General features: G+C 40.6%; 2 protein-coding genes across 4 annotated transcripts in view; one reads left to right on the top strand and one right to left on the bottom strand.

The window, feature by feature from the left end:
- The window catches only part of prrc1 (proline rich coiled-coil 1), a 37647-nt gene extending 34394 nt beyond the window's left edge, over positions 1-3253 (top strand). The window contains exon 9 of the mRNA XM_023338294.1: positions 1223-3253. Within this exon, the coding sequence (XP_023194062.1) occupies positions 1223-1432 (210 nt within the window). The 3' untranslated portion in view covers positions 1433-3253. The remainder of the gene's footprint in view (positions 1-1222) is intronic.
- Positions 3254-30672: 27419 nt separating this feature from the next.
- Positions 30673-131237, bottom strand: LOC102227988 (multiple epidermal growth factor-like domains protein 10). Of its 3 annotated transcripts, XM_023338409.1 has the most exons (17): positions 131096-131237; positions 111937-112072; positions 111334-111435; positions 110989-111089; positions 109693-109785; positions 70410-70656; positions 56113-56322; positions 50729-50903; positions 48209-48329; positions 44148-44291; positions 43821-43874; positions 42674-42901; positions 42094-42209; positions 41905-42007; positions 33335-33379; positions 33029-33238; positions 30673-31311 (listed from the first exon to the last, which is right to left on the bottom strand). In XM_023338409.1, exons 2-17 carry the CDS (start codon positions 112056-112058, stop codon positions 31145-31147), a joined length of 2238 nt encoding a protein of 745 aa, XP_023194177.1. In that variant the 5' UTR covers positions 112059-112072; positions 131096-131237; the 3' UTR covers positions 30673-31144. The 3 variants fall into 3 exon arrangements, with proteins under 3 accessions (XP_023194177.1, XP_023194179.1, XP_023194180.1); XM_023338411.1 differs by lacking the exon at positions 43821-43874; XM_023338412.1 differs by lacking the exon at positions 56113-56322.
- Between the last annotated feature and the right edge of the window lie 12942 nt (positions 131238-144179).

The raw sequence follows: 144179 nt of genomic DNA, 5'->3' as shown, positions 1-144179 counted from the left end.
ATGACAGAGGTCAAACGTTCTCTATAAATCTTTACAAGGTTGGCACACACTGTTACTGGTATTTTAGCCCTTTATGCAAATCTCCTCTATTACAATGATGTTTTAGCCCTACCTTGAAATGCTTCTTACAAAGCCACGCCTTCATTGACCTGGCGGTATGCTTGGGATCTTTTTCATGCTGAAAGACCTGGTCACGTTTCACCTTCAAGTGCATTGAAGATGTGCTTGAAGATCTTCAATGCTGATGGAAGGAATGAAGATCTTCCTTCCATCGGCTGATGGAAGGAAGTTTTCACTCAAAATCTCACGATACATGGCCCCATTCATTCTTTCATATACATGGATCAGTCGTCCTGGTCCCTTTGCAGATAAACTGGCCCAAACCATGATGTTTTCACCCTCATGTTTCACAGTAGGTGCTTTGGATGCAACTCGGCATTCATTCTCCTTCAGACATGACGAGTTGTGTTTGTACCAAACAGTTCTCCTTTGGTTTCATCAGACCATATGACATTCTCCCAATACTCTGTTGGAACACCAAAATGCTCTATACTGACTTAAGCAGGGGAACATGTCTGGCACTGCAGGATCTAAGTCCCTGACGGTGTAGTGTGTACAGTAGCCTTTTATAATTCACTGCCTAGTGAATTACCTTCTGCAGGTCATTCACTAGGTCCCCCCATGTGGTTTTGGGATTTTTGCTCATCGTTCTTATGATCTTATGAGCACCATAAGATCAGGTGCTCTTGTGTGGAGCACCTGATCAAGGGAAATTATCAGTGATCTTGTATGTCTTCCTTTTTCTAATTGTTGTTCCCACAGTTAATTTCTTCACACCAAGCTACTTCACACAATCTACAATTTTATAGATTCTGTCTTCCCAGCTTGGTGCAGGTCTACAATTTTGTTTCTAGTGTGATTGCACAGGTCTTCACTATAGTGGAGTTTGGAGTATGACTGAGGTTGTGGACAGGTGTCTTTTATACTGATAAGTTCAAACAGGTCTCATTAATACAGGTAATGAGTGGAGGATGGAGGAGCCTCTTAAAGGGAAGTTACAGGTCTGAGAGAGTCAGAGATCTTGCTTGTTTGTTATTGACCATAATGGACTGACCAAATCTTTGTCTGAGGCTAAAATATGATGTTTGTTTGAATGTAAACTTCTAAAGTACTTAACGGAAAGTCACTTACATGGATCTCATTGGTTTGTGATCCTCTACAGGCTCATTCCCTTACACCGCCTGACTACAGCCTGCGTTGGTCCGGCCTGGTCGTTACAGTGGGAGAGATCTTGGAGCGCAGTCTGCCGAACATCAGCAGAACAGATTGGCACAAGTCTGTAACAGGATTAAGCCAACATCATATAATCCAATGTGCAGCCAAAGTTCTTGCTGGACTTTACAAACAGCAGCTGCTTCCCTGGACTGAGTGAGGCTGACTGGTAACAGATTCCATAGGGACACAGAAGCGGCCATGAAAGCTACTTTTGGATTAGATGTATCCATTTGTGCCCACTGAGTTTTCTAAGTGTGTTTTTAAATGCCTGCAAGATTTCAACAAAGTCTTGTTTTTCTGTATTGTGTTATGAAAAGGTTCCCACTATATTCTGACAGTGTATTAATTTCTTTACTCATTAATGCATGTCATTGGCCGACTTTCCTGTGGTAGCACAGAAAGTATTGCAGAGTGCAATGCTGGGTCTGTCTTGTATTTTCAAGGCATAGCCCCTTACAAAACGATAATTTTCAAATGTAAATACAAAGCTGAATTTCTCCTACAGTGGTTTTCATAAAGTTGTTGAATGGAAAATAAATCTGCTTTTTTTTCTGCAGGCTGCAGGATTTCTTTTTTTGTTTTTCTGCAATGTAGGTTTAACAGATGCACAGTCTGATCAAATTATTCTCCATGCATTGCAACATTGAAATGTTGCAATGCTGTGATGTGATAAATGATGTGGTAAATGTATGAGCACAAAAATACATGCAGAAGTTAAAATTGGAAAGTTGATTCTGAGGCTACCATGGTTCTTAAGTGTAGTATAAGGCCAGGAATTATCTACTCTGTTCAACTTTGATGCAACAATATTTTTTTTTTTGTCATCGTGCAAAGTCCAGGCTGATGAAACTTACCAAGGCCCTACCCAAGTCACATGATAGGCCATTCAAAATTCTTGGTGCCAAAGACATCACTTGCATTCCTTAATTTTTTATTTTATCTCTTTCCAGCAGAATGTTTATTTAAAAAGATAAACCCAAAGCCTTACAACTGTTTTTAAATCCTTCTTTATCTTAATGTGCAGATTTGAACTGTTGTTGAAAACGAAGTATATTTTAAAAATTTGACTCATGTATGCATTGTATGCTAATGTAAAACGCTAATGTACATTAGCATTTTCCTCTCCAGCATTAAAAATTAATGGTTGAGGATTGTGTACAAATAATTGACCATTAGGACAAGGTTTGTTGTTTTGTTTGTTTCTTTAGAAGACCCTAATACTTCATTTGCTCATTTTGGCTACGTTCACACTGCAGCCTGAAGTGACCCAAATCCATTTTTTTGTGAAATCAGATTTGTTATCTTAGAAATAGAAATTATTGTGACAATAACAGTTAACATGTAGATACTTGGGTGTGGTACTAACAGTTACTTAAAGAGTTGCTTTCGAATTTTCCCTCTGCCAACACCTTCGGGGGAATTGATCAGAATCAGAGGGGAAGAACACAGAAAGACCAAATAATAGAGTAGAAAGCAAGATGAGAGGAAGATCTGGCAGCAACATTTTTGCAAGACAAGAATACGGAAATGGAAGAAATAAGCCTTCCTTGTCTCAGCTTTTTTTTCTTTATAACACTTTTTGTTATAAGGGATTTTTATTATTGTGGGTCTGAATGTTTCTCTGTTTTATTGGCACAATAAGAACAACTATATGTGGGGGGATTTCCTCAATGTGTCTGTCCAGGATATATGTAGATTAAATGTACTTGTTTGCTAACGGTTTAAGCAAAACATTAGTGATGTGTCGGCTTCAGCTACTAGAGTTGGTCTTGTGCAAAATTCTGTTCTGTGAAAATCCGGCCCCCCGTGTCGGGAGCGCGAACTGCAGCCAGAGAGGCGGATCCGTTCATTTTCACGGCGCTTCTGATCAATTTCTCGGTAAAACAACTCATATAATCATGTCAAGGTTGTAACACTCAGATTAATCGGCAGCTGCTGCTTAAAAAAGAAACAATAACAAAATTGTAAAATAAATAAATACTGTTTTGTGTTGTTTTTTTAATGGCCAAGATAATCGCTCTTTCTCTTATTTCTATCACTTAAGCCTGACAAGAAAAAGTCAGTCACCAGTTTTCAGACATATTGTGTGTATTTATATTTTTTCATTGCTAATATGAAAAAATATAGCAGGGCACAAAGATTAGACTTCCTGAAAAGATGAGAGTGTAGGTTTTCTGGAAAATCCCGTTCTAATGTTAAGTATATGACAGATTACTGGATAAAAGAAATTAATAGTTGCTAATTTTTGGTGCTTCAAACGTACTATTGTACATGACAATCATTGAGAATTTGGAAACATTTGCTCTTTATTTGCCAAAGTTAAGGTTAGGAGGGGGGGATACTTCAGCTCCCTGAAATAATCTGTTCCCACTACATTTCATAGGAACAAATTAATTTAACTGTGCTTATTCCTCTCATCAACAATAAATCCTGAGGGTTTAGGATTTATCCATCCATCCAACCATATGGAGTAAATGCTTACTCCATCCATCAATTTTCTTCCGCTTTATCTGCTGTCGGGTCGCAGTGGTAGCAACTTAAGAAGGGAGGCCCAGACTTCCCTCTCCCCAGTCACTTGTATTTCAGCTGCCTGAAATAATCTGTTCCCCCTCCATTTCATAGGAACATACTAATTTACCAGCAAGTCTTTAACTGTGCTTATTCATCTCTTCAACAACAAATACTGTAAGTTTGAAAACATTTGCTCATTATTTGCCAAAGTTATGAGGGGGGAACCATATATTTTAGCTGCTTGAAATAATCCGTTCCCCCTCTATAACATGGGAACAAATTAACCTACCAGGACATCCTTGGCTGTGCTTATTCCTCTTGTAATCAACAACAAATCATGTGACTTTGGTAACATTTGCTTCTTTTTTGCCAAAGTTATAAAAGCCAAATAACATATTTTAGCTATTTTTCCTGGTGAAAAATAAACTGGGTGAGTTAAATTTTAGTATACTTAATCATACTTTAAGTCAGACTAATCATGAGGACACTTCAGATTCACTCAGGATTAGTTAACTTAAAGTGTGCTATTTTGGAACAACTAATTTTGTGCTTAGTGTATTTTAACAGTATGTAAATTGTACTAAAGCAAAGTTTTAAGTGTACTTTCATTTTTAAGTTATTTTTATAACTTAAAAATAAGTTATAAAAATAATTTATAACAAATTATAAATTAAATTAATTTTAATTTAAAGTAAAATTTGGAGAAATTTATAACTTAAGTTATAAATTGCTCCAATTTATAACTTATAAAAGTTAGAAATTTTATCATAACGTATAATCCGAGTTATAACTTGGAATTTATAATTACAAGTTATAAGTTGCTCCAATTTATAACATAAATTGGAACAATTTAGGATATACTTTAAGCATATTTCTTTTACCAGATTAGTGTATTTTGAGGGTACTAATTTTGTGATTGAATTACATTTAAAATATATTTAGAATGTATTAAGATATTGGCATTACATATTTTATACATTAGTGTGATCACAGTATGCTCCAATTAAACGTTTGGTTTATTATAATTTCTAATGAAGTACACTCCTTAGTTACTTAATGTCTTTTATTATTCTGCTTTGCCACTTTGTAAATTGCATGCTTCATACACACTACAGCACTGCAAACACATCAGGCTACCAGAAAACAGAACACAGACAACATGCTCATAAAAATTAGCACAATAAAAACAGGTACACTTAGAGGACATTTGAAAAATATTTCAACAAGGACAGAGTATTGTTTTAATACAATGTCACAGTATTCCAGAATTACTCCAGGTAAACTGACATTTCTCCTTCTTAAGAACAGTGAGGATCAGTAACAGAACATTCCCATTCACTGCACCACTGCACTTTACAGAAACCTACAAACAAGAATAATAGAGCAATTAAACAAAGAAAGCACTTGTATTTTAAAGAGTATAGAAAAATAATAAAGAAAAAAATTTGACTTACAATTTTAAGACTTGTGGACTCACTATGTATGTGACATCATCAGAACTGATAATGATTGGGACCGGATGCCTGGGGTGAAAAAACTTTTCTGGGTGAATTCTTACCTGTTTATGTTAGATAAAATAATAATAATAAAATCAGTTGATGTTGGCATTAGCTATGAAGCTGTTTTAAGTGTGGACATAAGGGAGAGACAAACTACCTTAAAAGCTGATCAATATATTCAAAGTTTACAGACAACATGGATCAGCATGTCCATGATCTGAACATGCTGATCCTTGCAGAGTGGTGAGGGAGGCTGGTGGTGCCCATCTCTAGCAGTCAACAAATGAGAGGGGGGGCTCTCCCTGGACAGGTCACCAGTCCATCACAGGGCCCTGCAAGTTACCAATGAATAAAATGTATGAAAGAGAAATACAAGGGGAATAAATTCTGTCCAATTATCTTCAAATCAAATAATGTTTAGTGTAATAACTTAGGGTTGGAAACACATCAGTTTTTGCTGTTGTTAAAAATTTAGCCAGCTGCTCAGTGTAAACGAAAAAAAAGGAAAAAGAAGACTTACACCATGAAGACGATGTGGCGCTTCATCCTCAGAACTGGTTGGTGATCTGGTGGAGCAAGAGCCTCTTCTGAGGCAGGAAAGTCTTTAGGTTTTCTAATACCTGATCCCTGGCTTCCTCTTTCATCTTCATTTGCTTAGACTGCAAAAATATGTTGAAAATAAAAGCAATGATGAACGAGTTATAACAACAGCCTCAATATCAAAGTCTCTTTGGCATGCTGAGCTTAATTAAAACCAGGTTAAGTTTATGAAGAAAACTATATTAAGTCGCAACAAACAGAGCCTCCATGAAGCTATAACATGAAGCTGAATGGTTATAACAATAATTGTAAAAATCACAATAAAACTGATAAAATAACTATTTTTGAAAGCAGCTTGTTTATATGTGTTTATTTGTAATTAAATGAAGATAATTTGAAGCAACCTTACCACCAGCTAGCAACACATTAGCAGCCTTCGTTCCTTCGGGCTCCTTTCGTGACCCACATTTGATTTCCATCCAGTTCTTGTGAGAAGGACCTCGCTGCAGCAAACAGAAATTGGCGGGAGACCCCGCTTATTTGGTAATGGGACCATTGCACTCCGGAAGTGAAGGGGGCGCTATTTCCTATATAGGTCTTGTAAATGCGACCTCCAGTTTTTCTTTTCTTTTGAAATCTGATATATTTTCACCTTTAGGAAGGATTTTCACTCTCAGCATGTACTTGAACTTCTCTGTTTATTTACTTCAGTGCAGCTCACAGTTTTTAACAAATTCGGTAGCTTTCTGTGTAATTCTAAATCTGCTTCTTAGTCGCATCTTTTCGGGCCTGCTACTGCCTCTAGTGGCGTGGGAATGGTAACACAACTAATCTAATTACGTTACTAAATCACACAACGTCTTTATTACTTACTATTAATTTAGGCATTTCTGGCACCTTAAAAGATAAATTATCTTATAAAACACCATATTTTTCATTTCCTTAAGGATGTAGAGCTAATTACATGATATTTAAACAATTTAAACATTATAATTTAATAATATCTATATATCTCTAATTATAGGAGGAACAAAAGAAATAAAGAGACATGAAAAAACAACATGATCAACTATAATAAAAATACCATTTGCAGTGTATACATAAGAAATTTAATTGAGCAAAACTTAATAACAAACAAATTAATTAGGTACAGAAGAATAACAACTCAGGTTGTTACAACCAGGGCTGTTAAACAGATACAAGCAAAAATTCACATTTTTGTTTTTATGGTGCCATGTATATTATTCTGAGAGATTTTTTGTTAGTAGAGTCTTATAGATAGAAAAAATAAGATGGAACTATTAGATGGAACTACATGCAATTTTTTCTTCGACTCTAAAACTATAAATCATATTCATAGAATCACATTATCGACAATTTGTGAATAGAGCAAAACATTTAACAAACTATAGATAAATGTTATCATTTAGTTTGGTTAAGAATAATTATTGCACTGTCAATAAATGACTTCTAATTGAACCTCAGAGTTGCCACAGTAACGCCTTCATGAGCTCAAACTGACAAAAAAAACGAAGATGGATGCTCTCTGCTAAAATATTTCTTGCTGTCTTTCATGTTCTTTCAGGAAACAGTTGAGACAGAGTTGTTTTTGGTTTCATCACTATTTACCTGCTGTTATTACCCGCCATTGAAAGAATTCTTAAAATATTGTCTGTTAGTCTGCAGCTCATGTGACCAAACCAGCTGAGGAGATGAAAAGTTAAAACTTGAGTTAAAATGTTGTTTTAACTTGAGTTGAGTTAAAATTCAAGTTAGAACATTAAATTTTAACATTTCAACTCAACAACCTCTACCTAACTAGAGGTTGTACACAACCTCAAGTTGGGTAACCCCAAGATCACTGGGTCTTCTTAAAAGATAGAGTCTCTGAGAACAGTTCTTAAAGATATACAATAAAAATACAATATAGCTAATATAAACATAAGTCACCAGATTAAGGATGAATTCAACTGTTCAGATGCATTCTCCCAAAACCTTAAACAAAATACAGAACATTGCATCTGTGGAACATAGGCCATGTTAACATAATAATTATGTAAATATACATTGTTATACGTTTTCTGTTTTTTTTTTACTAATTGTGGTTTGTGGGTTAGAGTACAAAGATTCATTAATTTTGGTTAAAAATAATATAAAGTATGTCATTCATCAGCAGTCACTGTTTAGAAACTATTTCATTAATTCGCCAGTAGGGGTCAGTATTACTCCACCAATGACAAAGATATTGAGGGAGAAGCGGAATTTTCAGAGAAATAACTTGCATCAGATAGACAAATCACTGTCAGTAACAACAAACTGACAAAAATATGATGAATAACTACACCAGTATTTCGCCAGTAGGGGGTCAGTATTACTCCACCAAATACTGTTAGGTCTAAATTACCTAAACACAGACACAAAGAAGAGACAAGAGTCACAACTTGGTTTTACCTGCAGGGAGAGCACAGTTGAAACCCAGTTACAGATTTCTGCCTATACTCTGAAGTTTCAACTGAGTCTTACCCTGTTTTTATTAGAATTAGGAACTCCCTAGTTACATGACAGCGTGCAGCCCTGAAGGGAGGTGGAACAGAAAACAGCTGCACACTCATATGAACACAACTAATTTAAACAAGCTTCAAAAGCATATTTCATAAGATAAGACTATAGATTTGCAGTTCCCCTGGGCAATTGGTGCCGGAATGTCTCGTTCATGGTATCCTCCTTTTTCACTCCTCAGCAGGCCGCTTCCAGAGTTTCTGCAAACACTTCAAAACACTCAAAACATATCATTAAAATGTAAATGCAAAGGTAAATAAAATGGATGATAATATAAAATTAAGGTAAAGCAAATAAATGATAACAAAATATAAAATACTTCCAACAAAGACAAAGAGATAGACAGAAAAATTGAGTTCTCAGAGAAATAACTTGCATCAGACAGGGAACTTATCATATCAAATTGACAAAAACATGATGAATAACTACACCAGTATTTCGCCAGTGACACTTAATCCTAAGTGTCACTCCACCAATGACAAAGAGATTGATGGAGAAATGCATACAGTTGTCTCTAAATCATACATGCATCATCGGATTTCCACGTAACATTTTATGATTGACTCTTGTGAACCTCTAAGGAGCCCAATAGCATTGAATTGTAATTTCACTCCAATGCGCCACCTAGGTTAATCCCTCAGCTATATCTCCTCGCTACATTGGCCGATCTCCACCAGATTTTTTGTGCGTCGTCAGGGAGCAATGCTGGAACCCCCGTGGTGGCCAATAGACCGCAGCCCGACCCCACTTGCGGCTTTAATTAGGCCCGAGCAGCAAAGCGCTGCAAAGGCCTATTGTATCTGTTTCTTCTTATTCTTATTTTTCTGCCACCCCAAAGAGGCGCCTTTTTGGAGGCTTTATCATATTAAAAAACTCACCAAACTTGGCGGATGCATACAGCGAGTTTCAAATGTACTTATTTTAAGGTCGTCGCAAAAAAAATGGCTCAACGGCGCCACCTAGCAATTTTCAAAAGACCCTTTGCTTACTTCATCGTAGAGACCTGAAATTCGGTACAGTTGTAGAGCTCACCAAGACGCTCAGAATTCACAATTAATGTCATAGTGCAAGTATCACAGGAAGTCGGTCATTTTGGATTGAAGGTCTGATTTTGACCCCATTTTGGCCGTTTACAGCAGGGGTGGGCACTCCTGGTCCTCGAGGGCCGGTGTCCTGCAACTTTTAGATGCATCTCTACTTCAACACACCTGAGTCAAATAATGAGGTCGTTAACAGGACTCTGGAGAACTTGACTGCACTTAGGAGGAGATTCAGCTGTTGGATTCAGGTGTGTTGGACCAGGGAGACATCTAAGAGTTGCAGGACACCGGCCCTCGAGGACCAGGAGTGCCCACCCCTGGTTTACAGCCTTCGTATTTGATCAAACTCCTCCTAGGGATTTCGATTATCGGCTTCAAACTTGGTCAGTCTGATCATAAGGCATGGCCAATTAAAAGTTATCAAAACGGTGAGTTTTTGAGCATGTTGAAGGGCAGTTACCAGGGGTCAAAGTTCAGCTACTCGCCCTGAAACAAGAAACTGTTATATTTCCTATACAAAAACACGTAGAGGGACCAAACTTTCAGTGATTGATCGTCATCGGGTGTCCTAAAATACCCTGTGGTGAAAAAATTCCATCACTTAGGCCACGCCCCCTGAGAGCAGGAAGTGTCATGTTTTACTGTGAACGGTCGATAGCTTCTGCAGTGGCGAGCAGGCTGCGGCTCTGGAAACTGTGCGAGAGCTTCTGCGGTGGCTGGAACCCCCGCGGTGGCCAATAGGCCGGAGCGGCGCTTGGCTGTGAGGGCCGCACGAGGCTGCCCGCAACTTAAATTTTTTTTAAATTATCTTTGAAATTTTAACAAAAATAGTAAAAGATTACTAAGGCACCTAAAAAGCATACTTTATTAGCCTAAAGTATAGACTATTTCATCAGGTCTCTAACAAAGTGTTCCCTTTTCTTATCTTAAGTTTTAAGGCTTGTCCAAGTCGTTTGAGCTTCTGGGTAGAAGCTGAGGTTGAGACCAAAGATGGAGACCAGCAGTCAGAGAGTGAGGAAATGGAAGTAGGAGCTTCAGCAGCAGCTGGAGACACTGAGCATGAGACCAGAGAGCCAACTCTGCATGATATTGCTGGAATTCTTCAGGCGTTCATGGGACAACGGGAAGTTAGGGAGAAAATGCAAAGAGAGGTTTCCGCACAACAAGAACAGCGCTTCAAGTGTTTGCAACACCAGTTTAGGCTTTTGCAGATGGAAATGCATGCCAGGACAACCTTGACCCCTGAGCCCACATCAACTGATCCACAGCCTGTTGAAACTCAAACTGATGTTCAGATTCAAGCAACATCTCAACCTGAGAATTCAGATTCAGCTTCCAGCTCAATAGATTAGTCTGTGTGTAGTGGTTATAAAACTATTTTAGACAACCAAAAGGGAAAACAAGATCTAGTGATCTGCGATCGATTATTTTGGTCTTTCAAGTTCAGTGCTACAGACAGATACAGTAAAGGGTAGCCTAAGTTTAATAAAGTTTAAAAACAATGTATTTTTCATTAATGTTACTTTTCCGGCTATGCTTGTTTATAATTCTTGAAAAGTTCAGTGCTACAGACAGATACAGTAAAGGGTAGCCTAAGTTTAATGAAGTTTAAAAACAATGTATTTTTCGTTAATGTTACTTTTCCGGCTATGCTTGTTTATAATTCTTGAAAAGTTCAACCTTTCAGATTTTAAGTTATGAGAGTTTAATCATTCGAGTTTCGATTGGTTTTGTCTGATCGGATGTAGGGGAACGCGACGCTTCTGCTCCTCCATTAGACGTGGAGACGTGTCCGTGTTTTTATTATTCCCTTACAGGTAGAGTTCGTACTACCTATTACAAGCCTTACAAGTTATTGATTATGCTTATTTAATGAACAGGGAGCGTTGTGGTGACTGTGATAACTAGTCTAAGAGCTTTAGCTCACCTTAGCTTCCTGGTTAGCTGCGTCCTGTGTGGTAAGTTTGTTTTACTGTGTTGGCATAACCAGAATGGGTGTAATGTTTACTCAATATGTGACAGTGTAATGTCTGAAACTGTTTTGAAATATTACCATTACAGTCCTCTCCACCTTACCGTGGTGGAGGGGTTTTCGTGCCCCAATGATCCTAGGAGCTATGCTGTCTGGGGCTTCATGCCCCTGGTAGGGTCACCCAAGGCAGACAGGTCCTAGGTGAGGGACCAGACAAAGCGCAGCCCGAAGACCCCAATGACGGATAAAAACATTGGACTTGGCGTTCCCTCGCCCGGACGCGGGTCACCGGGGCCCCACTCTGGAGCCAGGCCTGGAGGGGGGGCACGATGGCGAGCGTCTGGGGCACGATGGCGAGCGTCTGGTGGCCGGGCTTTAACCCATGGAGCCCGGCCGGGCTCAGCCCGAAGAGGAAACATGGGTCCCCCCTCCCATGGGCCCACCACCTGTGAGAGGGGCCAAAGGGGTCGGGTGCAGTGTGGGATGGGTGGCGGCAGAGGGAGGGGACCCTGGCGATCCGATTCTCGGTTGCAGAAGCTGGCTCTTGGGACGTGGAATGTCACCTCTCTGGTGGGGAAGGAGCCGGAGCTAGTGTGTGAGGTCGAGAGGTTCCGGCTAGAAATAGTCGGTCTCACCTCGACGCACGGCTCTGGTTCTGGAACCAGCCTCCTTGAGAGGGGCTGGACATACTTCTACTCTGGAGTTGCCCAAGGTGAGAGGCGTCGGGCAGGAGTGGGCATACTTGTTGCTCCCCATCTCGGCGCCTGAACGTTGGGGTTTACTCTGGTGAACGAGAGGGTAGCCTCCCTCCGCCTACGGGGGACGGGTCCTGACTGTAGTTTGTGCTTATGGGCTGAACGACAGTTCAGATTACCCACCCTTCTTGGAGTCCTTAGAGGGGGTACTGGAGAGTGCTCCTCCTGGGGACTCCCTTGTTCAACTGGGGGACTTCAACGCTCACGTGGGCAATGACAGTGAGACCTGGAGGGGCGTGGTTGGGAGGAACGGCCCCCCCGATCTGAACTCGAATGGTGTTCTGTTGTTGGACTTCTGTGCTTGTCATGGATTATCCATATCGAACACCATGTTCAGGCATAAGGGTGTTCATATGTGCACTTGGCACCAGGACACCCTAGGCCGCAGTTCGATGATCGACTTTGTTGTCGTTTCATCGGATCTGCAGCCATATGTCTTGGACACTCGGGTGAAGAGAGGTGCGGAGCTGTCCACTGACCACTACCTGGTGGTGAGTTGGCTCTGGTGGTGGTGGAGGAAGCCGGTCAGACCTGGCAGGCCCAAACGTGTGGTGAGGGTCTGCTGGGAACGTCTGGCGGAATCCCCTGTGAGACGGAGCTTTAACTCCCATCTCCGGCAAAACTTCGAACACATCCCGGGGGAGGTGGGGAACATGGAGTCTGAGTGGACTGTGTTCCGTGCCTCCATTGTCGAGGCGGCCGGTCGGAGCTGTGGCCGCAAGGTTGTCGGTGCCTGTCGCGGCGGCAACCCTCGTACCTGTTGGTGGACACCTTCGGTGAGGGATGCCGTCAGGCTGAAGAAAGAGTCCCACCAGGCCTTTTTGGCCTGTGGGACTCCGGAAGCAGCTGATGGGTACTGGCAGGTGAAGCGGCATGCGGCTCGGGTGGTTGCTGAGGCAAAAACTCGGGCGTTGGAGGAGTTTGGAGAGGCCATGTAGAAAGACTTCCTTACGGCTTCGAAGCGATTCTGGTCCACCATCCGGCATCTCAGGGGGGGGAACCAGTACGGCACAAACACTGTTTATAGTGGGGATGTTGTGCTGCTGACCTCTACTCGGGACGTTGTGGGCCGGTGGGCAGAATACTTCGAAGACCTCCTCAATCCCACCAACATGCCTTCTATTGAAGAAGCTGAGCCTGGGGACTCTGGGTTGGGCTCTCCAATCTCTGGGGACGAGGTCGCCGAGGTGGTTGAGAAGCTCCTCGGTGGCAAGGATCCGGGGGTGGATGAGATCCGCCCGGAGTTCCTTAAGGCTCTGGATGTTGTAGGGTTGTGTTGGCTGACGCGACTCTGCAATATCGCATTGACATCGGGGGCAGTTCCCCTGGACTGGCAGACCGGGGTGGTGGTCCCCCTGTTCAAAAAGGGGGACCGGAGGGTGTGCTCCAATTATAGAGGGGTCACACTCTTAAGCCTCCCTGGCAAGGTCTATTCAGGGGTCCTGGAGAGGAGGGTCCGTCGGATAGTCCAGGAAGAGCAGTGTGGTTTTCGTCCTGGTCGTGGAACACTGGACCAGCTCTACACCCTCGGCAGGGTCCTGGAGGGTGCATGGGAGTTCGCCCAACCAGTCTACATGTGTTTTGTGGACTTGGAGAAGGCGTTCGACCATGTCCCTCGGGGAGCCCTGTGGGGGGTTCTCCGGGAGTATGGGGTACCAGGCCCTTTGATACGGGCTGTCAGACTATGACCGGTGTCAGAGTCTGGTCCGCATTGCCGGCAGTAAGTCGGGCTCGTTTCCGGTGAGAGTTGGACTCCGCCAGGGCTGCCCTTTGTCACCGATTCTGTTCATTACTTTCATGGACAGAATTTCTAGACGCAGCCAAGGTGTTGAGGGGATCCGATTTGGTAGCCTTACGATCTCGTCTCTGCTTTTTGCAGACGATGTGGTCCTACTGGCCTCATCAGGTCATGATCTGCAGCTCTCGCTGGAGCGGTTCGCAGCCGAGTGTGAAGCGGCCGGGATGGGGATCAGTGCCTCCAAATCCGAGGCCATGGTCTTGAGCCGGAAAAAGGTAGAGTGCCTTCTCCGGGTCAAGGGGGGTGTCCTGCCCCAGGTGGAGGAGTTCAAGTATCTCGGGATCTTGTTCACGAATGAGGGAAGAAGGGAGCGGGAGATCGACAGGCGGATTGGCGCAGTGTCTGCTGTCAAGCGGGCGCTGTACCAGTCAGTCGTGGTGAAGAGAGAGCTGAGCCAAAAAGCGAAGCTCTCGATTTATTGGTCGATCTACGTTCCACCCTCATGGTCATGAGCTTTGGGTCATGACCGAAAGAACGAGATCGCGGATACAAGCGGCCGAAATGGGTTTTCTCCGTAGGGTGGCTGGGCTCTCCCTTAGAGATAGGGTGAGAAGCTCAGTCATCCGGGAGGGACTCAGAGTAGAGCCGCTGCTCCTTCACATCGAGAGGAGCCAGTTGAGGTGGCTCGGGCATCTGGCCAGGATGCCTCCTGGACGCCTCCCTGGTGAGGTGTTCCGGGCACGTCCCACCGGGAGGAGGCCCCGGGGAAGACCCAGGACACGCTGGAGGGACTATGTCTCTCGGCTGGCCTGTGAACGCCTCGGGATTCCCCCGGAAGAGCTAGAAGAAGTGGCTGGGGAGAGGGAAGTCTGGGCCTCCCTTCTACCCCCGCAACCCGACCTCGGATAAGCGGAAGAAGATGAATGGATGGATGGACAACACTGGAGACGAAAGCAGTGACATCGTGTCCGTGTTTTCATTATTCCCCTACAGAGTCCTTACTCATAAGAGGCGTAACATGTGCACATTTGTCATCCTAAATTGGAAAATTGAACTGTTGAAGATTATATTGAACACTTTCTGAGTACTTTTGAGAGAATTGCAGCTGCTTATTGTTGGCCAAAGTCAGACTGGAATTTTCATCTTATTCCTCTTCTGACTGGTAAGGCTCGCAGTGCCTATGTTAACATGGATGCGGATGATTCCCTAGAATATGAAAAGGTAAAAGCTGCCATCTTACAAAATATGATATAAATCCAGAAACTTACTGACAAAAATTTCACTGCCTTGATAGTCTTGATGAGAGTCCAAAGGAATTGTATTCAAGACTCAAAGAACTTTATGAGAAGTGGATTCAGCCTAAAGATAAAACTGTGAAACAAGTTGACGAACTGATTACTCTGGAACAATTTTTGAGAATGTTGTGTCCTGAGCTTCAGGTCTGGATAAAGGAGCACAATCCAAAGTCTGCTGCAGAAACTGCTACTTTGGCATCCGCCAGTGTAGCAGTGTTTGTAGCTGCCAGAAGTAGGAGTCAGCCATGGAGCAACAGTGCATGGAGAGCTGCCAAAGACTCTCGTCGGTTACAATCCTCAAAGCCTCATCAAAAGTTAGCAACGGGTGTGGATAAGTCTTTTTTAAGAGAAAATCAGCCTTTCAAGACAAGGAAAAGGACCACTAAGTGTGTTACCTCTGTGGACAAGAAGGTCACACCAAGCCCATGTGCCCCAAGAATCAAAGTAAGCTAACTCAAATGTGTTTTGTGCCTAATCAGAATATGGATATTAAACCTGAAATAAAGCAGTCAAATAAAATCATTCTAGTGAAGATTGCTGGACATGAAATGAATGCTTTAATAGATACTGGCAGCACACAGACTCTAGTGCACAAGAACCATGTCCCAACTACAGTAATTGTATATGCCCTTTTGAAACAATATTGGTTTGCTGTGTACATGGTGATAAGAAAAGATACCCCACTACTGATATGTTTGTTGAGGTGCAGGGGGCTCCCAATCTGTTGAAGGTTGGGGTGACTGATAACCTACCCTATCCTGTAGTTCTTGGGGAGGATCTGCCTGTCATTTATGATTTATTGAGGGATATGCAGAGCTGTAATGTGGCTGTAACCAGGTCCCAAGCTAAAAATCAAGATGAACATTTTGCAACACTCGGTGCTTTACCTTTTTTTCAAGGCTGAGTTGCAGACAGAACCTGGGAAATCTCGGAAGCCACGCAGTCAAAGAAGGCGTGAGAAAATTCAACATGCTCTGACTGAGACTTCAATTGAAGTGGCTCCAAATATGCCACTGGGTTTTTCAATACCCACAAACATCAGACAAAGGCAGCAGAATGATCCAACTTTGTCTGCCCTGCTCTGTAGGGTCTGACACAAATAAAGAGCAGTACATATTGCAAGATGGCATTTTATACCATCAACATTTAAGCAGTTAGTTAAAGAAGGCTCATGAGACAGTGCTGACTTTAGGACACTCTATTCCCTGGGCTGGCCATCTTGGGAAGTATAAGACCACTGCTCGCATTAAGCGGTACTTTTTCAGGCCTGGGCCATCAGATGTTGCTCTATTTTGCAGAAGCTGCCCTGAGTGTCAGAAAACCTCAATTAGAGTCCCTACCAAAGCACCACTTCAACCCTTCCCCACCCCCATCATTGGTACACCTTTTCTATGTCTTGGGATGGACATAGTTGGCCCTGTGGAAAAAAGTAAATCTAGAAATTGCTTTATGCTAGTCATTAAAGACTATGCGACCAGATATCCTGAAGTTTTTCCATTAAAGACTGTTGAAGCAAAACATGTGGCTTCCTCACTGATTCAACCTTTCTCAAGGGTTTGATTTCCACAGGAGATTTTAACTGATCAAGGCATTAAATTCACACTGTTGAAACAGGTCTGTAGGCTGTTGGGCATCAGGAGCATGAGGACAACACCATACCACACACAGACGGATGGCCTAACAAAGCGTTTTAACCAAACCCTCAAACAAATGCTTCGTAAGTTTGTTCATGATACAGGCTCTGATTGGGATCAGTCGTTGCCATACTTCCTTTTTGCTTACAGGGAGGTTCCTCAGGCTTCCACAGGTTGCTCCCCATTTGAGCTCCTTTATAGCCATGATGTGAGGGGCCCTCTGACCCTGCTGAGAGATGCATGGGAGGGAGATCATAGTAAAGAGGATCCTGTTAACATTATTTCGTTTGTCCTCCATATGAGGGATAAATTGCAGCAGATGAGTGAGTTGGCAGCTGCTCAGTGACACCAAAAGGTTTGGTTTGATAAAAAAGCTCGCCACATAAGTTCTGTTCCTGGTCAGAAGGTTTTGGTTATGTTGCCAACTTCTGACAGCAAGTTGCAAGTGGTAGGGACCCTTTGAAGTACTGAGGAAAACTGGACCTACTACATACCAAGTCTCCAAACCAGGTTTTCAGCGAGGGAGTCGAGTGCTCCATGTTAATCTTCTCAAGGAGTGGATTGCATGGAAGAAGAATTAAACAGAGGTGTTGCTTATTCAGAGTGGATGAGGAGAAAGAAGTTAATGACTATTTGCCTTCAGTAACATCCTCTGTGCTGGACCTAAGCCATCTCACCAGTGAGCAACAGTCTCAGGTAACACCTCCTATTACTAATGACATATTTCAAGAGTGCCCAGGTCGCACCACTTTTACATTGTAACAGCAGCCAAATGAAGTTCTTTTTCCACTTTGTCCTTTTGCTCCCTGATGCGGTTATCCACTTGCTGCTGTGCATGTCTGGCATAACGTCAGATATCTTCTAAACGAGGTTGCTCAGCCCAACCCACATAGCTCTGTTTCAGTTCCTTTGAGATGTCTGGAAACAATCCTTATGGCGTCACAGGTAATACTTTCCCAAGGGCCAGGTGGAGCTTGATTGTTGAAGGTGTCTGGCCTGGCATGGCCTCCGTATGTTGTAACGGTGTCCATAAGGCGATGAATGAAGTCATCAGTTGTCTCATCCGGTCGTTGTTTGCATGTATAGATGGAGGTCATGTTTATTCGGACAGGAAATGTAGTCTTTATAGCATCCACAAGTCCAGTGAGCATTGTTTTATAATTGTCATTGTCTGTGTCATCCCAGTCAATGTTCTTTAATCGGTCCTCAGGTTTTGGCAAAGAGGAGTGAATTTTTGCTAAATCAGTGGGTTTAAATTTTCTAGCCAGAAGTCTCCGCAGTTCTGCTCCCGTAGGCTGAAATTCACGGCAGAATTCACCGAACTGATCAGCAAACACAGTTCCAGAATGAAGGGGATCAGTTAGATTTTTTCCAGCGTCCTCAATGTCCTGGGTAGTCCAAGATCGGAAGACAAGATCTGGTCCATCGGCTCCCATGGTTAAATGCACCCATGGTTGAAGTTATCTTCAACCATGGGTGCATTTAACTCAGGATCCATACTTAGCTTCGAAGATTGTCCTTTGTTCTTGTCTCTGAATCTGAGATTACGTCGGGTAGGTAGGAGATCATCCTCTCTTTTATCCACGTCTTTTGTTGAAAACTTGTATTGGACGTGCCATTTCTTCATCCTCTTCATCACTGAACAGTTCTTCATCCTTAGGCACAAGAATGTCTGTCTCCTCCGTACAAGGAGCAGCTGCCGCTGCAGCCGCTGTTGTTGTTGATATAGGCCGTGCTGAAGGTTGAGGGACCCCAGCAGTTGGTGCAGGTACCGTTTGTCGTGGTCGTGGAACCGGGTAGGCGTCGAGGTCCGGATTCAACACAGAGAGAGCACTCAAGTCCGGGTACAGATGTGTGGGAAGAGAAGAAGAAGATTGTAAGGTGGGGGTTTAACTCCCTTTGTTTTAGAAGCAGTCACAGAAGCAGAAACATTTTCAGATTTAATCATAGAAATAGAAGCTGTAGGAGCTATTTCTCCATTATTTTCAGTTAAAGTTTAGAATGTAGATTATTTAATTTATTTTTTTGTTTTGTAGTTGATTTATAATTAGAATGTTTATTTTGTTGTTTCTAAATAAGTTTTTGGTTAGTAATTCACTTAATTAGTTAATTGATTTCAGTGTGGGAAGTGGGTGTGTTTCACAGTATAAATACGTAGAGTTTAGATGAGTCTTGAGGCATATGGGTGGTCTTATGGTTTTTTACCTGTCTGTCATCAGTCAGTTAGTCAGTTTTATCAGTGAGAACAGGTGCAGGAGTTAGGGTAGGTTTATCCGAAGCCTGTAACTTGTTTTTAGCCAAAAAACTGAATAAAAGTAAACAAAGAGCTGCATTTTGACTGTTTTGACCTTTTGTTGGACTGCGTAAACCAGAACCCATAATGCACAGTATTGACTGTTTGAGTTTATTTCATTTTGCTTTGATCACCTTTGAGATTTGAATTTTTTCGATTTTGGAATTAAGTTTTTGGGACAAATAGTCAATACAGAAGCATTGTCATGTCGCCCCGCTATTTTCCCAGAATCATCCTCGCATCCAGCCATTTGTTTAGCATTTTTCCTCCTTTCCCTACAGTCTTGTTCTTTCATCCAGCATTCCAAACTCTCTTTATGTTTTTCAAGATCAACAAGACTCCTAGTCTCTATCTGTTTTTTGTCTCTTAAAGTACGTTCTCTATTTCTCTTTGTACTTTTCTCAAAACAGAGAGTTTCAATAAACCACCCGCAGGGAAAACACCACCCTTTATCCATTCATGCACTCCATACACACTTTTTTCTCCATATTTTGTTATCATATAGTCAAACAATTCACCCTGAGGAGGAGATTGCGTTCTGGAACCACGTAGACCCATTCTTCTTGAATTGGGTGGGATATCCTCTTTAGACTGCAAACGTCTTCGCAGAATCCAACAAATCAGCTTTGTGGTCACTCTGCCTCTTACTCCTTTAAGAGGGGCCTTTATTTCCGATAAAGGTCTTTAGGATTCTCTAAAGGTTTAGTTCCCCTAATTTAGAAAACCAAAACTTAAAAAAATACCTGCCTTATTCACTGATAAGGTCTTTCACTAGAACCCTCAGCCTAGAAACCTGGTGGTTCCCTTTTTTCTTCCGTTTGAGACTGAAACTCAAACAATTCCGGAGGGACTCTCTCCCATCCGTTGTTTTCTCTTTTTTTTATTTTTTTATTTTCCCCGTGGGACTTTAACCCAACGTTTCCTGTTAACACCGTCAATCTCTATTCCCCAGGGTGAAAGGTTTATCGGATTCTTAACTATTTTAGATTTAATTATTTAGAATTTGCAAAATTAAATTTATTAGCCTGATAGTCCCACCTGATAACAGTGGTTTTGAGTTCGTTGATCCCAGCGCTGGAGCCGTGGAGCCGACCAACAGCCCTCCTCTCTTAAATTGAGCTCTGAGGCTGGAGTTTAGTCCAGGTCGGCGCCTTAACGCTGTTTGTTGACGTCCTCGGATGTCCAGTCGAGGGATCCGGGTCACGGCACCAAACTGTCGTGGAAAAAACTATTTCCAAGCACTGTTCAGGTAAAATCACTCAATCAGGTGAATTGTGCACAACTCAGAGAGCACACAGGACAATCAATAATGAAGCAAGTCTGAAACGGAAAGCTCTGCTAGGCAGAGACAACACATGAGTTTTGTACAAAGGGATAAGGGATCCAAAGCATGGGAATCAGACTGGTTCCCATGCAGCTGGGGAAAAACAACATCCAACCTTGTGCATGTAAGCCAAACAGCTTTAATTTGGTGGGAATATACAGACCTTAGAATAAACATATAGCAATATAACTAGCAGGTGTAATTTTTCCACATCACAAACACTCGTGCAGTTTTCCCACTTAAGTCCTCCTTGTTCAAGATATTCTGATGTGACCCAAAAAATTTCTTCTCCTGTTGTCCTTTCTGGCAATGCCTTGCAAAATAGGAAGTTTTCTCTGATTGCATCTCCATCCACAAAACGCACATTCGCCAAGAGTTGAGCATGTCCTTTAATATCAGTACACTCGTCAAGTTGCAACGCAAATTTCTCACTGATACGGATCTTTTCTAAAACCACACTTTCGATGTCTGCAGACATGTCATCAATACGTCTGGAAATTGTTATCTGAGAGAGGGACTTTTGCTATTTCTTTAACCGCTTCATCTCATTTACAATGGCTTTGCATGCGGGTAATATTAATGTCTCTGTGGGACCTTTTTGATTTAGCTACAAGTTCATCTACGTGGTAGCTAGCTTTAAGGGCTCTCTCATTTACCTTTGTGGTTTTTCTCATAAAAGTTGCCTGTTTCTCCATGTGTTTACGCAGGAGAACAAAATAGTCTGCTTTCTTGTTTTGAAGCAAAGGGTGTTTTGTTTGGCGATGGCGTTTAAGCTTGCTTGGTACCATAGAACTGTTGGATAGCTTTTCACCGCAACGGATTCGGTGTCGTTGCATTGCCGGTAAAAGTAAATCCAAATGAAATGTAACTCTCACTGTACTGTCTCAAGCTCACGGTACTTGCATTCTGTTGATATCCACTAGGGCCTTCATCTGGGTCCGAATTTTGTCCAGGGACCAGATCGGAGTTAGCATTTTTTCTTTTCAAAAACTTTTCCATCACTGTCATCACAGTCTTGCTAGATACAGTGCTCTCACCGCTACCTGTCACATTCACGCATCACTAATTCTCTTGTTTTAACGTACAATGCTATGTACCTACTGCCATCTAAGCAAATTAAGGAAGTAAGGAAATTACATGATTATGCCGCTAGTCACTACTACAGCACAGACACTAGAAGATAGCATATTATTTGCAGATAATTAATTTGTTTTCAAAAAATCTTTTTAGACCAATTAGGTGAAATTTCCACGGCACACCTGACGATCACTCACGGCACACTAGTGTGGTTGAAAAACACTGGTCTAATCAGCCAGTTTATAAACCCCTGTGTGTCATTTCTTTGGGAGGTCAGTTATATTTGTTTGTGCAACCAGTTTGTTTACATTTTTGCCTGATTTCAGTTTTGTTTCTTTGATCTCTTTTATGAGCTCAGTTTATCTTTTGTCATTTATAATCTTTGGGATACATGTTTTTAAAAACAACCTATTCTTTTTCTTCTTTTGCTCTTTTCATTGGTTGGATATTTTGTTTGTTTCCTTTTAATACACGTGAAGCACTTTTAATTACCTTGTTGCTGAAAATGTGCTATGCAAAAAAAAATTACCCTACCTTAACTTACCTTTTATGTGTCAGGGAGGTAAATAGCTAGATCATGTATTCACTCTCTTTCAAGAAAAGTAAAGGAAGGAACAAGAGCTATAAAAAGGAAGCTGAGTCGGGGGTTTTTCAGGAATGGTGGTGAAATCCGCAGCTATTCACTTTTCATTTTCACTTCAAGATAGTAATTACAGTACTGTGGTTCACATATTGTATAAATAATCATGGTGGACTGGCATGGGCAAACATACCAAGGTTATGTTTTGGTCCCACTCTAGCCCTGCCTCCAACCTTCAATGATCCACCAAAATCACTCAACAAATTTGCTTGAGTAACAAGTGCTTTAAAAATTCCATTTCACAAATCAAGCCTCAATATTTGGAAGCCTTAACGAGGCCCATTAAAAACTCAAAACTCCAGCAGAATTTATTTATTTAACCTAAATCAAACTACTTAATGCACACAATATTTTGTATGTAAATTGTTGTAAAAGTCAACCATAATACTAGAAAGAATTTGGCTGAATACTTCAAAAGATTGATCTTGTAATGTGTTTTCATGTACTTCAGTCTGACCCAAATGTCAGACTGAAGTACATGAACCATTGGCCCACCTCAGATGTGCTCTTCTGTGCTCTACAGTTGTCATACCTTGTTTATATTATACGTTTATATATATATATATATATATATATATATATATATATATATATATATATATATATATATATATATACTATATGTTTGTTTATATTATATCTTATTGCAGCCCAAGGTGTTTTTTGTTAGGTTCTGTTTTGTTTTGTTTTTTTTTGTGGGTTTTCCGGATCGGGTCCACCAGATGGTGCCACAAGGCTGCTGACTGGAAGAAGCACGCCCATGGTTACGCACCAGTATTCAATCATCTCATCAACACCTGGCGCTTAAAGGAAGCGAACTGCCAGCACTTCAGCGCCTGAGTGTTTGCCTTCTATGGTACTCCGAGCCCCCAGAGATAGCCCTCTGTGATTCTTTGTTCCTCGAGAAAATTGTTTGGAATAAGCCTTCGTTGTCCTCCTTCTGCAGGTGTTCCATCCTGTGAAGCAGTGGATTCCCCTCAAGCAGATCTAGTCCTCGCTGTTGGATTCTGTTCCCCTCGTGATGCCGTGGAACATACCCACTGGTTGCCCGAGTTCTATCTCCACATCTCCCTCGATCTTCATCATTCCCCACCATCCGGCTGGCAGTCGGTCCTTCCACACCAGTTCCTTCGCTACACCTGTACTTACCTGTCCGCCCTCCGCCACAGTCGATGTACCTCCATCGGATCCTGCTCAGTTGAGACCCTCCATCTGGAACCCAGACCTCCCGCTAGAGAACCTGGACCCTCGAACCTGGAATCAACCCCCCCCTCCCCCCCACACACACCAAGATCATCTCACCACAAGTAAGATCAGTCCAATTGTCTCAGAGCTCCCGTTTACCATTACCCTGAACTCACCAAGTCTAAACTATTCTGTAGGGAGCCAACGACTTCGTGAGCCCTCCCCTGGAGCCACCCCCCATCCCCATTTATATTTCAATAAACCACCTTTTACTGATACCTGTTCTCCTGTTGTGTTCTGCATGTGGGCAAGAAAAACTGAACCCATCATGACATTTTTGTCAAATTTGCAGGATTCACTTGGATTCAGACGAGATTATATTGCATCTATCATTGAATTCCTCCAACCCATAAAATCCAAATGTACTTGCTGTTATTTATTGATAATAGCAAATAAACATCAATAATGCCTTGTCACTGTAGCATTTTTTGGTATGCAGATTAAACATCTAAATAATAGCTTTCATGCAAAAGATACAAAAAAACAGAAGTCTCTTGAAAACAAAATTCAGAAAAATAACATCCACCTTAGAAAAGCTTTAAAAGGTAACAGGTGAAGATTGGACATATGAAGACTAATAGTATTTCAGCAATGCAATTTATTTTAATCATTACCATTGAAGTTTGAACTATTTGCAACTTATCAAAATTAAAACAATCCACGATTACGAGGTACCAAACTGGCTTTGTTGTTAAAATTACTCTTGTAACTGTGGTTTTCTAAAAATACTCAGTTCAATTTATTTCACTTTATTTATTCACAACCAATGTTATCTCATGTTTACTGTTAAACTAAGCACACACTTCAGCACACAGATATTGCTAGTGGTCTTATGAAATATATCCTCCTGGTCCTGGATCAATTTTTTAAAGTGAAAAAATGTTATCAGTAATGATAATGAATGATACATTTATTACTGACAACTCATTCAGTAATGAATTATGATTCATTACTGATTGACAATGTCAGAAAAGCACCCTCTATCTCCTGAACTTTGCTCAGGATGTTTTATGACTGGTTGCCAGGGCCATCCTGTATGCTGTGGTGTGCTGGGGCAGCAGGCTGAAGGTGGAGAACACCAACAGACTGAAGAAACTGATCCGGACGGCCAGTAACATCGTTGGAGTGGAGCTGGACTCTGACAGTGATGTCAGAAATGAAGCCTAGGCGCAAATTCAAACTGGAAGACTCTTTAGCCCCACCTGCATCATCCAATCGGCGCGTCCCGCTCATCGCCGCCGACCTATCAACGCTGGACTAAGCCACGTCACGTCCAATCACCGACCAAGGCCCAGTTGATAAGGACCTCCATCCATGGCATCTTCCGCTTTCCAGCTGCGCTCAACCCTCCTCCACCCCTTCTCCACCTCCACTCTTCAGGCTCGCATCCTTCACCGACCTCCACCACCAGTGTCAGGTCCCGGGGGATGACATTCCTAACCTTCATCGGGAATGCTCATCCGAGCTTATTGCAATTCACAGCTCAATGTCCTCAGCCGGGGCCCGAGCACCAAAGAACTTTAAATTCATGCATGTCAATAAACCTTTTTAATCGCTGTTTTTTTCCGTCCGAGTCTCTCCAGATTGAAAGAAGGTGTGATGGAGACCAGGGTTCCATCCCTAATAAATGATTATTGATATTGAATAATTAATGTTGAATTTATTTACAGAACAAATTATTTTTGTTTCAGTACTTTATTTCAGTTACATTGTGACATTTAATTAAACATTCTTTCAGGCAGAGGGACTGGCCATCATTCCTGTACTGGAAGAGTGTGGGGGAAATGTCAGTTTGTTTCTGATTTAGATTGGTTTAATTTGAGTTTGCTAATTGGTTTGAGTACCGGTACTTACCTTTCTGGGTGTGTCTCCTCAACAGGCTGGAGCAACAAAATGAGACAAGCGCTCCAGGTGCTGTTAAAAAGCTCCTGGACTATATTACTTTCAGTTAGGAGGGGTAATGCTCTTAGGAGTTAAATAAGTTAAATTTATTCTTTGATTGATCTTAGTTCTAATGATTTGCATGCATGTAAATATGTGTTGGTACCATTTATTGTTTTGGTGTTAGGTTTGTGTAAGTAGTGTTTGTTTCTTCTTCTTTTTTGATCACCCCTTTATTTGGTATAAGTGGTGAACTTGCCTCAGGTATAAATGCCAGCTTCTCGCTCTCACTGTGAAAATGGGTGTCGGTGTAACTGTGATCTGCAGCTCCAAAAAGATCTACCTCAACTGCATTTTGTTGCCTTGCCTCCTTCCTGAATGCAGAGCCTCAGTCGGTCAAAGTGACAAAAGAATCATCCTGTCCAAGATGCAGGCCATCTTGGACAACAAATCTCATCCATTCCATGACCTGTTGGCTGGATACAGGAGCACCTTCAGCCAGAGACTTATTTTGCCAAAGTGCACCACAGAGTGGCACAGAAAGTCATTTCTGCCTGTTGCCATCAGACTTTACAATGCCCAAGTCTGTGCTAATTGATTGAAAAATTTTCTGAGCTCATTTATAGGTTATTTATTGATTAATATATTGCATGTGATTGCTTGTTATTTATTTATTTACTCTATTTAGTCATTATTTATGTATTTATAAACTTTGTATTTATTATCTAAGATGGAGTAGCTTTTAACAAATAAGCAATTTCCCCTTGGCGATCAATAAAGTATATTCTATTCTATGTTTAAAACAGTCCTTAATGTGACTTTTAACATTTTTGAAAGCACGTCCAACTGTTTAATGTATTTCTGTCACATTAAACAGTTGCTTAATTCCTACACCTGGTTGTGTAGGCAGGTGTGTGTAGTCGATACAGAATTGCCTTTTTGTGACAAATATTAAAATATTTGACAAGCACATATTATCTGAATAATATCATTATTGATGTGACCCTGTGTAAATAATCTGTCATTGCTCCACCTCATGGTGGTCACATCATTACAGAATAGCAAACTGACTTACCTCAAATGGGGTGGTCTGAAACGTACAGAACCGATAGGACCAGCTGAGTTGCTGTGCATGAGTTTGTAACTCTGTACCCCAGGATATGACAGTACAAGAGATAGGGAACACGAAACTGGTGGAGGATGTGTAATATTTATAAAACAAGGAATACAGTACAGATTTTTAGGAAAAGGAACAACACTAGAATGGTTATCTGTGGAAATTTGGATTAATAAAGAAAGTAATAAAATCTAAATTTTTTATAATCCGTGTAAAAATCTGTAATAGATGAAATGGAGGAAATGTTTAAAAATATAGGAAGAAAGCAAATTTGTTGTGGAGATTAATGCTTTTAGTACTTTGTGGGGTAGAAGGAATGATGCCAATGGAGATGTGGTGGAAGAAATAATGGATAGAAAACAATTGGTTTGCCTTAATAATGGAGAAGGGATGAGGATTAATATTAGAAATGGATATGAATCAGCGTTAGATTTCATTTTAGTTTCAGAGAATTTTGCCGGGATTAGTAATTGGAAAATATTAAGAGAATCAACTATAAGAAGTGATCATTATCCTATACTTATTGAAATTGGTTTAGAAATGGGAAGAATTGATAATGAAAGTATAGAAAGATGGATATTTGGAAATGTTGATTGGGAAAAATATTAAATAATAAGTGAAGAAATGCAAAAGGTTAATATAGAGTTGGATGTTGATAAGGTAAATATTTCTATATGTGAAGCCATTTTAGGTGCTGCATGTGAAACAATCCAAAGGAAAAGAGGAAAATATAAGAAGAAAATAGTACCCTGGTGGACAAAGGAATGTGATGTTGCAATTACCGGTAAATCTCGAAATAAAGCTTTTAGATTGTTAAAGAGAAATCAGAATTTTCAGAATTTTATTGAATATAAAAGGTTACAAGCTCTTGTTAAAAGAACTGTAAAAAATGCAAAAAAAGTTTATTGGGGAAACTTTTGTAATTCAGTAGGCAGGGAAACAAAAATTTAAAAAGTTTGGGGAATGATAAAGCGAATGAATGGAATTAGAAGTGAATATGGATATCCAGTACTGAAAGATGGAAATGTTATTGCTGTGACTGAGGAGGAGAAGTCAAACATGTTGGTTAAAAAATTTGCTAAAGTTCATAGTTGAAATAATTTAAGTTCAGAAGAAAAACAGAGAAGAGTTTGTACAATTAATGAAAATGTTAATTTATATATATATATATATATATATATATATATATAATGACTTATTAAATGGTCCTTTTTCTTTATTTGAATTAAATAATGTTTAAGGAAATTTAAAAATTAATCTCCAGGAAAAGATAATATTACTTATATTATGGTTAATAAGTTTGGTAATTCATCTAAAAAGGTTTTAATGGAATTTTATAATAAGATATGGGAAGTGGGTTTTTTACCTATGGCATAGAAAGAAGCAATCATAGTTCCGATCCTAAAGCCAGGTAAAGACCACTCTTTAAAATATTGGAATTGGTGGGGGTTAAAGGCCTATCACTTGCTGGATTCAAATCCAGCAAGTGATAGGCCTTTAACTTCAAAATAATGGAGAGAATGATAAATGAAAGATTGAGCTACTTTGTTGAGAAGAGGGAATATTTATCAAAGTTTCAAAGTCAATTTAGAAAAGGTAGAAGCACTATAGGATAGTTTCTATGTTTAGAACATGAAATCAGAAAAGGAGAGTGTGGTGGCTGTTTTCTTTGATATAGAGAAAGCTAGCTAATTGAAAAAAATGGGAATTAGTGGATCAATGTTTTATTGGATAAAATATTTTTTACAAGATAGATCAATACAAGTAAGAATAGGACAACAATTGTCAGAATTTTTTTTGTTGAAAATGGTACAACTCAGGGAAGTATAGTGAGTCCATTGTTTTTTTCTATTATGATTAATGATATGTTTGACTAGTTGGAGAGTGGAATGGGGTTTTCTTTATTTGCTGATGGTGGAGCAATCTGGAAGAGGGGTAAAAAATGTAATTTCATTGTTAAAAAGAAACAAGTAGCAATTAATAATATAGAAGACTGGTCTTTAAATGGGGATTTACAATTTCTATAGACAAAACAAAGACTTTATTTTTTATGAGGAAGAAAGTATCTAAAATTTTAAAACTGTAAATATACAATCATGAGTTAGAAAAGGTAAATCAATTTAAGTTTTTGGGTTTATGGCTGGATGAAAAACTTACTTGGAAAATTCATATTCAAAAAGTAGTGGAGTAAGAGTTTTAAATGTATTGAAGTGTTTTGTGGGGAGTGAGTGGGGTGCTGACAGAAAAGCACTGAAAGCAATATATACTGGTTTAATAAGGTCTGTTTTTGATTATGGCAGTATAGCTTTTGGATCAGCATCAGCAACACTACTAAAAAAATTAGATAATATTCAGTATCAAGCCTACTATGGCTATATCCAAGTTTATACAGATCCTTCAAAAAACTCAAATAGCAATAATGGGGTGTCATTCATTGATCCACAATTCAGTATTAAAAAATGTAAAAGAATTACTGATGGAGTATCAGTTTACACAGGAGAGATGATGGGACTCATTTTGGCTTTACGATGTTTTGAGGAAGTTCGTCCACTGAGAAGTAAAATGTGTTCTGATTCAAGTTCATCATTATATTCATTAAAAAAATATTCATTCTATTAGTAGACCAGACCTTTCATTAGAGATTCAGTTGTCAATTTATAGAATTCAGGCAATGGGTTTATTAGTTATTTTACATGGATACCATCACATGTAGGAATAAAAGGAAATGAGTTGGCAGATAAATATGCAAAACAAGCTACAAAAAATAGTTATATTTTTATATTGGTACCATTCAGTAAAGAAGAAATCAAATCTATTATTAAACAAAAGGTTAAGGAAAGATGGCAGAAGCAGTGGGAAGAAGATAGAACTGGTAGGTGGCTTTACAGTATTTAAAGAAAAGTTGTTGTATTGAGGAGAACAAGACAAAATAGAAAAGAGGAAACCATAATATCCAGATTACGTTTTGGTCATACAGGGTAGTACATTAATTGAAATGAGAAAACATCCAACAGGAAATTGTGATTTTTGTCTTCAAGAAGAGATAGTAAAACATGTTTTGTTGTTCTGTTCTAAATATTCTGTTGAGAGAAGGGAATTAATATGTCAATTACAAGAAAATAAATTGCAGTTAAATATACAGGATATTTTGGAAAAAAATTCTACTTTTGCATATTTTTGTTATTTAGTAAATTACCTTAAGTGGGCGAGATTGATAGAAAGGATATAAGTTTTATTTATTTATTTTATTATTCTTATATTAAATTTTTTTGAGGGAGAATATATATGTTGCATCCTGATCAACATTCCATTCCAGTAGATGGCGGTAATGCACATCAGTAAGTTGCTTGCAAACCGCCATAAAAAAAGAGGAAGAAGAATACTGCCGCTGTAAGTCCCGCCCTTCCTCCCTGTGTCTGCAGTAGTGATGGGATTTTCGGCTCCTTTTCGAGATGCGGCTCTAATGGCTCTTCTTACTGTGGAGAGCCGGCTCTTTCGGCTCCCAAACGGCTCCCCATATATATTTTTGACATTATTAATTAATAGCTTAAACCTAATTTTATAATATTTTGTTTCATTATTGACATTGTTAAGCACTTATGATGAGTAAAAATGCCGCATAACAATGCTATAGCAATACCGATGCGTGTGATGTCCGCTTGTGCCTGTGCAGGTTGTTTGTCGAGCCTGCACGATAGGAAATGCTGACTTTGCACAGTCTGCACTCTGCCCTGGAGCTTGATGTAGCATTAAAATGAGTCCAAATCTTGCTCCGTTTTCTGTCACTCATTTATTTTCACCTATTCAGTTCTCACACTGACTCCCCTTCTTTCTGTGCTTCTTGACCGCTGAGTGAGTGTCTGTACATAAACACCTGCCGACGAACGCTATACAGCTTGGCCAATTGCCTGCCGTTTCCACAAAAAAAGTGGAGATAAACTTTTTTTTTCAGTGTTTTCCCGCCACATTATTAATTGAAACTATGTGTGATTGGTCAGATGTGTGGAGCACATGCTTGACATGAGGGCAGTGGACCAACCGAGGGAAAAAAACTCTTCGCACTAGCACTGACAGAAGAGCAAAACGCGCAAGGAGAGGGAGAAGGGGGGGAGAGACAGCGAGGCACCACAGGACAAAAAAAAACGATGTGGGGAAAAATTATCGGCTCTGGCACTTGCAGAGCACAAGCACAACGACAGGGAGGCGGAGAGACAGCGATATACTGTAGAAAAAAACCCGGCTCCCAAATAGGATCCTAAAACGGCTCCCATTGTGGAGCCGGTTCCAATCGTTCACTTCAAAGAGCCGGCTCTTAGAGCCGGATCGTTCGCGACCGACACATCACTAGTCTGCAGCAATGTTTGTATGTGCGGGAGAGATCCGACATGAGTGTGCTGGTGGTCTCCAGCTAACGGTCCGGGCGAGAGGCGGGGTCACCTTGGACAGGTCGCCACTCTGTCGCATACATTTTGCAATAATAAGAATAAATGTGAAAAAGTACAAATCTTTCCTTTCAGAAGAAAGGAATCATAATTTCTTTACATAAAGGATACTGATAAATAGAAGGACTCTATTCTATCACAGATCCATCTGATAGAAAGAAATAATCTCAGACATATTGATAATAATAAAAACAACAATAATCATAATAATACTGTATATACTCCAGGGATATTTAATAAAGGTCATCTCGTGCAGGAGCCAAAGACAGGACTTGAGAGCTGGTCTTGGTTCTGAGTCTCTTTGCCTTTACTCACAATCCACCTCCTTGGTCTCTGACAAAAAGGTTTCTGTGGGTGGCAGGGTGTCACAATCACAGGAGATCTGGTTGCTTTTTGCCTGGTCAATTGGCTCCTTTCCAAACTGCAGATGGATGTCGCTAACTCCAGTGGGTTGGATGGTTTTGATACTCATCTCTGAAATCAAAAATAAATCTGCTTGCATCTTGTAATTCATAAACATAAAATGTTTAATTACTTTTGACTTATCTGATAACCTCAATTTGGCTCTTAATGCTGAACTCTATCGATGCAACCAAACCAAATAGACCCTATTTCAGGTTTCACACTCAAACAATGGCGGACATATAAGATCTAGAACGACATAACCTATTGAAATTGCATAAGATAATCAATATATGCTGCCTAAATTTGACACAGAATTTAAACAGTAGACAAACAAGGGAATTGCAGCATGGTGTGCATTGATGAAGGATGGACAGCTTCCAAAATATGAAAAAAACTTGTAATATAGATAAGAGTTACTTCAAATGATACCTACAACTTAGAGCTTATTATATGAAAGAAATTAAAACAGCCCAATCCAGTCATCAGTTTGTCAAATATTTAACACAAAAAAAATAATCACTAATTATCGGCATCGACTGATATACCTGAAAATACATAAAAGGATAGTTATGTAGTCTTTATATATATTTCCCCTTGGATGTTTTGCCCTTTTATAAATCAACCTTGATCAACAAAATTTTGCTTTTTTGACAAATCATTTTTTTAATCCTTTAATGTTAGGTCCAGTCAAATGGTGCTAGTAGTCTCACAATGAGTAGAATGAAGATCACATTAGTGCAGTAAGTGTGTCTCAAGAGATTGTGATATAAAGCCACTGATCGGTATTCCTGGATAGCATTACAGTATGAAAAAAAAAAACAATCCAAGCAACTCAGAAAAATATTTTTGAGAAGGGATGGATACAAAAAATCTTTAATGCACTGAACATCCCATGGATTTTTTTCCTCTGGAAGGAATATGGCACGTGTAAATCTGTCTACTAATCAGACCACTCTTGACAAACTGAGTGAACTCTGTTGGTCTGAGAGAGACAGACTATGACTACACTGAAGAAGTTACAAGTTCCAGCTGACATACACTATATTGCCGAAAGTGTTCGCTCACCTGCCTTGACTCGCATATGAGCTTGGGAAGCTAGTGGGCACAGCCACTGTCCCATTCCATCCCATTCTTAACCCACAGGGTTCAATTTGACGTCGCTCCTCCCTTTGCAGCTAAAACAGCTTTAAATCTTCTGGGAAGGCTGTCCACAAGGTTTAGGGTTTAGGAGCGTTTATAGGGATTTTTGACCATTCTTCCAGAAGCGCATTTGCCAGGTCACATACTGATGTTGGACAAGAAGGCCTGGTTCTCAGTCTCTGCTCTAATTCATCCTAAAGGTTTTTTATCGGATTGAAGTCAGGACTCTGTGCAGGCCAGTCAAGTTCATCCAATCCAGACTCTGCCACCCATGTCTTTAAGGACATTGCTTTGTGCACTGGTGCACAGTCATGTTGGAAGAGAAGAGGGCCAGCTGCAAACTGTCCCCACAAAGTGTGGACCATGGAATTGTCCAAAATGTCTTGATATACTATTTTGTTGTAGAAATCAGTTATCACTTTTTCCACTGTTGTTTTTTATGTATTTATTTTTGTCAAAAGCCCATTTTTCTTTATCATGATTGATTTTAAAAGCAAAGGATGATCACTTCTTTTATAGGGAATTTATTTATATTTCTATTGGAACCCAACATAAAAAAATCTGAATAATTTTGTGTTTTCACATGCTTATAATTACTCATTACACTGCAAAAAAAAAAAATCAAATCTATTATTAAAATCCTTACCCGCTTTATCAACCTTCTGGTTATTAGTCAGACTGGTGTCACTAATTTCTGCATATGCTGAATCTCTCCTGGTGGGTGATTTCATTTCCATATAGCTACTTTCAGTGTTTTTGGATGTTGGCGAGGGGGGGTCCTTTATTGTGGCATATGGGTTTTCAGAGCTGACAAGAGAAGAGGAACTTGCAAGATAGTCAGCACCCTTTACCATGTCTGAGTAACAAAAATAGGATAGATAAGGTTTAGATAAATATCAATTATAAGATTTACAGTTTAAATCACACCTTGACTTAAACAAGTAGGACATACCTTGCAGTGATTTTCCAATGCAAGTCATGTCAACTCCACAGGCTCCTAGTATAAAGAAAGGTTTAAGTTAAAGTACATTGTTAAAGAGGTCATAAGTAAGAAACATTACAAACAAGATAAGGCTGCAGTTCCTTTAGCAAGTCCTCACCATGTTGATGTATTTTTAGAAAAAACGTTCTTCAAACAGCTCATTACGTTATAGTTGCTCACACACCTGATTTGCAACTATGCAAATCAAGTGTTCCTAGTGGGGTTTGGAGGGGTGCTGGTGCCCCAGATACATTTCAGGTTCATTATGTCATCCTGATTGAGAGATTCCTTACATAAAGGTTTATCTACAACTACCTTTAAAGAATACACTAAAACATCGACAGTTCAGCTGTGTGCATCTCTGACTACATTGCTTTCTGTGTGGACAATTCTATCCCCACAAAAAAGGCCAAATGTTACCCAACAACAAACCATGAGGGCTGAAAACTCTACGTAATAACAAAAAGAGAGCATTTAATTCTGGTGATTGGTCAGAACTCAAAAGCATACAAAAAAAGCTGAAACATAAATTGTGTGAAAACAGAGCTATGTGTAAGAGAAAGCTGGAAGAAAAACAAAAAAATAACAATGCTAGCATTCAGTGTAATGTACTGTTGCCGTTAGTGTACCTCCTGCCTCTACCACCCAGGGGGAAGAAGAGAGTTGTGAAGATGATTGTTCGAGAATATCTGAGCCATGTTGTCCGGTTTCACAAAGCAAAGGTGTTTTTATAAATGATAGTCCAATAGATTCATTTCGACTCTGAACCAAAATTGCAATACTTGTTACATTTTCAGCTGCTGTGGTTCACATTCTTTCTTCATTGTGTCAAACAACCCAAATTGTCAGGAAAAACCTGTTCCCCTGTTCGCCGGTGGTGGCGCTACACCAAGAACTAGGAATCGACACAAAACCTCTGAAGTAGACCAGAGCAACTTCCTTCTTCACAAAATGTAAACAAAAACGGAGTAGTGTCAGATTTGACCGTTTCTAGGATTTCTCAAACTAGTATATACATTACTCGTTTGGGTAGCCACTAACGCTAAAGACGCTGATGCATGTCCCATTACTACGCACTGAATCATGTCCACAAAACCATTCTGTTCCAATGTGGGATTAGCTGAAATCTCTCACAAAAATGATTATTGTGCCCTTACTTCTTCCCGATTACTATAAATAAGGGTGCACCAATAGGTGGAGAAATAAGGCTTAAATTAAAGCTGAAACAATTGCTGATGTTTTGATATGTAAAATATGTATTCTGCCTTGATATAAATCTAAACAGTTTGGTTTCTGTAAAGATGCTAATGACTAAGCAAATTGCTCATTTATATTGGTCTAAAATTTGATATTGCATAATTGCCATTTTTAAAATTAGTTTGTCAAAATGTAATAATTATGTACTTTAAGAAATATGTTAACCTATTTGATGATCGTTATTGTAACACTATGGGGTAAAATGAAGCCTAGGCGCAAATGGACCTTACCAAGCGCCGCCCACAACCGACCCACGTGAACGCAAGTCTCACAAACAAAGCCTCGCAGCGCGTTGTTTCAATGTAAACATGACTCGATTAGTGCATCATTTCTACCGGATTTTCACAATATATCAGCTACTACAATGGACAGAGGAACTAACAAGTTCATGTCATCATCTGGGAGGAGGTTACTGGTTTCTCAGTCACAAGCTGGTTGCAAACCTGAGGCCAGCAGGTGTCAGTCAGTTATGGTAGATTTGAAATTTGGTTTGATGACCTCAATATGAGAAGCTACAGACTGATAGGAGGAACCAAAGCTCTGTAAAGGTAAAGGCAAATCTTCTGAAGTTGGGATATAATTAATTTAATTTCACATAATTACCACGGTAGAAGCCATTTGTTTGTTAAAATTTTATGAAATATATTTGTTCTATTTGATGTTTGTTGTGAATGACGTATACTCACAAACGAACAAGGTAATTAGTCCAACGTTTAGAAACTACAGCGGCTGTAATGCGCCACAGCAAAAGGAAACAAAAATAAAATAACCCGAACAGGACATCAACTCAAAACCACTCATACCTTTTTACTCTCTCTCTCCTTGTAGTTTAAGCACACCTGTTACCGTGGCAACCGCCTGCTCCCCGCAAGACGAGCAAAGATTACGTTAAAAACATAACATTCAGTCCGTTATGATATCAAGTTTCCAGGCTTGATATTTATTTCTTGATTATTAATCAGAGCTTCCCTGAACACAGCGATGGTTGATTGACTAACTGTACTTGGTGCTAGAGTGGCTAACACGAGTAACAGTTTAGTCCAAAGCCTTTTTCTGCTAAAATAAAAATTTTAGTGTATGTCAGATACAGTACACATTGTATATTGATCTGTTTAGCTAACGTAAGACAGGCTTCAAGGTGTAGAAGTTGTATCAGTTCTGCCTTTAGCTGTACTTAGCTAACGGGATGCGTCTGTTTGTGAGACGGCCACGCACGTGACCACTAGAATGGGCAATCAACCAATGAAAAGCGGCCCCTCTGGTAAGGTCCATTCAAACTGGAAGACTTTCTCTAGCCCCACCTGCATCATCCAACCAGTGCACCCCGCTCATCACCGTCGACCAATCAACGCTGGTCCAAGATACGTCACGTCCAATCACCGTCCAAGTCCCAGCTGATAAGGACCTCCATCCATCGCGTCTTCCGCTTTCCAGCAGTTACGTTGATGTTAAATGTCACTTGTGTTACATTTAAGTGGGTCGACCTTGTTTAGGTCGGGCTTATATTTTTTTAATGTAGGATAGTCCGAGTTTTGTCAGTGGACATCGAGGTTATTCCATTATTGTGAAGTGAACTATTTTACTAGTGTTATCTAATTTACAGCATTAATACCAATATGTGTTCTGATATGTCCTCTTACAGGCAAACCGACATATGAAATTGATTAGCTAAATCCAGACTGGGTTCCAGTTCTGAATCTGGGTCACTGCGAGGTAAATGCCACAACATCGGACTGACATGCGCGTCAATTAAAGAGGCAATACAGCAAAACCATGGTGGATCAACAAGTGGGGGAGCAAGTTACGAAGATTATGTTTTCATTATTTACCCCAGAAGAGGTTAATAATGAAAACACCGTAGCGGAGGCTGAAGAGGAAACTCCAGGAGAGGAGCTCAGCAAGGCTGCACACTCTGAAGAGTAACATGAACCATTTGTGTTGAAATACACTGCCTGGCCAAAAAAAAAGTTGCCATCAAAAAATGGTCACACTCTCTAATATTTTGTTGGACCGCCTTTAGCTTTGATTACAGCCCGCATTTCGCTGTGGCATTGTTTCAATAAGCTTCTGCAGTGTCACAAGATTTATTTCCATCCAGTGGTCCATTCGGTGTGTACTCCAGATTGTGTTGTTGGTTGTTCTTCATTTGAAGCTGCTGAACCTTTTCCCAGAGGGCAGCAGGGAGAACAAACCATGCTGAGGGTGGAAGGAGTCCTTTATAATCGACCGAGCTCTGGACAAGCGGCGACTATGAGCTTGTCAAGGATGGAAGGAATAATCTAACTACGAAGAGTGTTTTTTTGCACTTTTACAATCTGATGCTGTGAGTTCAATCTGTTTGAGCTCTGTTTGTTCACAAATACATCTCAGTAAATGACAATTATGACTGATTGCTTTTAAGGTTGGCCAATTAAACTAGAGCCCCTCTCCCAGAATTTACTGGGAGAGGGGCAGTGTATTATAAGGCTACCAGGCTTATAATATACTGGGGAAACCCTTTGTTTACGTTCAGTGAATGTTTGGAGACAAGGTAAAAGTAATGCTTAATGAAACATTATTTTGCCATACATATATGTACATAAGAATATACACTGCCTGGCCAAAAAAAGGTCACCACCAAAAAATGGTCACACTCTCTAATATTTTATTGGACCGCCTTTAGCTTTGATTACAGCCCACATTCGCTATGGCATTGTTTCAATAAGCTTCTGCAGTGTCACAAGATTTATTTCCATCCAGTGTTGCATTAATCTTTCACCAAGATCTTGTATTGATGATGGGAGAGTCTGACCACTGCGCAAAGCCTTCTCCAGCACATCCCAAAGATTCTCAATGGGGTTAAGGTTTGGACTCTGTGGTGGCCAATCCATGTGTGAAAAAGATGTCTCATGCTCCCTGAACCACTCTTTCACAAAGTGAGCCCCATGAATCCTGGCATTGTCATCTTGGAATATGCCCGTTCCATTTGGGAAGACAAAATCCATTGATGGAATAACCTGGTGTTAAGAAAAAGGATTAATTTGAGTGCTTAATACAGTTAATCTACGACATGTGTAACAGTTATATACAATACTCTTATTTGGAACAGGTCTCGTCTGAGATGCGGTAAGCAGACAAAGCAGGGCCCTTTTTTCCTCCCCCGCTGACACCACAGCAATAAAATTTACATTCCGATGGGGGGGGGGCAAGAGACTCTTTGGCGTCTCTGCCCGTACCAGACAGAGATGAACACGAGGTGGTCCGCCCTTTTACTTAGACAAAAACCAGACACTTTGCCATAATGAGGGGAGTTTCCAAGTTTTTCTGAGTCCCTGAGGGAGTTTCTAATTGGTCAAAGAACGGAACGCCTTGGCTGCATAAATTAAATAGGGAAACACCTATTTGGTATAAAATTACGTACACGGAGCACGCCAAGAGAGAGAGAGCGGCCGCTATTTTTGCTTTTTTGTCTTTGTATTATGTTTGTCTGTCTTCCCCTTGTGTGTTTTTATTTTTATGAGAAAATGCATATCTCTGTTCCTCTGCAGCTTTGTTGTCGATTGCTTTGTATGAGATTAAACTCTGTGATCTGTGACGTCAACACGCTTTGTTGTTGTTTCGTTTTAGCAGCACGCCGTCGCTGCACGTCGCCCACGGAGAACGTCACTCGCCAGGGACTCGGAAGAGAAAAGAGGAAAGAGCCAAAACTTTTTGTCCAAAGCTACCATTAAATGATCCTCTTTTTTAATACTGGTCATTCAGTATATTCAGGTAGTCAGCTGACCTCATTCTTTGGGCACACAATGTTGCTGAACCTAGACCTGACCAACTGCAGCAACCCCAGATCATAGCACTGCCCCCACAGGCTTGTACAGTAGGCACTAGGCATGATGGGTGTATCACTTCACCTGCCTCTCTTCTTACCCTGATGCGCCCATCACTCTGGAACAGGGTAAATCTGGACTCATCAGACCACATGACCCTCTTCCATTCCTCCAGAGTCCAATCTTTATGCTCCCTAGCAAACTGAATCCATTTTTTCTGGTTAGCCTTACTGATTAGAGGTTTTCTTACGGCTACACAGCTGTTCAATCCCAACCCCTTGAGTTCCCTTCGCATTGTGCGTGTGGAAATGCTTTTGCGTTCACAATTAAACATACTCCTGAGTTCTGCTGTTGTTTTTCTTCGATTTGATTTGACCAAACGTTTAAGTAATCGCCGATCACAATCATTCAGGATTTTTTTCCGACCACATTTCTTCCTGGAAGACGATGGTTCCCCACCATCCTTCCAGTTTTTAATGATGCGTTGGACAGTTCTTAACCCAATTCTAGTAGTTTCTGCAATCTCCTTAGATGTTTTCTCTGCTTGATGCATGCCAATGATTTGACCCTTCTTAAACAGACTAAAGTCTTTTCCACGACCACAGGATGTGTCTTTTGCCATGGTTGTTTAAGAAATGAGGAGTTACTCATTGCATCAGCTGGGGTTAAATAACTTGTTGCCAGCTGAAAGATAATCGCCTATGCAGTACTTATCCAATAGGAGGCTTGTACCTATTTGCTTAGTTAAATCCAGGTGTCGACTTTTTTTTTGGCCAGGCAGTGTATGTGTTCAGTTGGAAGTGGCTGTTTTCTCTCATTTCATAATTTAATGTGGTAAACATTGATGAAACGTTTGATTCAAGCACTTCAAGTTGCATGGAAACAGGTGATGAAATTAATCACATTTCAAGTAAAAATGTGATATCTAAAATGTTTCAAGTAATAAACATGCATGTAATGAAAGATTATATTTTAAATAAACATTTTATATGATTAAAGTAAACAATTATATTCAATTATTGCAGTAAACATTTAATGTAACAAGCAAACCAGATGAAAGAGCCCATCTTTAAACACTTAATTTGTAATTAAACAGCTCAGAGTAAACAATAAAGGTAAATATTATGAAATTGATCACACTTTAAGTAAATATTTCTTGTATTTAACATATTTCAGGTAAGAAGTGAACATGTAATGAATTATATCCTGTCCTAGAATTTTATGTAATTGAACATTACAGGTAACAAATGTGATGATCATCTGAGGTAATACATTTTATGAACATTTAAAAAATATATATTTTAAATCTAAAATTAGTTAAATAAAAAAGTAGTAGAATAATTTCACACTGATTTTGAGTTAATGGGGCACACGATTTGGAAGCTATTGAAGAAAACATATTTAATATTAAAATTATTTATCCATCCATTTTCTTACACCCTTGTCCCTAGTGGGGTCGGGAGGTGCTGCTGCCTCTCTAGCTAATGTTCTGGGCGAGCGGCGGGGTCACCCTGGACAGGTCGCCAGTCTGTCACTTAGAATTTTAATAGAGGATAGTGTGCCTCGTGTAATAGCATAAATTACCACTTTTTTGTATCAGTTGGTCACAAGGCATTTATTTACAGGAGTGTTTGCTTCGGAAATTTACGGTCCCAATATAAACCTCCGAGCGCTTGAGGAGGGAGCGGTAGAGAACAGTTGGCCGGAATTAGCGTTCATAAATTGGATCAACCTTGAGCTAAACGCTCCTTACTCCGCGGAGCGCGGATATCCAATATCCAACTTGAAGCAACTTCACTGCAGTCGGTAGCACAATGAAAATGCCGGAAAAAGTCTGTTTTGGTATGTGACCAGTGACGTCAGTTCCAAAGCTCTATTGGAGAAGTTGTAGCCTGATGACGCTGCCCCTCCGCATTAGTATATATTTATTTTCCTTTTTTCCCAGTTCTGCGGAAAAACTGATAAATGAAAAAAGGTAAATTGCAAGAATAAATGAAAAAAACTTAATGACAATGGACAATTTAGAAAGGATAAGTGAAAATGGAAAATTGGAAAAGGGTAAATGAAAAAGGGATAAATTGATAAATGAAAAAGGGATAAATGAAAGATAGATAAATGAAAAACAGATCAATTAAAAATTGATAAATGAAAAAGCGATAAATGAAAGATAGATAAATAAAAAACAGATCAATTAAAAATTGATAAATGAAAAAGGGATAAATTGATAAATAAAAGAGATAAATGAAAAATAGATAAATGAAAAGGAAATAATGGAAAAGAATAAATGAAAAAGGAAAATAGGGAAATGGAAAAAAGGGCAGGCAGAAATAAATTTGGGAATAAATAAATGTATAAATGATTAAATATAAATGGGAATAAAGATGCCAATTACTCATTTATTTATTTATTTTACACATTTATTTATTTTCCCTATTTATTTAATTTTGGCTGACATGGCTCTCCATAGTAAATGAACATTGGTGTTGCACAGAAAGAAAAATGGGTGCACTACAACAATAAGAAGGGCTAGAATTTTTATTTGCCGAATTTAAAAAAGTGCTGTATACTGTAGATTAACAAATGATTTTCTCATATTGCTAAACTTAGACATATACCGTACATAAATAATAACAAAACAGACATCTATCAGGCTGCTCAATAGTAAAATAAAAAGAACAAAACATGTTAAATACTTAGTCCCCTGAAAAGACGTGTGTTCATTTAAAGTCCTGTCAGTGAGGAGAAGACTTCTTTGCCACTTTGTGACCACGAAGTGGACAGAAACTGTTGTTGTTGTAGCTGGAATGGAAGGACATTACAATGTCCTCCTCTCGGACATTGGAGGAATGATAAAACTTTGCTATATTTAGCAACTGTTCAGAGGAGCGAGAGCTGCCGTGAGCCTCTCCCACTTCCTAAGCACGGCAGTTAGTCTGACACAGTTCAATTCAACACCATGGATAACTGTACAGTAGTCAGAGCAGAGGAAACCCATCCCACTGTGTATACACACTGCAAATAAATCATATATTTGCAAAACTGCATAATGTTACCAATAAACGCTCGCTTCAATCACGCTCAGCTCGCTATTCCAACTCCTGACTCGCCACCAGATGGGCTCTGTCTGAATGAGATGGTTTTATACCCAAACACATAACTGTAACAAAGTTGTACCAACTGAGACGTTGTACCAATAGGTACAATATTACAGAACTATCCTAAATTTAAACAAAAATATCACAATTATAGAGGGAACCCCAAGTTACTTTTTTAGACAATTTATCAGCACAAAATATTCGATTTAGGGGTTAGTTACACGTTAATGAACTGGAACTAATTTTAATCCAATAATAATTGACAATTAATTGTAAGTCAAATAATTTTTTGCAAACTGTAAGAAGATTTATAATTAAATTATGAAACACCACCAACATGTGACACTGAACAATCTGTTTAAACTGTCTGCACTCTGTAACTCACCCAGTTCATTGAAGTGGACCCCTTGTTTCCAGTTGCTAAGCCTGGTTGCAGTATGAGCACCAAGAGCCACATTCTCCATGTTAGGAAACAGATTGCTATCAGCCTATGTGTAACATAATAGTACAAAAAACAGATTGTTTAGGGATTTGTTTTCATCCCTCTGCACAGTATGCATATATGTGCTCTTACCTTTGCACATTGACCACTCTTGACATGAGGCAGACTGATGCATTGGGTAAGAGTATGGTAACTGGGGTTGGAAAAGTAGTTGCTGGGGTGGGCTTCATATGATGGAGTGTAAGTATCTGAAAGGTAAAATAGGACAATAAGTATTAGCAGAGCTTTCTGCATAATTCTTTTGAGTTGGCTTCAAAAGACATATTTTGACTGTCTGTAGAGTTATGAGGGCACAGTTTCATGGACAGAAATAGCACAGAAATGCTGGTCCAGGAGTAGTTTCTGCATTGAAAAAGCTATGGCATGTTGTGACTACTGCCACAGTTGTGACATGTCACAACATGTCACGCATCATGTATCATGTTGTGATACATGATAGGCATGTATCACATGTTGTATCAAAGCAACATGTTGTGATACAACATGTTGTGTAAGGGGTATGGTAACTGGAGTGATGGCATGTTGTATAACATCATGCCATTAGATGCCTGAAGTTTGTAGGTATCAAAAAGTAACTGAGCACTTATTAGACATATGTTTGATTATGGGGGACATACAATTACATTTTAATCAATATCCAACTTTAATTCACCTGCCATAGTATAATTAGATGTGACCCTGATAGCAGGAGTGTAGATTACAGCTGGCATGGTTGCCTCTTTACTCTTCTGTTTATTTCGGTAGATGATGAATAGGGGCAGGGCAAGAAGTACCAAAAACACTAGAACTATGATTCCTGCAATGACTCCTATCTGGTAGTTGTCTACGTGTAAGGATGCGCTGGTCAAATTGTTGAAGTTTCCAAACAGCACTACACCACCTGCAAAGAGAAGAAGAAACAGTTTCATTCTATTTCTCAACCAAATAAGTCAGATGGAAACTGCAGCGTGAAGTGACCTAATTCCGATTTTTTGTTAAATCAGATTTTTTTGCCATGGCCATTCACACTTCCAAATAAATGAGACCTGTATGTGTTCTGAAGTGTGAAACGACCTGAAAGTGTCCCGTATGCACAGTAGAGGGCTCAATAGCGTCCGCGTTCTCGGTGTTCTGCCAACCACCGTAAAAAGAAGTGCTCAGTGTTTGCAGTAGTAAACATGGATGCTCATCATAGTTATTTGTCCTGCTTGTTCGCATCAGGACGCAGAATAGTGGCATTTGTCGAATATCAGTGACGTTTAGGTCGGATGAATGAGACCTGGATGTAGGGCTGGACAATGTATCAAGTATACTCGATGTATCGCAATATTTTCAATTTACGATTGTTAAAATGGCTATTTTGCAACCATCGAGTATAAATTATCGTTCAAATAATAAACTTTCGCCGGCAAATTCACTGCGAGTATGGTTTGTCTGACACCCTATGAATGCATCACTAGTCCCTCCCCAGTCCCAACCTGAAAAAGGAGACACCCCCGAGTGAAGGGATAAGCAGAGGGGGTGGGTGGGGATGTGTTCTGGATGAAAGAAGCACTGTGGTCAGCTTATCTCCTTTGTCTCTAAGCTTCGAGTTATTTATTTATTTTTGGGACTATGTTTATGGATTTTTAACTCTCTTAGTGAGTTTTTTTCTTCAAAACAACAACTAGTGATAAATCTACCAATTAATTTTTTCTGCCACTCGTCTGCAGCCTGTCTGTCCTGAGTAAGCAGCAAGATAGGTCATTAGACGCCATTAGTTTCTCTCGTTTCCTCAGCACTGCAGCCAGTCTCACACAGAAATGCGTTCAACACAATACCTTCACCAACAATCAGAGTAGAGGAGACCCATTCCACTCTGTCCACATTGCAACCTGGAGGGAGGCAAGGAGTGAAGTGTCTCATTCACATTTAAAAAGATCGCAGCAAAATGAGTTGCTCTAAAACGCCTCAGAACAGAGGTAAACCAGGGATCTGTGGAGCTACAATAACCAGGAATTCAGACCAAAGCATTGCAGGTCTACTTTATATTGACATTCACTTAAGGAAGGATTTCAAAACATGTTTTGGTTTTTTTTAAAACAAAAAAACTGTCCAGTGTTTTATGATGATCTTGTGGTGTTAAGAGATGCTAATTATGTCCTTACTTTTCTGACAGAAGATGCCCTCGTATCCAGGTGCACACTCACAGGTTCCTTTGTCTGGAGAACAGGAGGTCCCATTCTTACAATTACATGGCAGCGAACAGTTTGGCCCCCACCATCCTTCTGCACACACACTGTCACAGTGACCTGCCCACACAGTTACATTTCTGTTACTTCAGAGGACACATTTCAGATCAGTTAAGTTTATTTACTATGTGCAGATTCATCTCAAATGAAAAGGTGCTTTACAAATCAATCCAATCATCTAAACATATTTAAAAGGAACTAGAACTGCAAGTAGTTATTATTGGGTTTGGAATTTGCAGGAAAGCACTCACTCTTGAAAAGTATTGTTTTTACAAAGCATTTTGCCTATGGGTTTTGACACATATAAAGACAAAATATTTAAAACACAATCCATCATAAAATTTCCATTCCTTGACACCAAACCTGCCCATCACTTTATCATCTCTGTTTCCTTTACAAACATGTCCATTCAGATCAGATCTGAACACCACTCTTTCTTCCCTAGGAAGTTCAATGTTCAAGCATCTATGTCCTTCTAGAATTTCTCTCTCTTCTATATACATCACATCCAAGCATAACTGACAATATTAAATTAACTATTATCATTAATTTTTACCTTCAGACAAATCAGTCTATCTACTCTTTTCATCTCATTTCACATTACTGGCCAAGGGGCTCCTTTAGAAATACTACTCAATTTCTCTTCCTATCAACACCACAATAAAACAGCTTAAATCCTGCCCAAGTGTTAGGTGCAGGGTTTCCCTCAGTGTATTATAAGTCTGGTGGGCCACCAGTCTTTACCTGTGCCCCCACCAGGCTAAGCATTGCTTATTTATTTCAGTCTTTTTAAAATATTTACATTTTTTAAGACTTTATAATTGGTGTTCAGGTTTTAATCTGTCAATAATACAATCATCAAGTGATATTTTCAAATTTCCTGTCAACTTTAAACATTATTTAACTCAAAAACACGAGGGGCTGCTGGATGAATGATTGCCCAGGCGCCTGAAGCACCGAAATTAGCTAATTTTCTGAAGGAAACCTTGAGGAGCTCTTGGGAATCATCTCAGCCAGCTCTCTACCTTTTCCTGTCACTGTCCCTACATGTCTCCAGACAGAAGGAGAGTATGATAATGATGACTTTTGGCATCATTACCAATTAAAACAAGTGCAATAGAGAGATCCATGCACATGCAGAATTGCACTTTTCTAAATTTGTCTGCACACTCTTTTATGCATGAGGCCCCTGATCCTCAGCTACAAGAAGTTGGCTCTTGGGACATGGAATGTCACCTCTCTAGTGGGGAAGGAACCTGAGCTAGTGCATGAGGTTGAGAGGTTCCGGCTAATAGTTGGTCTCACCTCAACGTATGGCTCGGGCTGTGGAACCAGCCCCTTCAGAGGGGTTGGATACTCTTTCTCTCTGGAGTTACCCCCTGCTGAGAGGGGCCTGGCAGGAGTGGGCAAATTTGGGGTTCACCCCAGTGAATGTGAAGGTAGCCTTCCTCTGCTTATTGACTGGAGGGACAGGTTCTGACTGTTTGTGCTTACGTGACCAAACAATAGTTCAGATTACCCACCCTTTATGTAATCCTTAGAGGGGGTACGGGAGAATGTTCCTCCTGGGGACTCCTTTCTTCTGCTGGGGGACTTGAATGCTCACATGGACAATGACAGTGAGACCTTGAGGGGGGTGGTTGGGAGCAATATCCCTCTTGATCTGAACCTAAGTGGTTCGTCTGCTGAACCTAAGCTGAAAAAGGAGCCATGTGGGACACCAGAAGCCACTGATGGGTACCAGCAGTGCAAATAACATGTGGGTGGTTGCTGAGGCAAAAACTCAGGCATGGGAGGAGTTTGAAGAGGCCATAGAGAAGGATTTTTGCCCAGATTCACAGCGAAGCATTAGAGCACCAACATTGTTTATATTGGGGATGATGCGCTGCTGACCTCAATTCGGGATGTTGTGAGCCGGTGGGCAGAATACTTTGAAGACCTCCTCAATCCCACCAACATGCCTTCTATTTAGGAAGTGGAGCCTGGGGACTTTGAGTTGAGCTCACCAATCTCTGGTGTTGAGGTTGCCAAAGTGGCAAGGCCCTTTGGATGAGATTCGCCCAGAGTTTCTTAAAATTCTGAATGTTGAAGGGTTGTGTTGGTTGATGCTGCTCTGCAGTATTGCATGGACATTAGGGACAGTTCCCCTGGATTGGCAGAATGGAGTGGTTGTCTCCTTATTCAAAAAGGACCACCACCCCCTCCAACTACAGATGGGTAACTCTCTTAAGCCTCCATGGCAAGGTCTATTCAGGGGTTCTGGAAAGGAGGGTCCATCAGATAGTCAAACCTCAGCTTCAGGAAGAACAGTGTGAGGGTTTTTTTCAGTTGTGGAACACTGGACCAGCTCTACACCCTCAGCAGGGACCTGGAGTTCGCCTAAGGTCTATATGTGTTTGTGAACTTGGAGAATGCACTTGACCATGTTCCTCAGGGAACCCTGTAGGAGGTGCTCCTGGAGTCTGCAGTACTGAGCTCTTTGATACAAACTGTTAGTTCCCTGTATGACATGTGTCAGAGTCTGGTCCGCATTGCCAGGAGTAAGACAGGCTTGTTTCCGCTGAGAGTTGGACTCAACCAAGATTGCCCTTTGTCACTGATTCTGTTCATTAGTTTTATGGACAGAATTTCTAGGTGGAGACAAGGTGTTCAGGGGATCCATTTTGGTGGCCTTAGGATTGCATCTCTGCTTTTTGTGAATGATGTGGTCCTATTGGCTTCATCAGGTCATGATCTACAGCTTTTGCTGGAGCGATTCGCAGCCGAGTGTGAAGCATCTGGGATGAGAATCCGTTCCTCCAAATCCAAGGCCAAGGTCTTAAGCCGGAAAAGGGTAGACTGCCTTCTCCAGGTTGGGTAGGATGTCCTGCCCCAAGAGGAGGAGTTCTTGTTCAAGCGGGATCTTGTTCATGATTGAGGAAAAATTTTGAGGGAGATTGATAGGCAAATTGACGCAGTGTCTGCAGTCAATTTGCTCTGTCATGGTTAAGAGAGAGCTGAGTCAAAAAGCAAAGCTCTCAATTTACCAGTTGATCTATGTTCCTACCTTCATCATGAGCTTTGGATCAAAGAACGAGGTCGTGGAAACAAGTGGCCAAAATTAGTTTACTCCATAGGGTTTCTGGGTTCACCTTTAGAGAGCCGGTGAGAAGCTCAGTCATCCTGGAGGGCCTCAGATAGAGCTCTTTCATGTCAAGTAGAGCTAGTTGAGGTGGCTCATGCACCTGGTTAGGATGCCTCCCTGGTGAGGTGTTCCGGGCACATCCCATTTGGGAGGAGATCCAGGGGAAGAACCAGGATACTCTGGAGGGACTATGTTTCTCTGCTGGCCTGGGAACACTGTGGGATTCCCCTGGAGGAGCTAGCCCAAGTGGCTGGAGAGAGGGAAGTCTGGGTCTCCTTATTTAGGCTGCTACCCCCACGACCCAACTCTAGATAAGCAAAAGAAATTGATGGATATGTGGACGTTTGCTGGGATCCAGAAAAAAGTAAGCCATTGTGCACATCACTGAAATGGGAGGGTGGTCCTAATCTGGGGAGAAGTGTGCTTACAATTTAAATTGGATCATTGTGTCATCTAACCACTGACTTTTAATTCCTTGCCATTCCATTTTTAAATATGCTAATTTTCTCTCCATTCAAATTGTCACAGTTACCTGAAAAATAAGCTTTCCCATGAATATAAAATGAGAATGTTTAAATATTACAAACTTCACTTGCAAAGATTGGTCCTGCAATATATTTACTAATTAAGTGATTGAGCTGCTATCCAAAACATATGGCGTGTTGAATGTGCTGTGATCCAACACACTTATCAGTCAATGGGCAAAGGCAGGGTACACATTGAACAGCTTGGCAATCCATCGCAGAGCAACACAGAAATAAACACACCATGCCTGTATTCACTGGTCACTGTTCCATAAGCCTTTGTTTCTTTTTTATCTTTACCATCATCTCTTCTGTCTCTTTCTCCTCACCTGGTGTACAGGAACAGGATCCATCAACAGGGGAGCAATGCACTCCATTCTTACATTTGCAGGTTGCAGAACAGTTTACTCCATATGCCCCAGCTGGGCATGGGACTGCACACTTGGAACCCTGGAAAATCGGATGGATAAACAGAGGCTCTGAGTGCAAAAACTCTCAATACCTATTTTACTTAGTTACTTTTAACAGATCATTTAGTCAGGGTTTGACTGTTCAATGCAGCCAGTGCTTTCTCCAACTACAACAGTTGGTTGCTGTTGCTCTTTATGAGTGCTCACACACTGCTGTGGGATGGCATCCATTATGCTTCAAGCTGGCAAATTGCATCTTTATATGTCTGGATAGATTTAGCCTCTAATGATGACAAACTTTACTTTTTAAATTCATTTAATTTCAGTTTAATTATATAGCACAAGTCACAACAAATATCACAAATCACTTTACAAAGAAGTCACTTCCATTCAATCACACCTACTGTATATTCCTATTGATTATCAATTGCTATGGCGGCGCACAGAGGTGCAGCGGCTTCTCGAGTTCCCCAGATTATGCCCTATTTTAACATCTATGAGGCTGCTTTGAGTAAGAGTTTAGTGACAACTTTACGGCTGAAGTATAGCTTGGCCGAACTGATGGCCATTGGAGACAGTTTGGCTGTTAATATATCACCATGGCTGAAATCCACACTTGGGAGTCAGAGGCTCCTCAGATCAACGGACTGACACAGCAGGGTGCAAGGAGCAAGAAAATATTATGCCCGAAAACCAAAGAGGGGGAAGGGGGCAGGTGCGTTGGTTCAGCTGGAGGCTAGGAAGCCACCTGTTCCGACTCTGTTTCTGGTCAATGTCCGCTCACTGGATAACAAAGTGTATTTGTTACATCTGAGGCTGAGAGTTTCTGCAGAGATGAAGAACAGTGCCGTTCTTTGCCTAACGGAAACCTGACTTAACAGCAACATTCCAGACTCAGCCTTCCAGCTCAACGGCCTTCAGTTATTCCAAGCAGGCCGCGACCAATGGTCGGGAAAAACACAGGGGGAGGACTCTGTATGTACGCGAATGAAGGTTGGTGTATGAACTGTGGACTGATTAAAATCTGCTGCTCTGAGGCGATAGAACTTATGACAGTGAAGTGCTGGCTGTACTATCTGCCTCAGGAGTTTACTGCGGTGTTCATCACCATTGTTTACATCTCACCGGGTGCTAATGGCAACGAAGCATGTAGCATGCAGCAACGAGCTACATGACACCATTAGCTCACTGCAGGGAAAACACTCAGAGGTGTTTTACGTGGTTGCGGTAGACTTTACCCACGTGAAACTGATGGACACTGTGCCCAGATTTTACTGACACGACACCTTTCCTACATGGGGAGACAACACTCTGCACTGTGTGTAATCTAACATTAATGATGTGTACAGAGCTCTTCCTCGACCCCATCTTGGCCCCTCCGACCACATCTCCATCCTACTGGTTCCAGCATATCATCTGCTGATGAGACAGATAAAGCCAACAAAGAAGACAGTCACTGTGTGGCCCAGGGATGCAGCTTATGTGTACCAGGACTGTTTTCAGTACACAGACTGGCAGGTCTTCAGAGAGGTGGCTACTTCTGAAAGAGAGGTGGACCTCGAGGAATACACCTCCTCTGTTCTTGGCTTCACCTCCAAGTGTGCTGATGATGTCACCACCACCAGGATAGTCACCCGTAACCCAAACCAGAAACCCTGGCTGAATGCTAAGGAGGGAGCTCTGCTGAAAGCTAGGGACGCTGATTCAGGACAGACGAGGCATCAACACTCCGAAAAGCGAGAAAAGAACTGTAAATGAATATGCTTTAGGAGTATACAGTGAACCCTCGTTTTTCGAGGGGTTGCGTTCCGAAAAGAACCCGTGATAGGCAAACTCCATGAAGTAGTTACCTTTATTTTTTACAATTATTATACAGCATAATTAAATACTCTACACTGAAACCAAAGAACAAAACCTGTTTTCAGGCCCAAGCATTTTTTAAACAAATAGAACGCTTTCTTACAAATAACTACAGTAAAATGATCATTTTAATCATCAATACGAAGTACAGTAGGACAAACTGTGACTTGCGTATTTCACTGTGCCTCTAACTGTGACACTGCGGCCTGACTCCGCTCTCTAGTGTCTTTTTCCAAGCTGTGTTATGCATATTTAAATACTATAACGTTATTGGCACACAGGTAGAGAAGAAATGTGGAGACTGTTTAGCCAATCAGGTCGCAGAATACAATGCACTGTGGGAAAAGAACTGCACAAAAAAATCCGCGAAGCAGCGAGACCGTGAAAGGTGAACCGCGTTATAGTGAGGGTTCACTGTATTTGAAATTTTCAACAGACTATTGCGTAATCTATTTTTTAAAATCTCTTAGTATCATATGTCTTAACTGTAAAGTTCGCTTGTATGTATCTGTGTCTACACATACATATAATTCAGGATGCACTTAAATTAATACATGTGCATGCAACAAATTAATTTACCATAAAGCCAGGAGCACAGATACATTCTCCAGTCACACTGTGGCAGTCAGCTCCATTCTGGCACTGGCACAAGTCACTGCAAGATTTGCCATAAAATCCTGGTGTGCACGTCTCATTGCAAAAGAGTCCTGACCAACCAGCCTGACATGTGCACTCCCCTGACACTGGGTGACATCTAGTGAAAAAGAAAACATGACATAATCACAAAAATTTACTTTACTATGTCAGAGTACTACATTGAACTGCTTTGCACAGTTTTATCACAGAAAAAATGGTTAATGGTACAGTTAAGTCCCATATTTTCTATACTCCTAACAAGTTTAAAGTAATCTTTTAATCTTAGTAACATGTCTTTCCTGAATAGAAGTCAATGGCCTACACAATGGCCTAGTGTGTAGGCCATTGACTTCTATTCAGGAAAGACATGTTCTTAAAATATAGAAAAATAAATTTTATACAGTGTAATTTCATCACTTAACACAGGGTGTTATCACTTCAAAGTTCTCCCACTTCTTTTAATATAAAACCTAATTTCCAGAAAAGTTTGTTTTCTAAACTGACAAAACCAAAATTTGTAAGCTTTACAAATTGACATAGTTGACAGGCAGTCTATGTCAATTACATAATTAATAATTATCAACATATCCCTCCTTGCCAATGAATGATGAGGTAGGTACCATCCTCCCTGCTACCCTGCGAGTATTAACTGCATATGTGAGTGGTTTGATAATGCTTCATGTTTCTTACTAACTCGGGGTGGACTTTAAAATTCTTAGCAAATTTAGAATTCAGTACCAGCAATGTTCAAAAAATGGAAGAGAGGCCTTACATAAGTCTTCTATTTACTGACACTTTTAAATCTGGGGAAAAATATTGACCAGGGTAAGTTTTAAAGTAATCTGTATATCTTGTTGATGGGGATTCTCTGCTTGTTTTTTATTTAATACATAGACTTTGACTAATCTAGAATGTTTGTTAAATAAATTGTAATTTTTAATTGCTTAGTGGGCAGAATATTCTAACTTTTCTCTTTTCAAAAGATATTAGTTATTTAAATTAAATAAAACGTCTTTGGACATTGTTGAGATGCTTATCAAGGACATGCACACTTAGTTTGTTACACACAGAAAAGCGACGTATGGACAAAAACGTCTGCTTGGCGGCAGAGTTGGACACACACAGCTGACAAAGACACAGCTTTACATAAAACACGGAAATGGATCCACGCTCTTCAAAGCTCCCATTTTAGTCCTCGAAGGCAACGCTTTTTTACTTATACTTTATACTTATACTTCATCTGAGGTTCAGATCGCGATCAACCTTTACCTAATATCTACGTTGTCTTATGATGGCCAGCTCTCACCGCTTTTAGCGTTTCTTGAGCTGACCCAGATTGGCTAGTGCGTTATTTGTCGAGGGCAGTACTCCTCGGGGACACAACTGACAAAACCCAGCCTGTACCTTCGCCGCGTCCGACGCAAGGGGGAGACAGCCAATTCTCACTGCGTGCCAATCGACCAAAACACTTTTTTTGTTATTTTTGTTTGTTTTTATATTGCTCCTATGAATAATAAAAGACTTCGACCAACCAACGGAAAGCAGTAAGAACACGACTAACAAATCAGACAACTCAATATGAGTTGTCTGATATATGGAATTTAGACAGCCCAAAGAAACAGTACAAGGGTGTATGTTTAAGGAAAAAGTTTCCTTACCTGGTTATTGGGGCCCAACGCCCTTGTACTGTCCCGGCAGGCTGTTGCCTTAAACGGCCCGTCCAATCTCTGCTCGCGTCTCAACACGGAACCATCCTCTGCTACCAATTGTTGTGATTTAAAGTCGACGAACCAAAAACGTGTGAGCACATAAACAGGAAATCAGCCACACAGAATAATCAGAGTTTACTTTTTTTATTCTTTTTTAGCCCTAGAAAAGAGTTTACCCTCTGTGATGGCCAAATCCATGGCCACACTCTGATGTCGGTAACTCTTTTTATGCACAGTTTATTTTTCATACAAACACAACAACACTTTAGTTTCAATAAAAACATTTATTAGTTGATTTGAATGCATTTGTTCTATTTGTTAGCGCGCACATTTAGTTAACATATGTATTTATATCAACTTAAAATTAATTTTGTTTGCTTAAGATTAATTCTGTTTGTTTTCCCACCGGTACTTACCTGCCTTGGAGTTACCAGACAAAGGATGGGGGCCAGGGCTCAGCAGGCTTACATGCTGATTGGACTGCACCACTAGTTCCTGCTGGCAGGGGGAATTTGTAGTTTCTTTCTTTAGATAAGTTTTGTATTTAAATAAATATTAGTATTTAAAGTTTAATATTTTTGATTTTCAGTTTTGGGTCTTTAGTTGAGCCAAACTTAGCTGTACTGTTATTTGTTTTGTGTTATTTGTAATTGTATTCTGTTTAGTTACCCCTATTGTGTCTTAATTGGTCTGATCAGCCAGTATATAAACCCCTGTGTGTCATTTCTTTGTTAGGTCAGTTATGTTTGTTTGTGCAGCCAGTTTGTTTACATTTTTTGCCTGAGGTCAGTTTTGTTTCTTTGACCTCTTTTATGAGCTCAGTTTATTTTTTGTTAGTTATAATCTTTGGGTTAAAATAAAAAACCCTATTTTTCTAATATGTCCTGTGACTCCTCCTGTTTTTAACTCGGTCCATCACACCCTCACAGGCTAATTTGTTGTGAAGTGAATATAACCGAAATTATACAGCATCTGATCAAAAACGGAAGAATCATGGCTTATATCTAAAAACACGCCCAGTGGTTGCCTGATGTCGTACGTCAGCTAAGTCATGCCCATTGATCACCCGATGTGTTACGTCAGCTTAAGTTTCTATTTCTACAAAGGCCTTTGTGTAAAAGTGAAGAATTCCATGTGTGTAACAAACTGTGTGTGCGTGTCCTTGATAAGCGTCTCAACAACATCCACCATATAACTGGCCAGTTAATTTAAGACTTTTCTACGCCATTCCTGTCTTTGCTTTCTATTACATATTCCTAAAAAAATCATTTTTTCTTCTTTCTTTTAAGTGATAGACAACTTAAGGACTTTAAGACAGCTGACCTGCAGTGTGCAAATACAAGTGGAGAAGGGGAAGATAGAAGGGTTTTGCCATTTTAAAACAGCATTTTTTTAAAAAACTACAGCATACCTTTATGTACAACAAGCTGTAACAAGCCCATATATATTTCTTACTCCACCATTTAAATATTTTGTGTATAACTGTGCATTACTTTTCTTGTTCACTGTGGTTTTCAGCAAACCACACAGCTTGAATCTTGTTCTCGACAATATGTTGTTACTAGCCATGCCAGTAACAATTTTATCAAGACATTCCTCTTTTCCTTTTGATTCTTGGACCAACTGTGATACTAAGAAATAAAATCTAAGATAATTTCACTTTGTTGAAACTGCTACAATCTTCATTTAATGAAATACATTAAGGTTTGAAATCAAATCACTATGGACCTTACCAAGCTCCGCCCACAACCGACCCACATGACCGCAAGTCTCACAAACAAAGCCTGCGGCGTGTTGTTTCTATGTAAACATGACTCGATTAGTGCATCATTTCTACCTGATTTTCACAATATATCGCTACTACAATGGACAGAGGAACTAACAAGTTCATGTCATCATCTGGGAGGAGGTTACTGGTTTCTCAGTCACAAGCTGGTTGCAAACCTGAGGCCAGCAGGTGTCAGTCAGTTATGGTAGATCTGAAATTTGGTTTGATGACCTCAATATGAGAAGCTACAGACTGATAGGAGGAACCAAAGAGCTATGTAAAGGTAAAGGCAAATCTTCTGAAGTTGGGATATAATTAATTTAATTTCACATAATTACCATGGTAGAAGCCATTTGTTTGTTAAAATTTTATGAAATATATTTGTTCTATTTGATGTTTGTTGTGAATGACGTAAACTCACAAAGGAACGAGGTAATTAGTCCAACGTTTAGAAACTACAGCGGCTGTAATGCGCCACAGCAAAAGGAAACAAAGATAAAATAACCCGAACAGGTCATCAACTCAAAACCACTCATACCTTTTTACTCTCTCTTTGTAGTTTGTTACCATGGCAATTCCTTGCACCCCGCAAGACCAGCAAAGATTACGTTAAAAACATAACATTCAGTCCGTTACGATATCAAGTTTCTAGGCTCGATATTTATTTCTCGATTTTTTATTTTTTTTTATTCATTTATTTTTTTCTGCAGCGCTAGTGGCTCGTATTTTTTCCACAGTAGGCAGACAGGAAGGAGGGTGAGGAAGACATGCGGCAAAGGTTGTCGGGACCGGGAGTCGAACCCGCGACGTCCACGTCGAGGACTAAGGCCTCCAAACGTGGGGCGTGCTAACCCCCTGCGCCACCACAGCACGCCCTTATTTCTCGATTATTAATCAGCGCTTCCCTGAACACAGCGATGGTTGATTGACTAGCTGTACTTGGTGCTAGAGTGGCTAACACGAGTAACAGTTTAGTCCAAAGCCTTTTCTGCTAAAATAAAATCTTTAGTGTATGTCAGATACAGTACACATTGCATATTGATCTGTTTAGCTAACGTAAGACCGTGTAGCAGACAGGCTTCAAGGTGTAGAAGTTGTATCAGTTCTGCCATTATGCTGTACTTAACTAACGGGAAGCTAAGTGTGTTTGTGAGACGGCCACGCACGTGACCACTTAGAATGGGCATCAGCCAATGAAAAGGGGCCCCTGTGGTAAGGTCCATTGTCCAGTTTATTAAAAAGCAAAAAAATTTAAGCTTACAGAAATGTAATTTTTCTTGGAATTAACTTGTGTAGTAAATCCAAGTGTGTGTGTTGGAGTAGAACTTTAAGCTACATAAAGGAGAAATTGTGGCAAACAAAATTAAAACAGTGATAGTCAATATTAGACTGCTGTCATAAGAATTAAAAAAGCCAGTCTACTTAATTTTTCGAATTAAGCAGACTGAACTTAAAAAACTAATCTCCTGGTACTTTTTTGGAAGATTGTCTTCAAAGTTGGAACACATGCATTTACAGGAAGTTTTTGGGGGTTTTTTTTGCTTCCCAGTATAATAGATCAAGCTTTATCTTAAGTAACACTTGCAGAACATTTGTAAATTCAGAAGAAATCCTGACCCATCAACTAACAGCCACCTGTGCTTGTGTGACTCCCTTACATATTACAGCCACACTAGTTAAGTACTAGACCTGGAAACTTGCTTTTCCCCCTAAATATTAAAACTCTACACTGATTCATACACATATATAGTACTAGTGAGTATTCAGGAAAATAGAAAACCAATCATTTAAATGTGTTTCTTCTTGCACAATAAAGTTTGTTAAAGTCAGTTAAATCAATTGCAGCATACCTTAGAGTTCTTGGGGGATGACATGGACAATTCTTTTTGCATCTTAAACCATAACGGTCTTCAGGGCACAAGCGGATATCACATTTTTCTCCTGTGTAGCCCGCATCACACAGGCACGTTCCGTTGATATGAACGCACTTACTGTTGTTACAGTGACAGGTCTTTGCACAGCCAGCACCAAAAGTACCAACTGGACACTCATCCTGGCACCTGTTATCAGTAAGACAGAAATATGCATGGTCATAGATTTGGCAAAGCAGTGTGCTGGTATGAAAAGTGTCAATAAAAATACATTTAGAAATTCAGTACAAAAGTTCTGAGTATAGGTCCCCAACCTTGTGAAGGAATCTGGTTCTTTCAGTCTTATTGAAAAAAACTAATCTCATCTCTGCTATGCAAAGGCCGCTCACCTTTACACTTCAGGAGATCTGAAGGAGGGAAACTCAGCACGTTCCAAGAAGGGCTGGGCTTCATATATCATTCGCGATAATACAGGTAAAAAAAAACAAAAAAACTTGCACAGGAAAATAAATTTTATCGTGACATGCTTATTTCATGGCATAAATACATCATCCCACCACACGTGCAGTGATATTGAAGTTGTCACTGCATGTGATAACAGATAACTGCATGTGGTTTACACTCTGCATTGAACTGAATTTGACAGAATTAGCTGACATCTGGGGTGCTGTGGTGGCACAGGGGCAAAGCACAACCCATATATTGAGGTCTTGGTGCCGGTGGTCACGGGTTTGATTCCCGGCTTCGATTCCTGGCCTGGCGACATTTGCCGCATGTCTTCCCCCTCTTTTCTGTCAAACTACTTTCAAATAAAGGCCACTAGAGCCAACAAAACCTTTAAAAAAAAAGAATTAGCTGATATCTGCGCCTCTCTCCTCTCCACATGGAAAGAACAAACCGATCAGCCACAGCGCAAAACTTTCTGAAACACTGACGTCTTCCCAAAAAATAAATAAGTAACTCAAATCTTTGCACAAAGTTCAGGGCCACTGAGCAGTCTGAAACAGGAGAAATGTCTCCTGGTTGTTTTGTCCGCACCCGGTTGACTGAAGGTGCAAGGATACAATGCTTCACAGAAACGTAGAGAAGAAACTACCTACTTGCAGCCAGTTACACCTGCTAACTTGTAAAGAATTAAATAAGTCAGTGGAAGTGAGGGTTTAATGTGCTAATTGCTCTGTGACCCGAATCAGATATTCCTTTAGAAAACCTATGAAACAAACTTCGCACACGTCAACATAAACTCGTCAGCCACAATAGCCGCTTTAGACAAACAGGTCAAAGATCCTTCAACCATTCTCTCAGGCAGCGTGTCCACTCAGAGAAACTATTGAAGATTATTGGATCATTAGTACTGCCTCATCTGGTATGACATGATTGAAACTTCATTCAAAACTGTCGATAACCACACATGAGATGTATCAAACCCGACAGGAAGTCCTCGCCAATCCGTTGCCACCAAACAGAAAGCGAAAATAACTCCCTCCTAGAAGGCCAGGTTTCAGCCAAGCTTTTAAGACATGCTGCTGGACTCTTACTGAATTGAACATAAGGCTATCTGGGAGATTTGCAAAATTCTCCCCCCCTCGTGGATGGGTGAGGGAAAGGCACGATGGCGATAAGGTGGTGATACTAAGCAGCCCTGAGCAATGAGGGCCTTACAAGGCTGCTTGCAGCTCTAATTGGACTTGCAATGCCAGACCTAGGGTAATTTGCAGTCATGTCCACCCAGGAGATGAAGAAGTGAACTCTCTATTGCCAAATTGGCTGCTGAATGAAAACCTTGTCTCCTCAGAACTTACTGCTTCTGTGATGGTTGAAATTTGGTTATTTCAGAGGCTGGTGAGTCTGATTTGGCTGAAGCTGGATTGAAATTTGGTTATTTCAGAGGCTGGCTAGTCTGATTTGGCTGAAGCAGTGGTCAAATTCAACCAGCAGGGGGAGTCTAGCACTTGCGCTAGCTATAGTGAAGAGCACCGGAACTTTCTCCTTAGTTAATAATAACTGTTGGAGCAGAAGCACCGTGTCCAGCTCTTTTATTAAAATACTCCCCTTCTTCAGGTATGAGTATATATATATATATATATATATATATATATATATATATATATATATATATATATATATACAGGCCTGTATATTGTAAATGAGTTTATTAACTTTCAGAAAGCTGTGAGTTTTTTTGGCACTCCTAATGTTAAATTCTGTTGTTAGCTCCGTTGTTAGCGCTGTTGCTAACATACTGCTGTTTATCTCAGCATATCTCTGAATGTTTGTAAGCTAAATCGAGTTAATAATAACCGTTGGAGCAGAAGCACCAGCTCTTATTAAAATACTCCCCTTCTTCAGGGCATTTACACTTCCTCTCTAGCAGCTGCACTAGGAGGTTGTTTTCCAATCTCTTTTAACCTTTCCTTCTGCTAAAAGGATAATTATGTGCTAAAAAAATTATTCAGCATTCTCAAGCAGATAAAAGACTGTTCTGATTCTTCCTAGTGTCTCCAGCTATGCTTCATTTTTGAGAACACAGCATTTAAAGAAGGCACAATGGATGTTGTCTTTGAGAACTGGTTAAACAAGGGTTACTAAGGATCTATACATTACTAATCACTTTGACTCCTTCATGCAACCTCAAACAAAGTTTAGTGTCCCTTCTAGTCACTTTTTCAGATACTTGCAAGTTCATAATTTTGTCAGATAGCACTTACCCCACATTGAAACCCTACCTGAGCTGAATAGCTTCTATGAGCTTATAAAAAAGCCCCCTACCTCTAAAAAGTTATTTTCTCATTTTGTCAAGTTTTTCAAGTTTGACCCCATCTTCAGTCCTCCCCTGTAGTCTGGAGGGCTACTACAGTTCTGCCATCTCTGTAGTTCTCTACATTTCTGCCCTTCTCAGTGTTCTATTTTACTATTAATCCTCTCTGAAAACTGTCATGTGTGAGTGAGACACAGAGGAGCAGACAGAAGCCGTGCCTGAATTCAGGGTCTGCATCCTTCGAAGAACCTGATCTACTAGGACAGGTCCTTCAAAGGCCACAAATAAATGACAATCTGTGAATTCAGACAGGTCTATTCTTCAGTTAGCTGTCTAGCCTTCACCTTAGTGTAACTCATATTGCCTAGCAACTGTGACAGTGTGAAGCACAGCTGACGAGGGGAGCTGGCTGTTAATGCAGCAGGAGCAATATTGCAATTAGGTGATGTATTGGTTAACCAAGCAGACATTTGAGACTTAAAGAGCTACATTCTTGCTTAAAAACATTGTAAAAAAGCATGTTGTGTCACTCAAGTGTAATGTAGCAAAAATAATTAGCTGCTCTTCACTGTCATTGCTGCTTTTCTTTTTGTGTGTGTGTGTTAAACTATATTTAAACAAGGTCAGCACAAACAAGTAAGGCAATTACAACAGTGCAACTCTGTAGAGGGCATAGTAGAGGCAGATTCCGAAATAGAAATACAAAGTAATATTGATAAGGAAAAAAACAATTAATAATAATGAAACAATAACTAAAATAGCAACAAGGGGATTCATATGTTAGTGTTGTCCGGTCAAGTTACCAGTTACTACCGGCATTGAGCCCTGGCGTCTGCTCAGTCGTGCTGCCTGGTTGTTTGTCGACTATTTTTGACTTATTTCTCATTAAAACCTTAATTTCTCACGTTACCTGGGTCTGCTGCGTTTGCCTCATCACATCCACCGCACCAATTCATGACAGAAGGACCCGACCAGAAAGTACGGTGAGGCGCACCTTTTTTTTTTTCTCTCTCTCATCATGGACCCAGGGATATTGAGAAGAACAATAAAGGACTATGTCGAGGAGGTGGCAAGGCCATACTCCGCCCGTCACCGCCTGAACATTTCCACACGTTTGGTGATTATGCTGGACTCCTGGATCCCACGACTTCTGCACCTGGGTCTGGCGGAGTTGCAGCAGGAGGCAGAGGGGGAGCGCCTGACGGCAATCGCCGTGCTGAAGGGTAACCCTCTGTCTACCCAGCTGCACAGTCTCTCCGCCAGCCCAGTCCCAGCTCCAGCATCTCCGGGACCAGCACTTCCAGCCGGCGCACTCGAGCCCGATGCAGCCGGCGTTCCTGCCGGCGCACCCGAGTCCGATGCAGCTGGCGTTCCTGCCGGCGCACCTGAGACCGAGACCCTGTGCGTTCCTCCCGAGACCCCGACTCTGTGCGTTCCTCCCGAGTCCCCGACTCTCGGCGCTCCACCTGAGACCCTGCCTCTGGGTGCTCATCGTCGCCAACTGTGGGCGGCCCCCGGGACTCCTAGTCGCCACCTCCAGCGCCGCGGGCGACCGCCGGACCGCCTCCGGGGTTCCCGCCTCCAGCGCCGCGGACGGCCGCCGGACCGCCTTTGTGGTTCCCGCCTCCAGCGCCGCGGACGGCCGCCGGACCGCCTCTGTGGTTCCCGCCTCCAGCGCCGCGGACGACCGCCGGACCACCTCCGTGGTTCCCGCCTCCTTTGCCTCCGCCCACCCTGTGGGTAGTTTTTTGTTTGTTTTGGACTCTTGGCCCTTCCTGTGCCTCCGCCCACTCCATTGGGTCGTTTTTTGTTGTTTTTGACATCCACCGCACCAATTCATGACACTCTGATAGTTAAATGGGCAATTTATGTATATTGAAATCAGCTAGAAGTACAAGTTTTAGACCACCTATTTTGTTAAATATATAATTAGGGACACAATACCAAATAACTGAGAATTTTTAATCCAGGATTTCAACCAATTAATTTTAAGGGTTCCGTTAAGACATTCAAAGTCAATTACTTTCAGACCGCCATCTTTGCTTTCTTTGACCATATGACTTTTCCGTAGGTAGTGTGAGCTGTTTCTCCAAATAAAGTTCATGTTCATTTGGTTAATAGTCTTAGTTAAACTATTTGGGATAGCAGTGCTACAGGTTGAATAAATTAATCTCGACAAACTTTCCATTTTTGATAAGTAAATTCGTCCTAAAATAGAAAGGTCTCTTGGAGCCATGAGTTAAGTTTGGATTTACATTCTTTATTTAATCTTGTTTTCAATAGTTAAGTTTTGATTCTTGGTTTTCGGTTATAACAGTTCCCAAGTATTTAATTTCAGTTTTACTGGAATGCTAGATATTTCTTTTAGGGAAGTGTCATGAATGGCTATAAGCTCACGTTTTTTTAAAATTTAGCATTAGTCCTGAAGCCTCTGAAAAAAGATACATTTTATCAATTACAATTGGAAGTTGCTTGTGATTTTTTAAGAAAATGGTGGTGTCATCTGCTAACTGGCTAATGACTAATTCTGTACCGAAAACGTCAAATTTCTCAATGTCTGCACAGTTTTTAAGATAGATTGCTAACATTTCTACAACTAAATTAAAGAGATATGGGGAATTCCAACATCAATGTTAAATCTAGCCGTGGTGCCCTTAGATAGTATTACGCAACTATTAATGTGTTGATATAGACCTCTAATTAAGTTAATAAAGTTTGATCCAAAACTTAAATGTTCAAGAACTGAGAATAAGACTTGGTGTTCCACCGAGTCAAAAGCTTTATAAAAGTCAAGGAAAAGAATAAAGCCATCATCTTTGATCATGTCAGTATATTCAATCAGGTCCTTTACCAGTCTAATATTGTTGTGGATTGACCTCCCTTTTAAGAAGCCAGACTGCGATTCTGCAATAATGTTTGAGATTGGAGACGCATGGTAAATATATATGTTAGTAATTTATAATCTGAATTTCTGAGTGTAATAGGTCTTTTATTCTCAATAAATCTTGGGTCCTTGTCTGGTTTGGGGATACATATAATAATTCCTTGTTTCATTGTAGTAGGCATAGAATAATTTTTAAAAATTTCTGTAAAAACTTGATGCAGTAATATTTTTAAGTCTTACCAAAAGTGTTTATAAAAGTTTCCAGTCAGTCCATTTGGACCCGGTGCTCTGTTTAATGATAAGAGATTAATAGCCTTATCAAGTTCATCTATTGTAATATTGTTGTCATAAGTTTTTTTGTAATTATCCTCTATTTTAGGGATAAATGTTTCAATTTGTTTAAAAAAGGTGCAAGATTTTTGTTCTGAGAATTTGGCGGTATACAAGTTGTTATAGAATTTAAAAACCTCTGTTGATATTAATTTTTTCATTTTTGGTTTGAGTTTATTGCAATATATATTTAGTTATTGTACAATATCTAGTATCTTTTCTTTGGAGTTCTTTTTTAATTTGTTTACTGAATGAGATAGAAAATTGTCTGATCTTGTACTTTAGGAATTCCCATTTTTGAACAGGGTTATTTAAATCTTCAGAGTTCTTTATATTTTAGATTAATTCTTTTATTTTTTGGCAGTAGGTGTCATTTTTATGAAGACTGTAGTTTAATTTCCAATATTTACTTGCGCCTGATTTCCAGTTTTGAGGTTTCATTTGTAAGGAAATAAGGCTATGGTCAGTCAACGGTGCAGCAGAAATATCTGAGTTGATTTCATTGGTCAATAATTCATTTGTCATAAGCCAGTGATCAAGTCTTGTTTTGCTATTTGAACCAAACCATGAAAATTTTATACAATTGGGATTAAGATGATGCCACACGTCAACTAGGTTTTGTTCATTGCAAAAATTGTTAAATATTTTGTTTGGGTAACATGAGTTATGTTTAGAAGGCCATTTATCATAAAATTCATCTTGAACATCCCCACCAATTACAACATTGTTTGTTGAGTAAAATGATTTTAGGTGATCTAAATTTAGGGTTATTTCTTCTAGCAATAATTTGTTCTGGTTTAGATTATTATAACCATATATATTTAACAAAATAAGTATTAAGTTATCCGAACAGACAGTGAGGAATAACCAGTGACCATTTTTATCCATTTTACTTGAACTTATTTGACCCTGGAAGTTTTTTAGAAGAATAGCGACCCCTGCTGATTTTGAAGAACCATGACAAAAATAAGCTTCATCTCCCCATTGTTTAGACCAAATCTTCATGTTTTGAATGAGTTTTCTGTAAGAATATTATATTTGCATTGTTCCCTTTACAAAATAAAAATAAAATTTTACTTTTAGTCAAATCTCTTAGGCCCCTTGCATTAACACAAATTAGAGGAAGTTCACTTTTCAAGTTAAACATAAAAAATTAATGTAATGAAATATAATAAAAGGCTGAACAGTATTTGAATGGGTTTTACCTGAGAATGAAATGCTTGCTTTTGTTACGACTGCAGTGGGTCTCTGCCCTTTTTGTCAATGTCAATGTCAAATTTATTTATATAGCACCTTACAGCAGACAAGACTGCACCAAAGTGCTGCACAAAATAACAACACAAATAGCCCTTCCTTGTAGGGTTCTGGAGACAGGCCTTCTGCAGGTGTTATGTTTTTTCCTGATTGCTGCTCTGCTCCTTTAAAAGCTGCCATGCTGCAACAGACATTAGGTTTTTCCCCTCTCCCTCCTCAGAACCCCATTTGGTTTGGTTTGTATCTTATGGTTGAGTTTTGTTAGGTTTGTTTTGCATTTGCTTATTTCTGGTTGGTTATGGGTTTTGCATTATTTTATTTTGGTTTCTCATTTCAGGTAATTCCCTTTTCAGGTTTTATTTCTTTAGTATAATTTAATAAATTCAATTTTCATTTAATCAGAAAATCCTTGTGGGGTCTCCTTTAATGTTACCCCACCAAACGAGCCTGGTGGACGTAACACTTTACTTCGGGCTGCAAAGCCAGTCGGTCTTCTTTGGTGAGGTCCTCAGAGAAACGGATGTTTAGTGGATCGCCAGAGTTCATCCCTGAAGATCCGACTTTTAAACTGTACAATAATCTGTCGTGGGAGGTTGGTGTTGTTCGGGCCAAGACGGTGTACAGTGTCAAGAATGATGTCCATCTTCTCTTTCCAGTGTGGCATAATCTGCTTAATGAGATACGCGACTTTCTCTCTTGTGTCTTCCTCTTTTTACTCTTTTAATCCATTAATGCGCAGATTGCATCTTCTATTTTATATATTACATCTTCTCTGATTCTGCCGCTTTTCTTTCAAAATCTTGGACCTTCTTTGTCAGCTCGGCATTTGTGGTTTTTAAGTTGTGCAATCTCATTTTCCATCTTTTCGTTTTTCTTTTTACAATCATTTTAGCATTTTTAGTCCCTTTGGCATCGGTGTCCATACAGTAGTCGTGACTTAGCAGAGTCTTTGCTGTTAACTTTATTGTTAGCCATTATCTTTGTTGTTTTAGTTAACCCAAAGATAACTAAGTGGACGTTTAAAGCCGAGAAAATATTGCTAGCATTTCGGCTAATGTTAACCGCTATTCATCTGGACCTCTGCTTTGAAGAAGTACGGCTGCACCTTTTGACTTAAGCTGAGCAACCAACAGTGGTAACATGGCTGAATGATAGACAGTGTTGCAGGAATTAAGAGGCTTCCGGCAATGCGCATTGGGGAGAAATCAAAGAAGAAATTCAAAAGATGAGCCAGACTAGACGAGGCGGAGGGTCAGATTGAAAAAGCGGAGGAGAGGATTTTAACCACGGAGGACATAGACACTGAAACAATAAAGCTACAGATAAAGTTGGAGGATAAACTAATGGACCTAGAGAGCAGTACACGAAGAGAACATACGCATTTATGACTTATACGAGGCCTCAGAACGTGACTCGGCATGAATGGGTGACTTTGTGGAGAAGTTACTCCGTGATGGCTTATCGCTGTCCCAAGATGAGCTCAACATACACATTGAATGGGCGCACCGCTCTCTAGGCCCTCCACTCCCAAGCGAAGCCCCACCGCGATCTATTATTGTGAAATTCCTCCGTTTTAAAACCAAAGAATTCCTCCTTCGCAAGGCATGGCATAAAAAAGGTTTTACCTGGAGCAGCAAGCGAGTTTGGACCATGACTATCCCCCTCTAATTTTGAAACAAAAATGTTTTTGATATATGCAGGAATCAAAACAGTGACATGTGGTCAGACTGCGTCAGGTGTGTTAACTGTTTGGCTCTATAACCCAGTTTGATGTTAGCGTAGATCTTATCCAACGTATTGAGTCCTACCAGATGGAAATTGACGTTGATGAAGTTTGGGGAGCACTGCATGATTAAAATATTTGGTAATAATGAAAATTGCATCTGGATATCGGCTATGTTGATTATTAACAACAGAGCTGCTCTGAGCATTCTCAAAGCCGAATTTGTATTAGCAGAGGGTGGCATGTAAACAACCGTGATCATTATTCTAGTGAACTCACTAGGTAGGTAGAAGGGTCTGCATTTCAGAGTTATATACTCCAAGTCAGGGGAGCACTGGCTGTCCACAGTCACAGTGTCTGTACACCAGGTGTTGTTGATATGCACAGACTCCGCCCCCTCTGCTCTTACCAGAGTCTGCAGTTTCCATCAAAATGCCGTGTTGTGCAGCCTATTAGCTTGCCGCTTTAAATCTGGAATCTCCGCGGAGAACCAGGAGTCCTTGCAATGTTCTCTGGGATGTTATAAGAGTGTAAAAAATCAGCTGTAACACTCCGTTCACAGGAAAAACTGATCTTCAGAAGAACATGTTTACTGTAGCGGTGGTTCATGTTTAGGCAAGAGGTGGTTTGCCCAACATAAAGTGAAACGATCCAATTTAATACCACCAAAATACAGGAAAAGTGCCGACCCCCTGCATCTCAGTGCGCTGCCATGGCAAAGAAGAAACATAAGCATCAAATCTCTGGCAGTAGCGATTAGAATGAACAAGGATATTAAAGACATTAGAGACAAAAATACTATGGAACACAAGTTTTCACTTTTTGCTGATGATATTTTGACTTATATAAGTGATCTGGTGATATCTGTTCCCTCGCTATGGGGACTATAGAGAAATATGGTAAATTTTCAGGTTACCAAATCAACAAATCCAAATCTGAAGCGATGGTAATACATGGTCATTTACCAATTTAACAGACCGATTCAAATTTAAAATATCCAACCAGGGATTCAGATAAAAAATTTCTTGAATGAGTCCTTGTCATTCATTTTTCTCACTTCTTTTTTATAAAGGGTTTACTGGCTCTATTGGCCTTTATTTGAGAGTGGCCAGACAAGACAGTGTTTAATAAGAAAAGGGGAAGTCATCTGGCCCGGACTCGAACCTGTAACAGCTGCGTCAAGGACTATGGTCTCAATAGGTGGGTTGTGCTTTACCCCCTGTCTCACCTGTCTAGTGGGAGAGAGAGGTGGGAGAACATCTCCTTCTCCCACTAATTACATCAAATATTTGAAATACATAATACAGTGAACCCTTGTTTTTCAGGGGGGTTACATTCCAAAAAGAACCCGTGATAGGCGAAATCCGTGAAGTAGTAACCTTTACTTTTTTTACAATTATTATACAATGAAATACTCCATAATACATTGAAACCAAAGAACAAAACCTTTTTACAGGCCCAAGTATTTGTTTAACAAATAAAAGTACTGTATAAACGTTTGTTTTTGTTTTTTTTACAAATAACTACTGAACTGTAAAATAATAATTTTAATCATCAATACGAACTGAAGGCTTCAAATTGTGGAGATCAGCACCGCCCCACCGCGACCCGAGTCATTGGATTAGAACGGGAGAAAATGAAAAATGATTATGAAAAAAAAAATACAAAGTACAGTAGGACAAATAGTGACACGTGTATTTCACTGCTCTTCTGACTGAGCCACTGCATCCTGACTCTGTAGCGTTTTTTCTTCTAAAGCCCGCGGTGCAGGTGTGCTTTTTCGAGAGAAGAACATAGTTATCTGTAGGTGTTGTCGCTCTTTTTTCTTCTGGGCAAAAAGATTCTTGCAAGAGAATTTGCAAACTTAAATTTGGCAAGCTGTTTTACGTACGTATACATATTAAACCGCAACGTTATTGACACACAGGTAGAGAAGAAGCGAAGAGACTGTTTAGCCAATCAGAATGCAGAACACAATGCACGATGCAAATCTGTGTAGCAGCGAGACCGTGAAAGGTGAACAGCGATATAGCGAGGGTTCACTGTATACACAAAAAATATTCTATTAAAATATACAATAAAGATGAAATCACTCTCACTCTCGACCACTATGGTTTGCAGGTGTCACTTATGCATCAGATTTACAGGAATATCACAATACTACTCCCACTCACCAATATCATGCAAACAGATACCGTATTTTCCGCACTATAAGGCGCACCTAAAAACCTTAAATTTTCTCAAAAGCCGAGAGTGCGCCTTGTAATCCGGTGCGCCAGACCTGTTGTGGCTCAATATTGGTCCATATGACCAATATTAAGCCACAACACGTCTGGCAACTACGGTAAGCAGCCACTGACTTCATTTTCCCCCGTAGACGAAGAAGCGCGCGGTGCATGCTGGGTTTTGTGTAAAGACCCCAAAATGGCTCCTATTAAGAAACACGCTTACGACACAGAGTATAAGCTCAAGGCGATCAGTCATGCAGTAGAACACGGGAATAGAGCAGCAGCGAGAGAATTTAACATGAACGAATCAATGGTGCGGAAGTGGATATATATATTGTGATTGCACTAACGTTTGATTTACTGTAACAGTATCAGACTGTTTTTTACGTGTTTATTGAATCGAGGAAAAGTTCCAAGGTATATGTTATACCTTGCTGTTGTTAAAGATAAACTGTGTCATGAAAATACCACGTCACTTACTTTACCTCAGGGAAAATAATAAAACAGCTCTTTATTCATTTTGGGAATGAACGGAGTTTTCGGAACGCTGGTTTGTAATCTATTAATAAAGTTTGACTGACCTATCTGACTATTTTGTTGACATTCCCTTTAGCGCAGCTCCATCTAATGGATGCATAACGTAATCCCAGCCTCTACTGTAGCGTCTATTCTATGCGCCTTAGAATGCGGTGCGCCTTATAGTGCGGAAAATACGGTACACAGGGGATGCTATTTCTGTAGCTTTCCACTCAGCATTATGTCAATGTCAATGTCAAATTTATTTATACAGCACTTTAAAAACAGGTGTAAAACTACACCAAAGTGCTGTACAAGAACGACAATAACACAAATTGATAAAAACAGAGTATCAAAACACTACTTCAAATAAATGCCAAAGGATAAAAATTAGTTTTGAGAAGCGATTTAAAATGATCCAGGCTGTGGGCAGATCTAATTTGGAAAGGTAAATTGTTCAATAGAATAGGAGCAACAAAAGAAAAAGCCTGATCTTCGTTCCTCTTAAGTCGGGTCCGAGGAACTGTCAATAAAAGCTGATTATTTGATCGTAGGGTTCTGGACACAGACTGAAAATTTAAAAGGTCCCAAAGATACGGTGGAGCTAACCCATTTAAAACTTTATATGTTAATAAAAGAATCTTAAAATCTATTCGATAAAAAAAGGGGCAGCCAGTGTAAAGAGGCGAGTATGGGCCTTATATGGTCATGCTTCCTGGTTCCTGTAAGAAGCCTTGTTGCTGCATTCTGGATCATTTGAAGTCGCTGCATCTGTGATTTATCCAGGCCTCTATATAATGAATTGCAATACAGTGAACCCTCGTTTTTCGCGGGGGTTGCGTTCCGAAAAGAACCTGTGATAGGCGAAATCCGTGAAGTAGTTACCTTAATTTTTTACAATTATTATACAGCATAATTAAATACTCTACATTGAAACCAAAGAACAAAACCTGTTTTCAGGCCCAAGCATTTTTTAAACAAATGGAACGCTTTCTTACAAATAACTACAGTAAAATAATCATTTTAATCATCAATACAAAGTACACTAGGACTAATTGTGACTCAGGTATTTCACTGTGCCTCTGACTGATGCTGTGGCCTCACTCCACTCTTTAGTGTCCTTTTCTTCTGAAGTCTGTGGTGCAGGTGTGTTTTTTCAGAAAGAACATAGTTATCGGTAGTTGTTGTCGCTCTTTTTTTCTTCTGGGCAAAAACATTTACCAAAATTTGCCAAGCTGTATTACGTATATTTACATACCGTAACATTATTGGCACACAGGTAGAGAAGAAGTGTGGAGACTATTTAGCCAATCAGTACGCAGAATACAATGCACTGTGAAAAAAACTGCACAAAAAAATCCGCAAAGCAGCGAGGCCGTGAAAGGTGAACCGTGTTATAGCAAGGGTTCACTGTAATCCAAACGAGATGTAATGAAGGCATGAATAAGTCTTTCAAAGTCCTTAAAACAAAAATAAGATTTAACTTTTTCTAAAATCCGCAGGTGAAAAACATTTGATTTAACGACAGAGCTAACTTGTTTATCTAGCTTTAAACAGCTATCAAAAGTAAAACCAAGATTCTTAGCAGAGGTCTGACAAAACCCGAGCTAAAGAACCAAGAATCAGATCTGAATTTGTAGTGTGAAGACTTTGACCAAATAATATAACTTGAGTTTTACTTTGATTGGGATGAAGAAAGTTTTGTTCCATCCAAGATTTAACTTCAGCTAAACAATCTATCAATAGCTGAAGAGATTCATTTTTACCATTTTGCAGTTTACGGGGCATATAAATCTGGATGTCATCCGCAAAGCAATGAAAAGAAACGTTAAATTTATGGAAAATCTGACCAAGAGGCAATAAATATAAACAAAATGGGACCTAAAATTGAGCTTTGGGGAACACCGTACTTTAAAGGTTTGGCCCCAGAACAGCATTGGTAAAGATGAACTGAGAAAGTTCTGTTTTCTACATATGATTTAAACCATTCAAATACTGGACCTCTCAGGCCAACACAATGTTTTAATCTATATAAGAGAATCTGATGATCTACAGTGTTTGAGCTCTGTTTGTTCACCTATACAAAAGTTTTGGCACATAGCATGTCCTTTGATCGTAGAACAAAATACTTCACAAATTGGTGTCAAACGTTTGTGCAGCAAAAATTTTTGCTTGTGCCGCTATCATTTTAAAAATATAAAGAAATGTTTCTAGAGGTCATCAAACGTCAACCAGCCCCCCCACCTTCATCAAATCAGACGAAATGGGTGTCAATTAACTCGACTACGTTTGTGCTGGTTTGTGAAGCAAAAATTGTTGTTTGTGCTGCTTTGGCTTTGAAGATATTAATTAAAGGTTAAAGGTCAAAAGGTCATCCAGCCCCCCTCCCCCTTTTATGAAATCAGACAAAATTGGTGTCAAACGTTTTGCACAAATGTAGCACAAACGTTTGACACCAATTTTGTCTGATTTGAAGAAGGTGGGAGGGCCAACTTCACTCAGGTTTATTTTTGTTCTGTGTACTGTGGATAAAAGCAAAAAATATATATGTTTCTGGCATTTTTTCCATTTCATCTTACTTACAAAGTTCCTGTGTATCCTGGTGAACAATTGCATTCTCCAGTCACATGATGACAGATGGCCCCATTCTGGCACTGACATGTCCATTGACACCCATTTCCATAAGAGCCAGTTTCACATTGGACCTCACATCGCCAGCCTCTGTATCCAGGAGTGCAGATACAGGATCCAGTGATAGGGTTACATAGTGCTCCATTCTTACATTGACATCTATTGCTGCAGTGGGGGCCCCAGTGGTCACTGTCACAAGCTGCAGAGAAGATAAAAATAAGCAGGATTTAGGCCTTCCTCCAATATGTATGCTGGCTGTCCATTAACATCTCTAATTTGCTGCCAAGTGTCAAGAGGAACAAGAAGATAACTTAAGAAATTATGAATATTTCTTAAAGAAATGCCTAGCTACAGTACATTTAACGAATTGAAATGAATAACCAACTGGCCCTTTGCAGAACTTCTTCAAATTAAGTATAAAACTTAAACCCTGTAGTTGGAATTAATGTGGAAGGAAACTGTATAAACAACATTAAGTGGGGGAGTAAGTTTTAAAAGATATGACGACTGAGTGCTACTACTTGCAACAGATGATGATGGAAATAGATACTAGAGAACTAAGGTAACATTTACAAAACATCAACAGGTATTCAGCTTGATTATCAGATCAAGCTAAATACATGTAACTTTTTCTGTGCAGTGACAATATTGAAATTAGGTAACATTTCACCAACTGAAGAGATCACAGTTGGCAAGACTCTGAATGTTATCTGATCCTGGGGAAAAAACCCTTAGTGAGAGGATAATCCCACATAAGTGGTTCATCTTTGCTAGATGACTCCAAAGTCTCTTATCCATAACTCTTCAAGGAACTGCCATCAATTCAGATAGCCTCCAGATCAGAGTTTATACGCCGACGTAAAGTGTTCTATTGATAGATTTATTGACCTTTGCCATGTTCTCTGTGTAGAGTTGAAACTATCTGCACCAAATGGTTAGGTGTGTGTAATATGTCAAAATAACAGGTTGTCGTCAGATTTTCTGTCACAGTTTAAAAAGAATGTCAAAGAAGAAAAATATTTGGCAGGACCCCAGATTTGGAGATAATTTAAGGTAAATACGGAGGACTCTAAACATACTTCCCTCAGAATAAGGGGAGTTGAGGAAAGACAGCAGGCGTACCATCTGTGAGTGAAGTTCAAAAACTGATAGCATTTGGCAGAATGTAGTAGAATTTGGTAAGAACAAGAATTATTGAGAAAACAGAAATAACATTCAACCACAAACATAATGTAAAAACGTGAACTGATACACTATGCACAGCATGAACATAACTGAAACCAAACTCTAGTGGTTTTCATATTTGAACTATTCAGTATCAAAGTTTATTTACATTTGCATGTCAATGTGTTATTGTCAAGCACTAAAAGAGGGGACTCATTTGGTAGAAGTTACAAATTCCAAGCTTTGTGGGAAGGCCAAAGGTGAATTATGTGAATTTCAACTTTAGCACAAGAAAAAGAAAAAGAGTATTGATATTTCTAATTTTTAAGATTCAGTAACTGAGTGATGAACATGCTCCAGCTTGTGAAGAACAAACTGTAGCTTGTGGGTAAGTAGTGCATAGTTTTGTGTCTTTTGCAGTCTGGCCCTGTATTACAAACAGTGGTGGAGTTAATAGCGGAGATGTGAGGTACAAAGAAAAGGCAGAAATTATAGATAATAAAATGCATGTAATATCCTGATGCATTTAAGCATATCTTCTTGGTAACTTTGCAAAACCTGACCTAGATTAGAGAAAGACCAGACTAAAAGAGCTTCAGGCATCTCATTCATTTCCTGAAGAACAAATTGTAACAATTGTTGTCGCTAGCATAATACATAGATAGCATTGAGCTATGTGTCCATAGGTTTGCTGTTTATTCTATATACCTTGCTGTTCCCACACAGCTTAAAACCATCAGATATTTTAGATCTTCTAGACCTGAAGGAACCTCAAAATAATGTCTTCTACATCACTGTCATTCCCACAGTTGAACCCCTCCCCTATTCCACCGACTCAAAAGTCGATCCTATCCACAAAGTTTGGCCTATGCACTGAATGATGACTACAAGATAACGCCACACCTGAATCTAGTTTAGGACAGAACCAAGGTGTCGCTCTTGGTCTGGTAGAACAGGGAGAATTTCCTCCGCGATGCAGATTTGTTCATACTAATATTTTCACCTGACTTTGTCTCATTGATGAAATGACCAAATAGAATAGAATTCAACTTTATTGTCATTGCACTGTCACAAGTACAAGCAACGAGATGTAGTTTGCATCTATCCAGAAGTGCTCTACGAGATATAAATATTTATTTACAGATGTACAAGACTATGTATGTATGGACTATAAGGGGTTATAGCAAGAGATATAGATATTGTGTATAAATATAAATATGGGAGCTATATGCACAGATTATATAGATTATACAGAATATACAAGAATGTTAGGGAATGGATTATAGATAAATAATGGCAGATAAAATTTACAGGTTGTATGTGTGTGTGAAGAAAACAGTCCGTGATGTGTGTGTGTGTGAGGATAGTCCATGTGTTATTGTTGTATGAGAGGATAGGGGAGTACAGTCCTTATAGTTTATGTTTTATGTCAGGAGACGTTCAAAAGCGTGACAGCTGTGGGAAAGAAGCTGTTCCGGTGCCTGGTAGTTCTGGTCCGTAGGCTTCTGTAACGCCTCCCAGAGGGCAGGAGGGAAAAGAGTGTGTGTGCTGGGTGAGTGGAGTCCTTTGTGATTTTCCCGGCCCTTTTCAAACACTGCTTCCTGTAGATGTCCTTGATGGCAGGGAGCAGTGCCCCGGCGATATACTGGGCAGTTTTCACCACCCTCTGCAGCGCCTGCCGGTCGGAGACAGAGCAGTTCCCGTACCAAGCTGTAATACAGTTGGTGAGGATGCTCTCAATGGTGCAGCGGTAGAAGTTCGTGAGGATCTCTTCCTCAGGGTCCTCATGAAGAAGAGGCGCTGATGCGCCTTCTTAATGAGTTTGGAGCAGCTGGTCGTCCAAGTCAGGTCCTCGGAGATGTGGACTCCCAGGAACTTAAAGGTGTCCACACGCTCCACCACTGTCCCCTTAATGTGGATGGGTGGATATGGGTCAGCGTTCCTCCTGAAGTCCACGATAAGCTCCTTTGTCTTCTCGGTGTTCAGCTGCAGGTTGTTTTTGTCGCACCACTCAGCCAGATGGTCTACCTCCTCCCTGTAAGCGGCCTCGTCATTATCTCTGATGAGGCCGATCACCGTGGTGTCGTCTGCGAACTTGATGATGGCATTAGAGCCATGGACAGGTCTGCAGTCGTAGGTGAAGAGGGAGTAGAGGAAGGGACTCATCACACAGCCTTGTGGCACTCCGGTGTTTATGATGATGGTGGATGAGAAGTGGTTGTCCAGCCGGACATGTTGAGGTCGACTGGTCAGGAAGTCGAGCAACCAGTTACACGAGTGGACTGATGCCGAGGTCTGTGAGTTTGGTAATGAGTTGTGATGGGATGACAGTGTTGAATGCTGAACTAAAATCTAAGAACAGCAGTCTGGCATAAGTGTTCTTACTGTCCAGGTGAGAAAGGACAGAGTGCAGCGCTATAGAGACTGCGTCCTCTGTGCTCCTGTTCTGCCTGTATGCAAATTGGTGGGGGTCTAGTGTGGGGGGGGAGACAGGATCTGAGGTGTGCTAGGACCAGCCGCTCCAAGCACTTGGTAATGATGGGGGTAAGGGCTAACGGGCAGTAGTCATTGAGTCTGGTTGGGTTGGGATTCTTGGGGATTGGGACGATGGAGGTAGACTTGAAGCAGGTAGGGCCAGGGACAGGTTGAAGATGTCCGTCAGCACTCCTGCCAGCTCCCCAGAGCACGTTCTGAGGACACGTCCAGGTATGCCATTAGGACCTGCAGCCTTGTGGGATTTAATCCTGCTCAGAGCCGCTCCTACGTCAGTGGGGAGGAAAGTCGATGGCTGTTTGCCTGGGGTGGTAGCTGCTTTGGTTGCAGTTGTGGTATTCCCTCTCTCAAAACGAGCATAGAAGTTGTTAAGTTCGTTGAGGAAGGAGACATCAGTAGAAGCGGGGGTGGTATTGGGGTTCTTGTAGTCTGTGAGAATCTGAAGGCCTTGCCACATACGTCGGGGGTTGGCGTTAGAAAAACGATCCTCCACCTTCCTTTTGTAGTGGTGTTTGTCCTTCTTGATTCCCTTCTTCAGCTCAGCTCTGGCTGCACTGTAAGTCTGTGCATCCCCTGACCTGAAGGCGATGTTGCGGGCCTTCAGCAGGAGACGAACGTCTCGGTTCATCCAGGGTTTCTGGTTGGGGTACATGGTAATGCATTTGCAGGTGGTGACACGTTCTATGGTGGTGGAAATATGGTTCAGTACAGATGAGGCGTACTGATCCAAGTCTGTATGGTGGAAAATAGTCCAATCTGTATTCCTGAACCGGTCCTGGAGCACAGCGTCTGAGCCCTCTGGCCACACCTTTACTGTCCTCACGGCAGGTTTCACATGTTGGATGAGTGGTAAGTACCGAGGTGTGAGGAACAGGGAGAGATGGTCTGATTGTCCGATGTTGGGGAGGGGTGTCACATTGTAGGCTACAGCCAGATTGGAGTGGACATGGTCCAGGGTCTTGTCTCCTCTGGTGTGGCAGGAGACATGTTGGTGGAATCTGGGAAGAACTGTCTTCAAGTTGGAGTGATTGAAATCACCTGCAACAATAAAAGCAGCCTCGGGGTATTTGGTTTGGTGTTTGCTAATAGCCGCATAGAGTTCTTTCATGGCTAGCTTGGCATTAACATCCGGGGGGGGGGGGGGGGTGTACACGGCAGTGAGGATGATCGAGGTGAATTCCCTTGGGAAGTAATAAGGTCTGCATTTGACCATTAAAAACTCCACATTCTGTGAGCAGTGACTCTCGGTAGTAGCAGAGTCTGTGCACCAAGCTTTGTTAATATAAATGCACAACTTAGACTGGCTTTATTGTCATTTTACATGCACATGGTGTATACAGAACGAAATTTCGTTGCATACGGCTCAGGACAATGTTTTGAGGTTCCAATGTTGTGAGGCTACTCCAGAATAAAACAAAATACAGTATAAAATATGAATATAAATATGAATATAAAATATAAAGTGCAGGACTGACAGTAAAATGGAAGTTATTTAGCTATGTATATGTGCAAGGTATGAAGTGGAGACCAGTTTTTGAGTGCAGTCCAGTTAAGAGTTCAGCAGTCTGATGGCAAGTGGGAAAAAGCTGTTTCGGAACCTGGTGGACCTCCGCCTCTGGTCTTGCCGGAGTCATCTGCTGTCCTGTCGGCTCGGTGTGTGTGGCATCCACTTAGCTGGATAGCATTGTCCGGGCAGCTGTTGTTTAGCCATGTTTCAGTGAAAAACATGACATTTGAGTCCATAATCCATCTGTCACTCGTGATGGATAGTCGTAACTTGTCCATTTTATTAGCGAGAGAACGGACATTGGCGAAGAAAATGCTGGGTAAAGGGAGCCGATGTGGTGTTAGCTTTAGCCTAGCTCGCACCCTCTACGCTTACCCCGCCTTTGTTTATGTTCTCGTCGCGGCCTGCGTACCCTTCCACCCAGCCGGGAGAAGTGAGCAGCCTCCGGTGTTCTGGAGATCTCTGGGATGAGTCGGAGATCGGCGATCATAGAGTCAAAATTGTAGCTCCAAAGGTCCAGAAGTTCGTGTTTACTGTAGTGCAGCAACGCTGTGCAATTCCGAAAAAAAAGTCCAGTCATGAATAGATAAAAAACCACTAAAGAGCAGATTCTGGAGAGACGCTGAGCCTTGCGCTGTTCACGCGCCGCCATCTTGGTCATATATGAGGTATGTCATAAATGAGGTCAAAGGTCACTCGGCACATTGAAACTGATATCTGCAGGATGTGGCACTGAATCTGTATGCATCTCAAATATTTCTGAACACTCTTGTAACCATTTTTTGTTATAATAGGTTATGCATGTCATGATTTTTCTTATTTTTTAATATCTATAAATAGGCCAAATTTGTGTAATTCAGACTATGCTGTTTCACTAACATAACCAACATAAAATGTAGTAATTCATAAATATCATGTGTTAGGGAGATCCATGGATTGAAATTCATGCATTTATTTTGCAGGAAAAAATTTGGGATTAAAAGGATTAAGGACCAAGATGGAACTTTACTGACAGATGCAAAAAGTATGATATGAAGATGGAAGGAATACTTTGAAAAGTTGATGAATGAAGAAAACGAGAGAGAACAAAGAGAAGAAGCTGCTCCTGTGGATTAGGAAGTAGCAAAGATTAGTAAGGATGAAGTAAGGAAGGCATTGAAAAGGATGAAGAGTGGAAAGGCAGTTGGTCCAGATGACATACCTGTGGAGGTATGGAAGTTTCTAGGAGAGCCAGCAGTAGAGTTTTTGACAAGGTTGTTCAATGAGATCCTAGAGCGTGAGAGGATGTCTGAGGAATGGAGGAGATGGGTGCTGGTGCCAATTTTCAAGAACAAGGGAGATGTCCAAAATTGTGGAAACTACAGAGGTATAAAGTTGATGAGTCATTCAATGAAGTTATGGGAAAAAGTTGTTGAAGTCAGACTGAGGTCAGAAGTGGACATCTGTGAGCAGCAGTATGGTTTCATGCCAAGAAAATATGCTACAGATGCAATCTTTGCACAGTGGATGTTGACAGAAAAGTACAGAGAATGTCAGAGGGAGCTGCATTGTGTTTTTGTAGACCTAGAGAAAGCATATGACAGGATTCCAAGGGAGGGGCTGTGGTACTGCATGATGAAGTCTGGAGTAACAGAGAAATATGTTAGAATGGTGAAGGACATGTATTATAGCTGTAAGACTGTGGTGAGGTGTGCTGTAGGAGTGACAGAGCAGTTCAAGGGGGAAGTGGGACTTCACTAAGGATCGGCTCTGAGTCCTTTCCTATTTGCTGTGGGGATGGACAGGTTGACAGACGAGGTTGGACAGAAATCTCCATGGACTATGATGTTTCCAGATGATATTGTGATTTGTGGTGAGAGCAGAGAACAGGTGGAGGAAAATCTTGAGACGGAGGCTTGCCCTGGAAAGGAGAGGAATGAAGGTTAGCTGCAGCAAGACAGAATACATGTGTGTGAACGAGAGAGATCCAAGTGGAGACAGAAGGTTACAGGGAACAGAAATAAAGAAAGTGAAAGATTTTAAGTACTTAGGGTCAACAGTACAACAGCGAGTGTGGAAAAGAAGTGAAGAAACGTGTCCAAGCAGGGTGAACCGGGTGGAGAAAAGTGTCAGGTGTGATGTTTGATAAATGAGTATCAGCAAGAATGAAGGGAAAGCTGTACAAGACCGTAGTGAGACCAGCAATTCTGTTTGGTTTAGAGACAGTGGCAATGACGAAGAGGCAGGAGGCAAAGCTGGAGGTAGCAGAGATGGAGATGTTGAGGTTCTCTTTGGGAGTGACAAGGATGGATAAAATCTGAAATGAATACATCAGAGGAACAGCTCATGTCAGATGTGTAGGGGATAGAGTCTGGGAAGCCAGATTGAGATGGTTTGGACATGTACAGACAGTGAATACATCGGTAGAAGGATGCTGAGGATGGACCTGCCAGGAAAGAGACCAAGAGGAAGATCAAAGAGCAGATTTATGGATGGAGTGAAAGAGGACATGGAGGTAGTTGGTGTGAGAGAAGAAGATGTGGAAGAAAGGGTTACATGGAGACCGATGACTCGCTGAGGCGACCCCTATGTGGGAAAAAGCTGAAAGGAAAAGAAGAAATGTCTTTTGCTAATATTCAGTGGAGGATTTTTTTTTATCTTCATAATTTCACTTCAACAATGAATTAAAAATTATGGTACTGCACTTTTAGTTGTTGCATCAAGATAGGATCGCATTTTCCATCTGCTAGTTCAGGGGTCTGCAACATGTTTCTCTGGAGACGCAAATGGCTCTTTGGCTCACTTAATACATCAAATGATGAAATATTAGTCTGTTTTTTGCTTCATTCTTTTTTAAGTGTTCCCCATGAAAAAACACTGACTATTCTGGTGCCTGTGGTAAATTTGGTCTAGAACCAGCCTCCAAACCTAACTCCTTATTTGTATAAATATTTTGGTAACAATTTTTAAAAATACCAGAATTTGCACCTAACTTTATATTTTTGGCTGTCTTATTATTTTTCTAGGCAGCACAGTAACTCCTCTTGTCTTCCACTGACTGCTGCTGGACACCGTCAAGTGCGCTAAGTAGGAACGAACCATTTCAGGCAGATACAGGGGGTTCAGTGAAAATATAGATGTGTGGTTTTTGGTCTGGGAGAAGGTAACATACATTTTTTTACTGATAAAACTATTTTAAAAAACACTATATGATTGATTATGTAATTGACAGGGCCCCCATTTATTTATATTTCTATAAGAAAAATAAAAAATTTTTTTGTGGGCTGGCCCCGTCGGTCAAGGGCCCTTGGAATTGACTTGACACCGGCTCTGCCCCCATGCTGACATAAAGCAGTCCTCCCCCAATCATTCCAGGGCATTTGTCAGCAACTGAGCAATCAGTGTTCCAAGTACAGCACTCCGACAATATTGACAAGTATCTATCATAGAAAACACGCTGCAGTCAGAGAGATTTTGAGGAAAATAATAGATAATCATGATCTAAGTTGTCAGCGAAGGTAACTGGTAGTAAACATCCCAGTTTTTATCATAACGATACTTACTGATAGCTCCGTGCTAACGACTTAGGGCTCCTAACGACTCAGGCTCTGTGCTAACGACTCACAACTCAGTTAAATTAAAATAACAATCCTAAACATCTAATCATTTCCAGATCAATAAGTGAAGGTAGTTATGCTGGATTTTATGCATGTAGATTGTAACTGTAGCTCTATGGCAGCCTGAAAACAGATTGCGCTAACTGCTATATTGGCATTTAAACTATTTTAGATACCGGCAGATTTTCACAAGCCGGTAATATTTAAGTAATTACTCACTCATTTTGTCCCGCAGTATTCACACTTACATCCAATCAGACTTTTTTGTCCCTCATTTTTCCTCTTGGGCTTTATCGTTGATTTCTTATTTCCCGCTAATAACCTGACGTAGGACTAGTTACAGAATTTTCTTGCCGGCCGTCTTTGCCTCAGTGTTGGTTTATAAGGCAAAAATGACTCAAAAAAATGTCTAGGGTATAACACATTGAGGTCTGTTAGTCTGCCTTAATAACTGTGGTTGTCGGAGGACTGCTCTATGTGGCATACAGGCCATTTTGATGGAATAGTCGAGGTAAATTAATACTGTTTTGTGTTTCGTTGTGTGTTATTTACTAGTGGTGTCGCAGGTTGACGTGGTTGCGGAGGGGGTCAATATCACTCCGCCGTTGCTAGGTAATGACGGTTGTGGAACGTTGGTGAATGTGCTTTTTTTTCTAACGGCTGTTAGGAACGAGACCGCTAATGGAGTTACTTTGTAACAATTATTAAATTAAAATGTTGCGGACTCAATCTCAATATCTCTTTTGATTGTTTGTCACCGTTACATTTTTGGCGAGCCAGCCAGGAGGAGTTTCAGCTAAAAGTAACTAATCCAAACGAGACGAACCGAAGACGGAGGAGAAACTACTGATGGAGCAGCTTCAAGACGAAGTGAGCAGAACGCTGCTGATGCTAGAGAAGTCAGAGCTAATTTTAGTTTGTAAACACCTCAAGAGTGATGAACCTCCAGGAGGGTTTACTGGCCAAACTCGGCGTTCCCTCATCAGACTAGCAGAGACCACACTGGACGATATCGGAAATGAGGAAGAACCTGAATCGTTTCAACGGTTTCTCCAGAATTTAATCACCTTCATGGAATCTTGGACATCGGATGAGCCCAGAACACCAGAACAGACACAAGCTGACGAAGGTGAATTAAACTCACTAAAAGTCAAGTATAAGGAATTCCAGGAAGAACATAGCAAAGCCCGACAGCGCATAGAGGAGGAAATTGGGGTTTTAGAGAAGAAACTGAGCATGACAATGCATATGGAGGAGACTGAACCACACTGTGCTCCATCACCTCACATACCAGAAGTGACCCTCAGGCGGGAGTTTCGGATTTGTGGGCAGATTGGAGAAGCTGGTCAGAGGGATAAATTGTCCTATACGAGCCTGATCAACCAAATTGAATCTGGGCAGAGGAAAGGATATTCAGAGACTGAGATCCTGGAAGCAGTCATACGGGCCATAAGCCCAGGGCTTCACCTGAGAGAGATGCTGGAAATCAAGAGAGGACTGACACTGTCCACTCTGAAAATTATCCTAAAAAGCCATTTTAAAGTGGACTCTTCCTCTGACCTCCTTCATCAGCTGATGAACATCTCACAAGATCCAAAAGAATCTGCACAGAATTTCTTATTTAGAGCTATAGAACTGAAAGAAAAAATGCTCTGGAAATCAAAAGAAGAGGATGAAAGCGAACAATTCAGCCCAGAACTGATACAAAGGAAATTTCTGCGTTCCATAGACACAGGACTGCTAAGCGATGCAGTAAAATTCCAACTAAAACCTTACCTGACTAATCTTGCAGTATCAGATGAGGTCCTAATTGAGCGGGTGAGTGAAGCTGCAAACTTAGAGCAAGAAAGACAAAAAAAACTGAGAAAAAGTGCAGTGAGTAGGTTCCCAAAAATAAATGAACTGAGAGCTGAAGGAGGCATACATGAGTTTCAACCTCCTTCCATGGAAGAAGCTGCAACCACAAGTGAGATAGGGGACACAGTGATGACCAAAGATGTACTGAGAGGGGCCAAGAAAAATCGAAACACAGAACAGGAAGCAGGAACAACTAAACTCATCGAAGGACTGAAGGCTGAAATGTTAGAACTAAAGAAACTGGTGTTGGAAACAGTGGAGATTACTAAGAAACATCAGACAGAGAGAGCTACCACACACAGCTACCGCAAACCCAGAGGTTGCCCAGCCTGTCTAGAAGCACAGTCAGGGGAGAGGTGCACTCACTGTTATAAGTGTGGTCAAGGAGGACACCTTGCCAGAGGCTGCCATCAGAACAGGGGACAGCAGGGAAACTGGACAGGGCTGCTGGGCCGGGACCCTCAGTAGCCCCACACAAAACACTCAGTCCCACCACAAACAAACCAGGCTCCCATACAGAACTTTCATCTACCCCAACAGCTCACTACATGAATCCACGGAGCAGACAGAAACTTCTGAACCTCATAGGTAAGAGATGCATTGTTCATTGTTGGATGGATGCCACTCCAGTAGAAGCATTATGGGACACTGGTGCCCAGGCATGTCTCATTAATGAAGAATGGAGACAATTACACTTACCACACCAGCGAGTTAGACCTCTGAATGAACTACTGGAGGTGGATACACTTATTGGGCTTGCAGCAAATCAGACACAAATTCTTTTTCTGGGCTGGGTGGAAGTGGAATTTAGACTGGGCAAAGATTCACTCTCAGCAGAACCCCTGTTGGTACCAGTACGTGTGTCAAGTGACTCCAGTGTGGCACAACAACCAATAATTGGCTACAATGTCATAGAGGAAGTGCTAGGAGACAACACACTTAAACACAGGAAACCGGAAGTCATCCAAAATGTGTGTGGAGCCTTTGCTGTCACTGTCCAAACTGCACAGACAATTGTCAAACTAATTCAGACATCAGATAGTCAGGTTGATGTGGGTCTTGTGCACAAAGGGAGAAGTTGAATCAAATTAGCAGCTGAACAAATCACCATCATCCATGTTAAAGTTAATACTGGAACTCAGTTCAGAGGAGAGGACCTTCTTTTTGTTCCCTCGGAGGACTCGGTGCTGCCAGAAGGTGTCAGTGTTCAGGAGGGTCTCATGACAGTTCCTACAGAAAACCCAGGATTCGTATCAATCCCAATTTCCAACACCAATAAGTATAATGTTACTCTACATCAGCGTGCAGTCCTGGGGCACCTAGAAGCAGTAAAGACAGCTTATACTGTAAATGCACAACAGTTGAACATCACTGTTGGTGAACAACAAGATGACCCTTCACCCAGAACAAAGCCAGCTGCAGCTCAGTCCCTGATTATCAACAGCAAAGCAGAAAAACAGAAGCCAACACAGTGGGATCCTCCAGTTGACCTCAGCCACTTAACGGAAAGCCAAAGACAGACTGTGAGACAGATACTGAGAGAAGAGTGTCATGCATTCGCCTATGATGAAGATGACATAGGTTTAATTCCCTCTTTGAAACTTCAAATCACTCTGCATGACACTACTCCAGTGAAGAAAACATATATGTCAGTTCCCAAGCCATTACATCAGGAAGTTAAAGAATACCTTCAAGATCTACTGAATAGAGGCTGGATAACTCAGTCACGTTCTCCATATGCATCACCAGTGGTATGTGTGAGAAAGAAAGATGGGGGTCTGAGGTTGTGCTGTGACTACCGGGAATTAAACAAAAAATCTGTCCCTGACCGCCACCCTATTCCCCGAATCCAAGACATGCTTGATTCTCTAACTGGCAGCTCCTGGTTCTCTGTATTAGATCAGGGGAAGGCATACCATCAAGGGTTTCTGGATGAAAAAAGTCAGCCCTTAACTGCTTTCATAACACCATGGGGTTTGTACCAGTGGATCAGAATCCCCTTCGGTTTGAGTGCTGCCCCAGCAGAGTTCCAAAGAAGCATGGAGGAATGTCTGATTGGTTTAAGAGATGTGATATGCCAGCCCTATCTGGATGACAATTTAGTTCACAGCCCAAGTTTTTAAGGATCATCTCAACCACATGAGAACTGTGTTGCAAAGATACCAGAAGCATGGAGTGAAGCTGAGCCCAAAGAAGTGTGAGGTGTTCAAAAGAAGAGTGAGATTTCTGGGACGTCTTGTCTCTGGTGAGGGCTACACGATGGATCCAGCAGAAGTGGCACCAGTTCAAACTTTGAAGGAGAGAACCCCCACAACTGTAGGAGATCTGAGAAAAATGCTGGGATTTCTCTCCTATTATCGAACATATATACCCAACTTCTCCAGAATAGCTAAGCCCCTCTACCAGCTTCTGGCTAGTCCACCGGAAAATCAACCTGAAAATCCACCATCAGGAAAGCAAAAAGACAGACGGAACATCAACACTGCAAGAAATAAAGGTAACCTCCCATCAAACACTCCCATTCACTGGACACAGAACCATCAAGAGACAATAAACACACTTATTGACAAACTCACTGAGCCTCCCATCCTTGGGTATCCAGATCTCACCCAACCATTTATTCTGCATGTTGATGCTTCCCAGGAAGGGTTGGGAGCAGTTCTGTATCAGAGACAGAATAACAAAATGGTTGTCATCGGGTATGGATCTAGAACACTGACCCCACCGGAGAAAAATTATCACATGCATTCAGGAAAATTGGAATTTCTAGCACTCAAGTGGGCAATATGTGAAAGGTTTAGAGATTATTTGTACCATGCACCTCATTTCACTGTATATACAGATAATAACCCCCTGACCTACATTCTCACCACAGCCAAGTTGAATGCCACAGGTCACAGGTGGGTTGCCCAACTTGCCGATTTCAATTTCACCATTAAATATCGACCAGGCAAACACAATACAGACGCAGATGGCCTCTCTCGCATGCCACTGGACATAAATGACTTATTGCAGCAATGTACAGAAGAAGTGACTCAGGATGTGATTAGTGCTTCAATTCAGGGAGTGACTGTGCTTCAAGATGCCCCATCTGTCTGGATAACCACGGCTCACATCAATACACTGGACTTAGTAAGGGATGCCTCTTCACCTTCATTGCCTGCCCCACTAACACCAGAACAGATCAGAGAAAGTCAAAAAAAGACCCTCTCATCAAGCGAGTCATGCATTATAAAAGCCAAGATCAATTCCCCCCCAGAGGAGTGGTGAAAACCGAGCCTGCAGATGTTAGAGTGCTCTTGAGGCAGTGGCGAAAACTATATATCAGCGATGATGGGATCTTATACAGAAAAGCAGGACATACGTCTCAGCTAGTTTTGCCAAAAGAACATCATCCGTTAGTGTTTCAAGAATTACACAAAGAGATGGGTCATCTGGGGGTCGAAAGGACTCTGAATCTGATCCGAGACAGGTTTTATTGGGTCAGAATGCAGCAGGACACAGAACATTTTGTGACCCAAGTGTGTGAGTGTCTAAAGTCAAAACGACCACAGAGAGCAGCCAGAGCACCACTGATGCCAATTGTGACAACACGTCCATTCGAACTGGTTTCAATTGATTTCCTGCATCTAGAGGCCTGTAAGCAAGGCTATGAGTATATTCTGGTTATAATGGATCACTACACTCGCTTTGCACAGGCCTACCCCACAAAAAACAAATCCGCAAAAACAGTTGTGGAAAAGCTATTTGATGACTTTGCCCTTCGCTTTGGCTTTCCGGAGAAAATCCACCACGACATGGGGAAGGAATTTGAAAACCAGTTGATGGCTCAACTGCAGAGGTGTTGTCACGTGCGAGGGTCCCACACTACCTGCTACCACCCACAGGGTAACGGACAAGTGGAACGATTTAACAGAACCCTGCTGTCTATGCTCCGTACGCTCACAAGTGCGCAAAAGTCTGACTGGAAAAAGTCGTTATGTAAGATGGTGCACGCATATAACTGCACCCGCAGTGACACCACCGGCTTTGCTCCATATTATCTACTCTATGGGCGATCCCCACGTCTGCCGATAGATCTCCTGTTTAACATACAGCCAAATGAAACACAGCAAAGCTATGCTGAGTATGTCAAAGATTGGCAAAGCAGGATGCAGCAAGCCTACAAGATCGCAACCAAAACTGCCACCCGTGAATCGAACAGAGGACAAAAAGGATATGGCAAAAGAGTTTATGGAGCTGACCTGCAGCCTGGGGGGCGTGTGCTTGTACGCAACTTATCAGAGAGAGGAGGTCCTGGTAAGCTCAGGTCCTTTTGGGAAGATAAAGTGCACATCATCACAAAGAGAAGAAGTGATATCAGCCCAGTATATGAAGTAGTACCAGAAGGAGGTGGCAAAAGACGTGTGCTGCATAGGAACCTCCTGCTCCCTTGTGACAGTCTGCCAATTGACAGCCCAGAAATAGACTCAAAAAGGACTAAAAAGACTAAGTCGAATACATCTCCATGTCATCTTTGTCAACGAGAAGAATCTTCAGACAGTGAGAGGGATGAGGAAATGGAGCTAGTGTGCCAGTTTCCTCCTGCTCAGCACAGTGGTCACCGAGCTGTCAGCTTAAACCCAGATGCTGAACCATTTACACCAGACCTGCCTGACCAAGACAATACTGTTTTGTGTTTATTAATACTGTTTTGTGTTTATTAATACTGTTTTGTGTTTATTAATACTGTTTTGTGTTTCGTTGTGTGTTATTTACTAGTGGTGTCGCAGGTTGACGTGGTTGCGGAGGGGGTCAATATCACTCCGCCGTTGCTAGGTAACGACGGTTGTGTAACGTTGGTGAATGTGTTTTTTTTTTTTTCCTAACAGTCGTTAGCCCTAACCCTAACCCTAACCCTACTTCCCCATGGGGGCGGAGCCGGCATCATGTCAATTGTCCTAACTTCCCCTCCTATTGCTGGGTTTCAGATGACATAGTGCCGACATCACCCAATGCAGATGGAGGGCCGGAAGTAAATACACCCCATTTAGTTCTGTTGCTCCAGCATCAAAATGCCTAAAGTCTGTGTCCTGCACGATTGTTCCAACCGTTCCACAGTTTACCCCAAAAAACTTGTTAAGCCTGGTGGTTGGGGCACTGAGGCAGACCACAGGTGGTCCACCGTGATTTTGTATTAAAAGATGTTAAGTAGACAGGAAAAGTAAAAATATTACTGGGTTATTATACGTAACGGGAAAACATCACCAGTGAAATGCTATTTAAAGTAACAACTAGTCTTAAGAACAACTAATAAAAAATACAATTAAAATGAATATAAATTATTTGAACTTCCGTTTAATCCAAATTAAGTCAGTGGCTCTATAAGGCCCCCCATAAACCACAGATGCATAAATGTAACATTTGTTTATTTAAATTATAAATGCTGCTGAATTTGATTTAATGGTTTCAGCATAAATAAATTAAACTATTTAAATTGGTTGGCTTTAAAATGTATGATTTTAAGGAGCTGGCAAGTTTACTTTGTAAAAGTTCAAAGAACAACCTTCAGAGTTAGATTGTTTTGTTACCTTAGCAACAATCTGATGCTGTGAGTTTAATCTTTGAGTTTGAGATCTGTTTGTTCATAAATACAAATTAAAAAACTGCAATTAAAACTTATTGCTTTTTAGGTTGACCAATTAAACTACTCCCCCTGTCCTAGATTTCACTAAAACACAGAAGCTGTTAGAGGTGCTGATGTTTTTAACAGCAAGATGGGCTTCTAAAGTCAAATTCTGCACAAGGCCTCATACAGCCTTGGACCAGTGTTATGCCGAGAAACGCATGCCTGCCGAGAATTGCATGCCCTGTCGTGGGAGCGCGCATTGCTTTAAAATCTCACATATTGATGAGAAAACGGACTGAAATATGACTGAAGAGGAAACTTTTAAAGATATTCATAACATTATCACGTTTCTTAACCATGTAAGCCATAAAACGGTGGTTTTTATTTCGCGGATTAATTGAAATAAATACGGTTTTTATACCTTTATTGAGACATATGAGTCGAACCTTTTTCAGTGTCGGATGAAAATGTTCTCCGCAGATGGTTTGAATTTTCTTTTAACACCATAATGGCTTAAAGCATTACAAAACAGAAGCCCATTATGTAGAACATTTTATATCATCCTTAACAGTCTAGTCTATTAATGTAAGGGGGATGCATTTTAATTTCTGAGCCTGCCAATATATGTATCCCCTGTCTATTTTCCTCAAATATTATCCCATTGATATAGAACTCATACCAGCAATTGATAGAACAAGTGTGATTATGTAGAAAAAGTTATTTCACTCTTAACTCTTTATTTCTCCATTTTAGCAGGGGATGCATTTTTTTTCAAAGCCTATTATTAGCCTGCCGATATCTGCATGTCCTGTCTATTTTCCTCAAATATTATCCTATTGATATGAAACTTATACCAGCAGTTCATAGAACAAGTGTGATTATGTAGAAAAAGTTATTTCACTCTTAACTCTTTATTTCTCCATGTTAGCAAGGGATGCATTTTTTGGCAATATGGGTTTTGTTCCTGCCGATATCTGCATGCCATACCTATTTTCCCCAAATATTATCCTATTGATATAAAACTCATACCAGCAATTGATAGAACAAGTGTGATTATGTAGAAAAAGTTATTTCACTCTTAACTCTTTATTTTTCCATTTTAGCAGGGGATGCATTTTTTTTCAAAGCCTATTATTAGCCTGCCGATATCTGCATGTCCTGTCTATTTTCCTCAAATATTATCCTATTGATATGAAACTTATACCAGCAGTTCATAGAACAAGTGTGATTATGTAGAAAAAGTTATTTCACTCTTAACTCTTTATTTCTCCATGTTAGCAGGGGATGCATTTTTTGGCAATATGGATTTTGTTCCTGCCGATATCTGCATGCCATACCTATTTTCCCCAAATATCATCCTATTGATATAAAACTCATACCAGCAGTTATAGAACTACTCTGATTATGTAGGAAAGGTAAAATCCCTCTTAACTATTTATTTCTCCATGTTAGCAGGGGGATACATTTTTTGGCAATATGGATTTTGTTCCTGCCAATATTTGCATGCCCTCTCTATTTTCTTCAAATGTTATCCTGTTGATATAAAACTTATACCAGCAATAACAACATAAAGAATATTTAACATAAAGAACATTTTTAGTTCCTTATCTGTTTACTGAAGGTGATATTGGGTTTTGTCAACATAAAGCTTCTTCTTAATCATCAATATATGATTGGTAGCCCTTTATTTGAGGAGATGACAGCATGTTCCTGACATGTATGGAGGTAAAAAAATTCTAGCACCATAAGCAACTGTGTTTAATGTTTTACGACTGTACTTAAAAAAAAAACTTAAGCAACTTCCCACTTACCTGCCTTGGGTGTTTATTTATTTTATTATGATTTATTTTTGTATATCTAAATACTTTGCAACATTTTAAGGATGGTATATGGTTTGCTTGAATTGATTTTTCGCTGCATTACATCTTACCCACATATGATCTTATGTGTCCTCACTTCCACAGTGTCTGCAGAGTCTGTAGAGTCTCCACTGACTCTACAGAAAAACAAACCGCATCTTTAAATCAATGTTATAAAATAAACTTAATGGTATTTTTTTTTTTGCGTTTTTTTTCTTTTAAATAATTCCATTTGTTAGTGTTCTTTTAAAAGTGGAACAACAATAATCCTCTCTGTAGATCTCAGTCGTCTTAATCATCCCTTTTTGATAATGTCTGGTCTCATAAATAGATACAATGAATAGAAACTGCACATCACATTGGCATATTAGGCAGGCTCACATGATGTCTGTCTATTCATGAATTGAAACACATATGTATTTAAGGTATTTCTGGGATTTATGGTAAAATAAAACATCACTTAGTGTTTACTTTATTATAATTTTCTCCAACTTAAGCCACTGAAAGTATAAAAATGGCATTCAGAAAATTTTAATATGTCTACATGTATGTCTACATGTATACTGTAGAGGTCATGACATTTATGAATAATTTAACATTTTTGCTATACTTATTTCAGATTCTTTCCATTGTCATTAAGATAAATCAACCATGTAATAAAGCAATAGAATTCATAAACTACATTATATTTCAGGCAGAAATGCACAGTTTAAGTTGTTAAGCCAAAGCTGTTCATCATCTTAAAAGTTCTACTCCTACGAAATAGCATTAGATTAATGGCAATGTGATTATTAGACCACCACTTTCATATTAATCTTTTTTCACAACATCAAAAACGTAAACTAGCATGTATGCAATATATTGATATATAATTCTATCTATCTTCAGACAGAGATATAGATAGATATACATATATGTGGAAAGAGACAGAACAGTACACATAAAGGTTATATAAATTGATTTGCAAACAGACAATGTTCTACATTACATAGGAAATATAAGTAATCATAGTCAAGTAATATATATATATATATTTTTTTTAACAGCAATTACTTTAAGCGCAAATACACCACATGAAACCACATCTTGCTGGATGGCATGTTATACTGTTTCACATTTCCACATTGACACTTTCATCCCTTTGCTTCTCATAAATGCCCTTGTTGAGAGGATAAAATGTTAAATTAACATTCCAGTTATCCAATTATGACATTTTTTATTATAATAAACAATAATTGTTCTTGCTTTTCTCACCTTGTTGCTTCCAAGCACCTCTTCACATCTTTTTGGGACTCTCCAAGTGAGTTAAGAAAAAATATTATGAATATTCTTTTGTTGAAATTAATAAAAAAGTGATTTAATTTTTATGTTAAACCAAAATTGTTTGTGCATGCTTTACATTTAGCAAGGTTGCATTATCAGATTTATTTCCTTCAGTATCCTTGCAATAGCGATAATAAAAAAATAAAATTTTCTACATAATAACATTTGTTCCCATAACTGCTGGTATAAGTTTTATATCAACAGGATAACATTTGAAGAAAATAGAGAGGGCATGCAAATATTGGCAGGAACAAAATCCATATTGCCAAAAAATGCATCCCCCTGCTAACATGGAGAAATAAATAGTTAAGAGGGATTTTACCTTTTCTACATAATCAAAGTAGTTCTATAACTGCTTGTATGAGTTTTATATCAATAGGATGATATTTGGGGAAAATAGGTATGGCATGCAAATATCGGCAGGCTCAAACTCCATATTGCCAAAAAATGCATCCCCCTCCTAGCTTGAAAAAATAAAGAGTTAAGAGGGATTTCACCTTTTCTACATAATTACACTTATCCTCTTAGCTACTGGTATGAGTTTCACATCAATAGGATGATATTAGAGAAAAATAGAGAGGGCATGCAGATATCGGCAGGAACAAAATCCATATTGCCAAAAAATGCATCCCCTGCTAACATGGAAGAATAAAGAGTTAAGAGTGAAATAACTTTTTCTACATAATCACACTTGTTCTATGAACTGCTGGTATAAGTTTCATATCAATAGGACAATATTTGAGGAAAATAGAGAGGGCCTGCAGATATTTTCAGGCTAATAATAGGCTTTGCCAAAAAATGCTTCCCCTACTAAAATGGAGAAATAAAGGATTAAGAGTGAAATAACCTTTTCTACGTAATCACACTTGTTCTATCAACTGCTGGGATGAGTTTTATATCAATAGGAGCCCCTTAGGGAAATGGGGATTTTTTTTCTTTTGCGTTCCCTCGCAATACTGTACTGGTCAGTTATGCAGCATAATTGTTATACTGTAAGCCTTTCTTATGGTGGGCGCCGTACTTTATGCTTTAATATAAGGTTATGTGAGGTTTTTCCATGAATGTTAGTATCTTTTTGTGAAATAGCTGAAGTTTTATATCTTTCTTTAGTATAGAAAGGCACCACAAACCTACGATATAAACAGAAATCTTCCGTAAGTAGGAAAGAAATAAAAATACATTATAATTTGAACTATTTCTGAGTTATTATCGCGGATAAGTCATCTGACAGTTTTGATTGTGTCTCTGTTGTGTCTGAGTGGTTTTAGGGCTGCTTTCAGTGCCGCTCCATCTTAGCCTTAACAGACATAAACATGCAGTAAAAAAATCGATTTTCAATCAGTGTTTTGCACCAAACAGTTGATAATAATAAACAAGTTTTCACTGAGGCTCTGTAAGAGCCATATGAATGAAATAAGTAATTATTGATATGGCAGGAGCACGCGAATTTGACACTAAAGGGTGTCGACGTGGGAGTGACGTCACCAGGTATGAATGGGAAGGATACTGGCTTTGTGTGTATTAGGAAGCGGTGAGCGGGGCGGTCAGTCCTTGCAAAGTTTGGAGCATAATCATCAAAATGGAATAAATCGATAATTGTGACAGAACAAAGAAGAGGTTTGGAGTTGATTGATACACAGACAGATGAGATTCCCCGAGTTAACCCAGTGTGGTCCTTTACCATCATTAGTTTGTCGTGTTTTTAATAATAAAAAAAATAGTAAAAACTGTTTGAGGGGTCACATCCGCGTGACTGCCGCTTGTCGCTGGGCTCCCACTTCTCCCGAGCCAATTTGGTTTATTTTTTCACTCTTATCTAAGCTAACAAGCTATAGGCTTATTTTATAGCAACCCAACACCATGCCTAATCCTAAAACAGCCAAATCTTCTGCCTATAAACCAAGTGAAGAGCCAACAAGGAAGAATATGCTAACTAGCAAAGAAGCTAATCAGGGAGCTCAACAGCACGAGGTGCTTGCTAGCGGCTCTGACACTCTAGCCGCAGATATTTCTCAATCTGTCACTGAGAAGATTTCAGCTCTGATGGATATTAAATTTAAGGAGTTTGCCACCACTTTGAGTAACATCTCTGCTAAATTAGAAGCCAACACGGAGCGCTTCACGGATGCAGCGCATTTCAGCGGTGGAGGATGACGTGTCGGCGGTGGGACCCAGGCTGAAGGAGCTGGAGTAGAAAGTGCGCATTCTGACAGAGAAGTGAATCGACTTGGAGGGACAGAGCCGTAGGGATAATATCTTGATTTACAACCTCAAAGAAGGCATGGAAGGCCGACAACCAGTCTCATTTTTTGAGATGGCTCCCAACTCTTCTTGGCTTGGAGTCTAAGCAGGGCGTCATTAAGATCCACGGGCTCACCAGAGCCTTGGATCGCCGAGAACTGACCGGCCACGCGCCGTGATTGTTAAGCTACATCATTCCAGAGATACATCCAGGATCCTGGCGGCGGCAAAGAAGCAGGCTCCGCTCACATACCAAGGCCAAACGATATTTATCAGACAGGATATGACTGCTGCTGTCAAGGAGATGCGCCGTGCGTTTAACGGGGTGTGCGAACTTCTTATCAAGAAGGAGGTGAGGTTCTCCATGCTATACCCGGCTGTTCTGTCTTTTACGCACGGAGGGAAAACCCGATCGTTTCGTTCACCCAAGGATTCACTTACTTTCCTGGACGAACTGAACTGAGATCATCTTACGGACTGGTTGGATACACACTTGGACCTGACCTGGAGGTTGATGCTCTACTTTTTCTTTCCTTTTCTCTTCGGTGCAGAACTCTGTTGCAAAGGTATGTGGCTAACTGTTGGACAGATACGCCGCGATTTGGACTTTTGTTTACTTTGTGCCTCGTACGGATAAACAATATATGATAACAATATGCTGGCTGCTAAAATTTATCACGTATACGGTTAAATTGCTATGGCTCGGGCTGGGGTGGGCGGGCTTAGCTTTAGGGAGGATGTATGGTCTTTTTTCTCAGCAGCGACTCTTCTCGGATTCATGTGCCCCTACTGCGGTTGGCGTTCTGGAACCGCACAGGGGAGAGGAGAGCAGGGTGGGGGGGGTTGGAGTTTGTATGGGGACCATCGTTTGGGGATGGCTGTTCTTTCGTTCACGAAGGGTTTTTTTTCGTTATTGTTTACGCCAATGTACAATGTAAGCTACCTATTTTTCATGTCACCAAACTGCCGATTTTTCAATTACTTTTTGTAAACTCATGGAGGTCTACTAAATCTCTTGGCACTCTCTCTCACAGATTGTCAAGCTTTCATCAGTTTTACTATGAGTGATCTCAAAATAGTCTCCCTTAATGTTAAGAGAATAAATAATGTGATAAAAAGACTAAATATCCTAACATTCTTGAAAAAGGAAAACACAAAAATAGCGTTATTATCAGAAACCCACTTAACTGACAATGAGCACCTTAAACTGAGGAGGAATTGGGTGGGCCAGGTATTTTACTCGTCACATAATTCTAAGAGTAGAGGAGCTGCCATACTAATCCATCACAGTCTTCCCTTTACATTGGAGAAAACTATGAGCGACAATGATGGCCGATATGTTCTCATCTAAGGTTATCTTTATGGAGAACACATTTTAATAGGTTGCATATATGGTCCAAACTTATATGAGGCTACTTTCTTCCCAAAACTTTTGTTGGATATTGCTTCAGTACACACACCGTATATTGTATTGGGGGGGGGGGATTTTAATTGCATTCATGACCCATGTGTTGACCAGTCTCCTCCTAGATCTACTACAACATCAAGAAAAAGTCTGAGATTGCGAGAGTTTTGCCAAGACTTAGAACTGTATGACACCTGGAGAGTCACTAACCCTAGAGAGAGAGATTACACTTTTTTTTCTCAACCCCATCAAACGTTCTCTCAGATTGACTTCTTCTTATCTTCAAGAATGGTGTTGGATCGAGTTAGCAACTGTTCAATTAGTACATGTACAATCTCCGATCGCTCTCCTGTTATCTTATGTATTAGCCCCCCTTATGCTGATCCTGCTTCTCGCCACTGGAGGATGAATCCCTCTTTACTGAGCTATCCATCTTTTATTGACTACATTACAGATCAGTGGAATTTCTTTATGGATACTAATAAGACCCCAGATGTCAACCCCTCATTGCTCTGGGAGACGGCTAAAGCTTTTATTAGGGGAAGTGTCATATCATATACCACAGCTCAGAAAAAAGCCGCCATTAAAGAACAACTACACTTAGAAAGAAAAATACAACAGACAGAGTTGCAATTTAAAAATACACCTTCTAGAGCACTGTCTAAAAAACTAGAAGCAGCTCGTTCAGCTTTAAATCAATTACTAACAAAACAAGCAGAATCGTCCATCTTCTTTGCTAAAAACAGATTATATCAATCAGGGAATAAACCAGGCCGGCTACTAGCAAGGCTAACAAAAGGCAGAATGGAAGCAAACACATTTTCATCATTACAAGACAATAACCGAGACAGACAACACAAAACAACAGACATTAATAAGGTTATGAGGGAATTCTATCAAAAACTGTACTCATCTGAATGCAATTCATCCGATGTTAAAATAACAAATTTCTTAAGTGGAGCATGACAGAGGAACAACAAGGAGTCTTAGGTGCTCCAATCTCTCAGAAAGAAGTCAGAGAAGCCATCACCTCCCTTAAGGGTGGAAAAGCTCCTGGACCTGACAGCTTCTATCCAGAATTCTACAAGAAACTAAGCCACCTAGTGGTGGGACCACTTACTGACATGTTTATACACTCGTTTGGGCGTGGAGACTTGCTGCCAACACTTAACCTAGCAAACATTAACCTCATCCTTAAAAAAGATAAACCATCAGACATCTGTGGCTCATATAGACCTATTAGCCTTATCGGGGTAGATAGTAAGCTGCTCTCTAAATTACTTGCAATGAGGCTGGAGAAGCTTTTGACTTTCTTAAACCCAGATCAGACTGGGTTCATACAAAATCGTTTCTCCTTCACAAATATGAGAAGGTTACTTAACATAATTCAGTACTCAACCCAAACGAATTGTAGAGCCTTTGCTGTATCTTTAGATGCTGAAAAGGCATTTGATAGGATTGAGTGGAAGTACTTATTTAATGTTTTGGAGAGATTCGGGATAGGAGGCAATTTTCTGAAATGGATCAAGATACTTTACAGTTCCCCATCTGCCTGTGTTATGACTAATGGAGTTCTATCTCCACCTTTTGCAATACATAGGGGAACTCGACAGGGTTGTCCTCTATCCCCGCTTCTATTTGCTTTGGCACTGGAGCCCCTAGCAGTGGTTATTAGATCACAACAAAATATACAGTACATGGCGTGATGATTGGCGGTAAAGTTAATAAAATAGTGTTATATGCAGATGATATTCTGCTATTTGTAACAAAACCTGACATCTCAATACCAGCCATCTTGTCCACTATTTATGAGTTTGGTTCTTTCTCAGGTTATAAAATCAATTTTGATAAATCGGAAGCAATGCCATTAGGTAGTGCTACTGTCCAGGACCTACCCCCTAGTTGTTCCCTGAGATGTTCCCAACATGGCTTCACTTACCTTGGAATTAATGTGTCCCCTAACCTGACAGAGCTATGTAAGCTTAACTTCTCTCTGATACTTAGGAAAATAAGAAGGGACTTAGAAAGGTGGTTTGACCTTCCTCTATCACTTATGGGGCGTATAAGTTTAATTAAAATGAACATTTTCCCACGACTTTTATATCCCCTCCAAATGTTACCCCTTTGGCTATCCAAAAAAGTTTCTGCAGATATAGAGAGAGCATTTTCCAGATTCATTTGGCATGGCAAGAGACCACGACAGAAAATCACATCTTTACAGCTCCCTGTGGACAGAGGTGGCTTGGCTTTGCCAAACATCTATTATTCCAATTGGGCTTGCCATGCTCGTTATCTGTGGGAGTGGTTACATGCTCATCTCAACTCGAACCCTTGCCTTGACTCATGGGCCTCTCAGCCTGCTTCCTTGTGGAGCCTCACAACTGGAGATAGGAAAAGGCTATCAAGAGCTATTAAACATAATCCAATCATTTATAACACAGTTAGGGTGTTTCAGAGAATTTGGAACCACTCAGGAGGTGGGCTCTGCTCCTCACTCCTGACACCTCTTACAAGAAACCAGGATTTTATCCCAGGCCTTGAGCCCAACATTTTTGACCTGTGGCATAGCAGAGTAGTGAGAGTGATCGGAGATCCGTTTACAGAGAATGTACTCATGACTTTTCAACAATTGCAGTCAAAATTTGGTATCCCTAAAGAACACTTTTTTGGTTTTCTCCAAATTCGCCATTTCATTGGTTCTATGAGGCTCTCTCACTCTGGCTTGGTCACACACAATGAGATTGAGAAATTCCTTGTCGACCGGGAAAATCCTAGGCATTTTATTTCTGCTTTCTATGCAGTTCTCTACTCTCTTACCCCAGGTGGTGCCGGGGACATTGCACGGAAATGGGAAGGAGACCTTGACACAGTATACATCGAGGATGCCATTAATTCAACCTTTATATGTAATACGCTCAGAGAAACACAGTATAAAATACTACATCGTCTACATATAACACCTTTTATATTGAATAAGATGGACCGCCAGCTCTCTCCCTTATGCAATTAATGCGGAAGAGAGGTTGGAACGTATTACCATTATTTCTGGCAATGCAGACTGATTAAACGATTTTGGAGTGCAATTTCTAAAGAGCTAAGTGACGTGTTTCATGTAAAAATCAGATGTGACCCAGGTCTGTTTCTTCTTGGCCTCCCTTCAAAATCAGTCACTCTGACACAATCACACTTCAAACTTTGTGACAAATTATTGCTTTTGGCTAGAAAATGCATTTTAATTAATTGGATTAAGCAGCCCCTGCTCCAGAGACTGCTCCAGGCCGACAGGCGGCCCCGGTTAATGGGTTCTCGGCCCCAGTTAGTAGGTTCTTGGCCCCACCAGACTTTCCCAGTGCTACTCCCGAGACTCTCTGTGTTACTCCCGAGACCCCGACTCTCTGTGCTCCTCCCGAGACCCCAACTCTCTGTGTTCCTCCTGAGACCCTCTGTGCTCCTCCTGAGACCCCAACTCTCTGTGTTCCTCCCGAGACCCCGACTCTCTGTGCTCCTCCCGAGACCCCAACTCTCTGTGTTCCTCCCGAGACCCTCAGTGCTCCTCCCGAGACCCCGACTCTCTGTGCTCCTCGTCGCCGCCTCCGGGTGGCCCCTGAGACTCGTCGTCGCTGCCTCCGGGTGGCCTCGGAGACTCTTCGTCGCCGCCTCCAGCACTGCGGACGGCCGCCGGACCACCTCCCTGGTTCCCGCCTCCAGCGCCGCGGATGGCCGCCGGACCACCTCCCTGGTTCCTGCCTCCACTGCCTCCGCCCACCCTGCGGGTAGTTTTTTTTTTGTTGTTGTTTTTGGACTCTTGGCCCTTCCTGTGTTTCCGCCCACCCTGTGGGTCGTTTTTCGTTTTTTATGGACTCTGGCCCCCCATTCCAGCGGCTCTCCGCCCACCCTGGTTGTGTATTTTTTTGTTTTGGGCGTCTTGGAGCCGCCCTTTAAGGGGGGGGTACTGTCATGTTCCGAGTTTTTCCTGTGTATTTATTTATTGTTTTCTGTGTCCTTGAGTCTCTTCCTTGTCCTGTCCTCCCCTTGATTGTTCCCAGGTGTGTCTCGTTTCTGTGATTAACCTCCCGTGTATTTAATGCCACCTGTGTGTCTGCGTCTCTGTCGGGTCCTAGTCATTGTTTCGTCTGCTGTCCATTCGTAAACCCTGTTGCTACCAGTGCTGAACCTTTGTCTTCCGCTCTGCTGTGCTGCCAGGATTGTGGACTTTGGATTGTGTGCTTCTCTCATTAAAATCATAATTTCTCACTTCAACATGGGTCTACAGCGTTTGCCTCACTATCTTCACCACACCGTTTCATGACACACATAACCTTATATTAAATCCTACTGCAGAAATATTAACAAATAAAAATGTGTCCAAACCAATTGTTATCAAACGAGGATGCCGTCAAGGATGTCCTTTGTCCCCTTTGTTATTTACTTTAGCATTGGAGCCTCTTGCTATAGCTGTAAGGTCCCATAAATCTATAGCAGGCATTACAATTAGACAAGTAGAACACAAACTTTCATTATATGCAGATGACATAATCCTGTTCATTTCAAACTTAAAAGAATCTATTCCAAGTTTGCTTAATTTAATAGAGGAATATGGTCATATTTCAGGGTATAATATAAATAAAGCTAAATCTTCATTACTACTATTGGATGAAAAAGAAATGTCCCTAGAAATAAGTTCAGAATTTAAGGTTAGAGATTTCACTTATTTAGGAATTCAAATATTTTCAAATCTAGACATGATTGTAAAGAAGATCTATGAATGTTTAACAAAAGAAACCACTGAAAATATCAATAGATGGATGCCCCTTCCCTTATCACTGATTGGCAGGATCAACACCTACAAAATGAATATACTTCCAAAAGTATTGTATATTTTTCAGAATGTCCCCCTGCCGCCTCCTGCAAACTGGTTTAATAATTTTAGGAAGTTAATTGTTGGGTTTTTATGGCAAAATAAACGGCCCAGGGTTAGAATGTCGCTCTTACATTTACCTCACAAGGAGGAAGGACTAGGGTGTCCGAATATGAAGTGATATTATTGGGCAGCCCAACTTAGGACTATTAGATATTACTTTAATGCCAGAGACGCCCCGCAATGGACAGAAATGGAATCTGAATCTGTAAGTCCACCTTTACCTGTATACATTTTTTCTGATTCAGTCCCAAGACTGTTGGGAAAAACAGTTAATCCTATTGTTAAAAACATGATCAAAATATGGTATGAAGTAAAGAAATTCACAAAAGAACCAGTTACATTATCACAGTTTACTCCTATATGGGGAAACCAAGATTTTAGTCCTGGAAGAACAGACTCTGTATTTAGACAATGGGCCGCAAAGGGAATAGATAAAATTCATGATTTGTATCAAACAAATTCAGCTTACATGATGTCTTTTGAAGAATTCAGGCAAAAATGTAATATAAATAGAAAATACTTCTTTAAATACCTTCAGCTTAGAAGCTACATTAGGACAAAAAACCAAAGATTTAACCAAGCCACCAAAGTCCCAGCTAGAAGAAATGATTTGCAAAGACAGCGCAAGTAGAGGTGCGATTTCAAAATTCTACAACTTTATGGTTTTAAATTCCCCAGAGGACTCGGCACTGAAACTAGAAGCCTGGAAATTAGACCTGGGAGTAAACCTGTCACTGGAGGATTGGCAGTCTGTCTATACAAAGGCTCAGAAACAAACTGTTAACTCTCGCTTAAGGTTACTGCAATACAAATGGTTAATGTGAATCTATTCACACTACCAGTCAATTTAAATCGGTGCAATCCTAATATACCAGATATATGCACAAAATGTTTAGAAGAAAAGGGGACTTTGCAGGGAAATTCAAAAATTTTGGTATGCAATAAAAAGAACTGTAGAACATCTTGTGTCAAAAGATGTTGCACTAGACCCGGTTTTCCTAATTTTAGGTTTGTATCCAAAAAATACCTTGTTTACCAAATGTGAGCTACTATTGATTGATATGTGTCTACTTCAAGCTAAAAGACTGATAGCACTATTCTGGAAGAGAACAACAGGACCAGGCATCAAATAATGGATCAGGGAAATGCTGAAGACTTTACCTCTGGAACGCATAACATATCTCCAAAAAGGGAAAAGCGAATTATTTGAAAACATTTGGAGACCCTTCAGGAATTTTGTTGAAGGAGAGGACTTGTCACAAGACGTAGAAGCCAGCTAAAGACGAGATTAATGTCAAACCATAATGTTAAAAAAGGGAGCCTCAGCAGTGGACTATTATCTCCTGTACACTTAAAGGAATGTATGCAGATATGTATCTAAGAGGGCGTTTGTTGGTCTTGTTTATTGTATTGGTTATATGGTAGGTATATCTGTAAAAAACACAATAAAAATATTGTTGGAAAAAAAAAGACCCAAACTTTCTGCCCAGGTGAATACTGAGGTGCCAGATCTGATTTGTCCGGAAAAATGCTGAAGGTTTGTTGGCAGTAAAACTGCTCAGATCAGCGATCAGGAACTTAGTCCAAACTTTTTTCGTGGTTACCTTGGCAGGAAAACACAGGACAGGTTAAATTCACCAGAAAATAGGTAGGGTTGCCACCTTTCAGAAATTAAAATAAGGGACGCCCACGCCCACTGTCATCCTACATTCGTCGGGTGAGATGGCCACTGCAGTGATAGACATATTAATGGCAGTGTATTTTGTTTAAAAACAAAAAGTGATTCATAGAGCAGTCATTCATACATAGAGGTGGGTTACAGTATCCCCAAATTGTACTCCAATCAGATTAGCAAATGTTCAACATGGTTTTAATTAAGTAAAAGTAGAAAGGAACTGTCTAATAAATCAGTCAAGCTTTAACTAAGCAAGTGTAAAAAAAAAATTGGGTAAAAAGTCTACTCAACACCTGATCACAACACCTGATTTAACTTTTTTTTTTCAATTGCTTGTATTCATTCTCACTGAGACTGTTCAGCCTGAGATGTGTGTCTTTCCACTCACATCTGTATTTTTGCAACAGTTTTTGCTTCTAAGGACATGGCGGAGGACATTTTAAAAGAATGCAGGTTGATAGCAGCTTAATTCAGCTGTTTAGTGTCTGTCACTAGGCAACCATGACAACAGCACCGGACTGTAGCATTCTGGGGGGTCTTTTATAGCTCCCGCCACGACAATTTTGCTGACTTTAATATTTCCTGTGTTTTAGTTTGGTCATTATTGTTACACTGATAGGTGTGTTTGTTGGACATTTATATAGATACAGAAAAAATCACATCCCGTAATACAGGATGAAACATCCATCCATCCATTTTCTTCCGCTTTATCCGGGGTTGGGTCGCGGGGGTAGCAGTTTCAGAAGGGAGGCCCAGACTTCCCTCTCCCCAGCCATTTGTTCCAACTCCTCTGGGGGAATCCCAAGGCATTCCCAGGCCAGCCAAGAGACATAGTCCCTCCCACGTCTCCTGGGTCTTCCCTGGGGCCTCCACTCCAGCGAGAACTGCAGATCACGACCTGATGAAGCAAACAGGACCACATCATCCGCAAAAAGCAGAGATGCGATCCTAAGACCACCAAAACGGATCCCCTCAACACCTTGACTTCGCCTAGAAATTCTGTCTATGAAAGTAATGAACAGAATCGGTGACAAAGGGCAGCCCTGGCGGAGTCCAACTCTCACCGGAAACGAGCCCGACTTACTGCCGGCAATGCTGACCAGACTCTGACACCGGTCATACAGGGACCTGACAGCCCGTATCAAAGGGCCCGGTACCCCATACTCCCAGAGGCCCCCCCACATGGCTCCCCAAGGGACACAGTCGAATGCCTTCTCCAAGTCCACAAAACACATGTAGACTGGTTGGGCGAACTCCCAAGCACCCTCCAGGACCCCACTGAGGATGCAACATTTAACAGCCAAATAGCAACCCTAGTCTCAGGAGGCTAGAAGTTACCATGAAGTTTAACATTCTGGCATCAAAGTGCTGGCAGTCAACTCCTCTTATGCCCCCATGAGGAAGCTGATGATCCGCAGGTAGGGTTGCTACCTTTCAGAAATTAAAATAATGGACGCCCACAATGGCCTGTGTCGTCCTACTCTCATGGGGTGGGATGGCTGTTGAAGTGACAGACATTATTTTATGGCAGTGTTTTTTGGTAAAAAAGAAAGAAAAAAGAAAGAAAAAGAAAAAAAGGTTGATTTATAGAGTGTTCATACATAGCGGTGGGTTAGTTATGGAGTGTCAGTCCTCTGTATATAGTACTCCAACCAGAGTAGTATACATTCAACAGGTTTTTACTTATGTGGAAGTAGAAAGGAACCGTCTAATAAATTACTTAAGCTTTAATTAAGTAAAGCATATTGTTTTTTACACATTATGTTGTGCAAAACATATTTTGATAGAACTGTCACATTGTGGCTAAATTTGGCCTTTTGGACTTTATTTAATGAGTTATAACCTTTTAAAATGAATTCTTAAATTTTAAATGGACTTGCACCTACACCAGTAAGCCATTGTATGCAGAGATTGCAAGGCAACAGCAGATTTACTAGAGCAGCTTTAAATAGAAATGGTAAGGTTCCCTTTCGTAGAACCACTTTTGATCAAAGGGCTCTGTCTGAGAGGATCTGCAGTTTGAACTCACTTCCTGTCAGTTTAAAGTCTGTAACCAGTTTTAGTATGTTCATACAAACAAACAAAACTCTGGTTATGTCAAAAACAGAACTGTATCCATACTTAATGTTTTATGTCTCATTGTTTTGCAAGATTGTGTATATGTTGTCAACATTATGTTGTGCTATTTCAAATGATTATTACTTAAATTTTTACTAGTTTTTTATGTACTGCTTAAAAAGCCCATGTAGGGACAAGTGCTGAGAATTAGCTGTGGCTATAAGCTCTTTGATGCAAACATGGGACTGTTCTGTTCAGTTTGTCTATGTCGATGTGTGTCTGTGTCCCTATCAAATAAACTTAAATTAAAAGTCAACTCAAGTACTGAGTAACTGATCATTGCACCTGATTTAATATTTAAAACTTGTTCTCAGACAAGGGGCGCCGTATTGCTGTCTGAAGACACGTGACCCGGATGAGGCGCGAAATTCAAATGGAGGGCCGGAAGGGGAGTTCTCCGATTCAAAACAAAGCAAAATTTATCACAACTAATGCCCTATATAGGCTGGAACAGACGAGGTATCACAAAAAAAATACGGGTATATTTAGAATATGATCAGTATTATCTTGGTAAAAAAGACTAAATCTTGAAGATTTACCCTAATCAGGCGATCCACATAACTAGCTATCTGGAGCTGCAGACCTCATATTATAAGACAAGCCAGAAGAAAGCTTTCAAAAGCCTGTATAATACAATCATTTAGTTTCAGGTTGAGTGGAGCATTTAGGATCAAAAGAAGCATTGAATTACTGTCGACTTGTTTCTGCCGGGTGAGTAGTGAGTTGTGCTATTTTAAGTAATTAGTCTATGATGACGATGCTATGGCTAACAACGAACTAACCCATGTTATTTCTGTGTGCTTGGATCTCCATCCATCCATCCATTTTCTGTTCACCCTTTGTCCCTAATGGGGTCGGGAGGGGTGCCGGTGCCTATCTCCAGCTACGTTCCGGGCGAGAGGCGGGGTACACCCTGGACAGGTCGCCAGTCTGTCGCAGGGCAACACAGAGACATACAGGACAAACAACCATGCACACACACACACCTAGGGAGAATTTAGAGAGACCAATTAACCTGACAGTCATGTTTTTGGACTCTGGGAGGAAGCCGGAGAACCCGGAGAGAACCCACGCATGCACAGGGAGAACATGCAAACTCCATGAAGAAAGACCCCAGCCGGGAATCGACGCATGCACAGGGAGAACATGCAAACTCCATGAAGAAAGACCCCGGCCGGGAATCGAACCCAGGACCTTCTTGGTGCAAGGCAACAGTGCTAAGAACTGCGCCACTGTGCAGCTCTGCTTGGATCTCCTGGTAAATAATTTATCATGCTTTTCTAAACCCAAATTCATGCTGGAGTTGCACGTTAATGTTGAGTCATTGTAGGAAGCTGGATTCAGGTCCAGTGTAGGTCAACTATTCGCATCGATCTACAGAAACCCCATGTTCGTGTCACGAATATAGTTCGTGGGCCAGACACGAAGCATGTGGGGGAATAGTCACAGCTCACTGTGACTGTATGGCTGGGTAGGTTATATTTAGTTTATTTAGCTTTCTTCCTTTTTTTTGTAGCATGAAAGTCCCGCTGAATAAACATTATATTTTCTGTCTGTGTCTCGGCACTGAGCTAGCACTCAAATTGGACACAGACTGACCGGTAGGGATTTTTACATCAACCTAGTGTGGGTAGTTATTTTTCTTTCTAGAACTCAAGGTAAGACTTTAAAACGAACCGCGTCAGCTCTGGTTGCGCAGCTCTGTGAACCGCAGGAATAACTAGTCGCGCGTCTGTTTGCAGCCATTTGCGCGTTGAGCGAGTGGTGAGAATGATTTATCTTTGTGGACAGAATTATGCACGGTGTTTACATCTCAACACGCTGCCCAGCGTGTGGCTCTGTCTTCCCTGTAAAACTTATGTCTTATGGTCCCGGTTGGCCGGAGCGTTAGTGGTTAACGAACCAGAGCTAACCTCATCATGCAGGTTCAGCCCGGTGAGGAGCTTTCACGCTCGCCTTGTAGTCCCACATCACGCTGGTTTTATATTATTATTATTATTATTTTATTAGTATTATTTTTCCGGTTAAACGGTGCACCAATCCATATCAAATGCTTTGTACACTTGGTCAGACAGAGTTAATGCGCGCGGCCGCACTGAGATCTGAAAAACTCGTCCCTCAAGGTTGAGCAACCACAACAGTTTCTGTAATTCTTATTAAAAACTCGAAATAAACGAAATGGAAGAGCTATTAAAACCACATTAGCACCATTGAATTAAATCTCCTGTTTGTTGCTTATCTCTGCGTGCAGTGCAGCGGATTTTACTCATCTTGCAGGGCCGGTGTTATGCCGAGAAACGCATGCCTGCCAAGAATTACATGCCCTGTCGCGGGAGCGCGCATCGCTTTAAAATCTCGCATATTGATAAGAAAACGGACTGAAATACACTGAGCCCCCTAGGAGATATGGGGAATTTTTTTTTCTTTTGCATTCCCTCGCAAAACCTTTTGCTTTCTGCTTTAAATATAATAAGTGTATCCATTTTTAAAAATTGTTTCCATAACCAAAACGATTTAAAATGTTGAAAAGATAGGCCCATTCGACTCGGTCGAATGCCTTCTCGGCATCTAGAGAAAGAAATGCAGTTCCTGATTTAACACCCAAGCCATGAATAATGTTTAGAAGCCTCCTCACATTGTGCAGACCTTGCCGACCCAAAACAAAGCCATTTTGATCCCTGTGTATCACTGAAGGAAGTGAATCTTGTAAGCGTATTGCTAATAATTTACAGAGTATTTTTAGGTAAGCATTAAGCAAACTTATTGGCCTCATGTTTTCACATTTATTGCTGGGTTTCCCTGGTTTGGGTAGCACAAAGATTAAAGCACTTGTCATAGATTTTGGTAGGCCACCATTACAATATGTCTCCTGAAACATCTCTAAGATAGGACTTACTAATTGTTTTTTAAATTTTTTATAAAAGTCTATAGGGAACCCATCAGGCCCAGCTTTCTTCCCTGCCTTCATGAAGTCAATAGCCTTACTCAGCTCTTCTTCTGTAATTTCAGCTTCCAATTGTTCTCTATAACCTTCATCTATCGAGGGAATAATTAACTTATTTAGAAGAAGAATTACTTTATTCATCCCAGCAGGGAAATTATTTCGCAGTTACAGCAAGAATTTTTTACACACAGATTAACACACACACGACTGGAGCCAGCGCCATTTTTGAAGGAGGACATGCGGCAAAGGTCATCGGGACCGGGAGTCGAACCCGCGGCGTCCGTGGGTCTAAGGCCGCCAAATGTGGGGCGTGCTAACCCCCTGCGCCACTACAGCACAGAGAGTTTAGAAATGAGTCGTGTTCCTGTAAATCGGAGGTGTCTTGAGAATCATACAGCCTTTCATAGTATTTTCTAAATTCTTCATTTATCTTGATTGGGTCTACTAAAATTTCCCCTTTACTATTAATAAGAGAGGTTATGTTTTTTTGCACTTCCAGCTGTTTTATTTGCCATGCCAAGAGTTTCCCCTGTTTTTCTCCTTGTTCATAGAATGATTGATTTAATCTTAATAAACTGGAGGCCGCTCTGTCTGCAGATTCTTTTTCATATTGCGCCTTTAATAACAGCAATTCCTTCTCTGTTTCTGTGTTGCCATTTCTAAAAGCTTGTAGTTCTAGTAATTTAATCTTAGATTCTAATTGTGATCTGCTCTTGCGTTGTTCTTTAGATTTTGATGCGGTGTAACTGATTATATAACCCCTCAAACATGCCTTAAAAGCGTCCCATTTTATACAGGCTGAAGTTTGTGTGGTATTGAAACTGAAATATTCGTCTATCTTTTCTCCAACATAATTAAGAAATTTCTCATCTTTCAGCCATTTCTGGTGTAAGCACCATCCAGGAGGGTCTCTCAACATGTTGTTATTAGAATATAATAAATTACAGGGAGCGTGATCTGATATTAGTATGCTATCATAGCAACAATCAGTAATATTTGAGAGTAATTCTTTTGAAATCAAAAAATAGTCTATGTGCGAGTATGTTCTAAATGCTTTTGAATGGCATGAGTAGATTGTTTCAGTGGGTTTTAAATGTCTCCAGATATCTACTAAATTTAATTCTTTCATAAAATTACATATTGTTTCTCTACTTCTTGTGTGCGTTTGGTCAGCTCCTGAAGCCCTGTCCAGAGCGGAGTCCAGAACACAGTTCCAGTCGCCCCCTATAATGTATTTTTCTGTCAGCGATGAAAGGGCAAGAAAGAAGTTGGTATAGAAAACATCATCATCAGTGTTGGGACCATACACATTTACTAAGTTCAGAGTTTCTTGTAAAATGGACCCCTGAATAATCAGATATCTCCCTAATTTATCTTTAATAACATTGGTCACCTGAAAAGGAAGATTTATGAATTAGGGTCATTACTCCCCTGGCTCTTGATGTAAATGGAGCTACATATACATCCCCCTGCCACCTCCTACGTAATTTTATATTTTCTTTCTCCAAGAGATGGGTCTCTTGTAAAAATACTATTTTAGAGTTTAAATCTTTCAGTTTGTTCATGACTTGTTTGACTTTTTTTGTTTTATGTAAGCCTCTACAGTTCCAGGATGTGCATTTAATTTCCGTCCTCTGCGTTATATCAACTTAAAAGACATTGATGCAACTTAAAAGACATTAATGCAATAACTCCACAAATATGTCCAAGAGGGGCAACAAAAACAACTGAACAGTTAACATACACCCACAATCCCTGAAACTACCTGAACAAATAAAACCCCGTTCCCAACCAAATGGTCAGGCCCTCCCAGTATATTGCTTCCAACCACTGACACGTATAGATCCTTATGATCTATTCTACTGTACTCGATCTTCTCCTGCGTTTCCAACAGTCTAATTATCCCTATACATTTGAGGTGATCTCTAGTGTGTATAATAGAGGTAGAACATCACAACAGAACAATGAAACTAAAAGTATAAGGTATATATATATATATATTAAAAAAAGTATAATAAAGTGTGCAACTTCACGTTATACCATGTCAACATAATGATGATCTAACAAAAAGGTATATTAGAGACGCACCAACGCTACACTCCATCAGTACTGCATCTATTCAGTCACTCCATTGCACTTATCTGTCCCTTCTGAATCCGATTGATGAACGTTTGGACCTCTGCTGGTGTGTTGAACCTGAAGGTTTCCCCTTGGTACGTTAGCACCAGTTTAGCCGGAGGGATGATGCCATGTCTCAGCCCGAGCTCGCGGAGGCGCTTGCGGACTCCATCGTACTGCTTGCGCTGCTTGTGTATCTCTGTAGCGACGTCGTTGTAGAATCTCACCCGCTGGTTCTTGTAGAGCAGGGGTGTCAAATTCCAGTCCTCAAGGGCTGCTGTCCTGCAGTTTTTAGATGTGCCACAGGTAAAAAACACTGGAATGAAATGGCTTCATGACCTCCTCCTTGTGTAGATCAGTTCTCCAGAACCTTGCTAATGACCTAATTATTCTATTCAGCTGTGGTGCAGCAGAGGCACATCTAAAAGTTGCAGGCAGTGGCCCTCCAGGACTGGAGTTTGACACCTGTGTTGTAGAGGATATCCGTTTTTGTTTTACTTGCTTTGAATATCAGATCCTTTTGTTTGTAGTTAAGAAATCGCATAATTACGGTTCTTGGGGGTGCTTCTGCATTTCTTTTCGGGCCAACGCGGTGAGCTCTTTCGAGAATCAGCGGATTTCTCAGGGCAGGCAACTCCAACACTTCTGGTAACCAGCTTTCCAAAAATCCACAGGCATCGGAGCCCTCTACGCCTTCGGGGAGATTCACCAATCTAAGGTTGTTGAGGCGAGACCTCATTTTCATGTCAACTGTTTTTTCCTCCATTAGCTTCTTCATTTCCTCCAAGCTTTTAACTTTGTTAATTAGCAACATTTGCTCGTCTTCCATCGTGGACAAACGTTCCTCTGCATGCGTCAAACACTTCGCACACTCACCCACTTCTTTCCTCACTGCTTCTATTGCTGTCATAACATCGTCAAATCTTCCAGAAAACTCAGACTTTAAGGACGTTATTGCTCCAAGTATATCTGCTTTGTCGGCGAGTGAGCTATTCATTTTACCGCTGTTAGCTGCTAGTTCTTCTTCAACTCCCTTGCTGCTGCTCGGCTCCTTGCTAACTTTTTTGCTAGCTTCGTTTGTGCTAAGCTCCACGTTTTGTGGTCCGTAGTCCGTCAACTTGGATTGCATAGTTATTTTTGACTTATCTTTGCTCGTTCTTCCAGGGCCTGGCATAGTTTCACCCAAATCAAACTCAATTACCGTTGTTGTAGCGTTCAGTAATTTTTAAAAGAGAATTTGCAGGATTTTTGTCAGGAGCAGTGTCGAACGCGACCTTCTACCTTGCGGTCATACCCGGAAGTCCAAGTTTGGGTCTTTTAACGTGACATTCCATTCAAATCCATCCTTAGGAAGCTGGGTCCACTCTTTATCAGTCTATATGTCAATCAGTCCAACAGCTGCCTGTCTCAGAGTCCATCCCACGTTCCACATCTCCAAGATAAAACCTGTCCTTGCCTCGCAAACTGTTTGGTCTCCTGAGAGCTTCACTGCATGTGGGCCCAAATTATTCCAAAAACCATTACACAATAAAGGTTACCAATTTCTTGTACAAAAGCAACTGAGTGTAGAGATTTCATAAATGACTTATTTTATTCCACTTATAGAGAGGGAGATGTGAGAATAATTTTAAAAAATTATGATTGTTTCAGTTTCTTTATAATCTGTTTTTGGTTGGTGCTGGTGGCCTTTTTCTATTTTTCTTCAAGCAGTTAGACAAAAAGGGGGCAGAGAGAAGGGGGAATACTACATCACACGATGCCCCAAGTTTAATGACTTTTTTGGCAGGGGAGGGAGAGCTGGGGGAGTTTAACTGGTATCATAGGCATAATGTTCCAAGTTTTTATCCTGAAAAAGCATCGAATCCCAGGACACAGAAAAAAGAACATTATTACACATGAAAGCATGGACATTACATTGTATTTTTTTATTTTGGTTGAATTGTGGATTTCAGTGTTAGTAGATAAGAGCTTAGTATACCTCATTAGCTTTTTATTATTTTCTAAAACCTGTTACCTGTCGGTAAAACCAAACATATTCAGATTTTACACTGAAAATAATTGATACCTTTAACTACTGACAGGTTAAAATATTTTGCAAACATATCACTTCTATTTAAAAATATAAGATAGAAGTCCTTGTGATTTGGTTTCAGAATATGCTGTCTCAAAAACCAGTTGGGAAATACGGAAATATTTATCATTTTCAACAAAACAACATTAAGCTGCAGGTCATGTAAATGACCTTTGGTGTGAAGACATTCACACCAAAGCAACCATCTGTCTCTGTGTGGTTTATAGGCTGCAGTTGAAAGTCATTTTTTCAACATGAGTTCAGAGTACTTTCACAGGAAACCAGCCATACACATGACACGATCACTCACAGACAGCAACAGCTGAAGAACTCACCACTGGAGCAGTTGGAACCCCCCCAGCCTGGTTCACATCGACAGGTGTTGGGTGCCATACAACTGCCATGAACACAGCTGTCTTCACAGTGTGCTGTGCAAGGAGGAAGCAGAAACAATGATGAATTCATTTGACTTTTTTAATTTTGTCAATTAAATTCAGATTATCTATAGAGCTCTCTAAATCCACAATGCAATTTACAAAACATCCAATATACAATTGAAACCACAAGTTTCCATACAATGAATAAAAGACATACGCCTTTTTTCCTTACTGTCTGAAGACATTTTACCAAACTTCCTCTGTTTTAGGTTAGTTAGAATTATCAAAAACATTACCATTTACCAAATTTAAGCAGTGAGGAAAATCTCAGAAGTTGAAGATGACACGGGGAACCAGGTGCTCACAGGACTGATGAAAAATATTAATATTCCAACGATTTGATATGATGTCAAGCATTACTATATTTAATTGCTCCACACCTGATGCTGGGTACACTGTGAAGAATTTCAGGAAGTTATCCATAGGGATACCTGAACTGATTTTACACAATAACCATTTTATTCAAAGACCACAATGTTGCAGACTTTTAGTACATGTGCTACATTGTACTAATGTAGCACATGTTTTGCAAACATATCACTTCTATTTAAAAATATAAGATAGAAGTCCTTGTGATTTGGTTTCAGAATATGCTGTCTCAGAAACCAGTTGGGAAATACGGAAATATTTATCATTTTCAACAAAACAACATTCAAAGGCCACCAGCTACGGGTGGCCTTTGGAAACCACCCTTAGCTTAATTGACACATTTAAGTTCCACAGGTGGAGGCACACCTGTGGATGTATTTTATACCACACCTGGTACATAGAGCTTTCTTGTTTGACACAATTAGAAAAACGAAAGAAATAAACCAAAAGAGCCAGAAAAGAATTGTGGAGTTGCACAAGTCTGGTTTATCCTAAGGAACAATTACCATATTCTTGAAGGTGCTGTGTTCATCTGTTCAAACTAGGAATGCAAACAGTTAATTAATTAATTGTTGCAATTGTTAACCATTAATGTATACCTAGATATTGTTTACTTAGACATTATTAGTTAACAATAACCAATAAATAATTTTGGCTGGATGGCAGCCAAAATTCAAAAGTGTTGAATTTGTTAGGACTTTGTCTTAATGTTAAGACAAAGTCCTAATATGGTGAAAAGGATTCATTTAACGTGTGTGTGGTTCTGCGTGTGTATACAGAGGAACGAGAGTAATAGTGGTGGTGGGAGGGGATACAGGCACTCACGAGCACACATCTCTCCAATTTCAAAGAAACCTGGGCAACACTGTGACTTTATCCTGTACATGATTTTCTCTCCTCTGCGATAAGCTGTCCGATACATCTCCCTGTAATCACACCGGGAACAGAGGTCACTTGTTGAGGACATTTACCCTTATAACTTATAAGGGTAAAAGTACCCTTATAAATTAAATTAAAAAGCTTTCACAGATTATAAAACAGCTGATTATAAAAAAAGTGAGCCACTCTGTCATCATACGTATATGACTAAGAAGTGAAAATTGTACTTTGATAAAACTCCAGGTACAAAATCTGCATTCTCTTAGATGTATGGTAAGATATGTTCCTGACCTGTATGTGGTGCACTTGAACCACTTGAGGATGTCTGGACAGTTGGCGTAGTAAATCTGATCAAAACGATGAGCATAAGACTCCGTCACCGTCCTTGAGTAACTGAAACCAAAGAAAGACACTTAAAACTTACAACCAAATTCATTATGTCTGTCGTGAGAAGGTAAGATAAGTTAAAATTTCAAACTGTTCAGTGTGCCACTTCTATCTGACTACTGTTTTTCAAAGTTATGTGAGATAAGTCTGTGAGAATTGAAGTCTGTCCAAAAGAATTTGGTTGCAGGGCCTGCAACAAAACTCCCGCATGACTGTCTCATGAATAACCACACATGCTCTTTCTACAGTAATCACATTCAATCCCTAACACCAGTGAGTTTGAAGCTCACTATCTTTTTTATTTCTTGGTCTGCATCTCCTTCTGTCCCCCATTTTTCAAAAATATTCTATTCTTTTGAAAATAGAGTTTCTTGAATTAATGTGAGGGGGAAAAAATTTGTTTCATGATAAAATCAATTTAACTCAAATTGATAAAGGAGATTCTATCAAAAGTACTTGCAAGTTTTCTCAGCCCCACACAGAAATATCTGCAGAATTCTGACTCACCTCTCCCAGTGACTGCAGACGTTTGGATCATCCAGATTGAGGGAAGATGTATTATAAGGGAGAGACCAGAAGACCACAGTTGAAAGGACCATTATATAGTACCCCATCAGCTCAGCCATCATAATAGGAGCTGCACCTACAATTGGAGAACGAGAAAAAAAAAATGTTAAATGTAGGAGCATGTAAAAGTTCAACTGTGTTGTTTGAATTGGTGCATAAATGTACTTAATGTTTTCTTACACCTTAAGCAAAAAAGTTAAATAACAAGTATGCTTATTCTATTGTGAAAACATTTGAAGTAACTACTTAGCGTGCTCAATCAACAGGTTAGTTTAACTGCTCCATTAAACTTAGCATTCAAATATGCAGTTAATTTGAATCCAATTCAGTTTATTTATCCATCCCTCCATTATCTTACATGCTTATCTCTAGTGAGGTTGTGAGGGGGGCTGGTGCCTATTTTCAGCTGTCAATGGGCGAGAAGCGGGGCACACCCTGGACAGGTTGCCAGTTCACTGCAGGGCATCAGTTTGTTTATATAACGCCAATTCATAACAAATATTGTCTCAGGGAACTTTACAATAAAAATAATTTCAATTCAGTCATATAAACATTTTAAGTAAGCTCAGTTGTTTATTCAAACTAGATTAAAAGTTTTTTCTATGGAAACCCAGCAGATTGCATTAAATTATGCATACTAAAGGTATGAAGGTTAGCAGAATATAAGGACGCCGGAAAAATACATACAGCATAAAAATGCAACATAAAAACAATCACTTGCACAATCAGTAAACACAAAAACGAGGGTAATGGCGGTGGTGGGAGGGGGTATGTACACGCAGGAGCATGCAACTGTTACCCGTGTCACCCATTTGTGAATGGGTGAATGACTGTAGTGTGAAGCGCAAGGCGTCTTGGGGATTTGATAAAGCACTATACAAGCACAAAGCCATTTTTACCATTTCATCTACCTACAGAATGTAATGCAGTCCTGGATCAGAGCTCAATGGAATTATCAACATTATCAGACGTATTTTCTATTGATGTTGATCAATATTGACATTGTACTAGTTATTACTATAGTTTTATCGCTATAGTTTTTATTAGAATATATTGTTAGATTAACAACAATATACATCACAATATACACATACATCAATACAAAAGTACATCTGGTAGAATGTACAATATCCATCCATCCATCCATCCTTCTTCTTCCGCTTATCCGAGGTCAGGTCGCGGGGGTAGCAGCTTCAGAAGGGAGGCCCAGACTTCCCTCTCCCCAGCCACTTCTTCTAGCTCTTCCGGGGGAACCCCGAGGCGTTCCCAGGGGAGCCGAGAGACATAGTCCCTCCAGCGTGTCCTGGGTCTTCCCCGGGGCCTCCTCCCGGTGGGACGTGCCCGGAACACCTCACCAGGGAGGCGTCCAGGAGGCATCCTGACCAGATACCCGAGCCACCTCAACTGGCTCCTCTCGATGTGAAGGAGCAGCGGCTCTACTCTGAGTCCCTCCCGGATGACTGAGCTTCTCACCCTATCTCTAAGGGAGAGCCCAGCCACCCTACGGAGAAAACCCATTTTGGCCGCTTGTATCCGCGATCTCGTTCTTTCGGTCATGACCCAAAGCTCATGACCATAGATGAGGGTGGGAACGTAGATCGACCGGTAAATCGAGAGCTTCGCTTTTTGGCTCAGCTCTCTCTTCACCACGACGGACCGGTACAGCGCCCGCTTGACAGCAGACGCTGCGCCAATCCGCCTGTCGATCTCCCGCTCCCTTCTTCCCTCATTTGTGAACAAGATCCCGAGATACTTGAACTCCTCCACCTGGGGCAGGACACCCCCCTTGACCCGGAGAAGGCACTCTACCCTTTTCCGGCTCAAGACCATGGCCTCGGATTTGGAGGCACTGATCCCCATCCCGGCCACTTCACACTCGGCTGCGAACCGCTCCAGCGAGAGCTGCAGATCATGACCTGATGAGGCCAGTAGGACCACATCGTCTGCAAAAAGCAGAGACGAGATCCCAAGGCCATCAAATCGGATCCCCTCAACACCTTGGCTGCGCCTAGAAATTCTGTCTATGAAAGTAATGAACAGAATCGGTGACAAAGGGCAGCCCTGGCGGAGTCCAACTCTCACCGGAAACGAGCCTGACTTACTGCCGGCAATGCTGACCAGACTCTGACACCGGTCATACAGGGACCTGACAGCCCGTATCAAAGGGCCCGGTACCCCATACTCCCAGAGGCCCCCCACATGGCTCCCCAAGGGACACAGTCGAATGCCTTCTCCAAGTCCACAAAACACATGTAGACTGGTTGGGCGAACTCCCATGCACCCTCCAGGACCCTGCCGAGGGTGTAGAGCTGGTCCAGTGTTCCACGACCAGGACGAAAACCACACTGCTCTTCCTGGATCCGAGGTTCGACTATCCGACGGACCCTCCTCTCCAGGACCCCTGAATAGACCTTGCCAGGGAGGCTTAAGAGTGTGACCCCTCTATAATTGGAGCACACCCTCCAGTCCCCCTTTTTGAACAGGGGGACCACCACTCCAGTCTGCCAGTCCAGGGGAACTGCCCACGATGTCAATGCGATATTGCAGAGTCGCGTCAGCCAACACAACCCTACAACATCCAGAGCCTTAAGGAACTCCGGGCGGATCTCATCCACCCCCGGAGCCTTGCCACCGAGGAGCTTCTCAACCACCTCGGCGACCTCGTCCCCAGAGATTGGAGAGCCCAACCCAGAGTCCCCAGGCTTCCCCCCCCCCCAAGACGCCAGATGGTGGACCAGAATCGCTTCGAAGCCGTACGGATGTCTTTCTCCGTGGCCTCTCCAAACTCCTCCCACGCCCGAGTTTTTGCCTCAGCAACCACCCGAGCCGCATGCCGCTTCGCCTGCCGGTACCCATCAGCTGCTTCCAGAGTCCCACAGGCCAAAAAGGCCCGGTAGGACTCTTTCTTCAGCCTGACAGCATCCCTCACCGAAGGTGTCCACCAACGGGTACGAGGGTTGCCGCCGCGACAGGCACCGACAACCTTGCGGCCACAGCTCCGACTGGCCGCCTCGACAATGGAGGCACGGAACACAGTCCACTCAGACTCGATGAAACGACGACAAAGTCGATCATCGAACTGCGGCCTAGGGTGTCCTGGTGCCAAGTGCACATATGAACACCCTTATGCCTGAACATGGTGTTCGATATGGACAATCCATGATGAGCACAGAAGTCCAACAACAGAACACCATTCGAGTTCAGATCGGGGGGGCCGTTCCTCCCAACCACGCCCCTCCAGGTCTCACTGTCATTGCCCACGTGAGCGTTGAAGTCCCCCAGTAGAACAAGGGAGTCCCGAGGAGGAGCACTCTCCAGTACCCTCTCTAAGGACTCCAAAAAGGGTGGGTAGTCTGAACTGTCGTTCGGCCCGTAAGCACAAACTACAGTCAGGACCCGTCCCCCCACCCGTAGGCGGAGGGATGCTACCCTCTCATTCACCGGAGTAAACCCCAACGTACAGGCGCCGAGATGGGGAGCAACAAGTATGCCCACTCCTGCCCGACGCCTCTCACCTTGGGCAACTCCAGAGTGGAAGTATGTCCAGCCCCTCTCAAGGAGGCTGGTTCCAGAACCAGAGCTGTGCGTCGAGGTGAGACCGACTATTTCTAGCCGGAACCTCTCGACCTCACACACTAGCTCCGGCTCCTTCCCCACCAGAGAGGTGACATTCCACGTCCCAAGAGCCAGCTTCTGCAACCGAGGATCGGATCGCCAGGGTCCCCTCCCTCTGCTGCCACCCATCCCACACTGCACCCGACCCCTTTGGCCCCTCTCACAGGTGGTGGGCCCATGGGAGGGGGGACCCATGTTTCCTCTTCGGGCTGAGCCCGGCCGGGCTCCATGGGTTAAAGCCCGGCCACCAGACGCTCGCCATCGTGCCCCCCCTCCAGGCCTGGCTCCAGAGTGGGGCCCCGGTGACCCGCGTCCGGGCGAGGGAACGCCAAGTCCAATGTTTTTATCCGTCATTGGGGTCTTCGGGCTGCGCTTTGTCTGGTCCCTCACCTAGGACCTGTCTGCCTTGGGTGACCCTACCAGGGGCATGAAGCCCCAGACATCATAGCTCCTAGGATCATTGGAGCACTCAAACCCCTCCACCACGATAAGGTGGCAGCTCAAGGAGAGGGAATGTACAATAATTTCACTAAATTATTATTATTATTTAGGCAGCCATCTCCCCCACCAAAACCACTACCATATACTGTATATATATATATATATATATATATATATATATATATATATATATATATATATATATATATATACAGGTGTTTCAGTCTCATTGTCCAACCCCTGTATATATACAGTATATATATATACAGTATATATATATATATATATATATATATATATATATATATATATATATATATATATATATATACACAGTATATACTGTATATAATCAATCTGTCCAAGAATAACACCACTCCTGGTGCCAATACCACTCAACACTTCTTAACCCAAGCTGGCACCAATAACTGATTTATCATTATTGAAAACCAGATCAAACCAAATTTATTCTTTGATTCTCTATAAAAACACAGCTTGGTAACAGATTTTTACAATATCTTTCTGTCTGTAAATCAACCCATCTATACTTGCAGAGTTGATGAATTGTTACAATATATTTAAAACAAGTTTATTCTTCAAGTTGTTAAAAGTATTCTTCTTTCTAGGTTTTTGAACTACAGGGATTGTGTGTAGATCCTTAGATACTCTCAACCAAAAGTCATATACAAGTAGGAAGTGCCATAAAGCATGTTAGATAGCCATCAGGTGAATCTTCCATGCAACTTGGACATGTGTTGTTTTGTGAAAAAAGCATTTGGACAAATTGTTGTCATAATTACAGGTACACCTATGGAAGATTTTGTTATTTTGGAACATTTTAATTTAACTTTAAAACTTTTCCTAATAGAAGAATGTCCCATTAACACAATAGGAAGAGATTTTGTTCAAACTATTTCAATTTTGTTTATAGTACCAATTCAGAACACTTCTTCTGGAGACAGTTTACAAAGAAAGTCTACCTCTGAAGGTATTACACACACTATCACTTTATATGGTGAAATGCTTTCCATTAATTAAACCCTCTAAGTTGTTTACCCTTCTATGAAATCTGTGGAATGATTAAAGCTGAGCACTCACAACACAGCAGATAGCATAAAATAAATTGTTTACTGAAGAAGCAGTAGTAAAATGTAGTAAAATTGTTCAGTAAACATGACTTTGCTTCCAGCAGTGTGATGAGGCAGGTTGGTGACTTTGTTTCTGCAAAGGGAATGTGGAAGAGAACAGTGTGGTCTGATATCAGAAAAACTGTAGAGATCTGCCAGGGTTGAGGCAATGCAGGAGTATTCTGGGGAAATTAAGTCTATAATCAGTCTATAATCTGGCAGGGAGGCAGAGACAGAGGGGACCTCAAAGTATTGAACAAATCATGATGTGGAAATGAGCTTGACCTATGACACATGGAAGGTGGGGCAGATCCTTAGTCTTCTAGGAAGGCAGAGTTTGGACAGTCACAGGACTGATCACCTTGAGATTGGGAAAGGACCAACAGGGGAGCAAGGAGCCAATCTGCACCACTAAACACAAACATTGAGGTCCTTGCTGCTACTTATCTATACCCTCCACCCCTCATGGTATGCAGACAGCAGCTAATTAAGTTCTAAATCAATCACCTCTTGATTGATGCATTTAGTCTGACCGATGTTGATAGCAAACCATGTCACCTTGGAGAATCTATCAACAATGATAAGTAATATAGTGAAGTTATTGGAAAGAGGGAGACCCGTAATGAAGTCCACAGAGACGTATGACCAAGAGTAATGGAGGACAAGAAGTGGTAGCAAGAAGGGAGGATTTGGCTTGGTTGAAAACTCAACATGATGAAATAAACGTTCTATTTTGTGTAGGCTTCGCCCTTTAAGGTTATCGTTAGTGGGTTTATCCTTTGCGCGCAACACAGCATTGAAAAAAAACCTTAGTCCACGCCCACCTACTCGGTGGGCCCCACCCCGGTCTGTATAAATAACAATCAGACCAAACAAACGGCTTCCCTTTTTGTTCCTTTTTTTCATTCAGAAAAATGTGTCAATGTAACCGATATGTTAATTACAAACAAATTTTGGTGTGGACCAGATTCAGTAGCAGAGAATTAGTGATTGAGGGGATTCATTATGGTTGGAGGAGGATGATGAGAGAGACGTGACGAGGGACAGATTGAGGAAGAGTTAAGATTAGCTGCTGTTGCCTGGTAAGAAAAAGTGGAAATGTTCATAAAAAAGGGGTATTTCATCATTCCATGCAGGCCAGAGGTCAGGTGTGTGTGTGCGTCCGCGTGGGCATGTGTGTGTCAGTCCGGGAGGGGGAAGACAACACTAACTAGCAAGCAGTCAGAAAAAAACTGGTGTAACTCTGACACCAGCATGGGTTCCTTTAGAGAGCCTGTTTATTTAATGCTGTTAGAACTATAGAAATAAATTACAAAGCTTTAGATACAGATACATTTAGAATTAGAATAGAATAGAATTCAACTTTATTGTCATTGCAAGTGTCACAAGTACAAAGCAACGAAATGCAGTTTGCATCCATCCAGAAGTGCTTAGCAAGAAAAAGAAAAAAAAATGACAATTGTACATTTAAGTTTTTTATAAACAGGAGTAGAATATCTATACAGTATATACAATAGTGACTAATTGCTAAGTGCAGGTAATAAGTGGTATGTCAGTCCGTGTGTTGTTGTGTATGAGAATACAGCCATCATAGTTGTTTAGATGTCAGGAGTTCAGGAGTGTGGGGAAGAAACTGTTTCATTATCCTAATCCGTAAGCGCCTGTAGCGCCTCCCAGAGGGCAGTAGGTTGAAGAGTCCGTGTGCTGGATGACCAGAGTCTTTGGCTGCGTTCACACTGCAGCCTGAAGTGACCCAATTCCGATTTTTTGTCAAATCGGATTTTTTTACTGAGGCTGTTCACACTGACACACATATGCGACCTGTATATGTTCTGCAGTCTGAACGGGCAAAAGACTTGAAAGTGTTCCGCATGCGCAGTAGAGGGCGCAATAGAGTCAGCATTCTCAGTGTTCTGCTAATCACCATAAAAAGAAGTGGTCAGTGCTTGCGGAAGTAAACATAGTGGCGCATAGCTTAGATATTTGTAAGTAAGTTGTTGTCCGACGGGAGCAGCATATTAACAACTTAATACTCATTATAGTCCGTCATGGTTGTTGTTATTCTTCCCGCTTGCGCAGGACGCAGAACAGTGACATTTGTCCAGTGTCAGTGACGATCATTTCGGATGAATGCGACTTGGAAGTTAGGTCGCATTTGAATCATATACGTATCGGATATGGGTCGCATTCTGTGCTGTTCAGACTTTCATCAAATGATAGTATACAGGTCGCATTACGTCAAAATCGGAATTGGGTCACTTCAGGCTGCAGTGTTAACGCAGCCTTTGATGATTTTCCCAGCTCTTTTCAGACACAGCTTCTTGTAGATGTTTCCTATGGCAGGAAGCGGTGCTTTGGTGATGTGCTGGGCAGCTTTCACCACCCTCTGCAGCACCTTCTGGTCCGAGGCAGAGCAGCTGATGCCATTGGTCAGGATACTCTCAATGGTGCAGCAGTAAAAGTTCACCAGGATGTTCGAGGATGGTTGGTTCTTCCTCAGAGTTCTCAGAAAGAAGAGGCACTGGTGAGCCTTCTTGACCAGCTTGGAACAGCTGGTTGTCCAGGTGAGATCCTCTGAGATGTGGACATCCAGGAACTTGAAGCTGGTCACACGCTCCATCACCATCCCTTTGATGTGAATGGGTGAATGAGGGTCAGTGGTCCTCCTGAAGTCCACCACTCAGCCAGACAATCCACCTCCTCCCTGTAGGCAGTCTCATCATTGTTTTTGATGAGGCCAATCACTGTGGTGTTGTCTGCAAACTTGATGATGGTATTAGAACCATAGACAGGTTTGCAGTCAGGGTGAGAAGGGAGTAGAGGAAAGAACTCATCACACTGCCTTGTTTGTACCCCGGTGTTTATGGTGATGGCAGATGAGCAGTTATCCAGCCGGACATGTTGGAGTCATCTGGTCAGGAAGTCCAGTAACCAGTTGCACATAAGGGGACTAATGCCTAAGTCAACGAGTTTTGTGAAGAGTTTTGATAACTGTGTTGAATGCCGAACTGAAATCTATGAACAGCATCTTAGCGATGTTGTTTTAACTGTCCAAGTGTGAGATGACATTGTGCAGCGCTATGGAAATTGGATCCTCTGTGCTCCTGTTTTGGCAGTATGCAAATTGGTAAGAGTCCAGGGTAGGGGGCAGACAAGATCTGGTGTGCCAGGACAAGCTGCTCTAAGCACCTTGTGATAATCAGAGAGAGGGCCACCGGGCGGTAGTCATTGAGACTTGATGGGTTGGAGTTTTTGGGTATCGGGACGTTGGACGTGGTTTTGAAGCAGGTTGGTACCACAGCATGGGCCAGAGACAGATTGAATATGTCTGTCAGCACTCCTGCCAATTCCCCAGAACACACTCCGAGAACATATCCAGGGAGCACAGGGTGCCAGACCAGCCAGTGGCCTGCCGCAACCTGGCAACGGGTGCCACAACCAGCTACAGCTTAATAACGTCAACTTCTTGCTTGTTTGACGTATGCCCCAAAATAGCACAATAATACATACATGCGTCACTGATTCAGTGACATATACCACAGCGTCTGTGTCAGACTGAATATGAATGAATTTATTTGTTTTTTTTAAATAAGAGAAAGAAAACACATTTAGCAGATTTAGCACAGCCATGCTATGGAGCCCCTTAGGAGACATGGGGAAAAAATTATTTTATGTTTCCTCTTAATTGTTGAGTTCCCTCGCAATAAGCAAATATGCCCTGGTCTATTTTGGATACAGTCACAAATGTCAATTTAAAATTTCTAGTATATACACATTTAAAGAGCCTCAGTAAAAACGTGTGTATATATTCTTAACTCTTTGGTGCAAAAAAACTTATTGAAAATTGATTAATTTACTACGGACGTTTATTGCTATCACAAAATTGAGTGCTATCACGTTATAACATAATAATTATATTGTATAAACGTGATAATTTCATATTCAGAAGGTGGCGGTATTATGCTTGTAGTGAAGGCATAATGAAGGCTAGAGGCTAACGGGAGTTGGTCATGTTCATGCTTGGTCTAAAATATTGAGAGATACTGATGCTGCTTTGCATTATGATTGAAATCAGTAATAGTATGCACACTCTGAGCAGAACAGAAAGTGTTCAGCAAATCTGAGCCTTTTTTATGATTGAAGAAGCTTTCATTCCGTAATAATTGCCCTACAGCCATTTCCCGAATCAGAAGCTACAACCAGTAGCCAATTTCAGCTTCGTTCCAGATGATCAGTTAGGAACGCCGATGCATCTAGAGAGTCGGACTGACGTTTCCTTCTGTGCATTCCCATTCAATGTAGGATCCTGCTCACAGTGCGCATACTATTACGTTCTGCTGTAATTCAATCATTTTTATCTCTGTACATCACCCACGTCTGTAACAAGTTTCTGGGACGCGACCAAAACCCAAGTGTACACTTGGTTTTACACTTAAGTGTTAAAACACTTGGTTACGTATTTTTACAATTAATCAGTTAGATTTGGTTAAGTGTAAAAACTGGCTTTTAATGCCGAAAATCATGAAATGTTACAAGCTATACATGTCATACAAATGGAGCAAACACAGATTACATTCACCATCCACCGCATGGCCACACTTAGCAAACCTTATGGATGTAACCAAGAGAGGTCAAAAGATTGTAGCGCGAGTTTAGTTTCCCGCGGTCCCAAAGGGTAGTCTAATCAGTTTCAGTCTGTTTACAAATGACTGGCAACAGTCACACACAAGTGTGGTTGTAAGCAGCAGCGTGTGTATGTACGTAAATAAAAGGGATAAAGGAAAACACAGAATCCATAAAAATTCGTACAATATCAGTATTATGTTGTAATATGATAAAATGCAATACATTATCATGTTTGTTCAACATACTGTAACTATCACTTTATAACATGATAGCATTCTAATTTTTTTCCTTTGTGATAACAATAAACTTCCGTAGTAAATAAATCGATTTTCAATCAGTTTTCTTGCACCAAAGAGTTAAGAATGTATAAACACATTTTCACTGAGGCTCTTTAAATGTGTATATATTAGAAATTTTAAACTGACATTTAAATGTATCCAAAATAGACCAAGGGCGTATTTGCTTATTGCGAAGGAACGCAACAATTAAGAGGAAATGCAGTACTTTTGTGAGGAAACACAAAAGAAAACAGTTTCTTTTTTTTCTTTCTTAATAAAGTCATTCATATTCAATCTGACACAGAAGCTGCTGTATATGTCACTGAATCAGTGACGGATGTATGTATTTGTTTGGGGGGTTTTTTTGTTTTTGTTTTTATCAAAATAAAGTAATTAATTTAAAGCCTGACACAAAAGCCATGACATACATCAAAGAAGCAAGAAGTTGCCGATTATTAAGCTGTAGCTCGTTGTGGCACCCTATGCCAAGTTGTGGCAGGCCACTGGCTGTTCCGGCATCCTGTGCTGCTGGGCCCTAGCAGGTCACTGCAGCCTGTGGCACCTAAGGCAGCTGTCACTGGAAATGCCGCAATAGCTGCCGGTGCCATGATTTCAGCCTGCTGTCTCTCTTTCGGCAGCAGAGATCCTTTCTCTTTCCCATATTGCTTGAAACCTGTGGCCTGCTTAATAATCTGGAACATTCTTCTTAAGCAGATTTCCTTTAATTGAGCTCACCTGACAAACTAATACGCATAGGTCTCTGAAATTAATCATAGTGATTCAAAGAACCCTGAGACACAATACCATCTATTTAATAGCAAAACAAAAAATGTCATCTTTATGACATCTACAGTATATCCAACTTGCATAATAATTTGAGAGTCAGGGTGAGGAGGAGGTGCCGTGTCAGAAAGACAAAGTGGAAGCTGTAGGATCTTCAGAACAAAGAGGTCATGATGCTAGGCCTACTGATTATCCCTCTGTCTCTGGACACAGGATCAATATAATTAGTTTAAAAGCAAAATTTAAAGCACAGTTGAGTGGGGCAGCAGGTGCGCACGCTGGCATGCGACAGCATGGCTGGAACATCTACAATCAACTCAGCTGTAATCTCTCTATGTGGGAAAATACAAACTTGTCCATTAAATCTGTTATTCCTCAATGCAGCAAAAGAGGTTTTGTAGGTCAAAACCTACAACACCAGCTACTACCACCAGCTTCCTAGTGCCACACCCAGTCTGCAGGCCCAGACGCCAGCAATTCAACTTTAAAAGGTGCATATCTTTTCTATGCAGATTCAAACTTTTCTAAAGTTTGAATCTGCACTCACGGGAGGCAAAATGAAAACCCTGCTTATTTCCAGAAATAAGCAGACTTCTTAGAGGATTACATTGACAATTGTTTCAATCGGATCTGCACCATGAAGAGAAGCAAGAACACACAGAGCACTCCAACTCAAACCTCTAAAAGAAGGTTTGAGTTGGAACCTTCTCTACTAGGTGTTCCTGTGGGGTAGAGCGGATAACTCACCCACATTGTCATCTCTTACCCTATCCCAGTCCTCAAGAAGTGAGTGACATCTTATTGTCTATTGAACAAAAACTGTCTGAATTCAAAAACAGACTTCCATTGCTCTAATTATTGCATAAAGAATTTTAAGCATTGCATGATAGTCTGGAATTCAGTCAACAACTGATAGAAACTTTGGTAAAGGAAAACAAAAGCCTTCACTCTTCTGTCAAGACATTCACTTTGCAAATGAACTCTGTCATCAGTGAAAAATAAAGATATAAAACAAACACTTCTGGATTTACAAACAAGGAGCATGAGAGACAACCTATTTTTTTCTGGCATTAAAGAGCAAATAAATTAAGATCCTGAACAGCTGATCAAAGGCTTTCTGATATTGAAGCTTAACATTTCCAGAGAAACTTGCAGCAGTATGGGATTCCATCGCGTATATAGACTCGGTCAGAAGAAACCACCAAACAATGGCCCCCAACCTAAAATTGCAACCCCCAGCTTCAGGGGTCCAGAAAAATGGAATCTTAGAAGAGGTGAGGACTGTTAAGGGGGCAGCTGTTTGAGTGTAGTTCCTAATAAAACGACGGTAGAAATTAGTGAATCCCAAAAATCTTTGTAACTGTTCGCATGTTTGTGTAACAGGTCAATCAAGAACTGCTTAGATCTTCTTGGAAGTTGGCCGTATCTGTCTGCCATCGAGTATGTAGCCCAAAAAGGTAACTGCTGATTTATGGAATTCACACTTTTGTGCTTTGACATATACACTGCTCAAAAAAATAAAGGGAACACTCAAATAACACATCCTAGATCTGAATGAAAGAAATATTCTCATTGAATACTTTGTTCTGTACAAAGTTCCATTTGCACAACAGCAGGTGAAATTGATTGTCAATCAGTGTTGCTTCCTAAGTGGACAGTTTGATTTCACAGAAGTTTGATGTACTTGGAGTTATATTGTGTTGTTTAAGTGTTCCCTTTATTTTTTTGAGCAGCATAGTTTATTTATTATTATTTATTTATAGGAGACATTGAAGAACCAGACGAACATGTTTTTTGTGTTCTGACGGGGTTTTGGAGTGACATATGAGAATGTCATCAAGGTAAACAAACACAAATATGTTCAGAAAATCTCAGAGGACGTCATTAACGAGGGCTTGGAAGAATGCGGGAGCGTTGCAGAGACCGAATGGCATCACCAGATACTCAAAATGTCCTATGGGAGTTTTGAAAAGGGTTTTCCATTCATACCCCTGGCAGACAGGGAGCAGGTGGTAGGCGTTGCGGAGGTGGAGTTTGGTGAAGATGGTGGCGCTATGAACCAGTTCGAGAGCAGAGGAGATTAAAGGGAGCGGATAATTATTTTTGACAGTGATTTGGTTAAGGCCTCGGTAGTCAATGCAGGGACGCAGAGATCCGTCTTTCTTACCTACGAAGAAAAAACCCGCCTCTAACGGGGAAGACAGATGGCGAATAATGCCAGCAGCAAGTGAGTCTTTTATGCAAGTCTCCATGGCTTCTCTTTCAGGGAGTGAAATATTAAATAACCGAGTGGAAGGTAACGGAGCACCGGGCAGGAGATCAATGGCACAGTCATATGGGAAGTGAGGAGGTAAGGAAAGAGCTTTGCTTTTACAAAATACTGGAGATATTGGAGATAGAATACTCATGATATTCGGTTGGTATGAGTGAGAGCTCCGGGGGATCCAACTCATCATGGAGCACCGGTGAGGAGCTGGATGGAACAGCGGAAAGGAGACAGGTGGAGTGGCACAATGAAGACCAGGACTCGATGTGTAATTCGGACCAGTTGACACATGGATTGTGTTGTTGTAACCAGTCAAAATCTAAGACAACAGATTAGTTAGATGTCGGGAAAAACAACAACAAAAATTTCTTCACTGTGATATCCAGAGATAATGAGACAGAGGGGTTTGGTCATGTGAGTGATCTGGGGTAATGGCCTACCAGTGGAGAGTGAAGTGAGACTGTCTCAATCTGGGATTGTTGAATTAGGGCGGAATCACTTAAGTTACGCTCACAACCGGAATCTATGAGAACGGAGAGGCTTAGGGAATCGTTATTGAATAGTAAAGTGGCAGGTAGTAACAGTCGAGGAGAGGCTTTATCTTTCAAATGGTCCGCCAGCCTCCCCAAATCTACGGGCGGACCTGGGCTTTTGGGTGAATGGGACAGTGAGCAATAAAATGTCCTGCTGTCCCATAATAAAGGCACTGCTTAGCCTGCATGCACCTTTGGCGTTCCTCCGGAGTTAATCGGGTTCTGCTGATCTGCATGGGTTCAGACTCTGCAGCTTTCGGAGGAGAAAGAGGGCATGGTGTGGCAGAAGCGTTCGGTGGGTGGAGCCTGGGAGTAGTTAGTTCTCTTGGATCTCTCCCTACCGCATTCTCTCAGTTGATTATCTAAACAAGTGGCAAGGGAAATTAATTCGTTAAGACAGCTGGGTTCGTCAAGGATGGCTAATTCATCTTTAATGGGATCATTGAGGGCATGAAAAAATGGGGCTTTTAAGTGCGGAATCAATCCAACCAGAAGCAGCTGCACAGATTCTAAAATCAAGGGCAAATTCGGCGACTGACTTACAACCATGTCTTAATTTCCACAGGTTTCTTGACTGAAAAGTGTGATCAGGATCCTGAGTGAATGTATGCTTATACTCTTTCAAAAACTCATCACAGGTACAACTATAATCATTGACGTCTTCGAACTGGGCCTCCGCCCACTCCAACGCCTTGCCAGTGAGTAATGAGAGAATGTAAGTTATCTTGGAGAAGTCATGGGGGAAGCACTGAGGGGAGTGATTAAATGCCAGTGAGCATTGTAGCAGGAAATCCCCACAACGGCCTACATCACCTGCATATTTTTCTGGTGAAGTAGGATGGACATCGTGTAGGGCGGCTGCAACTGCAGGATGAGTGAGAGGAGCTAAAGATGGTGCTTGATCAGGGGAAGGAGGGAAGGAGGAGAAGCCAGTTGAAGATTCTGTAACAGATTGGTTAATTGCTCCAGACGCTGATTGGTTCGAGCTTGTTGCTCACTGAGAGATCTGAGAGAGGAATCATGAGACTGAATGAGAGAGTTCTGTTCTGATAGAGCTTTCCCGAGAGCGTCCGTTGGGTCAGTTTGGCCTGAGTGTTCTGTCATGGTTTTTGGAAGGCTTTTAGCCCACATGCAGAACACTCTTGGGAGGCAAAATGAAAAGTGAAAAAAGTTTTATTGAATAAATAAACAGTTATGAATGAATGGGTCTTCTGTGGTTTTTCTTTCACTGGAGAGTTGGGGAAGACATGTACACTGGAAGTAGAGTAATTAGAGAGGTGAGTGGACAGCGATCCACTCATGGTGGTGAGGTTGGAGGGCGGACAGGTAACACTGGTGCTTGAAGAAGAGGAGCTAGTAGGACATCAGTCATGGAGGTAGGAACCAGGAAAAGGTCAGATGATTGTGAGACTCATGAGAGAAACCCAAAGGACACTGGAAGTGGAGCTCAGGTCTTGAGAACCTTGGATTGAGATCAGAGGGCTAAGTCCAAAAAATATCTATGAAGAACTAGAGAAAACACAGATAAGGCAAACTGTGTGGCCAGAGTACCATTATAGGTGAACACTCAGGCATCGAAAGACTGACGTCTCACTCCTCTTAAAGCCAGAAAAATGACAACGTTTCTGCAGGTGTGTATGATAATTAGCAGATCTGCCCTCTGGTGACAGCAGCTCCAAGGCTCCATCTGGTGGAGAACCTGAACAGGTAGAAGGAGATGGAAACCCCACACAAAACCCAAAACCCCGACTCACAACATGGTATAATAATTAATATATCTATGTACAATCAGACACTAACAATAGCCAATATTTATGGTCCAAATACAGATAGCCCATTATTTTTTCAAAATTTCTTTACAGTATTTTCAGAATTTTCAGACAAATAATAATAGGTGGGAACTTTAATACAGTATTAAACCCATTCCTTGATAAGAAAACTAGATCTCAGAAACAATTTAACAATATAAGAGTGAATTTGGCCTTAGTGATAGCTGGAGATCATTACATCCAGTCTCCAAAGAATTTACTTTTTTCTCTTCTGTCCATCATTCATATTCACGGATTGATATGTTTCTAATAAGCAATTCCTTAATGGGAAACGTAACAAACACTAATATACACTCGATTGTGATCAGTGATCATGCACCCATATCTATCTCTTAGAATGTAGAAAAACAACCTCCCAAGTTTTTCAGATGGCACCTTAATCTACCACTATTGGAAGACCAATAGTGTGATAAATACCTAAAAAAGTGACTCATTTATCTTCCTCGAGACTAATGAGTCACCAAATACTGCAACATCATTGATATGGGAAACAGGGAAAGCTGTATTAAGAGGCAGAATCATAGCATATGATGTCCATAAGAAAAGGGAGGAAAGTGAAAAACAAACTCAGCTAGAGACAGAAATTAAGAATTTAGAGGAAATAAGCATTTCAACAGAAAAAAACTGAAGAGAAAATACGTCAGCTAAGATATGAACTAAATACACTTGTAAACAAGAGAGCTAATATTTTATTACAGAAACTTAAACAAGACAACTTTCACTGTAGTGACATATCTGGTAAATATTTGGCCAATCAACTGAAAAAGAACAAAGAAAAATATATAATTTCTGTTCCTAAAGATTCAGCAGGGAAACCGATCCAGTCGCTGAACGAAATAAATGATGTTTTTCAAGATTTTTACACCAAATTGTATTCTGAGGAAAATAATCCTTCCCAAGAAGAAATGAACTCTTTCTCAAACAATATTGATCTACTGCATTTGACAGATGAATAAATTGGTATGATTGAAGCTCCACTAACAGAAAAAGAATTAACCAGTGCAATACACTTTCTGCCAAACAATAAAGCACCAGGACCGGACGGTTTTCCAGCTGAATTTTATAAACATTTTTGGGATAAAAATTTAAATACAGCTGCTATTAGAGTTCTGCCAAAGGTCCTACGGTCACCTCTAGCTATCGTCCACTCTCACTAATAAATACGGATATGAAAATTATCACAAAGGCAGTAACAATCAGAATTGAGAAAGTTTTCATACAGATATGAAAATTATCACAAAGGCAGTAACAATCAGAATTGAGAAAGTCATCTCATCCTTCATTCATCCAGATCAAACCGGTTTCATTAAAAATAGTATAATATACGGTGATTGTTGAACTTAATGGCTTTAACAAATAAACAAGACTCAGCCATTGTAACTTTGGATACTGAAAAAGCATTTGATGAAGTAAATTGGTCATTTTTGTTTTCAATATTGAGAAGGTTTAGATTTGGAGATTCTTTTATTAATTGGATTAAGTTATTCTATACATTACCAGCAGCGACTGTTACTACCAACAATATAATTTCAAAGAATGTCATTTTACAAAGAGGCACAAGGCAGGGTTGTCCACTTTCTCCATCTTTGTTTTCCATTTTCATTGAACCCCTTGCAGCAGCAATTCGTCAAAACTCTCATATTAAAGGTTTTCCAATTAACGCAACAGAATATAAAATTTGTATATATGTTGACGATATCTTATTACTACTGCATATTCTTTAATGATTGAAACAATCAGATTAATTAATTCTCAAAAATATTTAATTACTCATTAAGTTAGAATAAATCTGCAGTTCTACCTTTAAATAATTTAAAATGGGATGAGACAATCCAAACTATACCTATTCCTTTATGCACAATTCGTACCTTGGGATTAAATGATCTCCTAAATTGTCAGATTTGTTTAATCTTAATTTCATACCACTTCAAGAATCAATACAAAACAACTTGAAACAATGGATAAATTTACCACTTTCATGTGCTGTGTAGGATCGAAAAAGGTCTTAACTCTTAATTATATTTATAGATAAGAAATAATACTCAGAGACAAGTCCTTTTGCCACGGCGGGTGGAGATGTATTACACTGTTCCACAGATCATCTTACAGTACAAAGTCAAATCTCAAAAATCTCCCCAAAATCTCATCGTATTCTTAGAGTCAGTCTGTTTTATAGAATCTCATTTTCATTGGTGTAAGTTGGTAAGTTTTGACCAATAGCATTACTGCCCGTGTTTGATGTGTGTCCTTATGTAAGAATTTCATCAGCTTTTAAATGAGTGTGTATTGGAGTTTCTTTGGGAATATTCAGACCTATTGACCTCCAACATCTGCTCCGTTTCAAAAGAGCAACACAAGCCAATTATTATCCTTATCTATCCAAACAGTTTATTTCCCAGATATTCTTTCTGTCTCACTTCGGCTTCGTACATAAGGGAAGTTGGGAGGCTAAGTTAAATTGACCTTTTATGGCGCCAGATTTCCTCAGTAAAAGACAACTCCATAAAGACTATTTCCGCTCTTACAGCTGGTAGAATAGTGACTAAAGTATGGAGTCCGACACCGTCGTTGGGAGGGTGGGGGAGGAGGGGACATGTTTTGAGAATGTTTTGTTACTCATTCTGCTGCAAGTTGTCTCAATTTTGACGCGCAAGACGTAACGGGTAAAATCCGGTTTAGGATTTTCAAAATAAAACATCCGGAAGTAGTTCATTATTTCTTGCGCGCCCGGTACCAATTTGTCCGCGGCCGGTGGTTGGGGACCACTGCTCTAAAGGCATAACACATTTTGAACTTATTTTTAGATATAGTAAATTCCTTTCATTTTCAGAATTAATTAAACAATATAAACTTGATGATACTCAATTTTTAGAATATTTTCAATTAAAATAAATATGACCTGGAACAACTCATTATAGAACCTAATACACAAATTATGGAAATATTTAAAATTGCATCTAGAAAGAAAACTCAATCGATCTACAGAATGAAAAAAGCTAGCATGCAGAAGCATACGGTTGCTTATAATGACTCCCTGAGAATTCAGCTTAATAAACCAGGTTCAGCAGTGCAAGTGAGATGTTTTGTAATGAACATGTCATGGAAAACTGGGATGCATTCCATGCCATGATGTTCAGAAACTCCTAGGCATATAGATAGATAGATAGATAGATAGATAGATAGATAGATAGATAGATAGATAGATAGATAGATAGATAGATAGATAGATAGATAGATAGATAGATAGATAGAGAGAGAGAGAGAGAGAGAGAGAGAGAGAGAGAGAGAGAGAGAGAGAGAGAGAGAGAGAGAGAGAGAGAGAGAGAGAGAGATGGAAGCAGTCCGTCTGGAAGAGGAAAAGCGGCGGTATTTGTATCTCTAACCTGAGAGAGAGAGTTGAACAAAACATCTTTGCGTCTGTAGTTCCAGAAACTATTTTTAAAGTATGTACGTATTAATTTGTATTCTTAAAAGTTTTTTCTTTCGCAATGTCACAATTGTTATTTCACAATTAGTAACCATCGGTGTCTCCGCCTGTCTTGTCCTCCAGAGATTTCACATGCAAGCACTTCCAAACTTTAGAGAAAAACTTTCAACTTACCGGGAAACGTTAAGCTCAAGGATAAATAAGCCCAGACTTTGTGTCAGTGATCGCGATCTACCCAGCAGCTAAATACAGACGATACACATCAGCTCCAAGCTGCAGCCCTGGAAGTTTGCAGCGCTGTTTTCACTCAACACCGAGTGACTCATGTGACGTCACGAAAGAGAAAGCTCATGCATTCTCTATCTTTCCCGTATCTTCCACAGTCTGTTGAGTTGAAATCTACGATTTTGTAATTTAAAAAATATTCAATAAATGAACAAATTACTAATTCACAAGGATGATTCATTAAAGGCCCACTTACACATGGATGAAATTAGAAACGAAAAAATACATGCATTTTTCTGTAATCCAAAAATGACTGAACAGAAGCCCTGATTTCAATGTAGAAGCTAAATACATCTACACCTAATTCAGTCAATGGATGAGTCAGTCATCACTGACATGCTCAATCATGCGCGAGTCAGTAATGACATCATATGATATGATGAAATCATATAATGGATAAGATTTCATCCTATTTCCATCTATGTTTAGTCCAAGTGAAATTACCTTGTTGAAAGGTGCTTCCTGTAAGAATATATAATTCCGTAACATGCACAAAAAGTCAATTAAATAATGTAGGAATGCATACACTGAAACTTAAAGTAACTTTCATTTAATTATAATCTTATTTCATTATTTTGTTTTTGACGTTGCAATAATAACGTGGAAAATATATACTCATTTTATTGTCGTTCCACAAAGACAGTGAAATTGGCAACAAAATGTCACCACACCTGGCCACCGGAGCACACAGAAAAATCAATGTGCCTATAAATATATAAATAAATACATATGTAACTTACCACTTTCAAACAGTCTTAGTGAGGGTATTTTGGTGTTGACCAATCTGATGGCCAATGGGAAGTAACTGTTTCTTAAGGTGTATTCAGACCAACCCAGGATTAGAGTCCTTAATTAGACTCTAATCTGTTTGTCTACGAATTCTGAGTTTTTGGGGAGGTCTGAATGCAAATTTGAATTCCTAAACGGACTTAAAAACCGAACTCTGATCTTTATGAAAACCTCGGTCTGGTTCCAGTTGAAGTGGATTCTAACACCGTAAAAAACCTTTCTGAATGCAACCTGACTAGAGACCGTTAGAAAAACAGGAAATGGATTATAGCGCAGGGCATTCTGGGTAAATACAATCAAAATAAACACATGTTTTCACCATTAGCAAAAAAAATGGCCTGTGGTCAGATGTGTGGAGAAGAGGAGATAAATGCCCTGACTCATCTTCGCCTCTTCCTGAGTCCATCATTGAAAGTTGTTTCTTTGGTACATGCGCCACAGACAAAATAGAAATTCTAAAACTACTAAAACTACACGCAGCTCCATTTTTGTTTACAGAAAAGTACTTGCCTCTGTGTCTTCTTCAGAGGTTTTTGTGTCCGATTCCTTCAGTAGTTCCTGGTGCAGCGCCACCACAGGCGACGGGGGGAACAGGTTTTTCAGTTAGTTTTAGTCGTTTACCTCAGTGCTGTGTGAACGCGAACTACAGTTCTGAAAATGTAACAAATGTTGCAATTTTAGTCCCCAATAGAACCAAGTCTACCGAACTATCTGGTCTGAATACACCCTTAGTCTGGTTGTTCTACAGCAGATTATGTGGAATCTTCTGATAGATACCAACTGGATGAACAGACCATGGAGAGGATGGGTGGAATCAGAGAGGATCTGATTTGCTCTGGCTAAGCAGTGTCTGTGTGCAATGTTCTGGATAGGGGGAGTGGAGCCCTAATGATCCTCTTCGCTGTCTTCACCACTCTTCACAGAGACTTCCAGTCTGACAAGTTGCAGCTCCCAGACCAGATGGAAATACTGCTGGTCAGGAGGCTCTCAATGGTTCCTCTGTAGAAGGTGGAGAGGATGGGAGGGGGGAACGAAGCTCTTCTCATTCATCTCAGAAAGTGAAAGCGCTGCTGTGCCTGTTTCACCAGGGAATTGATATGATATGTCCAGCCAAGGTTGTGTTATGTGCACCCCCATGAACTTAGTGCTGCAGACGATCTTCATTCTCCACTGCTGTATTGTATTTGTTGTTGTGATGCTACTGTTTTATTCAGGCTGTTTATGTACAGGGGTTGGACAATGAAATGGGTTGGACTGAAACACCTCTCATTTTAGTGTGGGAGGTTTCATGGCTAAATTGGACCAGCCTGGTGGCCAATCTTCATTAATTGCACATTGAACCAATAAGAGCAGAGTGTGAAGGTCCAATTAGCAGGGTAAGAGCCTCAAAATATTGCAATGTACACAACATTATGGGTGACATACCAGAGTTCAAAAGAGGACAAATTGTTGGTACACATCTTGCTGGCGCATCTGTGACCAAGACAGCAAGAACACTATCAGGAATTTTTCCTCAATCTGTGTGATTTGAGTTACTGGGACAAGATATCAGAAAAACTATGGTACATTGTGTATGTTATGTTCGTGTATCTTGGTGCGTCCTTCAGCAAACCACCAAGAAGGACAAACCACATCCAACAGGATTAACTGTGGACGCAAGAGAAAGCTGTCTGAAAGGGATGTTCGGGTGCTAACCCGGATTGTATCCAAAAAACATAAAACCATGGCTGCCCAAATCACGGCAGAATTAAATGTGCACCTCAACTCTCCTGTTTCCACCAAAACTGTCCGTCGGGAGCTCCACAGGGTCAATATACATGGCCAGGCTGCTATAGCCAAACCTTTGGTCACTCGTGCCAATGCCAAACGTCGATTTCAATGGTGCAAGGAGCGCAAATCTTGGGCTGTGGACAATGTGAAACATGTATTGTTCTCTGATGAGTCCACCTTTACTGTTTTCCCCACATCCGGGAGAGTTACGGTGTGGAGAAGCCCCAAAAAAGTGTACCACCCAGACTGTTGCATGCCCAGAGTGAAGCATGGGGGTGGATCAGTGATGGTTTGGGCTGCCATATCATGGCATTCCCTTGGCCCCATACTTGTGGGCACGTTACTGCCAAGGACTACCGAACCATTCTGGAGGACCATGTGCATCCAATGGTTCAAACATTGTATCCTGAAGGAGGTGCCGTGTATCAGGATGACAATGCACCAATACACACAGCAAGACTGGTGAAAGATTGGTTTGATGAACATGAAAGTGAAGTTGAACATCTCCCATGGCCTGCACAGTCACCAGATCTAAATATTTATTGAGCCACTTTGGGGTTTTTTGGAGGAGCGAGTCAGGAAACATTTTCCTCCACCAGCATCACGACGTGACCTGGCCACTATCCTGCAAGAAGAATGGCTTAAAATCCCTCTGACCACTGTGCAGGACTTGTATATGTCATTCCCAAGACGAATTGACACTGTATTGGCCGCAAAAGGAGGCCCTACACCATACTAATAAGTTATTGTGGTCTAAAACCAGGTGTTTCAGTTTCATTGTCCAACCCCTGTATATTTTTGTCAGAGACTGAGGCTCCATGTGGTGGCGGTGGTGACCCCTGGTGGCGGTGTCAAGTATTGTGTGTTTATTTTGTTGGAGCATCTTTTTTCTTGTATGCTGTGTTTTTGTTGGGTCTAGGGTCATCCCGGGCTGCACAGTGGCCCGGGATGTTGGTAGTACTGTTGCCTTGCAGCAAGAAGGTCCTGGGTTCGATTCCCGGCAGGGGTCTTTCTGCATGGAGTTTGCATGTTCTCCCTGTGCATGCGTGGGTTCTCTCCGTGTACTCCGGCTTCCTGTCCAAAAACGTGACTGTCAGGTTAATTGGTCTCTCTAAATTCTCCCTAGGTGTGTGTGTGTGCTTGGTTGTTTGTCCTGTATGTCTCTGTGTTGCCCTGCGACAGACTGGCGACCTGTCCAGGGTGTACCCCGCCTCTCGCCCGGAACGTAGCTGGAGATAGGCACCGGCAACCTATCTCTTGCTGGACTTGCAAGGTTGCTGGAGATAGGCACCGGCAACCCTCCCGACCCCATTAGGGATAAAGGGTGAACAGAAAATGAATGGATGGATGGATGGATCCTTTTTCTTCACTAGATGTTCCCCCTTTTCCCCACGGCTTCCCCCACTGATAAGCCTCAGTCTCCCCTGATATTAAGAAATATTTTTCTTTTACTTCAGCCGACTTTATGGTTAAAAACTATACTAATAAATTCTGTTTTAACATCTTCTGTTTTAGAATATTGCAATTTAAAATAAGGAAATGTCTTTAAATATTTGACTTGTCTGGCCCTCCCATAAATGTTTTTAGAACTTTTGAATTTGCAATTCAATTGTCCTGGAGCAAGCCTGTTGTTGGTTTCCATCATTCATTGCAAACTGAAAATAGATTTAACATCCTTGACTATCATGGTTTCAAAATTTTAAAGAAAACCCACTCCAGGTTGTCACATATGTACTACATGTACATGTACTATACATCAGGGCTGGGCAACTCCAGGCGTCGAAGTCCAGTGTCCTGTAACTTTTAGATGTGTCTCTACTTCAACACACCTGAGTCAAGTAATGATGTCATTAGCAGGACTCTAGAGAGACCCTAACCCTAAAGGAAAGTTTACATTGGTCACTGAACTGATTTTTGGAAACCCTCTCCAAAAAACCTAATGGGTCTGTTGCTTTAAAAATATTGTGATGAATTAACTATTTTATGTTACTTGAATAACAACCTTCACATATGTCAATAAATTGACATGTTGTGACACTTATCGTTAATAAGGTCATAAGAGATGCTGGTGCCTAAATCCAGCGGTCAATGGGCAGGAGGCGAGGTCACCCTGGAGTGCCCCTGCCAGTGTGTCGCAAGGCAACAAAAAGACACACAACAAACAATTATGACCCACACCGAAGTGCATTAGAGACCCCAATTAACCTGACAGTCATGGTTTTGGACGGTGGGAGGAAGTCTGAGTACCAGGAGAGAACCCACCATGCACAGGGAGAACATGCAAACTCCATGCAGAAAGACCCCGGGCCGGGAATCGAACCCAGGGCAACAGTGTTATCAACTGTGCCACTGTGCAGCCCAGGTGATATGTTTTGTGTTCATACATTTTTATCTTTTATCATTACATTTAGCGTTAAACAGGAAACTAAAAGTGGACCATCTGTCAAACGCTATATTCAAATAGGTGTATATGAATACTAATTCATATATACCTATTTCATATAATATGAAACATTATATAAGTTGAGGAGTCACATTTGCAAACACCCACACATTTCTACATTGCAAACACTGTTAATGTTATAAATATTTGTTCACAAGTATAAATATTTTTCAACCATGTTAAAACAGTATAATTATTTAATCATGGAGTAGTTTTTGAGCTCAGATAGTGATTATAATAAAAAAAATTAAAAATCGGAAAGTTTTGTTTTATGGTCAGTTTAAATGAACAGAAATCAATGCAAAGTTATTGTTATGATAGAAGATAAGATAAGATTTATTTGTCATTGTCAACAACAGATTACAACGAGATTGAGATTTGCTCGACTTGAGTTAAAATGCAGGTTATGTGTATATACATAATATACAATATACATATACATACATACATAAAAAAGATAAAGAAATAAATAGTACAAAATGAGAAATAAAGATAATGGTTGCAGTGCCTGGAGGTGTCGCAACAGAATTTACATTTTTTAACGAAGAGCAGAAGTTCTTATGCCATACTGTGTGCGTCAGGGAGACACTAGTACCAGTTTAACTCATGGTGGAGTGTTCAGTTTATAACCCTTTCTCTGCCACACATATTGTCAATGGGGCCCGATAAATTACTCTTTGCTTTTCATAACCATAAAACAACAATACATAATTGCACACATTTTATTGAAACGTTCTGTGGAAACCCAACGAGAAAAACTCAAAAGCACAACTATTCAACTATCCAACTATTCTATTATATTGTTTACGAATATAAATGATTTTGAATAACCTAAGCACAAACACTCTGGAACTCTCTGTTGCTGTCCTGAACTGCAGGAATGAACTCCATTGACTCTTTGAAAAGACAGCTAAAGACATACTGACAAGCTTTTAATTAGACTGCTATATTTAATGTACATTTTTATATTTTTGTTTTGTGTCTGCCTTTGTAATGCACTTTGTAATTTTAATGGCTGTGATACGTGCAAAGTATCAAAATAGTATCAAAAGTATCAAAGTATCAAAATGATCAAAATACAATAAATTGTATATATTTAATCATTAGCATCAACATAGGGAGAACAAAAAGCTTCAATTAAATACATTGTTATATGTCTGCCTCCTCTTTTCCAGCATATTGTGCAGACAGTTTTGTTAATAGCAGTTGTATGGCACCGAACACCTGTCAATTGAGTTAGGCTGGGAGTGACTCCAAATCCATCCGTTGTGAGCTCTTCAGCTGTTGCTGTCTGTGAGTGATCATGTCATGTGTATGGCTGGTTTCCTGTGAAAGTACTCAGAAGGAAAAAGCAGACTTTCATCATGTTACTGCAGCTGGTTGGTTGTTTTTGTGTTAATAAGTAAATTGTAATGTCTGCAGCTTGTGGAGAATTATTCTGTCTCCATTTAGATTCTTGATGAGGTTGAAGAAGAGTTGAATTCATGAATTCCATTTATTACAACAAAACTGATGCAAAATGACATCTAACAGTTTCTAGTTCTCTTTGTTTGCCTGTCTAAGCTACGCCCCAAAGAGGTCATTCTCTAGTGTGCCATTTCCTTTAACCTTAGCTTTGTGCGTTTGTGCTCTATGTGTGTGCTTGTGTATGGTGTTTGCCTCATTTTAGCACCCCATGTGTAAATTGTAGTGTCTTTCTTTCTTTTTTATTTGCTTTGTTTAACCCCACCCTTTTGTCTCCAGGCTGAGAGCTGAAGGCGGTAGGGGGGCATCCAGAGGAACTGGACCTATGTGCTGTGCGAGTGACCGGTGTTGGGATTTCCTCACTATCGAGTGTCTGTTCACAAGTGCTTGGGGTGATTTATTTTTGATATTTTAATTTGTTTTAGGAACCAGTTCCCACATTTGGACTGCCCTCCCCCTGCTAGTAGGCCTCAGTACTGTGCACTTCCCTTCCTATTGTGGTTCTTTGAATTTTACTGGCTTTTAAAACGTGGAACAATAAAATGAACTATTTTGTGGTGGAATGAAGTCTTGTTCTCATTGGTTACGAACCTTACGTACCTTACCTATTTCCTTGGGCGCAATTCCCAAGGTGGCGCTGTGACACCCTCTGGTTACCCTGCTTTGAAGGGCAGATACCCTTGTGCTGCCACATTAGTTTTTTTGATTCAAAACTCTTTATGGGTGTAATAAGCCGACTTCAACGAGTTCTAGAAGTCTTAAAAACCTTGTTGCAACAAAGAAGCTCCATCTCTGACATTTTTGGCTCATAAATCCTCTTTTTGCTATTGAGACAATACTAAGCAAGCTAGCTAGTTAGAAGCTAGAGGCTAAAGGAAGCTAATGCGAGTATAGCGGTGGATGTCGGCGTGCTGGCCACTGAGATTACTGCAAAGGATGCTACTATTATGAAATATAAATTTTTGGCATTCTCAGCTAAGTTGGACACTATTGCTGCAAAACTACAGAGTGATGCACAGAAACTGGAAGAAGCAGAGAGTGCTTTCTTGCTGAGGACAATATAGCTGGGCTGCAGAACAGATTGCCAGCTATAGAGAACAACTTAGCCACCACATTGGCCCAGGTGGATGACCAAGAGGCACGCTTACACTGAGACAACATACTGATCTTCAATGCTAAGGCAGGTACTGAAGGAAAGAATGTACTGGATGTTTTTGAAACATGGCTCCCTGAGCTCCTGAATCACGAAAATACAAAGGACAGGATTCGGCTGGACGGATGTCACAGACACCTTGGTCACCCCAGACACACGGGTTGTCATTTTGAGACTACACTACCCAACTGACAAAATGAAGATACTGACATATAATGAGAAACAAAAATTAAAATAGAAAGGTAACAACATTGTTATTCACCATGACATTCTGCAAAATATCATCCAACAAAGCAGAAGTTTCAACTCTGTACGCCAGGAGTTAGGGTTAGGGTTAGATTGTCGGGTTCCGGATGGAATATCCAGCCATACTGTGCTTTTCTCGCAACAATAAAGAGTTCTCTTTCAACACAGTCGAAGCAGCAGCTACGGTCCTCCAGGCAGTGGATAAAGCCCCGTGAGTATGTGGATCACATAGAATGTGTGGATCTGTGCGCCGTTGCTCACAATGACAGTTCTGTTCTGCAACATTAAAGACATTTGTTCTGCCGCTCCCCAAACTGGGCAGTCTACTCGTAGTTAAAACTATTTCTTGTTTCAATTTAAACAGTGGAAGTGTTTTTTTGCTGTTTCCTCCCAGTAACACTGGTTTCTAGATTTAAAAGTCGAAGAAAAGGAGGATTACGTCCAATCTGAATGCAACAATCAAAGCTGTCAAGTTCATTATTGGGTGTTACTTTGTTTAACGGCTGTCGTCTCCTGAACCCTGAGTGGCCTTATTTATTTCAGGTCTAAAGTAAATTTGGACCGAGAGAGGCTTTTATAAAGTTTGTTAAACTTATTTACCTTTCTCCTAAGGCCTGTGTGTTGATTAATGACTCTAGCTCTTTGCCAATGGTTTGATGGGCAATGCAAATACTAAATCGGTGTCCTTCTCAGGTATATCTTTATAATGAAAATTCCAGAGTCCATAAGTAGCAATGATAATATAATAGGACTTTCAACTGATTTGATATTCCATAAGATAGTTTTGTATGTTGATGATGTGCTTCTCTTCATCTCAAAACCGGAAAAATCCTTACTAGCTTTAATGTCTATTTTTAAGGATTTTGGCTCACTGCAGGCTACAAATTTAACTTGGATAAATCATGAGCAATTCCAATTGGTTTTAATGATGAAATTCCTTATCCATCTACCTCCACATTTCCTTGGTCTGATTCAGCATCTGAATATCTGGGATTGATTGATTGATTTAAAGCCTAGTTTGGGGTATTGCTGAGAAATTATTTGACCAAAGTACAAAAGGAAATTCAAAGACACCTTACAAGATGGATGAGTCTGCTAATTTCATGGATGGGTAGAATAAGCCTCATAAAGATGAACATCCTGCCAAGATAACTTTACCCAGTGCAACTGATACCAATCCATATTTCTGAAAAGATAGCTAAAGAAATTGAAAGGGACTTCTCTAAATTATTATTGTAAGACCAAGGGTGAGTATGAAGACTGTGCAGCTGCTAAACTGGGCTTGTCATGAAAGAATTGAGTAGCTTCACAATTATTTGAAAGGCCAGGAAGTGCCTTTCGAAAAATGAATATGTAATCCATTTATAATTTGTTAGAGTTTACAAGCAGGAAGAAATCCCATTTGAAGAGGGAGGATAATCCAATTCTGCAAAATACAGTGAAAAGTTGGCGAGATATGAAGAATTATATTGATAGGAAGGATTCACTTACCTATATTACACTAATTATCAACAATAAAGACTTCTTGCCAAAGGTTAATTCAGCCATTTTGGGTCAAAGGTCAAATTTTGGCCATTTTTCACTTTCACTCACATCGAACTTTAACGAACTCCTCCTAGAGATTTCAACCTATCGGCTTCATTCTTGGTCAGAATGCAGTTAAGGCATGGGGCTTTAAACATTATTGAAAAAATTGACTTTTCATTTATGTTCAGGGGATGTGGCAGAGCAGCGAACTTGGCGTACTCGCCAAAACAAACGAACCCTATGTTGAGAAAGTATTTTATTCATAGACTTTAAAACTCTACAGGTATAATGCAACTTAAATGGCATTTGGCCATTTAAGTCAGTATTCCAGATTAATACTGACTCACGTCAAACAGAAATTCAACAACAAATAGCTGTTGAGTAGCTTTAAGCCTTAACATTGGTTGTATCCGCATCATGTACAATTTGATCAGTTCTCGAAATACAAGGACGATAATCATATGCTCATGTCAAACATGAGTTAACAAACAAAACATTTGGAGGTTCATATGTGAAACTGATTAACACACCTGGACATATAAGTTAAATGACAAATTCTAACATTGCTACAAAAGTAGCAGTTGTGATGTAAATTTGGCTTAGGCTTAGTGCTTCAATGATGTTTTTGACATTTTATTCATATGTCTGAATGAATGTGGATTTACTAATGAAGAGAAACATGTTAAAACTTAACTGTGTCCCCATGGGTTGAATAAATTGACAATGAAGAAGAAAACCAATAAAACAAAAGGTTAAAATAATGGAAGGAAAGTTACTGGTATCTGCAAATTGTATCGATTACACTATAGGTGCTCAAGTGGACCTTAATGTTCTCAAAAGTTTAATATTAAGTGCAAGTTGTGTATCTCAAGTTACATGAGTCGACTAGCTAGAGAATTCAGAGTATGTGGTAATGACATAATTGGTTATAACCTAAGTCTACTGGAAAATTACAATTTCTTACTTAAAAAGTATGCAAACCAATTGGCCTAACAGAACTATTTACGGCAAAATAAATAAAATGAAGTTACATAATGAATTTATGTATTGCAAACTCAAAAGGATTTTTTTTCTGAGTAGTACATAATCTAAGCAACAAAAACATGGTGATATAAATTAGACGTGATTAATGTATGTGGTCTAGTTATCCATGGTAACAGTACTATTTAATCTGAAATGTTATTTTCAGCAGATTGCTTTCCGGTATCAACGATAAGAGCAATATACTGTAGTTAGATACACTAAAAACAAAACAAGTTCAATGGAATATATTTATATTTTTAACCTTAGTTTTATTATAGTTTTAACCTTCACAGATGAGTGAGTTGATGGCGCCTGGCTCAATGAGAAATAAAAGGAAGTGATTTGTATTAAAGCTTACTGCTATGTTTCATAAGTCGTCAGACCGCCGACTCAGTCTCTCATCACTTGAAATGTTGCAATCTGGAAGTATTGTAGGGAATAAAATAAAATAATAAACAAGGAAAAACAACTAAATATTAGATGGATATACGAGTTGGACAGTTAATTTGTTAAATTCCATTAACATAAGGGTGTAGTCATGATCAAAGGGGGGTAATTTGCCAATTAATTGTGTACTAAATATATATAATATAGTGCAACAGTAATTACACTACTTCAGCACTGTATGGTAGAAATGACTTGCATAATGGAATGATGAAATTACTAGACATAGCACTGAATTAGACTAAAGGTTGTCCAACGTATCTGAACAAGCAATGCATCTACATATGCAAAAATAAATTTCAATGTTACTAAATCTCTTATTTGAAACAACACAAAACAAAATGCTAGACTCTATAACTGCAGATGAAAGTCTTCCAGAGGAAACAGGGGTTTCTGGTCCTATTGCTTCTTCCCTTGTTTCTTTCTTTTGCATGAAAACCCTGGTCGATAAACTTATACAACCTAAACAAAACTCAATCCTGTTTTGATGAATATTCCCATAAGAACTGTCTTTCAGAAGCTGGACGCAGGAAAAGCAGATTTGCCAAGCGAATGGCTGAACCTGAGTACTGGCTGAGTGAGCTAAAACAATGAGTTACTTGAGTGAAAATTTTGATAATTCCTCATGTTTGTTAAATCCGTCATGAAATGGTCTTTAAGGTTATGATTATCACTGTTGAAGTTGATTTGGAAATTATTTTTGTTGATGTGTTTGTTTTCTGATATTTTATGATTTGGGGTGGAGTCATGGTTCCTGGACAACCATATGGACTGTTAACAAGCAAGACTGTGAGAACTGGGGGAACTGACACCATTATAATGCAAAGGTGGTGTCATTATTATGCGTCTACATGGATAATTGATTCTGTAATGACCATGTTTCAAATCAGCCACATTTGGATATTGTATAAACTGCTTTTCTTTTTAACCAATTTATTTTATTGTGTTGTCAGAGATTTTTGTACAATTTTGATTTACAGTGTCCCCTTGATGAATGATATTGGGAAAGGTAGCGTGTCTGGTTATTAATTGTTAATTGTCTGTAAATTATTTGTCTGTGAATTTCTTGTATAAGTAAAAATAATTCTCTTAGTGTTCAATGTATGTTTGCAAAATGAAGCGACTGGTGGGAGTTTTGTAGAGTGGAGGATATGTAGAGGACGGTAATAATATGACATGAAATATGTTAAATGAAATGTACTGTATATCATGCCACTAAGCGCAGGTCGCATGCGAGTTATTAATGGGACTTTAGAATCAAATAACGGTTGCATCAAGGATATCTCTATACAAGTAATAAAGACCTTTTAATTGGAACATATTGTACTATAAGATACTGGTCAGTATTTTCTGTCTTCTCAGGACGACCCAGAGAGACTGGTGGTTCAGGGACCCTTTGTGTGCTGGACTCAGAGACTCATGGACATGGAGAATGCGTTGGGGGCCCTGAACAGAATAATAAAATCAAAGGAACATCAACCCGGAAACAACAATTTGCTTCTGCGACCAAAGGACAAGAACTGTGCTACACTACGCTGCCCTGCATCGCTGCTGAGAACTTATTTGGTGTTATAATTCAAGCCTTATCTCTACTTTGTTCATTCCTTGCCGATGTGACCAATGATGATGTTAGGTGAAAATCATTGCGGGTACCATGGCCCGCAGTTCCGTTTGTGCCTGCGGGTTTTTGCCTCTGGGACCATAGGATAATTTTTTCCCTTGAACGAAAGATGCACTGACAGGGTTTTTCGAACCTATACTGGTGGAACTGTTGACCATGGGAGAGAAATGCACTGTAAATTATACATTCACCGTAGGATAAACTTGTTTATGATAAGTTTGTAGTTGTGTTATCTACATTAACATTTTATCTTCATTGGTCCACAAGTAGACTTCTACCCATACAATTCTCTTTAAGGAAATCATTCCTAACTAGAAAATAAGTGTACTTATTTTAGGGGGGATATGTAAAGGAATATAATTATATTAATAGTTAAAAATTATGTTGTTTGGTTGGTTTGCACTAAGATTCTTTTAACCTAAAAGAAATGTATTGTGTCAAATGGACTGGGTTAATCTGACCTAGAAGTCAGGAAGGAATTCAAATTTGGAGA

This window comes from Xiphophorus maculatus, chromosome 8, assembly GCF_002775205.1.
Source record: "Xiphophorus maculatus strain JP 163 A chromosome 8, X_maculatus-5.0-male, whole genome shotgun sequence".
NCBI lineage: Eukaryota > Metazoa > Chordata > Actinopteri > Cyprinodontiformes > Poeciliidae > Xiphophorus > Xiphophorus maculatus.
This window is presented reverse-complemented; position numbering and strand designations above follow the sequence as displayed.

Coding starts and splice junctions, on each gene's coding strand:
- LOC102227988 (XM_023338409.1), bottom strand. CDS start 112,058: ATGATGGCTGAGCTGATGGGGTACTATATAATGGTCCTTTCAACTGTG. Junction 111,090..111,333: donor TTCAAGTGCACCACATACAG/GTCAGGAACATA, acceptor GTGTGATTACAG/GGAGATGTATCGGACAGCTT. Junction 33,380..41,904: donor GGTCCACTTCAATGAACTGG/GTGAGTTACAGA, acceptor TCTTTATACTAG/GAGCCTGTGGAGTTGACATG.